The 144,179-nt window shown below is 37.7% G+C and overlaps 2 protein-coding genes across 3 annotated transcripts; one reads left to right on the top strand and one right to left on the bottom strand.

Annotated features, from left to right (window-relative positions):
* Positions 1 to 71,121: 71,121 nt before the first annotated feature.
* On the top strand, positions 71,122 to 99,742 carry NEIL3 (nei like DNA glycosylase 3). Of its 2 annotated transcripts, none has more exons than XM_087736975.1 (10): positions 71,122 to 71,173; positions 79,949 to 80,064; positions 84,991 to 85,125; positions 86,189 to 86,402; positions 87,575 to 87,649; positions 90,228 to 90,394; positions 93,038 to 93,207; positions 96,108 to 96,510; positions 98,346 to 98,520; positions 99,353 to 99,742. In XM_087736975.1, exons 1-10 carry the CDS (start codon positions 71,138 to 71,140, stop codon positions 99,527 to 99,529), a joined length of 1,668 nt encoding a protein of 555 aa, XP_087593101.1. In that variant the 5' UTR covers positions 71,122 to 71,137; the 3' UTR covers positions 99,530 to 99,742. The 2 variants fall into 2 exon arrangements, with proteins under 2 accessions (XP_087593101.1, XP_087593100.1); XM_087736974.1 differs by lacking the exon at positions 71,122 to 71,173 and adding an exon at positions 76,290 to 76,619.
* A 17,064-nt stretch (positions 99,743 to 116,806) lies between these two features.
* On the bottom strand, positions 116,807 to 136,815 carry AGA (aspartylglucosaminidase). The gene is made up of 9 exons (XM_009474920.2): positions 136,655 to 136,815; positions 134,501 to 134,654; positions 133,737 to 133,849; positions 127,094 to 127,206; positions 125,998 to 126,112; positions 123,903 to 123,978; positions 122,970 to 123,077; positions 120,696 to 120,829; positions 116,807 to 119,866 (listed from the first exon to the last, which is right to left on the bottom strand). The coding sequence occupies exons 1-9, from the start codon at positions 136,803 to 136,805 to the stop codon at positions 119,766 to 119,768; spliced, it is 1,065 nt and encodes a 354-aa protein (XP_009473195.2). The 5' UTR covers positions 136,806 to 136,815; the 3' UTR covers positions 116,807 to 119,765.
* Positions 136,816 to 144,179: the final 7,364 nt, after the last annotated feature.

The following is a 144,179-nucleotide window of genomic DNA, read 5'->3' as shown; positions in this document are numbered from 1 at the left end:
GCCTATATAAAAACCTTGTCCAGTTATGTGGACGTCATTTGTGATTATCTATATTGATCCCTTCTAAAACAGGTTTATTAGACACTAGAAAAGGTGACAACATCACTGAGTTAAGGACTAGAAATCCAATGTAGACGTTTCTCTGTACCTCAGTAATAATTTTCCTCCTAATTTGTATATATTGCCTTCCCAGCCATTTTTATTCCTTGGGTTGAACCTGTGTTCTTTGCATCTGCAAACTAAATCTGGTATGTACCAAAAAGGCCCTATTCAGTTATTTTTCAAAGATGGACTGAAAAAAGAGTAGTATGTTTCAGTCAGAAGACAACCTTCTAGGTCAGGCTCCATTTTAATGCTTTCCTTCCAATGGTAATCTTTTAGGGGGGTAGTATACAATCTACACTAAGAAGCAAAATGAATAGAAGCAGAAAAGTGAGAGTATCTTCATTTTTAAAATGCCAGCTCTTTGGGGAAATGAAGGTTTTATTCTTATCTTTCATAGCAGCTGAATTTCCTTTGCGTGCTGCTGACAGTATGTTAGCCACCAGTTGGAAGACATGGGTTCCATTCTGACCCAGTGCAATGGAAAAGTTATTTTAGTTTAATAGCCCACCAACAACTCGTACAATGAGTATTTAAACAAACAGAAAAAATCCTCTTCTAGAACTGCTTTACCAAATGAGTTCATGCTACTAGGCAGCAACTTTTCAGGTAAAGGAAGGAGGGAAATATTTCCAAGTTCCCTTTACATCAGTGTTAAATTTTTTGCTTTGTTAAACACTTGAATCCTGATGTATGATATAATCACATCATAAAGTTTGATGTTGTTAAACAGTGACCTCTGGGAAACTAATGGACTTCTGGAAAATATCCATCAATAACTACATAAAAGACATGTTCCTTTCCCATTGACTTAATTCACATGGCCTTCACTGAATTTCCATATGATCACATCACATTCCAGTTTGGACTGGAAAAAAAAAAAGGTTCTTCACATGACATTATTGGTTTAAAAAAATCTTTAATGTGTGTTGAAACGACCCAAGCAGTGAGCTGGAACACATTTCAGAAAACGACTGTACTCTTTTCTGCATGATGTCAAAACTGTCTTTGCCACCTATCTTCTTCATGTTCCTTGAAAACTCATTAAAGCATTTACAAATAAACTTTCTACATCAAAAAAACTAGGGTATCCATCCAGTGTTTTGTTCTATTGTGAAAGCCACAGCAATTACAGATTAGTCTGGTAGATCTTTGGCTCCTATCTCTCTAGTTTTCTAAAGGCAATGTTTTCTATTGTAACTCATTATTATTTGTTTCCCTGACAGTCTTTCTCATCTAGCCTTCAAGGTACAAATGGACTTGGCAGCCCTGAAACATTTCTCATCAAAAAAGTCCGTCGAACATTTTGTTAATTCTCTCTGTATTGGTGTCAACACAGCAAGTGGGGAAAAAAAAGGAGGCAGGAAGAACTTAAAACTCTTCTCCTGCTGCTTGAAGAAAGGAAGTGTATATGTATCTGTATATACACCTGCAAATATTCCTATATATGTACATACTACAAAATATTCTGTGCTGTTATTTGGGCAGCATAGTGCTGGAACATTGCTACCCAAATCTGTGCTCCTTCTTTCACCCTAGCATGGCAGTGAGATTTTTCACTCTGCTGAAATTGCTTCCTACATTTAAATGGTGTTACTTCTAGTAAAGCAGAGTAATGTTTAGTCCTCTAAATTACACTCAGCTTGACTAAAAAACAACTGAATAAAGTCATTCTGACTACATCAACAAGCTTTTGAAGTGTCTTTTATGCCAAGTGAAACTTGTGACTGTATGTACAGCTTTATATCTTACATTTTTGTTCATGCACAAGCACACTCACATACATTTATCCAGCCTTCTGCATGGACTGTTCTACACTCCTACCACAATTTTATTTTAGGTCCCAAAATGAAACCACTATGATCAAGAACCCTTGGAAAAAAAAGTGGTATATAAGTATAAGAAGTTCAAAATTTACTGAAAGGCCAAAGAACTTTCATACATAGATTGTTTTTCTTCTAATATTATCATTGTTAGTCATCACTTTCATGTCTAATAAATAGAAAAACTTCCTGTTTTTCATGAGCAGCCTGTTGCCAGTGCCAAAGTCTTGGCTTGTAGTTGATATTAAGGGACAAAATGCACTGGGTGCTGTGGCTATTGTTGAGAAAAAAGCTAACTCCCATTAATAGTAAACCTTGGTAACATTTTCAGGGGCAACAGGAAGCCTAATTCAGTGAACTCCACTCCTTAGCCCTCTGCCTTTGCTCCATCTTTTTTTCTTCCTCATGAGAGAAGTAGCAGTCCCTCATTGACTGAGCCTGCTCACCTTCAGGAGACACTCCTGAGAAGCTCTAAGTCACCTCTGCTAGAAACTACAGCCAATGCACACTTTGATTCTACGCACTGTGAAAGCACATACAAAAAGACAGGTTTGTTTCTAGAATTTACAATGAGAGAATAGAAAAAGAGAGCATAAGAGAAAAGATACATTATCTGTGTCTTCCAAGGGAAGAACTGAAGTGCAATATGATTAACTTGCTACAGGAGAAAACAAATGATCAGAGCCTAGATTTCCTGAATCACTTTTGCCACAAGACCATCCTCTCTGAATTCTGTTTACTACCATGTGTTAAAAAGACTTACAGACATACAGATACTGTAACTCAGTATCACTCTGACACTGCTGCAGCATTTTGGGTGAGGGTCAAAGTTCCCTGGGTCTGTTCTACAGAGTAAGAATGGGACCTGAAGAAAGCGGGGGAAAAGAAAGGGGAAGGGAGCAGAAATGGTAGAGAGATTACACACTTCTCTTAATTAGAGATGTGTTTGAAACATGCACTAGCCTAGGCCTCATGTTTTGAGAAGGCAAAAAATACCAGGCTTTTGATTTCCACCTGAAAAGCATACACAAGCAACACACTACCCCTTCACTTGGTGCTGTGAAGATAAACTCACTGCATTGCTGGGCACTCAGAATAGAGAAATGGGGAGCAGAGATGTACAAGGTAACTTTTATAAATTACAGAATCCAGCACTTTTTTTACTTCGCTCTTCTACTTTTCCTAAAAAGGTATTAGGGAAACTTATAATAAAAAATATTTTCTTAATTGAATATTTTCAATAATATGCTTTTCACAACACTTATAATGGGACCTTTGTTGAAAAGTTAGCCATGTGTTACTGTCCTGGTTTTGGCTGGGATAGAGTTAATTTTCTTCCCAGCAGCTGGTATAGTGCTGTATTTTGGATTTAGTATGAGAAAAATGTTGATAACACACTGATGTTTTAAGTAGAGTTTACACTAGTCAAGGACTTTTCAGCTTCTCATGCTCTGCCAGGTGCACAAAAAGCTGGGAGGGGGCACAGCCAGGACAGCTGACCCAGACTGGCCAAAGGGAAAATCCATGCCATATGATGTCATGCTCAGTATATAAACTGGGGGGAGTTGGCTGGGGGGCAGTGACTGGCTGGGCGTTGGTTGGTGGGTGGTCAGCAATTGCATTGTGCATTGTGCATTACTTGCTTTGTATATGCTATTATTATTATTATTATTATTATTATTATTATTATTATTATTATAGTTTATTTTATTTCAGTTATTAAACTGTCTTTATCTCAACCCATGAGTTTTCTCACTTTTACTTTTCCAATTCTCTCCCCCACCCCACCGGGGAGAGGGGGGAGTGAGCGAGCGGCTGCGTGGTGCTTAGTTGCTGGCTGAAGTTAAGCCACAACAGTCCTTTTTGGAGCCCAACATAGGGTATGAAGGGTTTGAGATAATAACAGATTAACCAGAGTGTATTAAGGAAAGTATATCTGTTATATATATTATACCTCTTCCTCTGAGATTTTTTTTTATGGAGGAAATACAGAATGGCACCTTCGCTACCTTCTCCTATGATGTTTCCTCCTTTATTACAACAACTTTTCAGTATCTTGAACATCCTTGGGTAGTTCAGATACTTCTACTGGTATTTCTTGGGAATAGCGTTTCCGTTTTGTGTAAGGTTAATAAGCAGTTTAAGAATATCATCTAGAGATCTGCCCCAAGGCTGGATAGTTATGAGTGGCAGGGTATGTGGGATAGTATGTGCAAGTACCTAGGACAGTGGGCACTTCCAGCACTTCCACCCCTGAACAAGTGCAGAATCCTGAAAAACAAGTAAAGTGTTTGGAAAAAGTATGTTGTCACCGTGGCAACTCCAGAGAGACACAAATCACTGCAATGTGCTGGGGCCTGGCCCATTCCTACAAGCCCCATTCAACACTATTCAGAACCCTCAAGGGGAAGAGAAGGTTTCTGAATCTGATGACAAAATGACAGGCACTGTGGCTACTCCAACCCCTGCAACAGGCACTATGGCTGAACCAGAGAACCAACCCATGCTGGTATCAGTCGCCGTTATACACAAGAAGAAACACACAAGAAAATCAGATTGTTTAGTAAGGGATGAAGATGAACGAGGGCCATCATGAGAACAGGAGGAGGAAGACGCAGAACCCATAAATGAGATGGTAACCACCCGATCCCTGTCTCTGAGTGAGCTGTGAGATATGCGAAAAGATTGCAGCTGTTGTCCAGGTGAGCACATTGTCAGCTGGCTGCTTCAATGCTGGGATAACAAGGCCAGTAGCCTGGAATTAGAGGGTAGGGAAGCCAAGCAGCTGGGGTCCCTTTCTAGGGAAGGGGGCATTGACAAAGTGACTGGAAAAGAGGCACAAGTCCTCAGCCTCTGGAGGCAACTCCTGTCAGGCGTGAAGGAAAGGTATCCCTTCAAGGAAGGCGTTATATGTCACCCAGGCAAGTGGACCACCATGGAGAGAGGTATCCAGTACCTGAGGGAATTAGCTGTGCTGGAGGTGATTTATGATGTCCTGAACAATGAGCAGTTATCCAAAGATCCAGATGAAGTCAGGTGCACATGACTGAGGTGGCGAAGTTTGTACGGAGTGCACCAACATTGCAGGCAAACTCATTGGCTTTTGGTATAGCTGCCTTGGAGATGGAGGAAATTAAACAGCTGTCTACCTTGCCCAGTTTCTTGAAGGACCCTTCTATTGTGGGGTTGCTGAGGGTCGAAGAACAACAGGTGCCAATTGCTACCACAATGGTGCACTGGCAGCAATATCACACCAACTGAGACTCCCTGATTCCTACCCATAAGCTGATTCATTGACTGGAAAGCCAAGGAGTGATCAGCAAGACTTGCTTACCCTTTAACAGTCCCATACGGCCAGTGTGAAAGTCTAATGGCGAGTGGAGACTAACAGTAGACTATTGTGGCCTGAACGAAGTCATGCCGCTGCTGAGTGCTGCCGTGCTGGACGTGTAGGACTTCAATACAAACTGGCAGCCAACTCAAAGGCAGCCAAGTGGTATGCCACAATTGATATCACTAATGTGTTTTTCTCAATCCCTTTGGCGGCAGAGTGCAGGCCACAGTTTGCTTTCACTTGGAGGGGAGTCCAGTACATCTGGAATCAATTGCCCGAGGGGTGGAAACACAGCCCTACCATTTGCCATGGACTGATCCAGACTGCACTGGAACAGGGTGAAGCTCCGGAACACCTCCAATACATTGATGACTTCATCGTAGGGGGCAACACAGCAGAAGAGGTTTTTGAGAAAGGGAAGAAAATAGTCCAAATCCTCCTGAAAGATGGTTTTGCCATAAAACAAAGTAAGGTCAAGGGACCTGCACAGGATATCCAGTTTTTAGGAATGAAATGGCAAGATGGACATCATCAGATCCCAATGGATGTGATCAACAAAATAACAGCCATGTCTCTACTAACTAGAAAAAAGCAAACACAAGCTTTCTTAGGCGTTGTGGGTTTTTGGAGAATGCATATTCCAAATTACAGTCTGATTATAAGCCCTCTCTATCCAGTGACCTGGAAGAAGACTGATTTCACATGGGGCCCTGAACAACGACAAGCCTTTGAACAAATTAAACAGGAGATAGTTCACACAGTAGCCCTCGGGCCAGTCCGAGCAGGACAAGGTGTAAAAAATGTGCTCTACACTGCAGCCCTACCTAGGAGAATGGCCCTACCTGGAGCCTCTGACAAAAAGCACCAGGGGAGACTCGAGGTCGACCCCTAGGGTTTTGGAATTGGGGATAAAGAGGATCCAAGGCCTGCTATACTCCAGCTCAGAAAGAGATATTGGCAGCGTATGAAGGGGTTTGAGCTGCTTCGGAAGCAGTTGGTACTGAAGCACAGGTCCTCCTCATTTACAGCATTTATTTTCCTTGTGTTCCCTTTCCAGTTGTGTGTACTACTGAATATTATATTCTGGATGAAGAGGAAACAGATGTGATGTAGCATTCATACATTACTTTCATGAAATACAAACTCTGAAAGCTTACCAAATTGACATTTTAATCACCATGGTCAGATGGTAACTGAAGTGCATTTCACCTATTGCTTTCAAAAATGTTTTACTGAGGGGCTACTGAAGACATATTTTCATTATTGACTTTAAAGGATTGCAATATGGTGCAGTCCAAAATGTAATTCAAAATTCTTTAACAGTGTTTTAGTTGGATGGTCAGACAGTCAACTGGAATTTGGAAAACTTGAAACTTAAGGTTTTGTTTTGAATCAGTTTAGTAGAGCTCATCTGAATTCTTGTACCTGTCTTGCTTTTTGAGCAGAAATCCCATATTCTGATCTTTTCAATAACACACAAACCACTGTTGAAACTAACTAAAAAATTGTTGGTTTTTTACAAGTTGCCATTTTCCAAATTAAGAAACTTCCACACAGTTCTAGTTTCTAGTTCTTTTTTATTTCTCTGCTTTTTTATTGCTTTGTTAGGTGCTTACAGAGAATTACTACTAGGGTTTTTTTGTATAGTGTTTAAAAAACATTTATTTATGTTGCTTAGACCTTGCAGTAGTTTTCTTTTATGTTTATGCTACTTAAAAAATAGAATTAGTTATCTATTAAAATTTCTGCCTACAATTTGTAAAGCAATGTAAGCTCCACAAAATATTATCCATGGAAGTTTACAAAACACATGACTTCCTCTGTGAAAAAATGGAAAACTCTTCTTAAAAACCAACGGCAAATTATAAGTGAACAAGACAATCGTCTATTGTGGTACAGCAGGCATGCATTCATCTTCTCTTAAACCTCTTGTCCAAACTAAAAAAATTCCTATCAGTATTAGGGAGGGATTTGGAGGTTGGATTTGGGGGGTTGGAACTAGATGATCTTCAAGGTCCCTTCCAACCCAAACCATTCTATGATTCTATGATTCTATGATTCTATGATTCTATGATTCTATGATTCTATGATTCTATGATTCCATGATTCTATGATTTGATTTTGGATCAGTTTTAGAGTTCTTACTTGAGACCAATCTCTGTTACACCAAACTTGCATGAAAAAAAAATCTAACTGTTCCTGAAATCATGACCAAATGAACTCTTCACTGTGTATGTGACAAATCAAATTATGTCTTTCTATTTAATCAGTGTAGACAATTATTTTCATGAGTATTCAAGCCTGGATATACCCTTCATCCCAGCTCTCTAGCTAAACCCAAACGTCTATGTAAGGTTTAAATGTCTCATCTTTTACAACAATGTTCAAATCTAGCTATTTTTGTTTATTTCATGACCAAGGCCTTTCTCTAGACCTTACTTGGATAACTAAAAACTTGTCCCAATGCTTTTACGACAGTATGTTGCACCCAGAAATTTATCCTAGAACAGTGTTTCCTAACAACATCATGTATGTGTTCCATGAACTAAAAATGCAGAAAAAAGACAAATGCTGGGCCTTCCTTATGTTCCTTGATTTTTTAAAACATTCTCCATTCCTTATTCCTTGATTTTAATTTAATTTTCAGCATTTTTTTCTGGCACATTTAGCACTGATGTATGTGTGTCTGCATGTGTATAATTGCCTACATATCTAAGGCACAATATATATAAGGTACAATATTATTTTGCTTAACAGAACTAATAAAGAAATTTAGGATTAAGTTACATAAATTACGAGTGAAACATCTGACAGAAGCATTACCCCTCCAAGCTTATGTTATTTATGTAAAGGAGACATCTGGACATAATAAAGTTAATTCCTGAGTCCGTAGCATTCAATGTTTGGGTTTCTTAACATCATCCTGATGACACTAAACAACCGTGCTGTTGAGAGTCGGAGTGAAGTATGCACATGACAGGACCAAATTACTATGAATGGGGACTAGATCTGCAAGATTTGAATACTGGTCCACATTACAGTTTTCAAAGATCTTGGATTTAACGTAGGATGAGTATATAGCAGATAAATTTGGGTTCCTCGCTGAAATCCACATTTCCTCACTTCATGCTTTCTGTAGCATTTGGCTTCATTTTCAGGTAAATTCAAATGCAACAAACTAAATATTGTACTGAATATACCCTTTGCCCAAAACAACTGCAACCAATATTCAGAAGTAAAATTTTAGACATCTTACTCCTTTTTAAATTATAAAAGACCTCTCTATAATAGTACCCTTCTGCCTTTTGCTATACTGCAAAATATTTTCTGTTACAAGTTATTTAATGCTGATGCCTGGCAGGACATACCCATATCTCAAGATATACGGTGAATGCTGGCATACAAATTGCTCTTCAGCTGTTATGAATTTCTTTTTCTTGTAGTATTGATTTCCCAGGGGAAAAAAAAAGACAAATAACTTTTAGACATGCTGGGTATTATACAGCAGGGAGGTAGCATATTCCTTTTATTTTTGTTGTCACTGCCCCAGTTTCATTTAACAAATTGCTCAAAGAGATGCATTCACTTAAGATTTCATATATGAGATCCAGATGTTTTTTATCGCCAAGAGCTGACTCTGAGGACTATGAGGTAATGACAATAATAGCTGACACCTTTTATCTTTATGAGGATTATAAACATATCCTCTACTTGTTTTGGATAGTTTGCTTTTCACAAGAGAAAAGAGAACTCTAGAACACAAAAGCGCTTCTCAACTTCTGGAAGAAGATCTGTGTATGGTTTTTCCCTCTGCACTCCCCTGAGACATACACATATTCTGGATTCCCTTAAAAATTAGAGCATGTGGATTCTAAAGATGCAGGGTGATCCAGTCATGTACCTGATACAGCAATCAGGGACGTAAAGGACTCCTGGATGCAGAACAATGCGGAATGCCTGGATGCATGTGTTCAGATTGTCAACGACCTGCCCAGAGTGTGTCCAAACTTATAAATGATCTGAAGCAAAACCATTTGTTCTATAGCTTTTCCAGGGCTGCAATTCTTTTCAGTCAGATTATTTCTAAGTTTCCGTTTACTGGCAACTATTCTTTCTTCATTCACCTATTTAAATCAGAACACTAAAATGAAAATTTATGCATTTCCAATACCTTTTCTGCTGAGGGCCATATGGTCTCTGAAAATAAAAAACAATTTATTGTTAATTTCCATTACATAGCCACATAAATCCACTGAAGGCAGCTAGAAGAAAAGGGAATATGTGTAGTTTTAGAGTCATTAGGGGAGACCTTATTGCTCTGTACAACTACCTGAAAGGAGGTTGTAGCGAGGTGGGGGTCAGTCTCTTCTCCCTAGTAATGACTGATAGGACAAAACAGCCTCAAGCTGTGCCAGGGGAGGTGTAGGTTAGACATTAGGAAAAACTTCTTCACCAAATGGGTGGTCAAGCATTGGAACAGGCTGCCCAGGGAAGTGGTTGAGTCTCCATCCCTGGAGGTATTGAAAAAAACGGATAGATGTGGTGCTCAAGGACATGGTATACATGGACTTGGCAGTGTTAGGTTAACGGTTGGACTTGATGATGTTAAGGGTCTTTTCCAACCTTGACGATTCTATGATTCTATGATTCTATGATTTAGATTATGATATAAATAGTTGAAATTTTTAACTCAAAGAATTAATTGCAAGCATTTATTTATCAAACATTATTTGTAAGTGATCACTGTAAAGATATGGATAGGGTATTTGGATAATCTGGATTTTAATTAGAACTGCTTTGTCTGCACTACCTGGGTACTTTATATGGCTCCATGGATTTGCCTTACTGCAAAGAGCACTTAAAGTTGTAGAAGCAAAGTTTGCAAAAAAGAGAACAGGAAATTTCTTTCTTGTACCCTTTTCCTTTTTCTCAAGAAATGTAGGTTCTTTCTGTCTCACATAATCTTTGCATAGCTTCTAAGATGATGCAGACAATTATTTCTGGTAAGGGCTGTAAGTTATATCTAAAGCACTACTGAACCATCCCTTAGTATCTGAGTTTAAATGAGGGTTTCACCCCGCTTGTATGCTCATTTAATCTTCAAGTGAACAGATTATTTTGTTTGTCCTCAATTAGTTTTCACACTGTAGAGTTCAGATCTTAAAAGTTTCCATCTCTCTCTTCTGGTTGTGAATACTGATGATGCAGCATATATTTGGCTCTTCTATTTTCAAGAAAATATTTCTAATGCTAAGTTTTACATCCATAATCTAGAGCTTATTGCATATTATGCCCAACCAGATGGCCAGTGATTTTCTAACAATAACAATTTCATACCTAGTTGAGATGCCTTGTGTTTTATTAGGCCCAGCCAACTGTATCATTTCTGCCAAGAAATTCCAAAAAGGTCTCCGAAGTTTTTCAGCTCCAGTGGTTCTTAAAACCAATCTGAAAAATTACTTTTGAGGACTTATGGCTACCTTTCAATAAGATCAATCCTTCCCTTCTATTTGTTGTTATATGCATGAGATTATATTTATAGTGCATTATGAGACATCACTGCTAGAAATTGGAGGGCAATTGAAATCTATACATTTGGTATGCTTTTCAGGAAATGTATGAGAGCTAACATAATTCTGGATTTCCCTGGAATAATTCTCTTTTTGGTAATCTTGCCTGAGAAAAACATGGCAGCATGGCCATTTACCCAGGATGTCCAACAATTCAGGTGGTACAGTATTTGCAGCATATCAAGAAATGCCAGAGAAGTTTTCTATGCATCTGCAGACAAGCCGACTGGCCATATCATGGGCCTTTTGCCTCTTGGATTTCTTCAACCTGACATATGCCGTGGCAACAGCCTGTGTACATGGAATAAGTCGTGTGGGCTTGGTATGAGGTACTGAAAATGCCCAGATTGCTTGGAAAGGACATGGACTGGACATCCAAACCATAAATGTTTTGTAGAATCTCTGCTGAGTCAACGGTTTGCACATAACTTCTGATTCACTCACATAAATCAGGTTCACTACACAGGATTTGTCTCCCTGAAGCGCAGGCATGTACAGCACAGACAACATCTGTACATCTGTACTAGTCAATCACAACTTGGTCTGTGTTCCATGGAGAGAAACAGATACTTTTGGGGTGTGATTTCCCTAACCAAATATAGCTGTCAACTTAATGTGAAATGAGGGGAACTCCAGATTCTATTGACTATGTTGACTAACAGTCATTGAGTATGAAAAGAGCTTCACATGACAGGCTAAGTATTGGACATATAAATGTTAGGGGAGATTAACTTCATCTGCTTTATTTGTGTGACACAGAACATGGTCTAATGCAATAAAGATAATAAAAAGTAAAACTCAAAAATTAGAATTATCTGATATTTAGTATATAACATATATGTTGCAAATGTGCAATACACTGGTGTTTATTGTGTGAAGATTAAGTAAACTTGAAAATCTAGAATAATTTTAGAATTATCAGTATTTGTTAATTTATACTTATGTATCTAGAGATAGTTGCATGCTATTTCACATAACGTAGCTCATTTACTTGATTTCATGTGATGAAAAACATTCACACGCTCAACTTAAAAGATTTCATGCACTAGAAATACTCTATACATGCAGCTTTTTCCAGTTCGATCTCCACCTCTACATTCGGTTCTGATTTTTTTACTCTGAAAGCACTCTAAATCGTTTCTTTGTGGGAAACTGTGCACTCAGAATTCACAGATGATCTACATGCATGTAGGTATTCTGTTTAGTGAATTCTACCTTTTTTAGACTTACCTATTTCTTCTGTATACAAATGAGGTTTTTACAACTCAAAAGGCAGCATTTTTAATCCCAGTGTATCAACTAAATTGATCAAAATAAATAAATAAAAAAAAAGTAAACCTGATCAAAGTTACAGTGATTTAGAAGTTCATCTGGAATGCTAATTAATTATCTCCTTTCATTGTGCTTCCTTGAGCTGATAATTTTTGCAATGGAATAGTTGTAGTTATCAGGTTATTTTATATATATATTTATTTTTATACATGAAATCACATAGTTTCACACACAAAAGCTTTAAATATTCAGCTTTTGTCTATAAGAAGAGTTTAACAGAAAAATAGTGACTGGTTATGGAAGTGGAGCATGTGAGATACGTACAAAAACTTCATTTTTTTCTTAATCAGCCTCCATTGTTGGTCTGATTATCCAGGATAGATTTTAATAAATATTTCTAGTATTAAACTCTGCACTTCCCCTATGTTACTCTGCTGAGAATTCAACAGTGAAAAATCCCACACTGAATTAAATAAAATAATCAAAAGAATAATGCCCATAGTAGATTAGTATAGATATGTCAATTTGTCAAGATTGTATAATTTTAAAAGCATCCCAAATTATTTACTAAAAGGTGTATTAAGACTAGATTGTGCTTGTGTTCTACGGCCAGTCCACTAGAGCTCTGACCTTCCTCTTAGTTCTCTTTATCAATAGTCTATAATTTCTAACAGATTTTTTGCACTAACACCATTTGATGTTAATGTTCTTTCAGATAATGCTTGTATCATCAGTCAGAGACAGTAAACAGCTCAGAAATTATACTACAGGAGTTAAAGCCATATGAAATGGGCCTTCTGGACCAATTTTCATTTCCGTTAAGCAGAAATCACATCATTTTCCAAGTTGCTGAAAGGAAAGGATGTACAGAATTTGATCTGGTATCAGTTACATCTGTTTTGGATTTGGAATATTTACATAACATCAGAAGAAAATAATACTTTGAAAACATCTTTTTTGTTATCAATTCATTTTTTCCATTAATAATATTCTACTTCAGCCACTTCTATTGGGCTCTACCTGGCTTTGAATATTCAGACTTCTGACTCCTTTTGTTGATTATAAATAATTTTTTCTTCCTCTCAACAAATAGCTATTTTATTAGTGATTTATTAAAAGTCTGCTGGAATAATAGGTCCCAAAACTTGGCATTTACTGAAAATGATGAGAAATATAAGGGCAAGAGAAGAGAGGTAGTTTTGATAATGTCATCACATAAAATCATGTTCATCCTACAGAAAATACAGTATGCTGAAAAGCAAACCAAGGTCAGAAATGCACACATTAACTTGTGCTATCATTTCTAAGACACTGTATTAAACTCTTTACTTGTTTATTCAGTATTAATTTTGTTGCACAATACCATATTTTGTTGCACAGCACAGCTTCTAAAAGTATGAAAAAGCACAAAGATGTGATTAACTGTTGGAAACCATGAATAAATAACAAAGTAGTTAATAGTGCATAAACAATCCTGTGCTAATATTCAGGCACTTTTGCATATCTGATATGTTTTAGTCATTCAGACTCATTACCTCAGTACAAAATATCAGCTGTGACATTGTAAAGGGGTTTGTAGCATGTTAGATTTCTTTAATCACATTCTGGAAATATTTGACTTGTCTGGTTTTGCCTGCTTACACTTCCACTTCTGCAGATTTTGGACAGATGAACATAGAAAAGCTGTGCCAGGATTCATGGCAAAAGATAGCTCTGAGAGCTACCTTCAGTGGATGCTTGTTAGAGCAAACCCTAAGCTGTTCTAACCTGGAATAAGAAATCTGAGCCTCAACTAGATCCTGGCTAACCTCTCACACTGCTCCAACCTGCAAAAAAAAATCTGGTCCATTCACCCACACAGAGCACAATGGTTTGTATTCTAAAGAGCAACTAGATATTGTTGTGCCTGATGCATGATAAACTGTAAAGAAAAGAGACAGAAAACTGTTATTGGAGTGCCTTTGCAAGGAACTAAATAATCATATGTTGCATTGCCAATAGAGCCAAGAAACAGAACTGCCTAAAATACAAGGAATAGATACATAGAATAATAAATGTGAACAAAAAAAAAACCCAAAACAGTTTAGGGAGAGCTAATTCATAGGGATTTTCCTGACTGAATTAAGCTGCTTGAAATAAAATGCCAGCAATCTTGCAGTGCAGGATAAGTGCATTTTTTTTTCCATTTGGTTTTGATACGTCAGCCAGCCAACCCAACTGGCTGTCATTTCAAAACAAATGAAAGTGGGCAGCCAAACCTATCACCCACACTTGCTCTAACTCTGAAAGAAATGACAGATTTAATTAGGCTATTTTTCTGCAAAGAAAATTGTAATAAAAATGTTGGAATATTTTTACTGAATAGATACAAATAACTGGAGAGTTTGCAAAAATTGAAACATGGCCTATGTCACAAAAATTCAAAGTATTAAGGCACGGTGTTCATGTAACAGGAAGCGATTTGCTTGTCATTTCTGTACAGCGGAACACTTGCTATTCTGCAACACTCACTACTCCTGTCTGCCTACTGCCAGGCAGTAGGGTATTATATATATAGGGTATTATATATATATAGGGTATTATCGTACATTGCGCTGAATAACTGGCCTGTGGATCCTTCTAATCTCCAGATAAATATATTTGGTAATCAGTATTGGCGATCTAAGATTCTCAGAGAAATCATGCCCATACATCTAGACACACACTCTCCTGATTTTTCAAATCTGAATCTGAAATATGGATCTACTTCTAATTTAAAAAAATATTTTCTACTTTATTTACATTTTCCTGAATAAATAAGCTTACTTTTCACATAAATCTTACCCTTTTTGGTGGCAAGCAGGTTTCTAGACTTCTATACCTGCCTTAATACCATATCATCACTAATTCCTACAAACCATATGCTCTGGCTTGCACATTGTGGATGTTTTAAATGCTAACACTGAAACTCATCTGGTGGTTCATCCTGAATGGATGCAACATTGCATTCTGGAGAGTAAAGTTCTAATCAAATCACAAAGAAAGATCTGGTTTTTTTATATATGTAACAGCCATTATATACATTTTATAGAGTGCTTGACTGGAAATAAATCTTAGATTATCATAAAAAGGGAAAAGCACTGTCAACCTTTCCATTTTTACTTAGACATCCTCCTGAAGTATTCTACTGATGAAGCACAACAGGAGGACACAATTGCAGCAGTGTCATCATAGGCAGAAGCTGGCATTTTGGTCACAGTGAGCCTTCAATGCCTCAGTAAGCACAAGGAAAGTAAGTTCTCAACAAGAAACATGATTTTATACCATTTTATAAACCCTATCTGTAGCATTCAGCTGAGCTTTAGTTCTAGAGCTCTGATTTTCTTAAACAGACCAAAATGCAAAGGTCCAAAAATCAAAAGTGAAATGATTCGTAGCATATAAGCCACAAAATACCATGGTTATTTAGGTCCCTATGCTCTACGTAGCAGCTATGACAAGGAAGAAGGGAGTCTGCACCCACAGTTGCTTGTGAGGCCAAAAACAAAGGCAGGGAGCTCAATGGCATGCTGCAGAAGCTCTAATACGCCAGTAAAAAAATAAGTTGGAATTAGTCACTCTTCATCCAGCTTTCCCTCACAGGCAAACCTATAGCAAAGAAAAGTGTAATTTACTGTCACCAGACAGCAGTGATTTGTGCAACTTCCACTCTGCACTGTGAAATCTTACTGGGGCTCCATGACCTATGCTGCGCCAGGGTCTCCAGGGATCCCTGGGAGGCTGCTGATCATGGAACACATTTCCTTTGCTTCCAGCACGCTGCCCTCCAGCCTGTACTCTTGCTTTAGCAGTGAACTTTTACCCCCATCTTAGACAAAAACAAGCAGAAAGGTTGTGAGATTTCTACTGTCCTGCAAACGTGACTGATAGGCAGGGGAGATGTTGCTGTTAGCTTGAATGCAGGAGAGTGTGAGGTAGAGTATAAAATAACAAATTGTAGGTTATACACAATTTGAATAGTTACCTAGCTTTTACACACCACTTCCCATCTGTAGACAATGTGACATTTTACAAAAAGGATTATGTTTATCCTCACTTTATAGATGGAGAAAAAAATTACAAGGAACTCCCCAGGATCACAACATGGTTTAAACAAGAACCAGAAGAGAATTTAGACCTTGGCTGCCAAACCTATGTCCTGGAGACAAAATAGCTACTCCTGCAATTTCTAGACAAGCCAATTTTGATGAGATGTTGAGTTAAAGAGTTATTTTATTTGTTCTTCAGGTTAACTAAACAGGTTTTTTTAAATAATGACATTTTAATATTACCCTACACTGACTTTAAAAATAAAAATCAATCATCTTTGCCAAAACAAATGATAATAGCATAATAAAATACTCTGCAGCTCAATTTCTTCAAATTTTCAGTTGCCTGGATACTGCAGTAAGTAACACACACTCAGAAAGGTCTCAGCAGTTACAAAGTATACTGTTAATTTTATATGGTCAAGTTGAATAATGTTGAAAACAAGAATGGCTGAATTTTCATAAGTTTGATATGCATCCGTTGTCAAAGGCTGGACACAAAGTTGAATCAAATTACAGGGAATGTTCTTTTACCTTACAGAAAAACGATGAGGGAGATAATATTTTAACATTAGGATAAGAAATACAGATTTCTGTTCAACAGCTGGCAAGCTGTGTATATTCAATAAGAGCTGTCATAAAGAGGTTACCAAAAATCAATAAGCTTCAAGAAATAAAAGCATGGTTGCAAATATTTTGTGCAGTTTGGTGATCAAGTAGCATGGCAATGGGTGAAATAGAGAATATGGTGCAGTGGGAATTCAACTGAATACTAACCAGTACTTTTGACAGCAGGAATAGACTAATCAGAGTAACAAATTTGTTTATAAAGAAAGTAACATGACTTTATAAAGGAAGTAACATTCCTATGTGAATGCAAAAAGGGGAGATATTCAAGCATAATACTGAGATGACAGCTTCAGAAGAGGAGAGTATAACAGTTATTTTTCCTAATGAAGGGAGGAGGGTGGATGAGATCTCAAGAGAAAACTAAGTGGTTCACATTCTGTCATAGTACATTCATGGCAAAGGTACAGCATGCCTAAGGAGCTGGACAAAAGAGATGTATACAGGTTTGAGTCCAAAATAGAGGAGGTTTGGCCCATATTTCAGAACTAGTGACAGCAACTGTATCTGAAACAAAAATATGAAGTAGAAGTGTCAAGTAAAGCTCAAGAATTAGCCAAGAAATGTAGAAATAAATTATGCTACAGTTGAATGTAATTGAGATTTAACAACTAATTGGAATGTAACTTTTTGACTGGGGAAAAATTTCAGACTGGAAATGCTTTTGGAAACACCAAGTTACACTTGTGAATAAAGGTACTGTGAAAAGTTTTAATTCTGTATTTCTTTTCTGACATTTTTATTTAATATCTGATCAATTCTAATATTAAAAAGAAAGCTGTAGGAAATGATTGTACACTAAAGCAACTCTTGAAAGACCTTATGTGGTTTATTACATGGAAATAGTACAGAAAGTGTGAGATGGATGCTGAAGTGCTCTTGAACAGTATGATTCATTTCATGACTGAGATTTCAAACAAACATGTAGATCAAAACTGGCACTAAAAAAATGTCAAATAGGGTATTGATCTTCCTTACATTACAAGCTGTACCTGATTTATAAACCACATTCCAGAAGGTGACATGTGACATATGCCCAATCCCCCTTTTATGTTTGACATATCATCTTTTAATTTGTGTTCCATAAGTCAAGTTCTTCCCTTAGATATGCAGTGTAACTCATGTTGTACTAGATACAGAATTGAGATACTTTAAATTAGAAAGTAAAAGAAAGTCAAACATAACAAAGTGCTAAACAGTTTGAAAGCTATTGACTTGGGATAATGAAAGGAAAGAAAAATATCCCTAAATTCATGTGGCAATCTTTCACACTTGGACTGATTTAATTCCAGTTCTCATTTAATTCCAGACACATTCAAAACTAGATGCATGACTGTGCTTTTTACCATCCAAGTAAATATTCCTTGCTAGAAGGACCTTACAGAATTTTACAAGAGAATTAATTCTGACGGATGCATGACATTGTGAGCAGATTTAATTTTATATATCATGTCTGGTGTGTCTTTTGCACACTTGATCCTTAAAATCCTTTCTTCCAATATGCTAATGAAAGTAAGATCTGTACTTTGCTTAATGTAGGCATGAGTTTAACAGCATTTTTGAATAGCACCTTTAGCTGTGCCCCTCACATAAGTGATTAAATGCTAATTTTACTGATACTGTGGGTCCAAGTACATTCTTATTAAGTACTTTAAGGCTTTTATTAAGGAAAAATTGTTACACAACATTATTTCTATTATAAAATAATTCATGAGCAACTCAAGTTGAAGAAAGTGCCTTTGAACTACTGAAAATTTTAATACCGAATGCAGGAACCTAAAACTGTAGTTCCTGTTACAAGCTTCTATTATACTGAATTGGCTGATGTTCTCCCATTAGTATCTTGAGGAAACAATGCCTTTAGGAATTCTAGCTAGCTTTGCTAGCTTTGCTTTGATAGACAGTTACAATTTCTATTAAGTGCAGATCTTCTGTTTTTTTTCAAATTACCTGTTAATTCATTGAGTTTGCAAAAAGGGTTTTATAAAGCAAAAAACAATAGGTCAGTTAGAACAAAAAACAAATATATTTTGATTGCTATTATCCAACCAGTTCTTCATTTGAAATATTGTAAATAAAGGAAGTAGTAACATTAAGCAGACACTAAAAAGAAGCTGTACGTACTTCACCAAAACTAGCATTTGAAACATTTATAAATATATTGACACTTTGAAGTGCTTTTAAGGAAAAAAGAACAAAACAATGAAATATCAATAAATATGATGTTTTGATACTATAGAAATGTTGTATTTACAAACACATAAGATTTAATTAATTTTCAAGTAATTCTACTGCCTTTTTATTTCCTCCTTTTCTATGGTACAGTCTCAAGAACTAATCTTTATCTTCTCTGATGGCTTTCATTCTTTAGAAGTATTTGTCACAAGACTGTTAAGGAACAGTTGTTCACATGGAAGGCAGCTTAAGAACTGTTTGCTTTGATGAAAAAAGATAAATTCTTAGAAGACATTAACAGAAGTTTACATCATGATTTACAGATGAATCATCTATTAGAACTAAAAGGGAAAAAAAAGAAGTGGAGACAGATTCAGAGACAGTCTATGAGAATATGTTTATACTCCTTATCCGATGAGTTTCTCTGCTCCTGACAATTTTACTCATCAAGTATTGGTAAATGTCATTAAGTTCCATAAAGGGCAGTAAACCAAATTTAATTCTTTAGCCAGGAAAATATTTGCAAATTAATTTTTATTGCCAAGCATAGGAATTCTGAAGTTTATGAAAGTGTCTTAATTTAACATTGTTGTTTTTATAAAAGCATCCAAAAACAGTAGACTATAGAACATAACATTGTGATCCAATTTCATTAATTCAAGTACAGAACATTTTTTTCCATCTCTGCAAAGTCTTTTTTTTTTTTTTTTTTAAATCTGGGATACATTAACATACGTATCTCTGCCACATAAGCAATGGTGTGAATTTTTCAGTCAAAATGCTGAGACAAACACATACTCTGTACTTTATTGTCAGGTAATAGGAAGACTAATGAATTTAGTACATCTTACATGCCAAATTACATTAAGACCATATCAAAATAACAAGAAACTTAAATACTCAGGTGTTAAGAAATTTGAGTACTGAATTTTTCCCCTTTGTGGATTATGCATGATAGTCTTTAATTTACCTATTTTTCCTAACGGGACTTCTATCAATGGCTAATTCTTAAACAATGGTTCCTAATTATGCTCTTTTATTGCCAATCCTCAATGCATCTGCCCAAGGCTTGTTTATTGCCTACTGTTCAAATCTGTTTTAAATGCAGGATTAAGCACCTCTTTTTTTTTTCTTTTTTTTTTTTTTTGTAGAATACATTATTATATAATGCTTATTTCAAACACTTTATGGGCTAGAGGAAAATAAGGGCACATTTTGTATCACTTATCACTTCCCCAGCAGTTGCCTATATTCCCTGTTGTTTAGACTTTCATCCCTGCCTTAAGCTGTCACAGTCTGAGGAACTTGGTTTATACCTTGTTCCAGGACAGGGTAGGATCCAAGAACCACTATGCTGCATCACCTCTATACCTAGCACTGTATGTGTGTTCTGAATTTCCTTAACAAAAGCAAACATGACTGGATCTCTCAGAAAATGCAATTCCAGACACCTTTTTTTAAAAACAGTGATACCTTTCAATTCTACTCCTATCATCAGGATACAAGGAGTACAAGGACTACAAGGATGTTGTGAGGTTATGCAGGGAGAAGATAAGAAGGGCCAAAGTCCAACTAGAACTTAATCTGGCTACTGCCATAAAAGACAACAAAAAATGTTTCTACAAATACATTAACAACAAAAGGAGGGCTAAGGAGAATCTCCATCCTTTATTGGATGATGGGGGAAACATAGTGACAAAGGATGAGGCAAGGGCTGAGGTACTTAATGCCTTCTTGCCTCAGTCTTTAATAGTCAGACCAGGTGTTCTCAGGGTACTCAGCCCCCTGAGCTGGAAGACAGGGACGGGGAGCAGAATGAAGCCCCCATAATACAAGAGGAAATGGTTAGCAACCTGCTATACCACGTAGACACACACAAGTCTATGGGGCCGGATGGGATCCACCCAAGGGGACTGAGGGAGCTGGTGGAAGTGCTCACCAAACCACTTCCCATCATCTATCAGCAGTCCTGGCTAATGGGGGGGTCCCAGGTGACTGGAGCTTAGCAAATGTGACACCCATCTACAAGAAGGGCCGGAAGGAGGATCTGGGGAACTACAGGCCTGTCAGCCTGACCTCGGTGCCAGGGAAGGTTATGGAGCAGATCATCCTGAGAGCCATCATACAGCACATAGAGGACAACCGGGGGATCAGGCCCAGTCAGCATGGGGTTATGAAAGGGAGGTCCTGCTTCACTAACCTGGATGAGGGAAGGCTGTGGATGTTGTCTACCTAGACTTTTGTAAAGCCTTTGACACCATTTCCCACAGCATTCTCCTGGAGAAGCTGGCTGCTCAGGGCTTGGAGGGGTGTATGCTTTGCTGGGTAAAAAACTGGCTGGATGACCGAGCCCAGAGAGTGGTGGTGAATGGAGCCAAATCCAGTTGGCGGCCAGTCACGAGTGGTGTTCCCCAGGGCTCAGTGCTGGGGCCGGTCCTGTTCAATATCTTCATTGATGATCTGGATGAGGGGATCGAGTGCATCCTCAGTAAGTTTGCAGACGACACCAAATCGGGTGGAAGTGTCGATCTGCTGGAGGGTAGGAAGGCCCTACAGAGGGATGTGGACAGGCTGGATCGTTGGGCCGGGGCCAACTCTATGAGGTTCAACAAGGCTAAGTGCTGGGTCCTGCACTTGGGTCACAACAACCCCATGCAACGCTACAGGCTGGGGGAGGAATGGCTGGAGAGCTGCCTGCTGAAAAGGACCTGGGGGTGTTGGTTGACAGCTGGCTGAACATGAGTCAGCAGTGTGCCCAGGTGGCCAAGAGGGCCAATGGCATCCTGGCTTGTATCAGGAATAGTGTGGCCAGCAGAACCAGGGAGCTGATGGTGCCCCTGGCACTGGTGAGGCCTCACCTCATGTACTGTGTTCATTTTTGGGCGCCTCACTAGAAGAAGGACATCGAGGTGCTGGAGCATGTCCAAAGAAGGGCAACGAAGCTGGTGAAGGGTGTAGAGAACAAGTCTTATGAGGAGCAGCTGAGGGAGCTGGGGTTGTTTAGTCTGGAGAAGAGGAGGCTGAGGGGAGACCTTATTGCTCTCTACAACTCCCTGAAAGGAGGTTGTAGTGAGGTGGGGTCTTTTCTCCCTAGTAACAAGCAATAGGATGACAGGAAATGGCCTCTAAGCTGCACCAGGGGAGGTTTAGGTTGGATATTAGGAAGAACTTCTTCATCAAAAGGGTAGTCAGGCATTGGACCAGGCTGCCCAGTGAAGTGGCTGAGTCCCCATCCCTGGAGGTATTTAGATGTGGTGCTTACGGACATGGTTTAGTGGTGGACTTGGCAATGCTAGGTTAACAGTCGGACTTGATGATCTTAAGGGTCTTTTCCAACCTAAACGACTCTATGATTCTATGATAAGTATACTGCACAGATTGCACAGTTCAATCATCACCAGCTTACAGAGATACATACGTATATTTGAAAATCTGACCTCCCAGAAAAGAATGCTCTACTCATCAGGCTAATGTTGCAGTATTCCCTTCTGCACAGCAGGATTAATGGTGCCAGAAATTAAGTTTTGCAAGAGAGAGCGTGACTCTGTCTTAACAGTTAGCAAATGATCCTGTTCTTGCATGGAAAGAAGATGCAACTGTGCCCTTTAATTATGGGGCTGGAGTTAGAGAAGAATCAGGACTTATGAGTCTACCAGGTGAAGCCTACTGAAAAGTCCATTAGTCTACTTTGATGTCCACCTAGACCGGCATGATAATGGAACAGCAAGTAACCTTTGTGGCTTATGTAGTGATGGCTATGTTAGGCCAGGCACAGTTAAGGCATTCGGAACATCATCTATGCCATTTGGGAATCCTTGCAAAGAAAAAGCCCATATGACCTTGCCAGTTTCATCCACTCAAACTATTTAAAGGAGGACGATCTAGAAGGTGGTCTTGGAAACCTTGATCACCTCTTTTCCAGAAAATGGATTTGCCTATCTCACATTGGTTAGTCACCAATCAGTAGGAAGCATGGGTTGTAAAGCTCTGTAGGAAGATGCTACTCTCTTGGACACAGATTCTTGGATCAGGACCCAGGATATAAGTAAGAAATTTGAAACTAGACTACAGAATCCTACTCAATTTCATTCTGTTTTGGTTTGGTGAATTTTTAATTCTTTACAACAGCACAGCTTTCACAGGAGAGTTACACACAATTATATAGATCCATGTAATAAGGGCACTCTTGAGAAAGGTAGAAATCTAAGGAATCTAAACCATCCTCTACAGATTACTCCACTCATGGAGGGGGAATAATTGAATCTAGGTCAATTAGGTGAGATCTCTAATCACCAGGGAAAAAAGGAGAAAATACCACCTATGCAAAAATGAGCTTGCCTGTACCTCCATTGCATGTTTATATTAAAATTACTTATTTGGGGAGAAAGGAAAGGCATGATCACTTTTTAACAGGGGGAAAATTGCATCCTGTGCAATCATCTTAGAGCTTAACCCATATCTTTCAGATAGGATATCTGCTCAAGTAGAGCAACCTGGCCTGGGCATATTGATGCTAAATGTTCAGTAACTTGGCTATCCGAGATTAACTGATTCCTCTTTGAGACATCTAATTTTGCCCATGCATCAAATAAGAAGTCTCAGCGTCTAACTCGTTTTGGACTGGGTTGCAGAGCAGGTGCCTAGAACAGAAGTGGTACAACCCACAGCACTGCAGCACAGAAATCCTGTTTTGGATACATTCCAGAGTCTTACTCTTATTCTGACGAGTCAAACAAATTCAAGCATTACTCATGTACAACAGTATTTGCTGGACAGAGCAATAGTATTTGCTGGACAGAGGTCTGAATAGGTGTAGTATAATAATAATAATAATAATAATAATAATAATAATAATAATAATAATAATAATAATAATAATAATAATAATAATTCTCCAGCTTAATTTCAATAATGCAAAGAAATAAATTTCAAATTGTAAAGTTTGGTATTCTATTGAGTGGAGGAATACTGGGTTTTAATCTGACTACAGGCAACTAAATTTTGGGATGATCTTTACACAGTATTTACACAATAATTATTTCTCTTTTTTACTTGCACTCATATTAAGCAGTGCTGACAAAATTATCTGCATTTATTCTGAAAGATTTCAAGTTATAGTTTCAGTAAGACTAATCTCTATCAATGACTAATTTATAACATTCATTCAAAAACTGGAAGGTGAGAGTACAGAGGTGAAGGTTAGTTGACCTTACTTAACCAAAACAGAAAAGTAACCTGAGTACCTCATTTGATCTTTTAAATCAATAGATAAGGAGCATATTGCTTTATCAGCAGAGACTCCTCATGAATAGTAAATAATTTCTGTTTGCTTTCCCTTATCTCTTCACACCACAAAATTTTAATCACAAAACTTGATTGTTTTGGGAAAAGAAAATTTAGAGTAATTTTTTAAAGTGGTAAAGAACCTATAAGCATCAAAGCAATTAACTACTATGGCTGCTAACCTTTACAATTGTATAAATAAAGCAAAATTAAGTTGTTTGCAAATAGGCTTATTTTCAGGCATTTATAGACTGGAAATAACAACATTTTCTTTTCCTGTCTCTCAAACCTCTAATTATATGTCTGCCTATGCAAAGACAAGTATGCAAGAATTGCTCAATTGACATTCTTAGTGAGATGAACGAGATCTTCACCTGGGCAAAAACTGAGTAAATGGTCAGTATCTGTTTCAAGCCGTTTAACAGCATCTTTCATATAAACATCACCTTTTATTTGTATGGGTTTATGACAAAGTAAAGCTAAATATGTATTTTAAACTGTGTTTAGTTGAAGCAACTTAGAAAATCCATGGGTTCCTGTGCTTCAGAAAGACAAAGAATTCCTAGGGTCCCTTGACGCTCAAGAAGAATGCACTTTTAGAAAAGTTACTATGTTATTCACCCTGAAAAGCCAAACAGCAAATGCAAGTGGGACAACAGTATGACCTTGCTTCTCTTACTCCTTTCATCCCTTGAAAGATGAGCTAACTAGTACCAAAGGGAGTTCACAAAACTGGGGCTATAATTTTGATAAATTACAAATTAGGGGAAACCTGTCTGCAGACCCTATAATCTTTCATTTCTTCTAAAATGCCTGACATTAATCCTACTAAAGATCTGCTCACACAGCAAACATTTCTAGTTCTCTCAGCAATAATTTAGCGTGTTTGTTGTTAGAATTTGCCTTGCTTCTGTATTGTATCTAGATCCTTCTAGAAAAAATTATAAGAAAGTAGTTTGCATTTTAGGTACAGCCATTTGTATTAGGCTGCTTCCTTGCTTTGTCCATGCAGTTTATGATCATAAACTGCTACTGTCTCAGTCTGAGATGTCGCAGGAACATAAGAATGCCCTGGAGGTCCAATTAGCTCGTTATCTTTTCACAGGTAGTAACCAAAACCAGATACCCGGAGGAGAATGTAAGAACAGAGCACACGTTGTTCTCTCAATTGCACTTCTAGCCTCCAACAACTTCTAACCTCTATCACCCTGCAGTTGTCTGCTTTCCAGGTGGAAAAGCCTTATCTTCTTCAGTTTTTCCGTAAGTTTGTGGATGTGTTATATTCTTTCAATCTTCCTCACCACTTTTCTCCTATCTTTTTTAATACTACTACCTTCTTAGCAGGAACCATGGTGGGAGAGCAAGGGGACGACGGAACCAGAACAACACACAATACTCAATAACATAATGAATACTCAGTAACATAACGGCATAGTCATAGGCTTGGGTTTGTCATTTCTAAGTAAAAATTTAGAGAAAGTGACTACCAGACTTCTTCACCACACTTTTGCATCTTTTGCAGGCATTAGCACTCATTTTACTGAAGGCAGTTTCAAACTTCTCAAATCTGAAGCAGAACTCACCTAAAATGCATGTGTAATATCTGAAGTTCAAAAGGGTACACAATAGCTCAAAAAGAAAAAAAGGTGCGTCTCTGCTCTTCAGTAACCTCTGATTCAGACCTGGACTTACCTATGTCTTTTTTTAAGAGCCAGTACAAGAATTCTGCTCTCTCTGCAAAAACTAGGTGGGCCGTCTTCTCTCTGGGTTGGTCCTGACTTTCACACATGACATCCATAGCAAAACAGGATTAACAGAGATGACAGCAGGTTGTTAAACCTTTGATGTTCAGTGATATATTTACATGTACATTGCAATTTCCCACATGAAAAAAGGTCAGTCTTAACTGAAACTAATTGGTAAGGTTTGGAACTAATTGGAATTCTTTTGGTTTGCTAAAGAGAAACTAAAACAGAAGAGGCATTGAGATTAACACCACTTTCATACTTAGAGGCAATCCCTTTAGTTTAAGGGATTCAAGAAAAGTTTATGCCTGTTAACATGTACCATGCCTCTCCAACTGATTAATTAACAATTAATTTCATGTTTATATATTTCAGTTATATTTCTGATATTCCTCACAGTTACCAACCAAGTCCTTTGCTATATTTAAAAGAAAAATCAAACTCCTATGCCAATGTCTTTCAGTACAACAGTAAGGAAATACTCCTAAAATAGTAAAGTGAGAGAACATGGATAAAACACCTGATTTCTTTCAGATTTGATGTCCGTTTTGGTTTCACCAACACTAAAAGCAGTATCTAGAGCAGTCATTTAATAATCTGTGATTTACAGTCACTGGTTAATAGTGGTTGAACCAGTCTGGATTTCTTCCATAGAATTCCATGAGCTCTAAGCTAAGGGCTTTCACAGATCGCTTTAATGAGACACTTGAAATCTGATTTTCTAAGGAATGCTCCACAATTGAATGTACACTATGAACGTTTGCCTGGTTATTCACTTTCCTATGTCCTTAACAGGGGACCTAGTTGTTCCCTTCATAAATTAAAGTTCTCAGCAGCAGAGGTCATAATTTCAAAAGGAAAAGCATTCCCAGAAGTTAATAATCTTCAATTAGAAATAGTCATGTGGATAATTTGTTCCTAATTTTAGACTCCTAATTTGCTATGGGAGTTCTGCCACCTAAATGTGTAATAGGTGCTTCCCCTCTGAGCAAAACACTGAAGATATTTTCTTCAACACTGACATTTCTTCAGCCAACAAACATTGCATATAAACTTACATTTTTTAACATTATTTTCTTGTAGGCAGAGAGATTTCTAAAAATCTTTTTTTTCAGGCGCTTAATTTTTTTTATAACTTTATCAGAAATATGTTTTGTAAATGGATTTTATTCTCACTAGCTAATTTTCTATGTCATACTTCTCACTGGTGTCCTTTTGGATTGTACTATTCAGCCAACAGGTCACAAGTAATGGCAGTTTAAATTGCCTAAGACACTACTACAAGAATATTTGTAGATTCAGGTGAGGAAGGTGGAGACAACCAGAACAACAGAGCATACTGGATCAACTTTTTTTCTGTCCCTGGCATTATGAACTGGTTAGTTTGCTCAGTAGGGCAAACAGTATGCTCCTACTCTGTTCTTAAGACAATTCTCTCTTAGAGACTGTAGGGTTTTGTAGTGTAGGTAATTGCAATGACACTATAGTAGAAAAGGAATTAGGAAGACTGAAGGCTTGTGTAGACTGTTCAGATACTTGACTACGACGCATCTGTTCAAAACAAGGATCAAGCAGATTTCCAATGGGAAAAACAGAGCAGAAGATGGGAAGGAAAATAACTGTGTTTAAAATTTTATCTGGATACTTGAACACTATATGAATACAGGGGAAATTATTACTGAAGATTAGCTGCTATTCAGTTGCCTTCTTTCATCTGCCCACTATCTATATTCTGCCCTGCTATCACAAACTATACTATTCTAATGCTAAGCCTCCCCATATCTCCTCCATATTACTGCAAAGTGCTATACAATGCTCAATTGGATATCATGACCTACATCTTTCCTCTTTGTACATTATTAAACTGAAAAAAGAAACATTAGTAAATTGACTAAGCTCTGTAGATTATTCTCTGTATCTTCTGGTACAGTTTTCAGCAGAGTAGGTGTGAAAATAAATGAACTTGCAGCATCTGAGGTGCAGGCTGAGAAGCGATTTTGTCTTTCTTATGCAAAGACATAACCTAATAGGGAAGACTGACTATATTTGGCACATTCAACTGTGCCATAAATTGGTAGGTATATCTTCATGCTCTGTTTCTAGAATTAGACAGATATGCAGTTCTTATCTTGGTGTTCAAAAGGAGAATTACAACTTCTGAACACAGTAGCTCTGTCCCTGTATTGAGTGCAGAAGCATAATTTTATAAGAAAGTTTACATATCTCAGAGCTCACTACACATGCTGCATGCATTATGCCCTCTGTTTCTCATAGTATGCTTTCATTAACCTTCTATTATTTGAATAAGTATTTCATGCTCATTATGCAGCTTATTCTCTTATTTAAATTTTCAACCAGTGCAGCCTTATTCAAACTATATTTGTATAGAAAATAACCAATCTTCGAATGTGATAAAGGATGCTCCTTCTTCTTTCACTAAAGAGTCTAAATTTCATCTTATCTACACATAAAATCTTATTATGTAAAGCCAAGGGTCAACAAACATACACAGAAATAGTCATTTTTAGTGGGTGGAAGAAGAATCAGATGTTCACAGAAGATGATGCCAGCAGACAAAAAATAAATTTAATGTCTCATCTAAATGTCTGCTTAGCCTTTCTGAAAAAACAGGTATTATTTTAAAAAATATATGGATTTAAAATTCTTGTCTCCAGCATAACTCAATCGTGATCTTGATCAACTTGAGTGCCGTTACATGGCACGTGTGGGACAACCGGGGGATCAGGCTCAGCCAGCATGGGGTTATGAAAGGGAGGTCCTGCTTCACCAACCTGGTCTCCTCCTATGACAAGGTGACCCGCTTAGTGGATGAGGGGAAGGCTGTGGATGTTGCCTACTTGGACTTTAGTAAGGCCTTTGACACTGTCTCCCACAGCATTCTCCTGGAGAAGCTGGCTGCTCAGGGCTTGGATAAGCGCACTCTGCGCTGGCTTAAAAACTGGCTGGATGACCGAGCCCAGAGAGTGGTGGTGAATCCAGTTGGCGGCCAGTCACGAGTGGTGCTCCCCAGGGCTCAGTGCTGGGGCCGGTCCTGTTCAATATCTTCATTGATGATCTGGATGAGGGGATCGAGTGCACCCTCGGTAAGTTTGCAGACGACACCAAATCGGGTGGAAGTGTCGATCTGCTGGAGGGTAGGAAGGCCCTACAGAGGGATGTGGACAGGCTGGATCGTTGGGCCGGGGCCAACTGTATGAGGTTCAACAAGGCTAAGTGCTGGGTCCTGCACTTGGGTCACAACAACCCCATGCAACGCTACAGGCTGGGGGAGGAATGGCTGGAGAGCTGCCTGCTGAAAAGGACCTGGGGGTGTTGGTTGACAGCTGGCTGAACATGAGCCAGCAGTGTGCCCAGGTGGCCAAGAGGGCCAATGGCATCCTGGCTTGTATCAGGAATAGTGTGGCCAGCAGGACCAGGGAGCTGATGGTGCCCCTGGCACTGGTGAGGCCTCACCTCATGTACTGTGTTCATTTTTGGGCCCCTTCCTACAAGAAGGACATCAAGGTGCTGGAGCATGTCCAAAGAAGGGCAACGAAGCTGGTGAAGGGTGTAGAGAACAAGTCTTATGAGGAGCAGCTGGAGGGAGCTGGGGTTGTTTAGTCTGGAGAAGAGGAGGCTGAGGGGAGACCTTATTGCTCTCTACAACTCCCTGAAAGGAGGTTGTAGTGAGGTGGGGGTCGGTCTCTTCTTCCTAGTAACAAGCGATAGGATGAGCAGAAACGGCCTCCAGCTGCACCAGGGGAGGTTTAGGTTGAATATTAGGAAGAACTTCTTCATCAAAAGGGTAGTCAGGCATTGGACCAGGCTGCCCAGTGAAGTGGTTGAGCCTCCATCCCTGGAGGTATTCAAAAGATGGGTAGACGTGGTGCTTGAGGACATGGTTTAGTGGTGGACTTGGCAGTGCTAGGTTAACGGTTGGACTCGATCTTAAGGGTCTTTTCCAACCTTAATGATTCTATGATTCTATGATTCAATGGCATTAAAAATATTGAAAAGAGCATAGCCTCTGGAAAATGCTGACACCCACATCCTGAAATATCAGTTCTCCTGAAGTATGATATCCCAAAATAGAGACAGTAAAAGTATCAGTCACTGTAGGTGCTTCTACACTGCTTTGGTCAGACATGGATGAGGACTGTACCAATGAAGGTGCCCAAGACTGGAATGCTTCATTTGTGTTCAAGCTAGCAGAGCCTCTGGACACCTCTAGATTGCTCACAGCACACATCTACACTGATATACTTGTGATTTGCCTAATCCCACCAGAAAATATCTGAAACATTATTTACATTTTGCCACAGCTGTCTGTCACCAGACAAATGTTTTCTGTCTGCAGAAACAATTCAGAAAGGATGAAGAGTAAAGGAAGAGTATGGTCATGAACAAGACTGATAACATCTGTGTTGGACTTTGTTGGGTTATGTGATAAAAGCTCATCTGCACACCCACAAAGGAGACCAAGGAGACAATGGCCCATCACAGGAGCCATGAGCCCATTAACGGCTCATCTCCACAAGCCCAGGGAAGCACAGGGGCACAATGGCAGTTGGGAACCCAAATTAAGGACTCCCAAGGAACAAACAACTTCTCTGGACCCTTCCCAGGGCTGTCCCAGCAGAGCCACATCCCCATTGTCCAGGCGTGAAACCCACCAAGATAAGTTATCAGGAGCAGCTCTCCAGATCACCTTTTGGTCTAAGGGGATTTGCTACCTAGGGATGTGGGACACAGTATGGGTTGCAGGGGAAGAACATTTTGGGATTGCACAGGGTTTTTGCAGGATGTTTAGGAAAGGAATAGAAGATGGGGAAAAGGGAGGGGTTTAGGTGATTTGGGGAGGAACAAGTGTGGGAAAAGGAAGGGGTAAGAGGATATAAAGGGCTGGTCGCGTGTGAACAGATCAGTGCAGTCTCTCCTGTCTTATTAAATTCCTTTCTAAATCTTTTCTGGGTGGGGAGGTCTCTGTTCTATCTGCATTGGGAGCTGGGAAATCTCGGCCAGCTGTGTGTGTGCAACAGTCAGTACCCACAACTGGAGTGGGGCTGCAACCTCAGGGACTTGTATGTCCAGATGCCCACAGCTGGGGAGACTGGGATCCAGGGGCAGCTACTGGGCAGGGTGGGTGTCTGAGCCCAGCTGTTGAAGGGATCGACATTGTACATATGTGTATGTATAAATATATGTGTGTGTGCGCGCGCACGTGTATTGTCAATAATGGACCTCCATGCTCCTCAGCCAGAGAGGGGAGCAAGGTGAGGCTGTTGGTGCCGTCTGTGTTCGTGTGCCTGCTCTGAGTGTCTGTCATGTGCGCAGATGGCCATGCATGTATATGGTGTATATAGGTGCTCTGTATGCATATGCCTGCTGGGAACACACCTCCACTGATTGGACCTGGGGACATGGAGCTGCAGCAGCCTTGCCTCTCTCGGGCTGATGGATCTGGCATGATACACTTTCCTCTAACAGAGTTAAAGGCACTTTAACATAATCTAATAACCTTATTGATTTGCGAAGTGATGTAATGACGAAAACAATATTTAGAAGTCATTAATGACTCCTGCAACAACTCAGGAGAAAGAAAAAGGACAATTTTTATGGGTAAGTAGTCTTCCTTGTCACATACTTAGTAGTATAGAAATATCTTTTTTTTTCCATTTCAAGACCAAGACAATCTTTGTAGTGTTTTAGCCTTTACTCCATCCTTCTTTCACTTGTAGAAAGCCAGTTATCATAATAATAATCTCTTTTTTACAGAGGAAGAACAATGAAGTAGTTAGAAAATAATATAATATACTAAAGAAATGAGAAATAAGATAAATGCTATCTGCCATTTCAGATAAGAAAATAGAAAGGAGGTCACTAGCTTACTTACGAAAACTTTTGTGTAGAAATAGTCATACAAGACTAGAGGAAAGGTGAAGGATGAATCTGGCATGATCTATCACTCTTAGTACTCTCTTGTGCCTGGTACTTTGGAAGGGCAAAATAGCTTCAGACAAAGTACGTTTGATTAAAACTAAGTTTAAGAATTTAGGCTTACGGAAACAGAGAGAACACGAAAATATACTCCTAAATACACTGTTTATTCAGGTCTCTGATGTTTCTAATTTGGCAACAAATCATAGCATCAGAATAGTTTGGGTTGGAAGGTACCTTTAAAGGTCATCTACTCCAACCCTCCTGCAATGAGCAGGGACATCTTCAACTAGATCAGGTTGCTTAGAGCCCCTTCTAGCCTGACCTTGAATGTTTCCAGGGATGGGGCATCCACAACTTCTCTGGACAACCTGTTCCAGTGTTTCACCACCTCATTGTAAAAAATTTCTTCCTTATATCTAGTCTAAATCTACCCTCTTTTGGTTTAAAACCATTAGCCTTTGTTCTGTCACAACAGGTCCTACTAAAACGTTTGTCCCCATCTTTCTTATAAGCCCCCTTTAAGTACTGAAAGGATGCAACAAGGTCTCCCCAGAGCCTTCTCTTCTCCAGGCTGAACAACCCCAAGTCTCTCAGCCTTTCCTCATAGTAGAGGCATTCCATCCCTCTGATCATTTTTGTGTCCCTCCTCTGGACCAGGTCCATGTCCTTCCTGTGCTGAGGGCCCCAGAGCTGGAGGCAGTACTCCCGGTGGGGTCTCACCAGAGTGTAATAAAGGGGCAGAATCACCTCCCTCGACCTGCTGGCCACGCTGCTTTTGATGCAGCCCAGGATACGGTTGGCCTTCTGGGCTGTAAGCACACATTGCCAGATTCATGTCCAGCTTTTCATCCACCAGTACTCCCAAGCTCTTCTCCACAGGGCTGCTCTCAGTCCCTTCATCCCCCAGCCTGTATTGGTACTGGGAGTTGCCCCGACCCAGGTGCAGGACTTTGGACTTGGCCTTGTTGAACCTCATGAGGTTTACATGGGCCCACTTCCTGAGCTTGTCCAGGGTGTGTCAACCGCACCTCTCAGCTTGGTGTCATCTGCAAACTTGCTGAAGGTGCACTCAATCCCATTGTCTATGTTACTAATGAAGATATTAAATGTTAGTGGGTACTTTCTATTTTGATTCTGTAACCTGATTCTGCAACTTGATTCCCACAAAATGGGAATAGCAATATCATCTCATGTCACGTAGCCTACATTTAAAATAAATGCCTAAGTGCTTGTGAAACACTCAACTATTATAAGGAAATAAGTCGTCTGGAAGTCCATAGAGAAACATATGATGCTTTCTTCAAATGGGGTTTGAACAAATTTAGCAAATAAAGCTCTGGACCACTTTTAGCAATGGAGTTTAAACAAATACTGAGTATTTGTGTACTGAATGATATTTGCAATTTTTTTAAGGAAACCTAGCACATGTCTCTGTAGTTGCACAAGAACCCTAAATGTTAATCTTCAAATTCTTGGCTTTGCAACATTAATATTTCTAGTGCAATGTTTTTAAAACCAGCAGATTAACTCCTGCCCTCCTCCCTCCTCAGCAATTGTTTTATGATATTGTTCCCCACATGGACTCCACATCAGGACTCTTTACCATACGTGCTTTTTTTTCCCTCTAGGGAGCAAGTACACAGAGAACGTAATGATTATGTCAGTTGGAAAAGATGTCATGAAATAGTTCATCTGCCATTGTACAAGCACTGTTCATATACTCAAAGTAGGGTCTCGGAGCAGAATTTTTTCTTAAAAGAATACTTCAAAGATGACCAAATACAAACCTAAATTAAGAATAAGATATTATATCTGTTATTTCATCTAATCAATTCACCCTACTTGCACTCTTTCTCCCTCAAGAATTCAGGTTTTAACCTAGTATCAGAGAGCAAATCCTTCCATGTCAACTAATTCTTATGTGCCTATGAGATACACTGCAATAGTGGGTATTTGTTTTTTGCAACCATAGTGATGAAATGTGTTTATTGGCTAAGGTCATAAGAATTCAAAGCAAGTATCTGCCTTAATTTAATTTCAGAAAATCTGAACAGTCCTGTAACACCAAATAATAGGGATTTGGGGAATAGAACTACAAAACAAGTTTTGCAACATTTTTCAGATACCAGTCTACCAATCTGACTTTTTGATTAATTGAAAAAAAAAAAGTTATAAAATACAGAAAGACAATGCAAATCTGATTATCTTACAGGTTCTTTATTTAGTGCTGCATTATGGGTGAGTTTTCTTTGAAATGCCTCAAATTCTTGTTTTTGAAGACATATTTTATTTCTGCTAGCAGCTTAAGTTCCTACATCTATAATTTTTAGATCAGTCTTATCAAAAGTTAACAGAAATTACCAGATAAAGTTTTCTTGTTGTTAATGTTGTGATCCAGCAAATTTTACCATATAAATGCTTAAGTGAATTTAGGAATTGGAGTGTTTGTTCCAATTTGACAATCCAAAGCTCATGATCCATCAAAGTCAGTAAGACTGTATTAGCACAGTTGGTCAGGCTCATAATGAATGGCAGATGCTGTGTATACAGAGATCAACATTGAAAAGATGATATCACTCAGGAAAGACTGTCAAAGATTCTCAGCATCTTTGGATAGAATTATATAGAAGAAAATTTAATTGTTGTGAATTGTAAGGATGTTAAAAAATGCAACAAATCTGTACTGAAAAATAATAAAACCAGAACAATCCATGCTTGGTGCCAAAGTTACTAAAGCACAGACTTAATTCGCAGCCAAAAAACTTTTCACTTTAGTGCAAATGAAAAACAAACAAACCCTTCCTATTCTAGCACCATTTAAAATGTTTGGGGGTACAGAAACTGCAATCATAGTATCAACTAGAATATTCATGGCAATTGCAGATTCCTTTAATTTCATAATTTACGTTTTGGTGATCTGTGTGATTTCCGTTCCTCAAAAATGTTAAGAGTTACCTCTTCTTGCAAAGTTATGGAAAACTTTTTCCGTAGTACACAGCATAATCTAGCTTTCAAGACAATATGCAACAAAGCAGAACTCTAAAGGGATACATTTATATTCTAGCTTATTCCTTCCATACTTGTTTTACAAAATGTCTGACAGACATGAAACCACACAAAATAACACTGTATGGTTCAGAAGGAATTAAAAATACACTTAATGTTGTCTTCTCAGTAGATTAAATCCAGTTGACTAAAACAATGGAGTAGCTCTTGATTCACAAAAATGTGACTGAAAATAGAACATACTTCTTGCATTATTTAAAGAATAATCCCCTCCAAAATAGCAAATGAAAAAACAATCCCTTCTTTTCCCCAACTGCTACACAGAATCCAGTAAAATTCTTGTGACAACAGTTTTCAGCTGAGCTGTTAGATAAAAATGTTTAAATGTGTTGGTTATCCTTATTTTTACATGGTTTTAGTGGCAGAGTTAGAGATAAATATCCAGTGGAGGAGCTCCAGGTGACAGAAACTTTAGGGGTAGACTTGAAGTGTAAGGGACTGCACTATTCTATTAATTCCAGAAATTGTAGTTCCTGAGGGGTCAAAACCAAAACATGAATGATGGGAATTATACTCTGCAGCTGATATTTGTCAGACTTGGAAGCAATGCAAAATCTTAAATGAGGAAAGAGCTGGCAATATGATCAACTGATATTTCAATTTAACATATGACAGGTGATAAACTATGTAGCATACAAACTATACGGCATAAAAACATTTCTAGGACACCTATAATATATTGAAGTGTAAAAGAAACATTAACTACTGTCACTGGAGAAGAATTGCTTTTTAAAGCCACCAGATCCTATTCGCAATTACTTTGAGCATTCTGCCTCACATTCACACTCTTTTGTGGGCAAGAGTCCTCCGTCTGTTGAGAAACAAAAGGCGTATTGCCACGTGGCTGTGTAAATAGTCTCCTCTTCCAGGCCTACTTTCTGCTTCAATAAGAAGGACAAGCATATTCATAGCTAGACTATTGCTAATGGCTTGTCCCTGTCACTATGAGCTCCCAGTAGAATTTCTAGATAAAATAATGCTCTCTTGTCTGTCTGTCTGTCTGTCTGAAATAATGACACTTTCATATGTTTTAAGCAGGTAAGTCTTTTCTGGCTAGATAAGCTAAACTGGCATTGCAGAAGGCCAATGATGTCAGATGACAACAAATATTTTTTTTGAATGTTATAATAATTTCCTTTTGTCTAACTTCTGTTTTGAGTACAGAAACAGTGTCACAAATCACCCATCACCAAAATCAGAGACAACCAAATTTTCAGAGAAAATGAGGCAACTGACCTTGACAGCTAAGTGATAGCTTCAAATGAAATTGTCCTTATCAGTTTCTCTTTTCAATAGTATCCCTTCAGGACATCACTAAAAATATATATCTGCAATCTGATCTAATAAGTCATCCTTCACGTTTCTAAACACAATTGTCTGCTATGTAACTCTGGTACAGTCACAGAAGTGCACTGTGACTTAGCAATTGAATTTGGCTTGTCTACCAGTTTTCTGTTCAACATTCAATTTACCTTTTACTCTCAAATGCGTGACCTGTTAAATTTGGCACTGAACTGCAAGAGGTAAACACAAGCTTCTTTTTTCATTATATTTAAACACAGTATGTTACAGATTTACAAAAGGACTCCTGAAAAAGCAGTACACACAAAAAGTTTTATCTATTTTGAAGCAATTTCTTTCTTATTTTCCTGGAATAATTCAGTTTTCTATTATTGAAATGAAGCCTTAACAATTTTGTACTCTATCCCTGGTCCTTTTGGCTAAGAATAAAATGGGAAGCACTGAATTCTATAACTTGTTCATATGCTTAATGTATCCCCTGAAAACAACAAGTTTCATTCTTAATCTTTTTCCTCATGCTGATTTTTGTTCAGTTTAATTTTAATTGTAAGTATTTTGAGATAGGACATTTGTCTTTTTCTTTGTCACTACAGAGCTTTAAAGAAATTTAATCGTTTTATTACAAATCTCTCTATAACCAGTAATAAGCAAAATGAGGAAATCCCTCTTTTAAAAACTAAATGGTGTTTTTAACCCTCATAGTTATTACTACATTGCTAAACCATGACTTTCAAAAGTTAAAAATCATCATCAATAAATAGCATATCAAAAGATGTTTTTAAGATGAATTCATAATTTTGGAAGTCTCAACTTTGTTTTAACATTCTTAAAGATGGCAATTATAAGTCAAGAGTGCAATGTTAACTCACTAATTACAAATCCAAAAGTTGAATGTTTGGCTTTTGACTATTTATTCTTACAAAAATCCCATTTCAATTTAAGGTAACTCTTAGCTAGAAAATACTTAAATGTTAAAGACCTGAAAATTTTGTCGATGAAAATTGGAATGCTATGAAGAAACATCTCCCTTACTATAGTCTTCATTTATCTTATCTTCTAAAAACTTACTCTGTACCTTGCCATATAATCATGGAAGCACTGTATCAAAAAGCATAAATTTTAGTGAAGGTTCTGATTTGAATAAGTTCACAACTACTATCCTCCTTTTATGTGTTTGAAACACCTTTTTGTTATACCTAGATTAATTAACGCAATTCCCTGCATGTGATACACAGCCTGATTTTTTTACCAGTTTTCAAAAAAACTAAAGGGCCCAAATAACAGCTTAGGCAACTCCAAGCTCATTAGTAGTTGCATTTAAAACAGCTGTTCCAAAATAGCCCAATAAAACTATGAAGTGTTTTAGTAAGACTAATCTACCCAACATGTTGGAGATATACAAGAGCCTGTATTTAGCTTGTCTTTAGCTTTACGGATCTCAAACTTCAAAGTGATTTTCTTCTGGCTAATAAGAGTCCAGAATATGCATGTAATCCCTCCAAGAGTTTACCTAATTGGGTCAGTCTTTGTGACTTTAAGTTGACCCTATGTAGAGCTATACTGTAACGCAAGTTAAGCATCAACTTTTCCTGACATTAGCTGAGTTTATAAGGCAACCATGTAGGGTGAATTACATAAAAATCAACAGTCTATCTTTGCATAAGGTTCCCAGCACTAGTTAAATGATATTTTAAATGATAAATAGCTTATATTTCAGGAAGAAAGAAAGCTTGTAATAGACAATTACTATGAAGCACCTTTCCAGTCATTAAGTTATAATAAAGCAACATATTAGGTCCAGTTAATTAAGCATAAAGTAAACTCAAGTCACCTGAACATCCAGTGAGTGCTCAGAGGCCTCTGGGCAAAAAATCTGCAATGCTATTAGAATTTCCCAGAGGTGATAGGGCAGATTAGTGAGATACACACTGTGTGAGTGTGTAATAATAATAATTGAATAATTAGAAATACCTCTTGTAGGGAAATATCAACAAAAATATTACACTACTGAGAAAGGGACTGCAAAAAAACCAACATCAACTTTATATTATGATCTTGCCAGCAACTACTTTGTATATAAATAAGAACATAATTACCTGTATTTGTCTATGTATATATTTTGAATACAAAAAGATTACCTTATAAAATGACAACTCAATGATCTAGAAAATACTTTATAGTATGTATCTTTATAGTCTATTTCTTAATTTGATTAAAGCTTTTCTAATGGTCAGGGCTTTGACAGTTGCAAAACGCTGTAAAGACATTCATTGCTGACTACTCATAGTTAAAAGATGTACATACTATTAGCCCCACTTTGCTACTACAGAGATATAGACAAGACGTGCTGTCAATATTTTGGTGAGAGTCTTGGACTATTTGTTTTCTGACCTATGGCAAGCACTACATACCAAGGTGAGACAGAGTAGGAGTGGGAATCTATTCATTTACTTTTCCAATTTGTTGAAAAAGACTTTCTTATACTATAATGATAGACGAATAAACTTATATGCAATGGCTCACCTATAACTAGATTAATAGAACACATCTTGGTAATCAAAATGTCACACACATACAGGCAAAAGCACACATTATGGATGGGAAAAGCACATCTTCCTATTTACTCCCCTCCAGCCTTCTTGTTTTGTTTTCTTTGCTTCCTTTTCTTTGTATTTCTGAGTGACACCTGATACATGGTACACAAATAAACTATTTACTTTCCAGTTATCATTTTTGAGCTTAAAGGATGTTATATCAAGAACTGGTAAACTAGCATTACCCAGAGAACACAGAAATTGCTTTTTTAGAAATGAAGCCAGAAGTATTACGACAATCTTCTCTGAGAGAGCGCTAAGAAATTATCCAAAGCTGGAGACAGAGCTAGCAGTAAGAGTTAAATTTCTCTTTAAAGCGCATAGTTGCCAAACCACATTGTTTCATTAGTCAATGCTGCCTACCAACACGGTTTTATATAAAAATTTAACATGGGTAACATATCAGCAAAATATGTTTTTGTTACCCTTAAAAAAAATAAATAACTACAGTAAAAAGTATTAAAGATGTCAAACAAGCACATTATGTTTTTAAAAGGCTGTGTATGAACCACACTCTATACGCACAAATCACTAATGCCAATGGAATTAGAAAAAGCAGAGAAAGTAGTATATTACTCCCAAACAGTTGAATATGGCTGAGAAGAATATCTGATTTGAGCATACCTTTGGGCAAACATCCTGATTTTATACAGATGGCTTGCACAAACAAATTGTACGTATCTTTCAATATCCCATTACAGGTCACAAAATGTCTGGATCTTAATTGATTGCTTTACCAGATAAAGATTCGGTTCTTACAAACAGTGCAAGTTCCATGTGTCGTTAAAACATTAGTAGGTTAGACAGTTGGATGTAAAGTGATCTCTTAAATAACTAAAAATAGTTACAATTACAATAATAATACAATGCATTTATTATACTTTTCTTTACCAAACAAGCTTATAAAAATAAAAATAAAAATAAAAATAAAAATAAAAATAAAAATAAAAATAAAAATAAAAATAAAAATAAAAATAAAAATAAAAATAAAAACCAGATGGTGGCATTTTATACTAAATCATAAACCTACATGAAAACTTGTATCTTCCACTTCTAAATATACTCTGCAAAAGAAAATAAAAAGTTTTCATCCATGATAAAATCTCAAACTGAATGTCACATATTTATCTAGCGTCAGTCTATATCTCTTATCAAATAGTGCCTGGACCAGAAATAAGTTTGTATACAGAAATAGGAACACAGGCAGATTTAAACAGGAGAGCTTGTAAAGTACCTTGCAATAATATGCTCTCTTTACTTTGCATTTTTGTAAGTGTTAGAGTTTATAAATAGGGTACTGTACTGTATTTGAAAGAATATTTCTAACTGCTAGTATGTTAGTGAAAACATAACTCAGTAGTAAGCAACCTGATTTAAATTTGGAGGGGATCTTAAAATATTCTTTAGAGCTCTCAAAATCATACCAATCACAAATTAAACCCTTAGAGTGTTTGTATCTAAAGAATTCCTTCAGAACTAATGTTTCATCTGGTCTATATAGTAATTTCTCACAAGACTTAAATATTACGATGTTAATACACTGGTTAAGTTCACGTGCTCATGTCTCCCTCTAGTGCCTATATCTGTTCTGTGTATTTTTAACTGAATTTTAGAGGTTCCAGTCAGTGTAGAAACGGAAGTTTGGTAAGGAGGGTCAAAGAATTGAAGCAAGGCGAAATAGGTTTAAAGTGAGCTATTTGCTATGTGCCTATGAAGTTACCTGTTTTGGGTTGTTTTTTCTGGAAGGGGGGTAAGGTAAGAGACAAATAAAGCAAATACAACCCTAATTCTCAAAGGGGGAGTTTAGTCTTTGTCGTGGTTTAACCCCAGCCAGCAACTATGCACCACACAGCCGCTCGCTTACTCCCCCCCAGTTGGATGGGGGAGAGAATCAGAAGAGTAAAAGTGAGAAAACTCATGGGTTGAGATAAAGACAGTTTAATGGGTAAATCAAAAGCCGCGCGCACAAGCAAAGCAAAGCAAGGAATTCATTCGCTACTTCCCATGGGCAGGCAGGTGTTCAGCCATCCCCAGGAAAGCAGGGCTCCATCACGCGTAACGGTTACTTGGGAAGACCAACGCCATCATGCCCAATGTCCCCCCCTTCCTTCTTCTTCCCCCAGCTTATATACTGAGCATGTCGTCATATGGTATGGCATAGCCCTTTGGCCAGTCTGGGTCAGCTGTCCTGGCTGTGCCCCCTCCCAGCTTCTTATGCACCTGGCAGAGCACAAGAAGCTGAAAAGTCCTTGACTGGTGTAAACTCTGCTCAGCAAGAACCAAAACATCAGTGTGTTATCAACATTATTCTCATCCTAAATCCAAAACACAGCGCTCTACCAGCTACTAAGAAGAAAACTAACTCTATCCCAGCTGAAACCAGGACAGTCTTGATGATTCTTTTGATCTCTCCTGTCTTTATTTTAGATTTACTAACTTCTTTCTTCAATGGGAAAATATGCTATTAAGCTCTTTTATCTAAATCTTTTCAGGGTGCAAAAATATTATGTCACCATAAAATGTAGAGATGACTTGAAAAGTTCATGTTTGATTTAACTAAATCACAAAAACTTGGTTTTGGTAGACTTTCCAAACAAGTGGCCTCCTGCAAAGGCACACATGCAAGGATGTGAAGAGGTTTAGAAGGAAACAGCTTTCTTCTTATTCCCTTTTATTACTATTTAAGATAGGAAAATAGGTAACCATGTTTGCAGTACATCATATCAATCATATCTAACGTCTACTGTTATCAGATATTACAGGTTCTAGTTACTGCTGTTTAATGTTGTATTATAAGACCATGGGAATTGGACAAATAAATTCCTTTGAATTAGACTGAAAAATACTTTCAATATTCACCTTCCTCCAGTAAAATGCATTTTGAAATGTAATTGGATGCGGTTTCACAACTTCTTTATGTTCACAGACTGAAACATAAAAGGTTCATGACTCCTAGAGCCAGCATGGAATCACTGTTATACTCTGACATCTTTTGTATTCAAAATGTTAGTATGCAGCTTATAATACTAAATCATTTTATCTCTGTGTCAAAGTAAATAAAAGTATATATGACTTCTGAATGTATGAATGTTCATTTTCTTAAGTTGTTTATCTCACCTAATAAAAGACACTTCTTTTGTACCAGTTTTGAATTCTGCAAGACACTCTCTCCTAGATTTCATGCACAGAAAAACATCCTGTTTAGCAGTATCATTCATCTTATTTTATGTAATAGAAAAATTAAGTTAAAAACTGGTAAGTTCTTACCAGTCAAATACAAGGTAATACTTTTTTAACCATATTTTCCTAGGTATACCTGAAGCTGAAAAAGGCAGGATGTCCTGCTAGTTAACACTTTTCCCATTATTCCTTTATTAGTCTGAATAATTTTACACTCTATATCCCACATAATAAAATTACCAGGCAGTATATTAGAAACCTAGGTATGAATCTGCCATGTAAACAAAGGGAATATCCAGAAATTCAAAGTCCTATCAAATTTCCCACCCAGTGACATGGGTGAAGCTATTTTATTTGGAAAATATTTCTACTGTGACCTTCTGACTAGTTTGGTTTTTTTTTTCTTTTCCTGACACTTTCCCATCAGTGTCTTGTGTTTTGGATGAATTTTGGTCAGTTACAATGATTTACTTTTTTCTGTTCACATTCAGAGACAATTTGCATAAATGATCTCTTAGGTAGAAAGCAATTTCATGGAGCAATCACCACTATTTCTATCAGAAGATATTAAATGAATAGCCACAGTATCAATGGTGAGAATATGCAAGCATTTATCAAGTAAGGAAACCAAGCTAGTTCCAATAGTGTGTAAATAATATTCAATATTTGTAGGGCTTCATGATTTTGAACTGAATGGAATATGTCAATAGGAAAATACCATAAGTTGCTTTTAAATACACCATGATAAATACATGTTTACATTTCCATACATTTCATTACTGTTAGATCTACATATAAAGTTATTATCTTGGTTTCGAAAACCAGCTTCCCTGTTTTTTAAAGAAAGGTACATTTCAAATTGAAATACAAATATATGTGAATAAAAGCACCAGAAGTAACCTTATTTGGGACATTACTCAAAGCCTCTGTTTGCTAGGAAATGGGCAAGAGAACCTGAAGATTTATTACTCTATTGTCTAATTGAAGATGCCTGTGCACTATTAACAATCTCTGTGCCATTCAGTCGGCAGTTTGAGGACATATGTTTTCATGCCTAGATTGCCAAAAGTATGAGAACTTAGTAGAAAATTTGCTATGTTAAATAAGTGAATGTACAATGCTATTTCTGGCTAAAACTAGTCTATCATGATAATAAAGTAACAATCCTACAAAAAATATTTTTCTTCTGTTGTTTCAGAATATCATATTTCATTGCTGAGAAAATGTATGCAATAGCAAAATATTTTTTTGTTTTATCATACTTTTTAAAATGGAAAGATAAATATTTTTATATTACTGCCATCTCCTTCTTTCCAGTCATTCTTTCACCGTTCTCTCCCCTTTCAGTTTAATGTATGTTTTTCTTTCTATCACCAATTTGAATCACACTTAGAAATAATCCAGAGGTATCCTCTGATTGAAAATTCTGCCTCAGACTACATATCCAGTCAGTATATGTGTATACAAATGAGTCTCAGACATGAAAGCTAAGGAGAGGGCTGTTACATTATTCATTTCATTTCTCAGTCACAAAAATGATGCTTTGAAGAGAACTCCGTGGATACTGAGAGTGTGCAAACTACTACGCACAGTAACATGCCCTCATGAGTCCAATAAAACATTATTAGGCAAGTTAAAGTGGACTGTTAGTTTAAGTGCTTTTTATATTGTAAAATCTATTTTTCACAATATAAAAATGCTTCTTAGGAGAAAGCTTCCAGGAGCAGGGAAGTTTCTATATCAAAATGTTTCCATCAGGAACATGCATACCGTCAAAGAGAAACAGTGAGATGCAAGCCTCCATACAGGGAGCCTTGTGTTTCCTATGGGCTCTCTGGAACAGAATCTGTTGTCTCTTCTGAGAGCTTCTCCCACTCAGAAGAATGCGAAGAAAAACCAAAACTAGTATCCCCTCTGTGGGAGTAGCTGCTTAGATGTCCAGTTATGCTCTCACCACCTACAACAATCAAGCTAACGGGAACACTGGCAATCACATACTTCTCTGTATTTAATATTGGCCCCCCTTTGCTCAGTTAATTCAGTTCTCTTCTTCCATGTGAGCTTCAAACAAAGGCTTGGGAAACAAGAGCAAAAGCCAAAAACAGAGTCCAAAGAGATAATGATCTCTCTTTCTTCACGTTAACTCTGATGGATGTGACAAAGTTCCTTTCTCAGCCCTCGCAACGTCAATAAAAGATTCCACTGACTAGAACTAATCAAGCTTTACTAAAAATCGGCAGTTAATTAGACCCCGAGTTTTTCTTCTAGTTCAGACTGGTTTTGCATTTTATTACAACAAAGTCAGAAGATACAAGGCCAATTGTGCTTAATCACTGAAAGAAGCAAGAAGCTGATGTATCACTTTGTATCAATATGTTTCTTTGTTATTGGGTGATTAAAAACCCTGAACTGTGGTATTATGACACTTACTGCTCAGTTTATCAGCTCTTACACATGCAATGGGTAATCAGCTCTGAATTAGTACTTCCTTGGCATTCTCAAAAATTTATCTGGAAGTGGATATGCAGACTGCATATTTGAATGCATGCACACTGCATAAAAAGTGATCTCGACCTCAGTAATTCTGATGTTGATTTGGGCTAATATTAGTCATATAAAGCAGAGTTTGCTTACATATTTGTTCTGTAAAAGGAAAAAAATGGCATTTTCCTCCCATGGAAATCAATCAGCTTGCTTTCTGTTGCAAAGTAGTATATATAGGTCAGGATCTGAAGAAAGATAAACAAACCTGTGTAAATCTATGCCTAGATTTCTACAGCATGCACATTATTTCCTATAAGAATAATTATATTAATCTAGAAAAGCAAATCTTACTATTGACCTTCTATTTTATATTGCATTGTGTTTAGAAAGGACCAACCGTGCCTACAAAATCATGTAACTCACACAGACCTTAGCTGTAGTTGCAGCACATTTATTAGTAGAATGGAAAGTTTTCTACCTGTTCCCATGTGTATTTTGCTAAATCTTTAGAGGTCACCTTTAGGGTAAGCTTTCAATAAAGTCCAGCAGCTGAAAATCAGCTGTTCTCTTTTAAGTTGTTTATTTTTCTGGATCAAGCATAATTTTCATGTCCAGTACAATGTGATGTGCACCAAGGCAGGTATGCTTCTGAAGGTATTCACGTTGACTTAATGCTTTCCAACAAGTAACAAAGCAAACAAAAGGACTATCTAATTTCACTTCATTTTGAAATATGGCCTTTGAATACAGAGAGTAATCTGGGATTTTTTTAAACGTGTTGCCCACCTTGGGTTGGCAGCAAGTAACTGTCAAAAAAATGAAGGTTGTCTTCTATAGAATGTACTCATTTGCTACTTTAGTTCTGGAATGTTTTTTCCTTGTACTATTGGAGAAACACATACATTGCTATGACTTTTTATTGACTGTGCTTATGGAGATAAGGAGAATCTTAAGATAAGGAGATATGCTTATGGAGATAAGGAGAATGCTTACAGAGATGTATGAGAGTGTAAGTTCTCATATTTAATTTAATTACAAAAAAAGCAATGTATTGTTCAGAACCAAAATTGAAATGACATGTTAGATAGTAAGATACTATATCCAATACATTTAGCTCCTAGGCATGAAGAAATAATCTCAAGAGAAATGTTTTTCATGTTTGAGCTAGAATATTGGATCACCAAAATGACAGTATGGAATATCAGATCAAAGGCAGGTTCTGTTACTATTAGTAAGGAACCATAATTTACAGATAATCTTATTGCCTCCACAAGCAGAATATTACTTTGCATGAATAAACTTATTAGCAATATGATCTTTCATTGAGTTGAATATTCATTATTCTTCCTCCTCTCTCTCCCCATATACATGCTCTAGGGTGAGGTTTTGATACTTGCTAGCCAAAGTACTTGACCATTTAAACAATAGCAAGTAATCTGCTCCGTACAAACCAGTGGAGTAGTCCCACAGTCCCACACAACAGGAAGGGAAAAGCACAAGCGAAATTGTGATTCTGAGTCATAATTCATTTCCTGGTGTGCTCATGGACTGCACAGCTTCTCATTACCACCTTGCACAGGGTGGATCAGAGAAATACAATTTAGACAACAAATACGAGGTCTTAAAAAGTGGTCAAATGAGTACAGTGGGAGTCAGCTCTAACTGAAACAAATGCAGCCTTCTGCATACAAGTTTAAAGTCCACTCTTTGAACTCGACAGAAGAAAACCCTACAAACATTTGCTTTAGATTTTTCTAAATCATCAAATTAAAAACACCTGGTGGAAGCACTTGACAAACTTCTGACAGAAACATGCTTGTTCAGTAACCTCTGGTTCCTAATCAAAGTTATACAAATTGCTCTCCATTAGCCCTCAGCACAAAAATCCCTAGGTTTCCTAAATCCATGGATTCAGAGAAGCCCATCTATGGACTACACGGGAGGACAAAAGTGAAGTCTTCCAGGGTCCTGAAGAATTTGCAGGAGCACACAATTTGAATGAAAGGTGAGAGCATTTGGGCTTTTGGGTCCTGTATTTCTTAAGTATGACTCTACAAACTCTAAAATGACTGATTTTTTTGTCCGAGAGGAGGGGTCTCCTTTTTTTACTAATAAGTTAGATAGTTTCACTTAGGACTAGAAGGATATCAAATTTTGAAATCTCAAGCAAATGGAATTACCTTTCTCTAAACAAAAGAAAATTCCTATTTTAGAAAGACTTTTTCTATTAGTTGGCAGTGAGTAGTTATGAAATTGCACATTCTGCTGATATGTTTCTAATAAGGGATTATGTCCTTCAGTTCAAAGTAGATAATTGCTAGATTGAAAGTGGTTTACATGGATGAGACATACTAGCTGGTACTAAAATTGTTCCAAATTATTATTTAATTTTTTAAAAAGGAAAAGCTTTAGTAAGTAATCTTAAAGGTTTCCTAAGAAAGAAAACATGTTGAAAGCATCTTTTTAGCTGGGTCAGACTTGACTGTGGTTGAACAACCAAAGAATAAAGACAAAATTACTGCAAAATATCCACTTACAATAAAACTGAATATTATCATAATAAAATATGGTATCAAGTGTCTTTCATTTTACCTAGTATTCTGTCACAGATGACTGTATCTGGAAAGTATTATGATCCATTAAGTTGTGAATGAGACTTCACTACAAAGTTTAGAGCACGGAGGAAATACAGGTGTTAATTAAAGAGAACCAGCATGTGCTTTTTTTGCAGTTATTAAGTGAAGGTCAAGTTAAAATAGGTTGGTTGGTAAGAGAGCAGTACATAAGATATCACAATCAAAGCAGAATTCTATTCAAAATTCAGCATTAATAGGATATAATAAAAATTAATTTATCTGGGGTTTTTATGTCATCATTGTATCCTAGTGTAGAAAGGATCCCAGAAGACAGTTGTACACTATCATAGTAAAATAGTACATATGAAAAGACAAGATCACGCCAGACAAGAAAACTCATCAGGCATGCAAAGGTGTAAAGTCATGTTGGACATGGTGCATTTTTAACTCTACAAGTTCCAGGAAACTGTGATGGGATTCCAGACTGTAGAGGCCAGACTGCCAATGTGTCCCAAAGGACACAGGATATCTTATTTCTGTACTGAGTGAGATTAAAAAAAACCTGGCAGTGTTAAATGCAAGCAATCATATTTTAATGCAGGATCAGGCAAAAAAAGAGAAGACTTATGCATCATATTCTTACACAGGACCATCGTCAGGTATGCAAAGGAGCAAGGACACTTCAGCTCCATCTTTGCAGTTCTCACCTGTTTGTTGCACCAGTTCTGCATGTCAGTTGATGCTGTAATTCCTTGCCAAGTACTGTCATGTGAAGTAGATGACAAACTAAGCTTGGATTGAAAATTCTACTCATCATACAAAGGTGACATGCTTGCAAACTTGTGACAGATTTTCCTATATTCATCTCATGTCTGTAGATGTTTAGGTTTGAGGATGCTTTAAAGGCCAGGTTACACTAGCAGTTCCATTTCAGTACCGGATATCTGTACAATACACATAGTATTTATACTCTTAAAGAGAAGTCTCAAAACAAAGGAATGCTGACAGATAGAAGATTAATGAAATATTTTTTTCCTGGCAACAGAATTCTTTGTTTTGCTAAAAATATTTTAAATGATTGATGTATTTTTTGTCATATTCATATAATTTTCTATAGAGAAGAGTAAACAGAAATGTCAAGGAACAGGAATTAGTCACACTGAATGAATAGATCATTAAAAAAGAAGTCAGAAATCAAATTGATATATATATACATGTGATTCAGATCAGCCCACAAAAAGTGTTTTCAAAGATATCAGTCCTAAACCTCAGGTAATAAGTCAGTTGAAACGTACTTTTGAAATAAGAATTTAACAAAAAAAAAACCCAGTATTTTTATTTTTTAAAGAGATTTACAGAATTTGTAGGAAGCATTTGAAAGAGAAACAAAAAAACTAATTTCAAACAAAATCGTTTAAGTCTAAAGAAAAAATTATTCTGATATGACAAAATAATAGGTTCTGCTTTCAGAATCACTAGAGCAATATTGAATTTGCTGAGCTATGAATGATATGGCATTCAGGAACAACGTTCTTATGTTCAGTAAGAAGCCAGTTTTTGCTTTACATATGGTTTTTGGAGAAAAGATTTACATGTTCTCATTATCTCTGAACACTCATGAGAAAGCAGAAAGCAAGCAGACTGTCCCCACAGTTTACATGAGGAAAAGGTTTCTGTTTATCATAATGATCTCTTGAATCTTTTTAATCCTCTGTTAAAAAGAGCACGACAGCTGCATTTGGAACCCTTCTTCCAGCTGTGTATTGCTCAGTTGTTGCTTTTTCATGGAATTTGGGGATTGGTGTAATTAGACTGAAGGGAGTTGGGTCATGCTTAACAATTAACTCCGCTAATATAGCTGACAAGTCCAAATGTTCCTTTTGGGTATCTGTGTAAACATTTTCTCTTGATAATTCTCTACTCTCCACTTCTTACAATAATGAATTGGCAGCTCCTTTCACTATCTACAGCCCATGCTTATCAACTTTTAAGTTAAGTATATGAGAATGCCATTTATTAATAAACAGAGCAAATAATGATATTACAAGAGATGGATAAGGTGAACTCAGAAAGCAGATCATGAACTTATATTAGTGCAGAATGGGCATCAACATTTATAATAGTTCATCAAGAATGATTAGGAATTCTACACTGCTGAATACTTCTACAATTGCAAGTTGATTGACTTGTCAGCGAAATGCAATTCAAACATTGTATTACAGTCTCTAATTTGGATCATTTATGTTGCAGTTAAGCAAGGTTTGATCCTGGAAGGAGTTAAGGCTTGAGTTAGTAGAGTTAATAGAACTCGGTACTTCACAGAATCAGGCCAGAGACAGCAAACTTTGTAGCTGCCAAAGAGGTAAGCACAAGAAGGGCCAGAATTTGTTAGAAGAAATAAATATATTTGAAAACAAGTAAGTTACCTTGCAAAAAAAAGTAACAAACAATATACACAGAAGTTATACAATTAAATGATGCATCATGATACCATCACCATCACATAGCACCAGCAAAGGGAATAAACAATTCTATTAGGAAGCATAGCAGCATGGAGTCAAGTGTCACTAGACTAATGACACAACGTTCTTTTCCTTGTTCTACTACTGAAACAAGATAAGGTATTTCACCTCTTCTCTTTTTCTTCTGCCTTTCTGATATTATATTCTTCAGAGCTCTGTCCCTCATTATAGTTTGTACAGTGCTTAACATGACAGCTCCTAAATCATGATTATAATCACCAAGAACGGTTCTAATACAAAACCACCTAATATATGTGTTAGCTATGAATTCTGTTCTTCTTGAGAAAGAGAAATAAGCACACAGAAATAACCAAAATGTCTAAATGAAAAATCATAATAAAAATCTGTTGCTGCTAAACACCAGAAGTGCCTGACTCACTGAGTACCGCCCTGCTTGAGCTATGCATGTAGCATTTCCATGGTAGGCTCTTCAAACCCAGAACTGATATGCTTGGCAGAAATTAGCTCCTAGCTTAATTTCCATGTAAGCCTGGTATCATTCAGAAAACAAGCACTATGCAAATCCAGACTCCAGATCTAGCAGGCGTTTTCAAATCACACCTAGAACACACTGACAGGAGTAACCTACTTCCAAGCTTCAGCTGTGACTGCTTTATGTCTGTGGAGAGAAACAAGGAATACAGTCACAGCCCTTATATCAGAAGTGAGAAAATCAGAGCCTGCAACTTCAATTGTCCAACTCATCATTCTCTGAGATCTCTGCCTCCTCGCTGACCCCCACTTTGGAATTTCACCTGGCTCTGTAACACCAGCAAGCTATTCTTCACAGGGCATATTTGCATTCAGGTTTTAGTTTAGACCTGTAGCACACTGTTCATGTGAACTCCCCATCAGCCCTACCTACTGTGCCTTGGATCAGATCACAGAATTTCTTTCCTTTCAGAGAATGCCCAACTCGAAGATTCAGTCCAATTGTCATCAAATGTGCGGTAGGTTCTTAAGGGAAGCAGCTACCACTGGCAAGAGAATCATCCCTCCCTGTTCCTTACCTCTTCTTTTGTAAATTTTAGTTCTAGAGAAAATCAAAATACACAACAAAGGGCACAAAAAAGTTGATAATAGTTATTTAAATATTCAGTAAACATTATTCATTACCATATCGACCAATCAGAGTGCAACATTTGTATCTATTTAGCATACTCCAATCATTGCTAATAGCATCGGAAACAACTAGTAGGGAGTTTGAGCAAATCCTCACAAAAAGTATACAGTACTAAAGAAACAGCATGGTGTAAAATTGTCATTGTCATCATCTTCATCCTTCATCATCACCACCTGCTGCACTCTTTTTCTCCTGAATTAGCTTCCCCCATCAAAGGTGATGTATGCCTTCAGCTATAGACCCCACTAAGGAACCTTTGTGCCTGTCTCTGCAAGCCTGACTTAACATCCTCTTTGCAACAGTGTCCTCTCTTCCTGACAGCCCTACTTTTCACATTGCTTTCTGCTGCTTTCTTTCCACCTACTAAGATACACGAGTGCTCTGGTTTAAAAAAAAAAAAAATTAACAAGAGGAAAAAAAGAAAAGACAAGGCACCAGTGAAATCTTCTTGCTCTGCTAAAGCAAAATCTTACAATTCATCTCTATCAATGAATGCAGTTGTACATATTGATTAAGGACAAAAAATCCTTTCCTGCTATTAGCTCATGATGAAGGAGGCTCTGCCCATCCACAGTGTTCTCACAGTGCATGGGATTTTCTTCAACTCTTGAATCTTTCTAGACATGCTGTGAATAGCTCTTTGTCTTCATGAACTAGAGGACAGAACTCTGACATGGAAGAGGAAGATAAGGCTCCTCTGGAATAGCTCAGATTCTGCCTGTCTGGCCCATAAAAGTCTAGGAACATTTGTACTTCCTTTCCCATGGTCATAAACTCTGGAGAGAATGTGGAACTTGTGTCAAAGGGGAAGACTACTTATTTAATGAGTTATGTTGCTTATCCTTACCCTTATTTAAGAATTTGTCTGAATCAGACGATTGCTATCAGAAACATCCTCCTCTGCTAAGAACCGTGGGGGTATTTTTGTCTTGTAGGCCTTGTTTGAGATGGGGAAAATCCTAATTTAAGACTTCCTGGACTCCTTTACTTCTTTGTCTCCCATATACAATCTTGGCTCTTGGACAGTTGTGGTAAGGGCTCATATTTTAGCGCTCAAAAGGACGAAATTCAAACTGATCTGTGTAATGATATTCCAAATAAGTTGATAAAGAGTTGCAAGCTACAGCAAAATCAAATGAACAATGAGAAACTCATTGCTGGACAGAAAGGACAATATAAAAGCAAACTAGAAAATAAGGTAGCGTAACAGATGAGTAGAGAGTTAACACTTGCTCTGACTGATTCTTCTGCCTCTGCCTCTGAAACCTCAATTAGCAAGACAGTCCTCTCCCCGCGTCCATTGATTGCCACTAAGTCACAATAAAATACGAAGAAAAAGCAATTCAACTCACCAAAGTTGGTTGTACAAACATTCTCTTCCCCTCTGTTCCTGGGAAAGTAGCTATTATGGATGGCAATGTACGGGTCACTGCTCCCTTAGGGACACTGAATACTAGCAAGAGAGACTGGTTTTATACTGGCAGTATACTGGCAGTATTTAGCATTTGTCTGCATTTGGATAGATTCCAGTCATTGTTCAGTTTTGAATAAGTAAGTGTTAGGGCATTGGGTATATAACAGATTATTTTTATAATAACTTTTATGAATATGAGCCTACTTTTTTTGGATTTACATATATTTTAATTTTTTACTGACTGTACAAGTTGCATCAATTTACAAAATGTAAATCAATGAAAATTAAATTCAGCATGTAAAACAAAATTATACAAAGTATTACAATTACGTTCACTAAATCCAAACATAGTGACAATATTTTAATGTGACTGTTAACTTATTATTAGTTATAGAAAAGTAGCTCAAATTATCACTTTTTCATCTGCAACGAGTTTGCATGACATAATTCATTGGCTATTCTGAACGAATGTCATAAGAAATGCCTGCTTCATGCCAAGAACTCTCATGAAAGTGTGATTTGACATCAGCTATTTCTGATCTTTTCAAGACCCAGAGTTGCAGTGCAACTTGATCAACAGTGATTAAAGTTATGCTTCAAAAGTGGCATTTCTCTAGCATGATCCTTTCTATCCCTTTTCTAGACCCAGGAACATTCTTATTTCACTCACCACTCCCACCATGAATTTCTGTTGCAAATCTTTTAGGCTGTGCTGCTCTGAGGAGTACATATGCAACAAATAAGACAGCATTTACCAAAACATTCTCTATACACAACTGGAATTTTAAACAAAAGGAAAGCAATACCTTGGGATAATCAGAAATATCTTAATCCAGCATTTTGTGGTTTATTTTTTATGCAAACTAGTAAATTCAAGAGAGAACATTCAAAAGCTGGAACAAAAACTAAGTCAAGCCAGAGTGAAGATTCATTGTACACACAAATAACTCAATGACTACTGTAATTATCTCCAAAACAGGCACTGTAAATATAAGCATTTAAAAGGTTACACTGTTAATGCAGAAACATTGTAACACATACATATATATTTATACGTATATATTCAGGACACAATTATCAGTAAGGGTATGTAGAAAAATATGAGTTTTTTCTCATCTGGGATCAAACACTGTGGATTACATGATTACATGAACCAGCCTCCAAAGAATTGCTTTCCACAGGCCACAATATACCGCAGTCCTCCAAGAAAAACCAAACAAGGAACTGAATGAGGTGACCCAGTCTCCCTGTCCTGGGATACTCTGAAATTAGGTGGCCCAGGAGTATTGGGCTCTTGTTCCCAAAAGATGAAGAGACTTTCTCAGACAAGCAACATCAAAAGGAGCCTCTTCAGTGATGGGCAATCAGTGAACAGCATTTGACCTGCAACAACATTGATTCCTCCCACGGATGCTGCTTTACTGATGCTGCTGGATCAGTTAAAACTTCAGATTGTGTCTATTACAGTAAACACCTACTTGCAGACCCATAAAATATTTTAAAGAGATATTCAAGTGCATACATCTTTACTGTAAACTTATGTAAACATGTAAAGTAGTGAATCTACTTCCTAGGACTTTTAAAACCATTAACGTGACAAAAAAATCTGCTCTCTAAAGTATTTCAAAAGATTTTGCAACAAAATTCCACCTCTATAAACAACAGCTTCATTGACCTTACTGAAATTATCTTAATTTATTCTAGATGTGTGTTAAATCCTTCATGCTCTACAGATTTATTGGAATAACTCAGATAGGGAGAATGGTGATGTGAGAGAACACTACACACCTGCACCTCAAAACAGAGCTAGCAGAACTTACTAGAGCATCCTGTCTGAGCAGCCAGCTTATTTAGCCCTTCATGACTTACAGTCAGCCAGTTCATATGACTATTCTGGTGTACCGAACAAAAAAAACAGCACACTGAATTGTAAAGAATGTCAAAGCTTGTAGATATTATACAATATTATTTCATAAGCTATGCTGTATTTGGCAGGTGTAATTTTCTTAAAAAACTGCTGTGCAACTAGCTACTTTTAAAAATACTTCTTTGTCTAGCTTGTAGACTGTAAACAACTATAAGATGAATACAATGCTGTGTAGAAAATTGGGACATAAGAGAGGTCAGTCACTTTTAGAAAATCACACCCATAAGAGTATTTGTTTTGTTAGTACATGCAGCCTAAGATTCTGGTTCAAGTTTCTGTTTTCCTTGCACAGAAATCTGCCTGCCACCCTAAGGGCCTATGAAGCATGTTCTCCTCTCTGATTCCCTACAAAAGAAAATGCTGTCACATATCTGTGATAAAAATGAATTTTAAAGTTCCCATATAAGTAATGGGGAAGGAAACCTCATTCTTTCTAGTGTTTGTTTAGCAGCTAGACTTCAAACATTCTCTGAAAAGCAAACAACTCCAGGAAAAGGAAAATTGAAACACAACAAGCACACTGAACAGATCAAAGGTTTTGAACTGCATTTGCAGATTAAATAACAGGTTAACAATGATGGGAACCAAATACATAGTTAATCCAAGATAAAGGGAGGAACAAAACTACACAATGTTCATGACAAGTATTAATTCTTCTACACATAATTTTGTAGGGTTACTGTTCTTATTTTATACCCTAGAATGAGAACTTTCTTCTTTGAGCAATGGGGGATCATGAAGCTTCAACGTCACACAGAGTTTATTCTTTTAGCTTCTGTATATGAAACAAAGAGCAGCTGAAAACATCTGCCTTTTAAGGAAAATTAATTATTCTGTATCAGATAAATGAGAAAGTCAGCAAACGCCACAATATTGTTGGGTGCTATTGCTTTAGCCTATAACAAATAATCTTCATCCTGGCTCAAAATGTGTCATTGCCCAGAAATATGTATTGCATTACTGCATTGGAAAAACGAAGCAAGAGCTCCCTCTATGTAACTCCGGATGCATTACTTTGTTGTACTGTGTTATAGATATATTTGTTTTATATTTCACAAGCCCTACTGTGAATGTGAAAGATGCATATAACAAATCGACAAAATTATTCAAAAAAATCAGAGTTCTCAGCACTAGACTGAAATATTTTTTCAGTAAAATTATTAATTATTATTTATTATAATTACAGCCTAAAAAATGTAAGATTGTTACACTAAATGAGTTGGTAGTAAAGGCCCATTGAAGGTACAGGGCTAGAATTTCAGATGAAGCATGCCTAGTTTCTGGCACACAAACACTTATGCTTGAAAGTAAGTTAAAGCAGACTAATAAGAAATATCTGAGGAGGTTCATTATTATTGCTACAGTCAGATGACAGTAGAATGTACCATTCTCGGCTGTCTTCCCTGCCTCTCTGTTGAAAGCTTCTGCTCCCACAGCGGGAACAACTCCTGAACCATCACAGATGGTTCACCATCTCACCCAGATCACCATACCAAATTATACTGATACTGCTTAGGGTTACTTTAATATCCTGGGTAGTAAACGGCAGTTGTTCAGGACTTGTTTCATGTGTGGTTGCTACCACTGCAGAAGCAATAATCTCCAAGAGAATGCAGGCAGACAAACAGTAATTGCTTCAGCCAAATGAACTGCAATCATTTGTGTTTGTAAATTAAAATTCTGAACACAAAGGTGATTCCTTAGTGATGCATGGTAGAAATGGGAACTGTTACAACATTTCCAGTCTATCTTTGCAAGGATACTCCTGCCTTATGTAAACAATTCCTAGAGCTATTTGTAATTTTTTACAGAATGTTGGCAGACAACTCTGCACCTAAGGGGAAAAAAGTGCCTTTCTTCATGAAAAAGAATCAATAATGCATGATGGTAGTGAGCACTGTTAACATGTAGTCACTCTAGATATTACTTACTGCCTTGAAGCTGTATAAAATGATTCTGAATTTCATTGCACTTTCTAAATAAGACAAAGCCATCCCTTTTGTTTCCTTTCAGAAACAAAACTTTTGCCAGCACATTTCAAATTTAAGGTGGAAAATTACCTTCTATCTTGAAGTTTGTGTCAGTTCTATTTTAAATTTAACAAGCCCTGGGACCGTTGTGATTAATGTTACAGCTAACTAACATGTTAACAGTATGAAAGTCTTACTGTTTATTTTGAGGTTTCCTCCCCTTCTCCTCAGTGGCTAGGCTGACAGGCATTTTGCACAGAGAAAGGAGAACAATGAATGCTGGTAGCACACTGACTTCACAAATTCCTTCCTCATACCCTGAGGAAAGAACAAATTTTCCTTAACTTCAGAATCACTGGCTATTTAGCAGAAATAGTTATTGCCTCTACACCAAAACTTCCATCAACATGTGTCACTTTGACCAGGGCACTGTTTTCTTGTCAACCTGTGCTGTTGAGACAATTGCAACCTAATTGCTGAAGAGATCTTCCAAGACTACTCTACGGACTTCAGACACAGGGCATCCTAAGAAGGCTGCTTCAGGAGTCTTAGCATTTAATCATGACAGTAACCAGCCTGGATCATTTGAATATAGACTTTTGCCATGCTTGCATTTTGTACAGCATATTCCTCTCCCAAAGAACAGATTGTGAGAGGCTTGGTGCTTTTAGAATTAACAAACGTCTTATCCAGATCTTCACAGCAGCAATTTATTTCTGGGGTTATTAACGTGTCTCTGGTTTATACTCTAGCTCTGTGGAAATCTTTGTGTTGACACATCCCCGTACTGAATGTTGGTTCAATAACTGCTCATCTGAATAACCCACTGTAAAACACTCATGTAGTGGGTTTTCTGACAACTAGAAATGTGTCATAAGAACTCAGACATTATGGCATGAAAGATACTTCTCTAGACAGCACTGATGACTCTGGAATTGTAACACTAATAAATTAGATTCCAAATATAGAGTTGTAAGGCATGATACAGGTATGATTACAAGACAGGTAGGCATACTTCTGATAACTATAATCTGCCCAGTATTAGTAATTTGCTGGTAAGCACAATATCAGACCTCTAGCAATTCTGTGCACGTTTTCTGGCTGCTTGAGCCTGTGCAGCAGTATCTTCACTGCCTTTGTTAGACTAACTAATTACACTAAAATTACCTGTGATGTGATCACACAGTTATTTGGGCTGACAGGCCTAACAAAATGATATCAATCTTCCCAACCAATGGCAGAAGCAGCGTGGGGAGGGAGAGCCAACGTAGTTGAATCTTCCTTGGCTGCCAGAATGGTGGGAGGTAGACCACTGGCACCTGCTGCCTGTTAGAGGAAGTAGCCTTTAATTTGGAGTAAAATATTAAGTAGTTACTCCAGGATCTAAAAGTGTATACTGAGAAATTCTATTCAGTAATGAAACTTTTAGAAGTAGTATATTGTGTTGATTTGTCTCTACTGAAAAAGGACATCTTAATACTGAATTGTATCTTTTGTTAATATTTAAATATGGGTCAGGCAACACCAGTGTGAATCTGCATTCATAATTCCTTTCTGAAAAGATAATTTGACATGCTCTCCTTTTTTACTTTGCTGTGTATTCAGCTTTAGTTGCAAAGATCATTTACTGTGCTAATGCCTTTCCCCTTCAAAAATGTCTGTGCATGCCATGTCTCATGATGAATACCCATTTGTAAACAAAGTAGTGATTCATTATTATAGCTGAAGGGCATCGTTTTACCTGGATGTAAATTCATCATTTCTTAATGCCTCACAGCTTGATGCTTGAAATCTCATCAAGCACTCTGAAAGCTTCGTTGACACAGATTGATGATCCAAACAATTAACTTAATAATGGCATCAGCAACTGGAGGCTAGTATCAAGCAGAGAGAGAGTGAGCCAAGTTCATCCCTAGTGTATACCCAATAAAGTCAAAGGAGGTACGCTTGGGATCTATTTATTGCAAACAATATATTTGACCCCTTTTTTCCTTTTCTGAGGTCATTTTATGAGTCTAGCTATACTGCATTAAGTACTCTGTGGAAAACAAAATGAAGCTTTTTTTTTTTAACAGGTTAGGTACTGTTAAACACTATAAACAACACTCCTTTCTCACAATGGTTTCAGAAAAGCTAATAATCTGTGAATATTCTGTTAGAGCTCAGCTGGAGATAGACACTTGTCAGCTGTTAATTACTACACATCGCCTGAGATATGGAGATGTGGTAACTGCCCATGTACGTACTTCTGGTCTGCTCTAATGCATAGTAAAATAGCATTCAGTAAAACCTTCACTCTTTGTTGTTTTTCTAGCTTGTCCAGGTAGAAAAGCTTTCCTGTTTTTTCTAGCGTTGTCTATCTCATGCATCTCTACGTGACCTGGGAATCCACCGGTGAACGCACAGCATCATTTGAATTCAGGCTGAACAAATCATAATTGTCTTAAGGAAGATCTTCAGCTATGGACTTTGATGGATTCTAGAAGATTGCAACCATTACAACCACCTCATTATTATATCCTTTGCTATCAATCTTTCTGTAATATTAACCTCAGCATTTAAAGAAATCCAAAGTACTAACTCTTAAAACTAGGGAACTTAGTTCTTCCGTAGAACTCTATGATGGTTTAACAGTGAGCCTTATGTCTCGTGCTAACTGACGTAATTGTACCGGCAAACAGTGCCTGGGAACTGCCAGTGACAAGCTGGAGACTGACAGATGAATAGCTTTTCTTTCTGAAGACAGCCAGGTGCTTGGAGTTAGATGTAAAGGGCTTAGGTATTGCCTTGAACCTAAGCTGTTTCATCCTCTCTTTGATAGCAATAAATGGGAGAAATTCATGAGTCAGATGACTATAAATGTACTCTGGATCCAAAGATGACACCTGCCACTGTCCGTCTGCCTCTTTTCTTTTTTTTTTTGAAGTCTTTGTCATTTTTTATAATATTGATAATTTCTACAGCCTTATCACTCCCTTCCTCTACCAAAGTTATTTTAACTCAGATTTGGAACAAATTCTTCAGATATTTCACAGCAGTTGAAATGTCTTTAATGGTACAGTTAGGGTTCCCATGTTAACAGTAATCCTTTTCCACTTGTACATCTGGCACCACAGAAAAAGCATGAGTGCTAAGTAATTTTCCTACTTATAATTCAGGCACAACTACACACAGACAGCTACTTGTATTTGCCAGGTCTGTTGCATGCATCAGTGACCTTGCAGTTGCAATTTAGTTGCAGGAGAAACAAAGCCTTAGAAGTTAGATATGAAGATACTATTTACTGCTTTTGGAATACTGATTTTAGTACAGTTATTAACAAAGTAAGACAAGCACTGTGTAACTGTACTGAATTTTCTTGTATTAAGGTGCTGGGTATATTCAATATGGAGCTGTTTTTGAGAGAAGCAAAAGTCTGATCAAAGTTATTCTAAAGAAACAGAATGTTAGAGACAACACAGCATACAAATAAAGATGATGATACTCCATAGGTAGTCAAAAGTATGTATGCGTTTGCTAAAGTGTAATGCATAAAAAATAATTACTGAGGAATGGAGGATGGTGACCGGTAGAGAGCAGAGACAAAAAGAAGAGGAAGTATCACGGATTTACATACAGCAAGGTCAACTGGAGGTCTAGTCATGCTCCTAAAGCATGATAAACTGTAGGGATGACAAGAATGCATGCACATGCATATATTTTAAATTCATTTCTCCAAAATCTTTTGTTTCTAGATGAAATTCTTTGCTACTGCTCATAATTTCTGGAAAGCAATGGATCTAAGTTGAAGAGGTAAATGTGAACATGTATTTACCTTCTTTCATAATACAAGAACAAGGAGCCATTTAAGAAAACTGAAAGACAACAGGCTTGAAGTTAAAAGAGAATATTATTATAAAGCACATAATTAATGTGCTAAACTGTCCACCACAAGATAACAATTATGTGATAGCAGCAGACAAAAAAAGCATACATTTAATGAAAATATTGTTATACTAGACAGAATATTAAAATACATTTTCATAGATGTAAAGCAATTAGAGAATTGGTAGACATATCAGATGTTATGACAAACCAATAAAAGCAAGGAAATGAAAGCAAAATAATACTATATACCCCTTTATTCAAACTTCACTGTTATCGCAACTGTTACACAAAACAGATCATGCACCACAACTCAAATTCTGATGACTTTAACTTTTATCACGCATCTCTTAGTCAAGATCTCCCCCTCCCTTCATCCTTATTCCTTTTCTATGAAAAATGTGTACATTTGGTTTGTTTTTTTTTCATTCAGTTCTGCTGTGTATATTAGTCTGGTGAAGATTTGTAAATAGAGACTGCATAAGAGAAAGTGGTGTCTTTGACAGGCAAAATTAAAGTTGTGGTGTGTGGTCTGTAATGCACAACTGTTCTAAACACCAAAAAAGTATTTTCTTCAAATATTGCTTAAATTGGATGAAATAGAAGCATTGTGACTAAATATTTTGTCCACCAGCATCTGCATATGAATCTTTTCCTTTTGTTTGATGAAAATGCATAGTTCCCTATAAAGAAGACTAAGTGTGTATGTACGTGTGCCCAGCCCTCATTCAGCAGACTGGCACAGCCCAAGCACCACCAGTCAAGAGGGTATGCTTTACAGGCTTTACTATAAAGCATCTCCTTTGTCCATGAGGTTTGTGTAGAAAACTGTAGATTACTTTAAAAGGACCTAAAGGTAAAGTGACCTCAAATTCATCACAAAAAATAATAAATTATCCATGTATCAAAGTACTTAAGCCTGAGTTTTCTAGCACTGATACTTTTAAAGAGATACCAGGCAATGTGAAAAAGTAATTTCAGCCTAACTCAGCCTAACTGAAAAATCTTTCCTTTGATTTTTTTTTTTTTTAACAGATGCCCCCACTGCGCAATCTGTTTCAACTCTGCTGGAGTATTTGATGCTGGCCATTGTCAGTTCCTTTAAAATAATAGATAAATAGACTATTTATTTGGCTTGGCATACTAATTCCTATGACAGGCTAGCCTATTTTACCTCTGTAGCTTTCTCTTCTAAGATTAGTGTAGGTGTGATTATCAGGTTCTTAACAGATGCTCATTAAGCAACCTGTCTTTTCTGTGTACAGAATAAAGAAAAGCAAGTACATGTAATGGTACATCTACTTTTAGACTAACACAGTAAAGGACATAGCTACTTCTTCATTTCCAAAGTAACTAGGTTTTAATTTTAAAACAGAGCTAGATGTGTAGCTCACAGATTAGATATAGATTATTTTCATACTCAGTGATTTATCTTGGCACAGAAATTGAAATTTCCAGTATAGGACTATGCAGTTGAAAAGCACTAAATTATTTTATTTTATATATTGTTTCAACTTCTAACAAGAAGTTGGAATTAAAATACCTGTTATTAGTTTGCACTGAGAATACAGAAAAGACCAGTAGTACAAAACATATTATGCCATGTTATAGACACAGCAATAATGAAAACATTGCTAAAACAACGAGATTTGCCAACTACTGATGAGACTCAGGAGAAATTCTTTAACAGATGTTTCCTACATCAAATAGATACTTAGCCCTCTCTGATTACCATGATCTTGAGAATTCATGACTTGATTCAATGATCAACACCTCTTCGGTAGTCCCATAAAAAACAAATTCTTGCAATAGATTTTCCTTCCACACAGCAGCTGGTAAAATATATTTATGGCCTTGAGTCCCTTATGGTGAAGTTGTACTACAGCATTCTTGTGTTCATGACATAATTAGGGTTCTGTCAGCACATCAGTCATACACTGATGAATGCACATGCTATTTTCTTTGCCATTTTAAAAGCTACTATCCTCACAGTGACCAGTGACTACTGTACTACAAGCTGACCTGACCACTTGCTTACTTACTGAAAATTTGCACTGCTGTGCTCCAAGACTATTTATTATTATTTACTGCAAACTTACTTCAACAATATTCCTTTGACAGCTGTTATTTATTACTTTTAAATGCCCTCTAATATACAATTCACTGAACAGTATTCCCTCTGGATAACTCCTTTCCTTAGCTTCAGGTTTCATCATTAAACAATGCTTAGGCACCTTTCAAGAACAGACATCAAACTCATTCTGGAGTAAGAAGTCACCACCTACAGTGAGAGCTTCAGCAGCTTATACCTAGGACTGTGATTAGCAAGAAAATAATAGTTTGAGATACTTAGATAAGCCTGGAAATATGGATAGTCAAACGAACATTGTTTTAACACAATACCCAGATCTGTTTGTTTCATCTTCTTTAATTTATTTCTGGAAGTCTTCAAATCTAGGTCACACTAGTAATATATTATATCTATAATATACACTTCATCCCAACCATACTTGCTCAGCTCACAAAATATACATTGCATATATAACACCAATGAAGTACACTCAATTTTGCAAAAACAGCCTTGAAACAAACTGCAGCAAACAGGCACTGAAAAGAAACTCTTGCCAAGGAAATGTGAGAAACCCTCTGATTTTTCATATTATTAGATTTTTAGAGTTATATTGTAGTTTTTTGTCAAAGTTTATACCTCTTCAATTTTCACTGATTTTCATAATGAAAATAGCACAGCTCAATTTAATTTTTTTGCTGCTTTTCATTTCCTTTAGTATTTACCCTGTTAGTATGAATAATAACTCAGGTACCTGGAATGACATGATTTATTTTTGCTATCCAGCACATGTTAAAGCTTCTTATGAGTGGGATGAAAATAACAGGCACCTTGGGCCAAGACAAATGACATCTTTTAAAAAATGTATCTTTATTATAAGTATTTTTAATTCAGTTAAACTTTTGTACTTTTAATAGGGTAAGTCAGGAGTAATAATTCAATTGAAACTAATGGACCTTTTTTAGCATATAACTGGCATAAGAAAAACAAAACCTTTGATTCTCAATAAATATTTCTTAATAGCACGTCATCTCATTTGGACTGCAACACAAGAGATAGCAAATCACTGAATAACCAGGTAATTCCAGCAACACAGTTTTTATAATTATATCCTGAACAACAGTGAAATTGAACATCTGAACTTAGCCTAGCAGCTTAAAACATACACTTCAAAAAAATATCACCTTGCCTACTTCTTGCACATAAATCATAGAGTGCCAGCTTGCCTTTGCAGCCCTTACCTTCTCAACTGCTAAAAATTGCTGGCATCATTAACTCACTTCATATTATGCTATTTCTCTTTCTGCCCAACCTGTCACCACCTCATTTTCTCCTGCATCCCCTGGTTTGACAGATGCACTTGCAGTAATACTTTTCTAGTTTTTGACTTATTCAGATTCTGCTATATTGCCAGCTTCCTCCTGAGAGCGCTGCTGTATCAGGAGCCTGCTTTCTACTAAAGTAGACTTCCAAGCACCACAAGAACTGCAATATTGTGTCCTACAGATATGCTGCTTATTTCCAACTTAACCCATGCTGTGCAGATTTATCCACGATTTACAGAAACAACTGATTTTTCCAATGGAAATGCATGCAGCCCACATTACTGTGGCCTAGACAGCTCTGTCCCTGACACGGGCAGGGAACACACTCTATTTGTACACAGTCTATACAGAACATTACACATGAAATACATTCACAACTTCTGAAAAAAACAAGCAGATTTGTATTCTGTGTTGTTTGATTGTATGTGCCTGATTTTTAGAGCTGCTGATCAGAGCTATTCTTTTGTGTACTTTACAAGACCTTGTACAAAATTGGCATATAACAAATAATGAGTTTCATTTTTCTTTTGAAAATAAATTTTAAAAGGGAAACTAGACTATAGTAGTGATGGCAGCACGGATAGATTGATATGGAACCCTATCAGAATCGTGAAACTGCTGATACCACATTAAGTCAGTAAGGAATTAAAGGAGAATTAATTTAAAAAACCCATTATTTCTAGAAAATCTTATATTCAAACAAGTTTGGTGACATTATTAGACCACATGCAATTCTGATTAAAAGCTACTTGTAAAAATATGAAATAAATTCAACCACCTGAAAGATCTGAAAAAGTAAAGTTACAAGTATCAAGTTGGGGTGTCTGTAGAGGGGTCTATCAAATGCTACTCTTAGCCCTGTTCAGTTCAATGTTTTAGGAATGGTCAAAAATTACTGTATTGATAAAATGTATACTGATATTGACAGGTAGACGTGCAGGGTAGACAGGATCATTTACACTTTGTCTAAAGATATGCTGTAGTGCACTCTTTTGATCAAGTAAGAAACCAACACATACTGTTTCTACTACCTTACCCCCTTATCCCTGCTAAAAACAAGAAAACCCTGTATCTTATGTAACTGTTACTTTTCTCAAGCTGCTGAGTGTTTAATTGTAAAATAAACAGTGTTTAAATATGCAGATGATACAAATGTACATGCAATCATGCTTTGTAAAATGACCCAGATGTGGCTGCAGGCAAAGAGAAACTGTTTTCCCAAATTACTCTTTTTTCTTAATACCCGTCTTTGTTTTTAGTCTGCCTTTGCTTCTAGTCTACCTAGGATCTTAGAATTATTTCTGTGTAATATCTGCCAATTTAATTAATGGTCTGCCTACTCCCTCTTTCAGATCATTAATGAAGATGTTAAATAAGACCAGTTCTAACACTAATCTCAGGGTGCCTTGGCGGACACCTCTCCTCACAACATAATTCATCATACCCTTTGTTTGGAGATTGTTTGGATGATACAGCTGATGCAAAAGGAGGCTGCCCACCTGCTCGGCTATGTTAACCACAGGGAACGTATTACACCAATTACTGAAAAACTTCACTGACTTTATTTGCTTCTTGCTGTAAGCCAGAAAATGAAGTGTTGACAAGGTTCTAGAGAAGAGCTCTAAACCTTTTGGTTCCTGACACGTGAGAGACAGTTCAGCAACCAGATCACTGTAAATGCTCTAGATGGCAGACAATTCATAGAAGCAAATCCCTACTTTTTGAAAAGAAGCCCTATTGAATTAACTGAGATAGAGAGATGTAAACTCTCAGTTTAAAAAAAAAAAGAGACTCAAAACCTTCAACTTCTAGAAGAAAGCAACCTGTTTTTCTTAAAGTGTTCCCAAACCAGAGCATATTAGGCTGAAAGTGACTTATCAGAAGTCAGCTTCCTCTGCATCTTTGAGGGCAAAATCTGTTTAGCAGTAGCTGAACTGTATTTAAGTTAGTTTGGACAGAGACTTCTACAGATGGAGGATTCTCAAGATAATTTTTCCCTCAGATAATGATCGAGGTAATGTTGTTCTTACCTACATGGTATCACCAATTCTGTTCTAGTGTTTTGATCCCTTCTTCTGTCATAGCTTGTTGGTGTAGTTTTTCTTTCTGGTAAATCAGCCTACAGATGGCCAAAGCAAGGTCTTTCCCCCTTTGAAAAAACAAATATAAAATAAGACATTTAGTGGTGACTGCGAGTTTCAACAGTTTTTATTCTATTTGTGTAAATATTTTCTATAATCTCTTGTGAGCCATAGTGGAAGCTTTCCACTATTACAAAAAGAGTCCAGGGGCCCTACTTTTCAAGACAGCAGTCTGCTCAAACCCAAGACTACTGTAGTTGGCTATGTCTTTGGGCAGCTTCTTACTGTGTACTTTCATGATTCAGATATTATTCAGGTTCTTTGTAGATAGAAATCCCATAAATCCTCATTCAGTGTGCTTCTGAAGTCCAGTTAGAGGATGTCTTTGGCTTATTTTATGCAGTTCTTTCAGATGTTTTTTTCCTCACCAGCTTCTACTTAGTAGTAACCAACATTAATCTTTCCCTAGTTACTCCAGTGTCTAAAACCTTTTACAGTGCTGACATTTTTATTCACTGTTTTACACAGCTTCTCTTTTCCTTAGATCTGACTTAAGATGGGTAGTAGAACAGCTGCCATTCACAACTACTTTCTCAACAAACCTCCCTAGCCTGTGATGGGCCACACTCTATTAATACAAAATTCTCACCATTTATGAAGTCTGCATGAGGGAACTGAAGGCAAATTTTGAAATACAGTGAAGAGAGTTCAAAATATCTGAAGGCAAAAGGAATAAATCATTCCTAGTACTGCAGTGTTGCCAACCCTTAAATTGAAAAAGTGCATCCAAAAGCAAGGTTTTGTCCTTTTTGAACTTTCCAGTACTCCTGTCAAACGTCTTCCTCATCAGCTTCTATCAGGTTATACCCTGCCAAATAACCTTGCTGCCAAATCAACATTGTCCCCACTTCACAAATCATGAGAAACTTTACTGCACAGAAGCCCACCTCTTACTGCTATAGCAGTTTAATCAGCAAACCTTTATTGACAGACCTCTGCCAACAGCTCTTAGATATAGTTTTTCATTATCAGAAGGGAAAAAATTAAATAAGGGCTGCAGCATGTGCAAAATACAATTTGACATTTGTTTAAGTAACATTGAGAATTTCACACAGAATTCAAAAACACAGCAAGAGAAATCTGGCTGACGAGCAGTGTGGATCTTAGATTTACAGAAACATGCAGACTGGAAGAGACCTCTGCTGTTCACCTAGTCCAACGTCTCACTCAAAGCAAGGCAATATTCAAAGTGAGATCAGGTTGCCCAGGGTTTTCCCCAGGAGTATTCTCCAAGGGTGGAGATTTCACATGCACCCTGGACAACCTACTCCTGTGCTTAACCACTCTTCATGAATTTTTGGTTTTCTTATATAGTAAAAATTTCCTCTCCTGAATGTGTTGCATTGCTTCTTGTCCTTTTGCCGTGCACCTCTGAGAAGAGCCTCTGCATCCTTAACAACTTCTCCTTTCCTTAAGCAGGTGAAGACAGCAATCAGAGAAGTGTAGAAAGCCTGCCCTTCTCTTCTGCTAAGCAAACACTGCTCTCTCAGCTGTCCAGCCCCCTAAACATTTTGGTGGAGCTCGGCTGGACTCTCTCTAGTTTGTCAACGTCTTCCTGTGCTGAGGAATCCAAAACTACACATAGGAGTCTGGATGTGGCTTCACGTGTGCTAACTGAACAGAAGTAATCGCTTCCCTTGACCTGGTGGCTATATACCAAGTAGGACTGACTGCGGTTAGTCTCCACTGCCACAAGGGTGCACTGCTGACTCATTTTCCACTTGACAACCTGACACCTGTAGATCCCTCCTGCAGCGCTGCTTCTCCACCAGTCAGTGCCTAGGCCAGCATTTGTCGCATGGAGTTATTCCACCCCAGTAGCTGGACTTTGAAAAAGAAGCATCTTCTTGCTTCTACAAAAGCCCAGGCTTCTTTATTTCTGAGTTCCCTCACGTCTACAAAACACACTTCACCTATACACTCTGAAACCCAGCAGGTCATTAACCAATTCTGGTCTTTAAGGCCCACATTTGTTTTCTTTTTTGCTTCCTTCTGCTCCCTGTTACTTCTTAACCCTTGAAGAAAAAAAAAAATCTTGGCTTGTCCTTCTTCCCTTTCCAAAGTCCTCCCTGTCTTGAAAGCCATGAATGACATTAAAACCTGAGCTGCAGTACTGATAGGCTGCTTCCTTCCAGCCAGAAGGAAAAATATTTTTCCACTCTCCAAAAGGAAAGGCAGAAATTCATAAAGAGCTAAAGCTTTTTATCCTACTTCAAAACTGTCTCTAGCTTTTAGCAAACTCAGCAAGGTCCATCCTTTCCTTCCAATCTGTTACCCTTGACTGAGGTACAGAGTAGCGATTGTAAACTCTGGGACAGTGCTTGTATGGCTTCATCAGGCAGCCACATGCCATGTTTGGGCCAAATGAGTATTTTAGAAAATGAAAATAGAAATAAAGTTAATAAAAAGGGACATTCACATTACTTTCACTAGCCAATTTGAGTTCTGTTATTGCATTCTTACATGACTTGCTGATAGGAGCACAATAAATATATGTATGGAAGGCATCCAGTTTTGTTTAATTTACCGGCATTGTTTGAGGAGCTATGAATCATGTCAGAGATTTAAAGGGATTACTGATAGAGAAAAGTGTAACCTTTCTTCCAATACAACAGCTGTTCCGAAAAATTTCCATAATAACAGTTGCTTTTAATTATATAAAGAACTGCAAAGCCTTTTTAGCTTCATATCAATAATGCAGCTTTGATTCAAAGTTGCTAAAGAGATAATCCTCAGCCTTTTTCTGTCAAGGCCAGTTTGTGAATAGCAATGATTTAAATCCCAATGTCATAAATTTTTACAAGGGAAGGAAAGAATAGTGTTTATTTCCCTGGAACTAGGACTGAAAAATTATAAACAATGCTTGGAAAACATTATTCTCGTAAGAGTCCTTCAAGAAATGCTACTGATGCCTAAACAAATACGTTTAAAATAGAAATATCAGAAATACTGCACAGACATGAGAAAAAAATTATCCTAAAATACCTAGTCCATCATTACTGATACGAATAAAACAAAAATCTCTCTATCTAGAATTGGTGTGTTTTACTAAAGAAGGATTATTTTTAGCCATTTTCAAGGCCCAGAAAAGTCAGTGAAAATTGCATTTCTTTATCTTCTACTCTTCCTGCTTCTCTCTGTGATTGAATACTGGCCTCTGACTGCTTAATGCTTATTCATTCCTCATTTTCTGGGCAGATCACTAGTTTGTGAAGATAATTAGAGACCCCTGCTATTCCTTCTAAGCCTTGAATCTTTAGGCTAATTAAAATGGAGTGCTGCATATACATATGCAGCTGATAAAGGCTTGCAGCAAGGTACTAGGAATCGTACTATTTGTGTAACAGAGCTAGGACAGTTTTTGTTATGACCCTCATTGTATTTTGCCCAGCAAACCTCATTTTGTTCTGTTATTAAAGCTTCATGGATCTTATAATACTATCTATGCTTTTAAACAAATATTATCCTAATGTTTTTCAGGACAGCATTAAAATACAATATGTAAACCTGAAGGAAAGATGGCAAGTTCTTCATCCCAAGATCACCTTCTCCTAAATCTTATTTTTCCTTGAGGTGTTAATCTTAAATGTAAAACAGCCAGGGTAAGAGAATACACCTCAGAGCACTGTACATAAAAATGCAATATTGGCAAGAAGGCTACAAAGAATGTTTCTGCCTCTCTCCAGGTACCACTTTTCTCCTTTTTCCTTTCGTCTGTTTTAGCGTGTAATAGCCTAGAGGAACTGCTGGACACTTTTTCTTAAATATCTTCAAGGCTTTACCCTTTGAATAAACTACTGCAAGTTTTAAATATTTTCTTTTCTCCTCCAGACAAATGTAACTTTTACTTAATTTGGGAGGAGCCAACATCCATCAACAAAACAAGGAAAACTACTGGCACTGAACTGTGTCTCAAGATGCAGTAAAGTTATGAGCGCTGTTCATAAGTTGCTAGGTAGGTTTTCTGTACTTATCCCATGAATATCCAGCTTCAGTAAGATCTGCTCTTCCCACCCTGAGGCAGTTGCACATTGCTGTCAAACTTATTTCTCCAAATGAAGTCAAACTATGACTGTAAATTAGATTATGCTATTGTGAATGGGTAGAGGCACCTATGCTGATGGATCCGAGTATCTAAAAGCAAGCAGAGGATTTAACTGGGAAGGGAATAAGAGCCTTTAAGGAGCCTATGATTTTCAGTACAAATTTATAAAATAACTTTGTTTTTTTCAATTATTTTCCAAACATTTTATTTCTGAATTTAGGCTGTGTCTTAGTCAATTCTTCTCCAATATTATTCTACAATTTAAGAACTGCAAAAGATGTTTTCTCCTTAGTGCATAGTATTTTGGAAAGAAACATTCAGGAAAGAAGCTTGATATTGCTTAATATGGTTATAGAACTTTGAAATGTCATAATTTGTGTACTACACGGAACATTTCTCAGATCTTTCTTTTTCTCCAGTTTTGCTTTCTAACACACAAAAAAAATATGATACTTAGACTGTAATGGTTTGATCTCAGAGGTCTGATACTGAGACATAAGTAGTCAAAAACTATGGCTTCCCACATTCAAAGTCAGTGCTACCTAGCCTGGAACATATCTATGCTACCAGAAAGCTAGGTTTCTGCTGTAGCCACTTTTCTGCCCTTAGGATGTGCATCAAGACTTGAAGATACCAGTTTCTTTGTACCTCATATGTAGATAGAATTGACTAACTGTCTCTACGTAACTTGCTTTTGGAGTCTGCTCCAAGAAGTGTAGTTTCTTGTAATGTTTACCAGGTCAGCTCTTGAGCAGAAACATGGTGAGGAGAATATTGTAGTGGTCTCTGCAACTCTCTCTCCTGCTGGCTTAAAATAGTCACACAAGGAATAATGCAGCTAGGTTCAAAGCATGCGATCTGATTTGGAGCAGCATATGGACTGTTGGTCTCCTGCCACCAAAGGAACTGCCATTATCACTGGGTTATTAGCTACTCTTGATGGAAAAAGGAAGAGGAATCTCTTTAGCAGTAAAGCATTTCCCTTCAATTAAAAAAAAAAAATAATGGATGTAGATGGATACTGAATACTTAATAACATAACTTAATTACTACATCATTAAGACGCAGATTCACTCTCAACAAGCCAAAATTAAATTCATACTCTCAAAAGCTCTTGTTACCATTAACAGCAAGATCACAGCCTAAGATCAGAATATCCTTCCACAGATAGTTATATTATAAAATAGGAAGTCTGAGGTGACTATGTTCAGCGGCCAGATGCTGAAAATTAACTTTAATAATTCCAGGCTAATCTAAACGACCTTGGTTCCAGCCATTGCTCTAGTTAAAAACAAAGTATGTTATGCAATGTAAAAGCACTCTGATAAGAGAGACGGAGTTAGTCTCAGTTTGGAACACAGTCTATTCTAGTCACCTGCATACTTTCTCAGGAGTTAGAAACTCTAGGATCAATTGTTCTCCATTTCCCAGGGGAAGGATGCACCACTGATTATCCAGGTATCAACAGATTGCTGTAGCAGCTTAAAGAAGACGCCACATTCTCTTTTTTGAAAAAAATTGCTTTGCTTGGACATCTAACCAAAGGAGGCGGTTCACGGCTATGAATCCAGACTGCAGAGAGGCATCTAGGCAACTCCATGGCACTTCCAGATAGTACCCAGCTCAGTGTACAAGTGAGTCATGTTCTCAGACATAACTCTTCCCTTACACTGCATAAGGAAAATAGGTGACTGCTTGAAGTTACGCAGCAGGGTATCCAGTAGCAGGAACTGGCATTGTTCCCTGTGTGGCTAATGGAGAGAAAGACCTAATGAGGCCTCTGCTCTAAATCACTGTCTGGTGAGGTGTCTACCTTTCGCCATTGATTAGATAGGGAGTTCAGAGTTTCCATTACCTTACAAATATAGTATAGTCGATGGACCTCAATTATTACTGAATTTTAGGGAGTGTGAATAGCTTCCCTCTCTCCTTTTAAGTCTAATTCCCTCTTGTGGATTTAACCCTTTGGTCTGAACAAAAGAAAAATTCAGATTTAAGATAGATTAGTTCTGCTTTCTCTTCTTTTTTCCCCCCAGCAAAGGCCAAGAGATTAATACAGTACAAAGGTCTCTTAGGAAACAAGTATGATTTTCAGTGTTTGAAAGCAATCCACATCTAATTCCTGACTGAAAATGGCAAAATTACTCTGCTGAAAACTAACATGTCAAACTAGCCAAGATTTTCAATGACTATTTTTTTTAATCTCTAGGGAAATCAAGAATTGATACAGAGATAAGAAGCTATTTTTTCTAACAGAGTGGTGACTTGCTTACAGCCGAACAGTCATTGACAGGTGAATCTGTCATACTATTAATCACTACTCAGGGAAATCCTGGTACTATTGTGACAATATCAAAATATTAGTAACTTTTTAAAATATAATCACACACATAATTAAGTGGTTTGGGTTTTTTTGCATCCTCTATCTGTCTTACTCATGCCCTGCTTTGGCAACATAAAGTACAATGTATTGAACTTACAAATAAGAAATTGACTTTCTTGTTTAGTATATGAATTGGAACCCTAGGAATATGCTTATCTGGGCCCAGTTTTCAATTGGTATAAACTTGTATAGTACTATTAAGTTTCAACTATCCCTTTTATTTCCAAATCATTAATCAGAAGTATTTTCAACATATACTCCATGTTCAGTGAGAATAGTACATAAGTTGTAGCATTTTATTGTGGCTGCAACAATGAAATAAATGCAAGAAACTCCCATACTAGAACTGTTATTCACAACTTAGTTCATAATTTTATATTGATACTTTACTGCAATTTCCAAAGAACCTCCTTGGTCTATATCTTTACAATAACTGCAGCTGTAAAAAACAAAGTTTAGTATGTAATAGCATGTTTTCTGTAATGGAAAGTAAGAACTTTCCACCAATAAAAGGATCCCAGCACTCAAGGCATTATTTTTTTTTTGAGATAACTGACAAAAAATAATTTAACTATGCATCCATATCAACTATTCATGACCTTCAAAAATCACTGGTAGACCAGGAATTCAGAACCAGAACACATTCCCTGAACAGTGCAACTGTTTGGATTAATTGCGTTAACAGACTTAATTTAGAAGGATTTGGTAATGTTTTTACAAGGTTTAGGAAGGATTTCATTAGGATTTGTCCTGGTTTCAGCTGGGATAGAGTTAATTTTCTTGCTAGTAGCTGGTATAGTGCTGTGTTCTGGATTTAGTATGAGAATAATATTGGTAACACACTGATGTTTTAGTTGTTGCTAAGTAGAGTTTACACTAGTCAAGGACTTTTCAGCTTCCTATGCTCTGCCAGGTGCACAAGAAGCTGGGAGGGGGCCCAGCCAGGACAGCTGACCCAGACTGGCCAAAGGGCTATGCCATACCGTATGATGTCACACTCAGTATATAAACCAGGGGGAACTGGCTGGGGGGTGGTGACTGCTGCTTGGGAACTGGCTGGGCATCGGTTGGCGGGTGATGAGCAATTGCATTGTGCATCACTTATTTTGTATATTCTTTTATCATTATTATTATTTTCCCTTCCTTTTTTGTACTATTAAACTGTCTTTATCTCAACCCATGAATTTTACTTTTTTTTTACTCACTCATCCCAGTGAGGGGCGGAGTGAGAGAACAGCTGTGTGGTGTTTAGCTGCCTACCGGGTTAAACCACAACAGATTACATGATGAGCAATTCTGAGTGTGCTTAACTGTTCACATTAACTCTCTAGGCAACCATGAAACAGATCAGTCATCCACTGCTTATTAATTCTTCCGAGATTTTGTCACCGTAAAGGGAATGTCTTTGTAGTTCACTGTATACTTCAACCAGCCAGAAGGAAAAAACTATGTCTTAAGAGAGAATCTCAATGCTGACATTGTTCTTCGGACTGTTGGATTAGAACAGGGTGTGCTTGTATTCTGCATATTTCTGTTCTCTTGTGTTGCCTTCAGAGAAATGTAACTTTACTGTTTGGTCTAAAATGATATTCCATTTAAATTAGTCTATATTTGCCATATGATAATATTCCTTGCCAACATCTTTTTTCAAAGTTTTGTTAATTACAAATTTAACTTATGATTTTAAACTGCACGTCAACGTTCTAAGACTAACGCATTAATCCAAGGGAGAAAATGCACATAAAACAAAGAGTTTGAGGAACTGGATGCTGGTAGCTCTACTCTTGCAAATTAACCACATCAATTTTATGCCAAATGTCCTGTGACGTGAACTGGTACAACAAGGCAGGGAATCGAGGTTTCTGTATAAATTCAGGAAAACTGAATTAAAAAAAGGATTGTATACTTTTATAATTCAGGGAGACTTGAAATTTTTGAGAGAAATGTACTTTTCTTTGTTTTTTTCTAATGAGATCATAACTGCAATAATGTACCAGCTATGTCAGCAAAAATATGAGCGTCCACTTCCGAGCACACTGTTCTATCGTATGCTATTATCTGAATGTAAATATTGCAAATGCACAACAAATCAAGAAATGGTGCCTGAGAACACCAGTGGGAACAATAGCAGAGGCAGCTGGGCACACAGCTACAACAACAGGGGACAAATTTATGAGCATATGTAGATTTACTCAATTTCTGTTTTAAAAATGGATTTTACCCTTCACTGCAGGTGACTTGCCATTATTTGCTATATCAATTATCATAGTACAGTAGAATGCTATGAATTTGTTGATGTAGCAGCAGACAGGAAGTAAAAAATAGTCAAATGTTAAACTTACACTCAAGTGAGATTTATTTGCTTGTTTGTTCTTGAAATTTGCACATTTAATTACCTGTGGGACAGATTATTTCTTGTGTACATTGGATTTTTCAAAGTCAAAATAAGGTGTGAACAACTATTGATGGAATTACCTGCCAAGGAATGTTATATTCTAATAAAGAACCCTGAAATAAATTTAATGAAAGCTTTTATTTTGTAAGCAATCCATCAGCCTGCTTTTAAAACTTGCATCTTACAAAATATGTTCCCTTGTAGCCTGGGAAGTGCAGCACTGAAACTGAATGGCAGCAACTGAGATTTTCTGACTCAAGAAATTACTGTTACAAAAGCAGCTAAGATTTTTCTACTTGGAACGCTGTAAAACACAAACAGTTACATATTTCTGTCTTGGCTGCACTACTATGTCATTAAAAAACTGTATCAGCAATAATTTTGCCCAACAACTGTTCTTCGTTCAGCTGCTGTCATTTTGTTACTTTTACCTAAAAAACATCCTGATTTAGAGTTCAGCATGGGGCATTTGTTTCAAACTATAAAACTGTCAGACTGGTATCTCTTCCCATTGTTGCAAATGTACTCTTAAACACTTTTCTTAAAGCGAAGAAACTCCCAAATGTTTATCAACCACCAACAACACTTTAATATAAAGTTCACCAATAGTAGTTTGTACGTACCTGGAATTCAACTTCTAGTGGAATAAAAGCGCATGCAAAAGGTAACTGCAGAATCTCTAGTTAAAATTCATTGTTCACATGAGCGGAAAAAGGGGTAGAGAACCTTAATAAATGGTTAGTATTGAAGCTTCTGATGCATCTGCAGAATTAGATGTGGAATTGAAAACCCAATCTGCTGTAACACACTGCACAAAACATCTACTGAAAAATATCCAGTTATACAATCCCTTATCATGAAAAACCTTATGTTTGATAACCAAGTAATAGGAATTGTTATTGTCTGTACTTTTAAGGTGCTTACATATGAATATAGAAACTCAAGTTATGTATCAATTTCTAACTGCCTGCGAAGAACAGTAAGGCAGGACTCAAGGGCAGCAAAAAAATCAGTTTGAGTCTCACATACCATTTTGGAACATTAGTGATTTCTGCTCTCTGACTAGTGAGCTTAATTCTCTGGCTAACGATTGCCTTATTGTTTTAATTTAGAATGATCACAGCAATAACATCACTGCAAAAAAGAAAAAAAAATACATTTGCAACAACGGGTAGCATACCCTAACTTTAGTAGCACACCTGAATTCAGAGTTTTATTTCAGCAAACATAATTCCTTTAACCTGATTTAGTCACTTCCTGTCAGGAAAAAAAAAGTTATTCTTTTAGGAATAAGACGCATTTTGACTGAACCCAGATAAAAGACTGGATACGGACTGTTTATACAATAAATAATATTAATTGAAAGATTTCAAGCAGTGTGAGTATGCGTCACGAGGTGGACATTAGAAAATGGTGTCTCATGTTCCACCTTCAAATGCAAGTTCCCTCAATTTTCTTAAAGCTCATGGAGTTTATTACTCCCGTTCTTACTTCAAATGCAGCAGGGAAAGGAGCATTTTCCTTGTGTAAACTTGGACTGATTGCAAAAACCTATTAAATATTGACTTTTTTAAGGCTGAAATTAACTTCCAATTGTGCATTAAGTAAGTCTTAAAATGAGCGACAGCTCATTAGGTATTTGAGGACATTAGAAGTTCACGCTGAGGAACAAAAAAAAAAAATTGGATATACCGTGTTTTCCCTGAAGGGTCTCACAAAACAAAGCTTTGTGATTAACGTTCCCGTCCACGCAAAAGGTAGTCTAAGCTTAAACATCAGCCGGCTGGGACTGGAAGAGAAACAAGAGGCTGGGTTAGGCCGGGCCCGCCTCCCTGGCCTCCCCCAGGCCGGCGGCGGCCGCCCCTCCCCGCCCCCGTGAGAGGCACCCCCACGCGGACACCACTCGCCCAGCCCCGCGGCTGGACCTGGCCCGCCCGCGGAGCCCTTCGCGGCAGATCAAGAGCGCCCGTGGGGTTTCTTTCCGTCAGTCTCGGCCCGAACTCCCCCAGGGGCCCCGGCCGTACCCCGGCAACCCTGACAGGCCCGCGGTAGCGGCCCGGCGCTCACCAGGGCGGCCGGGCGGAGGCGGGGCGACCCCCGGCGCGGCAGCACCGCCCCCAAGCGAGCGGCGGATTTGAACGGAAGAGGCGGGCGGGCGCGGAGCGCTCGGCGGTGCCCCGCGGCCATGGTTGAGGGCCCGGGCTGCGCGCTCTGCGGAGAGAGGCTGCGGGCGCGGGTGCGGCGGGGCCAGGCGGTGCGGAGCGCCCGGGGCAGCGCCCCGCCAGCCGGAGCCGGCGGCGCGGTGAGGGGCCGGGGCGGAGGGGGCGCGCCTCGGCGGCCGTTGGCGGGGCGGGACAGGACAGGACAGGACAGCCGCCTCTCCTCAGGGGCAGCGCGGGGCTTGAGCTGCCGGGTGTGCTCGGTGGTAAAGGCCGACAGGTTTGGGGGAGAGGAAATGAATCTCGGAGCCGTCAGGAGTCGCTGGGGTGCGGGGCTGGCCGGCCTGGCGGGCCTGAGCACAGGGTGGTTGGTACCGTCGACGTGGCCTCCCGGGCTGCGGCAGAGCTCCCGTGCCCCCGCTGCCGTCGTCTGGGGGGTCGTCTGTGGATACTGTCTTTATTCTTCCTTTAAATTATAAAATATCCTTGTCGTCAACATCATAAATAAGTCTGAGCAGGTCGGACGTGTAAAGAGGTGCTGAAACTGTAGAAACATAGGGGGTTTGGGAAATAATGAGGGAAAGTTTTTAGAATTGCTCTTGTTCACTTAGGGTAAATTTTAAAATATCATTTAGCTTCAAGAAACCTACAATACAAGGAAAATTATAGCAGCCGTTCCTAATTGTAATTTTCTCATAATCGTGTAAGTCTTTACAAGTCTGAATGAAACATGATGAGAGAAAGGTACACATTGGCCTGCAGAACAGAAGCTTTTAATTCTATTACCTTTTTAAAAAAAATTATTTTAATTGCACCAACTATTTAAGTAAAGAATGTGGTATCTGCTGTCAGTGTCCGCAGTATGTAATTTTTCTACTAGTTTTTATCCTTTCTGTTGGCAGCATAAAATAATTCACCAGTACAAAACTCTGCTGGGGCTTGTGAGACCTTCTGGTAGAAGGAAAAGTTAGGATGTCAGTAAGCAGACCTAGCTGATGAGCTGTGAAGATACAGTCCTCTGGTTTTGAGGTGGCTAAGGTATTTTTTTTTCATGCCTGGTTTTGCTCAGCTGTGAGAAATTGTGCATTCCTTGTGTCCCAAGTAAGTATACTGGATGCCTCCAGACAGAAAGTTGGGGAATCTTTCCCCACCTTCAGTGTATAAAAGGCAGTGTAGGAGAGTTTGTGATTAAGGCTCAATAAGATAGTACTTCAATGAAAGAACAGCTTAAGGAAGAATGTGGTTCAAGATATGTCTGTCTAAAAAGTCAACAGCAGTATATGGGTTTGTATCTTTCAGGACTAAGCTTTTTGAAGTAAGGATTTATGCTCCTATGGTTTCAAAAAGAAATTTAATTCCCTTAAATATAGTCATGGTCACAACTTTGTACAGTAAAAGTCACCTCAGGGCAGACTTTCTTCATTGGCAAATGACCATGATAAGAGTCTTGGGCTCTTTAGATCTCACAGTGGCTGCTAACCATGGGCAAAGCCTTGGCCGCTGTTGAAGACTACACTGTTTAAGAGAGTTCATACTATGATGACTGTAAGGGCTGACGTGATACCAAAATGGTATGAATTTAACTTAAAATATTTTGAAAAATCAAGTCAGTTTTCCATCTCAGTCACTTCTTACTCTGGTTTAGTTTAAACAAACCTGAGTGTCTTAACACTAAAATAAACCTTATTGCACACCAACTTACTTTAATACTTTTATTGGAAGGGATGATCTGTTTATGTTTGTGAAAGCAAAATTTTGCTTTCTTCCTATTTTCATAATAGGCAAAGTAAATGATGTTATGCAAAAAATGTTGTTATTTTTCTACTTGACAGAATAATAACCATAAAACCTTCTAAATGTGTATCATTTCAAGGTAATAATACAGTGGGAGATTGTATAGAGAATAGCTCTGAAATTTCACTAACTAGCTGAAGCTTTGCTGATTTACCAGAGTCGCTTTAATACATATTTGCTTTGCAATTGAGTGTTGTGATTGAAGCACTGGTACACGTATCTGTGCCTTGCAGTTAGGGCTCTGATGACAGTGAATATACTGCTTGCAGATTTCAGCAGGTTCCGGGAAACTTGAGGTGCTAGTTAGGGGGACCTTGACAGGCTGAGAAAAATGCGCTGGCAGAAACTTAAGTTCAGCATTTGCAGGACTTGCAGAGTCGTGCACGTGGAACAGAATAATGTCATGCAATGGCATGGGCCTGGCTGCTGGTCAGATGGAAAATGGCTCCGCAGAAAAAAAGGACCTAGGGTCCTATACCAGCTGTGTCCAAGTCACTAGCTGCCCTTCCAAGGAAGAGGGCCAGCCCAATACTGGGCTGTGCTAACGACAATGTAGCCAGCAGGCTGAGGAGAGTGATTCTTAGCTCTGTTCAGCACTTGCAAGGCTGCATCTGGATTACTGTGTTCAGTTTTCGATTCTCCAGCAGGAAAAAGATAAACTAGAGTGAGTCCCCTGGTATGATTAGCAGGCTGAAGCACATGACGCACAAGCAGAAGCTGATAGAACTGGGTTTTTATTGCTCTCTTCAGCTACCTAAAAGGAAGGTATGGAGGAGACAGAGCTAGACTTGTCAGAGGTGCACAGTAGGATGAGAGGCAGCAGATGCAGGGGACAACAGAAGAAATTCTGATAAGGTATTAGGAAAAATTTTCCATCACAACAATAGTGAAGCCCTGGAACAAGGGCCCAGAGAGACAAGAGTCTCCATCCGTGGAGCTACTCTGCACTTAACTAGACAAGACCGTGGGCTGCCTGATGTAAGTCAGCCCTGCTTTGAGCAGGTGTTTGGACTAGATAACCTGTAGAGGTCCCTTCTTATAATTTCAGTGGAGTTTCATGTGCTAAGCAAGAAAAGATTATTTCTTCAATCTCACAATTATATTTTTCTTGACCTCTAGTAGTGTCCCACCTGCTGTTCAACATCTTCTGAGATTAGACTTTCAGCTACTGGGAAGAGAGAAATGTCTCTCTGGGGTCTGTGGAGGCTTTTCTGTAACACACAATGCCCTGTGTGAAACATGGAAAGCATATTATTATCTTGGATAGAAACTCCAGCAAGCGGCATTTGGAGAAGGACGTAGGTCTGCAAATGGCAGAATTGACACACTAACAAGTATTTAATATTCAAACTGTACCCGTTTAGTTTACATTAGCCTGAAACTCTTATTGCGAATTCATGACTTGAAGGAAAAGGTATAAAATACCCTGATAAAAAAGATGTATTGTTTCAATTCAAAAAATAATGACCTGAGTTACGACAGCATTAGCAATAGTGACTGTCTGCTTCCTGGGTTAATAGAATCATTGGTTTTGATACAGCTGCTTAAGGAGAAAAGGTTTAATATTGTTCAAGTTGGAAAATTAGTTCATACAGCTACTTGCTGAATGTGTACTGATGCTAGAATCAAAGTAATAGAAATTCTGTTTTAATCTTTGTGTGTGTGTACTTGTTTTCAGACTGCTGCAAGTGAAGAGAACACCTCTGGTCATGATTTCCTTGTTGGACATGTTTACAGGGGTGTGGAGACATTGGGAAAAGAACTTTTTATGTATTTTGATCAGAAAGCTTTAAGGTAAGAGGAGAGAAAAAGGCTTCCTATGCATTCAGACTGTACGTATTTGGGGGTGGTTGTCTTGTTCTTGCTAATGTCAGTTTCAGAGAACTGAAAGTTAAGTGTTAGGGAGAAACTTCTCAGCAGCCTCTCTGCAGTGCCAGAAATACTGGATATAGTCACTTACATTTTCAGTAATTTATTGCTTTATTCTTAGTCTAAGATTCCATGTAAAGGTATCTGAAAAGGACAGTTATTCCTTGAAATGCTTCATTTCAAACAGGACATTGCATTTTCTAGGGACAGAACTCAGAGAAGTGCATGCAGTTACAGTTACTTAATATCTTCCACTACAAACTGCACTTGCAATTTCTTTTAACTTTCCTTAAGAAATTTAGACCGAAATTCTGTACTTTTAATGATTCAATTGCTCTGATAAGAAACTCATGTGAAAAACTTGCCAAACTTAGAATATTCTGTGTATATACATATATGCTGCCTGCCTGCCTTTCTTTAAATGATATTAACAACTCCTTGGTTTGGAAGTATGGTTTGAAATTTGGCAGTTACTTAACTTGGAGTTAAGTAACTCTTAACTTTCTAGTGAAACCATGTCTCCTAGACAAATGGTAAAACTGCCGAATCGTTGTTTGTTCATGCTTTGCAGAGCTTATTAGGGGTTTGTTGGCAAGTTGAAGATTTGTCATATGCTTTAACCCCTTGGACATCTTCTGGTACTAGCCACCAAGGCTGTATTTGGAGTCTAGTTTACTTTTTCTAGTTCAATATGCTTCTGTACCGCAAAGTCAACTGAAAATAAGTCTAACCAAATGCACAGTGTAATGGATTATTAAAAAATCCCCTCTCATTCTTTATGGTAATTAGTATAGAATACATAAGTAAGGCCCTTATATTTAATAGGTAAGGCTTGCATTTAATGCTTTTCTTTTACCCCTCTACTTGCAACATAATTCTAATCTTTCTAAATCTTTAAAAGGGAAAACAACAACACTTCTATGTTCAGTGTAGTCTTTGTCACCTAGTGACTGATCTAGAACAAAGGTGTAAGGTCATGATTTTTGTTCATTTAAAACTGGTAATATCAACAAATACCTTACAATTCTGTGACATAATATTTTGCCAGTGGCACTGCTGTTACAGGAGGGAGATGGAAAATGCTTGGCTGTGAGTTTACAGGGGTTGCATGCTGGATAAATAAAGGCAGTGATATATTAGTCATTGCCTGGGGTGATGTGTAGACTGATCTTTGGTAGCAGGGGCCTGCTGGTTATCAGATATAGTGCTAATGCTTATTTCTTCTAGCGTTAGAGAATTGCAGCTAGTCTTACAAGCACATACGAGTCTTTACATGACAATCATACCAGTAACTAGTAGGACAGGACTGCATACGTGTTTAAAGCTACCCATGTTTGTGAAGGATAGGATTATGGTCCTAATCAGTTTCTCTTGCTTTGTATTTGTTTATTAAATAGAAACAGAGAAGAAAAAGCAGTTTTAAAAAAGAAAAAGATAAGTCAAGTTATAAAGGAAGATAAAAAAGGCAGGGGAGGTAACTGATAGGGATGTTAGCCTTTTTTAAATGACTATTGCATGTATTACAAATTGATTGGATAAGTAAAGGAGTAACTTATATAATAAGAAAGCATTGTTTCAACAGACTGAGTTACATTATCAGAAGAAAAAAGCTAAGGAATGTAAGTATTTTGCAAAAGTTCTCTTCAAAGACAAAGAAAATGTGGCCAAGTTCTAGTATGGAAAATATAATCCTTGAACTCTGAAAGATCTTAAATAATTCTTAAGCTTTCTAGCCAATGCAATAACTTATTGTACTTAATGAAAACAACTTTCAGTTATCATTTGATAATAAGCTTAAAAGTTTTGTCAATTTATCAGTTACTGTAGATCTAGAAACTGTATTTAAGAAGTCCCTTTAGTCATCTCACTTATTTGACTGGAAACATTGTAGAAGCTATGTACAGTAAAGGTCTCCTCTGCGCAGGATGCAGAAGTTACTTATTATCAGATAATGAAGATCTTCATTCTCTTGTTTTAAAGATATACGTTATGCATCTTAAAGATGTTGAGGGGAGGTAGAGGAAGGCTTCAGAAAATGCATCTTAACAGCAGTCTAAGATTGGCTGCCAGGATTGTTATTGGGAGAGGAAATAAGGAATATGCCTTCAGAGGATATATTATTTCTCTATTAAAGTTAACTCTCAAATATAGGACTTTCTTGTCATGAGGAGTGTTACTGATATACAGATTCTGTATTTGTACATAGTTTCTCAACATAACAAAACCAGCTTTTCTCATCTGCTGAGATTACCTATAAAAAGGTGGTAGTCATGCTGGAATAATGTTAGTCAGACATGTCTTGTGAAAGACTGGGCCATGAAGGGTAATTAACTCATTTTATGCTCCTGGATTTTCTCAAGTGGTGAATGACTGCCTGGTGGGAGAAGATAACCTGGCCATGAAATTGTTTTATACAGTTTGGCTACTGCTTGCCTGACTTGCAAATGAGGAGGATACTTCTGAAGTGTTGCCATGTTGTGTATAGCAATTAGCAAACGAAGTTCAATATATTTGCAATCCATGGTGGGCAGTAGAAGCTTTTTTTTTTTAGGAGTACAAATAAGCAATGACACCTTCTGAAGAAATTAGTACTTCTACTTTTTGATGTCCATTTAAACAAGGAAATTAAAGTCATTGAAGAAAGTTAAGGTTTTTTGGAAGATCTGAGGATTGGGTTTGGTTTTTGGGTTTTTTTGTTTTGTTTCTTTTTTTCGATTTTGCCTTGAAAGTCACTTAAATAATCAATGAAAGTTGAAAAAAATTCTCTGATACTCGTGAGTTGTGCAGGAAAGACTTCCAGGGACTGCATGTTTTGCCATGGAAATGATATAGTTATGTGAGAGAGATTGTCTTGGGTTTAGTTTCTGTAGTGTGCTATTACTGTAAATTTGGAGTGATAAATTGTTTAGAAAAGCTTCTGAAAATTGGTAGTGCACATATGTTTTTGCATAACTGAAAATGGACAAAAATATTCTTAAGAAAGAGATAATTGTTGACTCCAAGTCCCTTAAAGGAAAGACGTCTGTTGTCTTTACTGGAAATGTATCTTGGCCCTTAGAACTTGATAATGTGAATTGTCACTGTTTTTTACATCTCCATATTATAGTTTGACTGTGCTGTTACTAATCTTTTATTTTTATGGGGAAAAATGTTTCAAATAAAAGCAGATCTTTACAATATTATGTAGCACTAAATAATTCTAAAACATCACCTTTTTACTTTAAAACAACAAAAAATCATCAACTCCTTACTACTAGCTATCACTGAATAACAGATTCTAGGTTTAATTAGCGTAGCTTTTCTATTTGTAATTAAAATGAGAAGACTTCTGTTTTGCCCTATTTCAGGACATCAAAGGTAACAAAACACATTGGGGTGGAATTTTGTAAATTTTTTAAGGCTTTTGAATATAAATGTGTAGCGATGACTCAATTATTTTTTTCTAGTCATGAACTGACAAGTCACTAAGGTAGCTAATAGTTGTGATTCTTAATGCTCCTTTTAAGCAGTATACTGGAGCTTGGTAAATGAAACCATCAGCTATTAATGTGAATGCTGTTTCTTTAAAAAGAACTTTCTGGAAGTATTTACTGCATTACCATTTGGTAGCAAGATGCAGAGCTTGGTTTAAAAGGAAATTTGACTAGTTAAGCCTGTGCAGTACTATTCATGGCACTTGAGAACTGGAAATGGCTATTGAAAATAAAAGTGGCTGAAATGACTATATCACCTGAACTGACTTATAAGAGTGTTTTGGAAAGACACAGGTTTTTAAAAATTGAAAAAAAATTAATGAATAAATGCTATGAGGAAGTTACATAAAGAGTTGACTTTAAGACTATGCCTAATGAAATGTTGTCTTAATCTATCTGTAAATATTTAAAATGCCTATCCTTCCTGAAATGTAGTGAAGAGGAGTTAAAAGGAAATATACACCTGATGTGTTTCTTTGGTCATTTGTGTAGTTTAATCTGTTAAATCTTTTTGTAGCTACGAAATAATCCAATATATACAATGTATAGAAGTAGGACACTCCCTCTATCTTATGTTTTTTTAGGACTTGAATGTACCAGGTGAATTTGTAATAAATAATATGTATGAGACCATAGTCAAATGTCCTTTGCTCAAGTATACTAGCTCTCAGTAAAAATATATTATAAAATGTAAGACCTCTTAAAGTGTTAGTGAACTGTAAAAGCAATGCTTGAAAGAGTCTGTTCCACTCCTTTTCCATCTGTGCATTTTTCAGTTTATTTCTTTTATAAATTTTTAATTGACCTGCAGGTTTTGCCTTGGTTGAGGCAAAGAAAAGCAGAAAACAACATATGGCAGGTGTTAATTGCTTTGTTTATGGCGTTATTGGATAGAGCTTTGATATGATAACAGTGTTGGCAATATGGAGACTGAAATCTTTCCTTTCATACCAGGCGACTTCTGCCTGATTTAACAGAAAATTGTCTGGTAAAGTAGCCTCATTTCTTTCAGCTTCCCTGAGGACTTAAGAACCTATGTTGGAAGACCAGCATGTCAAGTGAAAGTATCTAAGTGCAATACACCAGAAAAGTGTGTTACTTAATAATCAGGTTTGACTTCTGTATAATGAATTATGAAGACGACTGGAAAACTGCTATGTTTTGCAGTGGTTTTGACTTGGGGAGGGTTATTCTCTGGGAATTGAGCGCTATGTAAGCAAATAGTTTGTTGCTGTGTTTCTCTTAATGACTAGAATTAATGTACATGCATACTGACTTGGTTAGGTAAGAATAGTTCAAAACTTCAAAAATAGACTAGTGTAATGTTTGGAAATACTGTTAAGATAAAATACCCCTAAGAACTCTCTTTCTTTCTGAGGATTCACTTTGGTATGAACGGTTCCATGCGCATTAATCCTGATGGAAGCAAAGACAGAAATGGAGCACTACCAGTTTTGGAGATACAGCTCACAGAGGATACTATTTGTTTTTTTGAAGTGACAGTAGAGTATAGGTAAGCAGAAACTAACTAAATAAAACACACAGCTTGGTTTGTTTATTTTCATAACATTCTTAAAAGAACATAGTGAAAAATCACACACAAATTAAGTGCTTGAATGCCATCATAGACACAAAGAAACAAAACAAAACTTTCTAAACATATTGGTGTGGTAATTTAATTTTGTTAGTTTTGTATCTGTTTACATACAATTAAAGTAGTTCTATGCCATATTCTTAGATAGTGTCAAGACTGGGAATGAAATTTGGATTTAATTCCGTCCTTAGATCTGAATACTGAACCCCCATTGCTTCTTTAATTTCCACACAAGTCTCACTTCCTTGACAAGGATAAGGACCTGCGATGATTACTGCTTTCAAATTTTTATGCTCCCAAGGTTGTGGTTTTGTTTTCTTTTCAGAAGCAAATTGGTATAATTGTTCTAATCGGCATTAAGTGGATGTTTTTGCCCATCAGCATTGTACTTCTCACTGCTAATAAAAATAACATAGCAAGCCTGATTTTAAAGCATTTGAGGCTCGCAGGTGAAAAGCAGCATGTAAATTCAAGTAACGTATACATGTATATTTAAGATTACAAAACATAAAAGCTTATGCAAGCCTGAGACTTCTTGTGCTGTATTATTTTCAGACTATTATGCTTAACCTAATAAAATCAAAGGTTAAGAAAATATATCTTTTATTGTCATATTGTAACTACTGGACCATGTAACCATACAGTTAGTTATGTTTGATGGTCCAAACACATGGTCTTTCCATGTTGGAAGTAGTTTTAAATCAAGGACCTGGCAATTATTTTTCAAATTAATATGAACAAAATGAGGATGATTTCTTGTATATTGGACCAGATGCGTGTTCCACGCATGTATCATTGACCTGTTTTGGGGAGGGGCGGTTAATGTCATTTCTGTGCCTCTTCCCGTCGCTGGTATTTTCATGGTTTCTGTTATCTGCATATAATTTTCTATTATACTCTCATGTGTTGTTTTTAAAACCATACTGTTATATTAGCATATAATTAAAATAAAAATAAATCTTACTGTATTTTTCTCTTGCAGAAATGCAGCTGAGAGTGAGCGGAAGGTGAGAATGATGGAAAGCTTGGATGTCTGTTCTCCAAAGTTTAGCTTCTTAAGAGCAGAAAGTGAGATTAAGCAGCAGAAAAACCGCATGTTGTGTGATGTGTTACTGGATCAAGCAGTATTACCTGGAGTGGGAAATATTATAAAAAATGAAGCGCTGTTTGACAGTGGTCTTCATCCAGCTGTTAAGGTGGGTGAAATGTCTCAAGATTGTTTTTAATGACACCAAAGCATTAAGAATGTAAATACATATTTATAAAACATTTTGTCATCTTCTTACCTTTGTTTTATCATCTGTCATTTCTTAAGTTATTCTAAGACAGTAAATTAATGTTTTATCATTATAACTGGAGATACTTGTCACGGCATTCCTTGGAACCTGTTGCCGCTACTCCTGCCTCACAGAGTGGACATATTTTGTGGGGCTAAGCCTTCTCTCTTACAACCTGAAACCTCTCCTTAGTAGGGAATTCATTTAACTTTCAAATCCTGACTTTGGCAACCTGTTGTACTACCATTAAATTGTCAGCCTATAAATGAAGGAAAGTGAAGAGTACTCAGGTTTTCTTTGTTCAGTTACTACTCAAAATGGTTTATGTGGTAGAGTTGATTATTTTTACAGCTGCTTCTTCCACTTCCTGTCCTACTAGCTGGCATCATTTGTTTTTCTACCATTGTTTACCGTATTTTTTTGGTTAAGATCCTCAAGCATGTGTCTCCAAGCTTTGGTTGAAAAGAAGTCTGATGTTTGTAAAACAGATTGAGATTACATAGAATGTAAAGGAAAGCACATGAAGATAGCAACAAAGGTTTTTTAAACATATTTCTGAAAGTTCTTCATAGGATCAGTCTGGATTTTAATTGTCTCTGCAATGCGAGCTGGCAGAGGAAAGAAAAATGTGACTTAAAATTTTGAGTTCTTAACAAAAATGTGTTTGGTTGATACATCTCTCTAATTGTGATGCCTTTGGCTCAAGTATCTTCCTGAAGATCTCTCGCAGGAAAGAGCCTCTGATGATAGGTAGGTTGTATCATAATCCATGAGGAAATTAACTCCACATAATTCCTGTGATCAGGAACTCTTAGGTCAATATAGAGGAAACAACTGAAATGTTTACCTAATGTTTTACGCAGATGAGGCAAAGTACATTGTTTGGTATTCACACAATGAGTTTATAGAATGTGAAATGAACTGTTTTACTGAGATGATATATATAATGTGAAGTCAGAGAATTATTGTAACAGGAAGCAATGCAATTCCACATCAGCTGAAGGTGTTCAAAGTGCCTCTGTGTTATAGGTCTTTCTGCTGTTGTCCCTTAGCATCATAATATTCTAAAAATATTCTTGTCTTATTTACAGGTTTGCCAACTGACAGATGAGCATATAAGTCACTTGGTGAAAATGACACGTGATTTTACCCTGCTTTTTTATAAGGTATTGCCACATGTTTCTGAGAAACCTCCAAAACCTGACTCCGGCACGTTAGCTATATGTGATCATCTGGTGAAAACAGTAAAAACATGCAACAGGACAAGTGTTCCCATGGATAGGAATGTTGGTTTCTGTGCTCTTTATTAATTGTGAATTGTCAAATGATGGAAAGGTGGGGGAGTCTAGACTGTAAGAACGTGCGCAGCCGTGGCCCAGTTGCAGCAGAAGAATTTGACAGATGCTGCCTGAGGGCCAGTACAGTTTAGCTGTCCATGAGCTGTAACGTCACTCTGAACGTGTCAGAATTGATGTAGGTTAAGCACACACTTACATGTAAGATAACATAAAGGTCATTCTTCAAACTGGGAACTAGAAATTGCCCCAGGGAAGTATGAGGGTAATTCATGTGGCTTCCTTTATGAAACTTGAAATAGCAAGTATATTTATTTGACTAAATAGATTGTAACTTCTAACAACTTTTTTTTTTCTAACTGAAACAACTTTTTTGGTTGCTAAAGTGAAATAAATTCAAGCTTCTCCCTACTGCCACAACCTCACTAGGATTTCAGTTCTTCCTCTGTAAACGCTATAATTCCTGGTTGTTCTTTAACTTTCCAAAATAGAAAAAGAGAGAATTTGACCTAATTCTTATATGTTTTTCTTCTTTAAGCTGCATGCAGAGAGATGACCAGCAGCAGTGAAATTCTTGTCTGTATCTCTTGGTATTCATGAAAGGCAAGGAGCTAGTGCGGCTAAAAATTCTTTTTTTGGTAGGCTAGGAGGAGGGCACTTAACTTTCCTAATACCATCTTTCAGTCATAAAGGCTAAAAATGTAATTTGTTTAATAGTCTGCTTAAATGTCTGCTTTCCCCCAACCCACTGAAGAGCAGTTTAGTCTGTTGGCTAGGGAAATCTTTTCATTCTCGAAACTTCATAGTGAAGTCTACCAGTAAAAGGGTAGCATCCAGTTCTGCAACAACGATAATACTAGGAGATTTAAACGTGTCACGGGCTTTTAGACTGACAATAAACAAACAAGTTAAACTTTCTATAGCTCAATTTAGCCATTTTCAAAACTTTTTAAATCTATACTTAGCAAGTATTCACCAGTCAAGTGCTTTTAAAGGAGAGCTAGCCCCCCCAAGTCTCTTTAAGATAAAAACATAACAAAAATAGGTTAATGAGAGGGGTACTTCTTGATCATTTTTATAGACTGTTAGAGTGTTTGTAGTAATCATACTATATCATTTGTAGTAACACCTTACAGATGCAAAGTTGAGGAATCTTGTTTGTGTAAAAAGCTGTTGCTTTTGTTTGTTTTTTTAAAAAACTGGATGGGAGGAAACTAATAAGAAACTATCTGTAAAACTTGAGGAGAAATCTTGAGGAGAAAGCAAACTGCTTGTGAATATTAATGCAAATATGTATTAGTAATTACTTCTGATTGAATTATGGGATTGAACCGCAAAAGCATTCTCATTCAGCGAGGCTGATGAATAAGAGCACAGCAGAAGCAAAGGTGCTGTGCTCAAAGACACCTGTATTTTGGGAAAGCTCCAAGGGTCTTCATGCATTACGGAGCTAGAGCTATTGAACCCTGCCAGAGCTGGGATGGTATTGCTGGGCCAGCTGTGGTATCGTTTGAACTGTGCCCAAGGAACGGCGATTGTAATGCAGAAACTCGTGTGGCTCCGCAGACTTGGCTGCCTCTCTGCTGGGCTTTTCTTGTTTGTTTTTTGTTTTTCTGCCAGTTTTAGCTGGGGTATGTCTGTGCTGACTCCATGTGAATTGTCTCATGAAATGTGCCTGCTTGTCAGCCCTCTGGAGGCTATTTAGGTCACTGTGCCCTTTGGGCTTGTATTATACTTAATTTACTATGACTTTCTGCCAGGATCTGGGGAGCTTGCCATAGTGACAAGTGGCTTTTCATGAGCCAACTTGTCTGGCATGGCCAGTGCTAAGATGAAGCTGAGCAACTTTACTGGGCACTACCCGACTCCTGCAGAATCTCTGGAATATTTCTTCATTGCTCAGTTCTTTAGGTTTTGGGAAGGTTGATTAACCCAGATTGTAGCATCAGGTCTGAGCTGGCTCTGTGGTGCGTTTTAGGCTCTTTTTGGGGTGAGGGAAGGTGGTGTTGGTATTCTGTTTTATGTTTGCTTTATTTTTGTTTTCTATGCTGCATTGATCGGAGCTCATCAGCTCTTTAAGAACAGTCCTGCAAGTGCCAGGTCAAAGATGACTGGCGCTGAATCAGAGCTAGCTGGTCTAGCTGAACTCAGGGGGTCCCTAGCATGTATTTGCTTGCACCATGCTAGTATGGTTTTTTGCCTTGTCTTTTATTTCATTATGTGGAGAATTCCAGACACTGTTATACCTGATTTGAAGTCAATTCTTTTCATAAAAGAATATTAAATACAGATGATAGCCCTTACGAGTATGCCTTAAATATCTTTATTTAGTCATTGAGCTATCAGTTTACGTAGAGTTTTTTATTTTAGCTTCAGTTGAATTGTAGAAGGACTGACATAAAATTTATATTGTGTCTCTAACTTGAGTTTTAAACATGTTCTTTTTTAGTGCCGCAAAACTGGGTCTCCACTCTACAAACACTACAAAGTATACAAGCGCCCAGCCTGTGGTCAGTGCAATGGGAAGATCACTGTGTGTCGTTTAGGAGAGAATAACAGGATGACTTACTTCTGCTCTCAATGTCAAAAGGCAGATCCCCAGCTTATCAATGTTAGGTATGATGGTAACTTTATAACACTTAAGCATTGCTCTTCTCAAAGTGCTGTTATAGTAAGAGGACATCACTGCTGAAGTAGAATGGATCCTTGTGCGTTTTATATCTAAATTCACTTGACTTTGCAAAAGAAAAATATTTTGGCCATTGGTATCTAAAAATGGCTAAAAGCTTTAATTCTTTGATACTGTTTCTTTCAAAGGCCCCATCTGTTATGAAATAGCTATTACTTTAATCAAATGTAGGAATTATAAAACAATTCAGAGTACTCGGAATTATTCCATGCTTCTGGAAAAATTGCCCCTTGTTCTTGGTGTTACCAATATAATAGGCTTGGATGTTTACACACAGCTGAGTTGAATGGCATAAGGAAGGTAGGATTTGTGTCTCTATTTCTTTTCATAGAATAGACCCTTCAGTCCTGGAATATCTAAATAGCTGTGCATCTATGCAATTTTATTCTGGCTGTAGAGTCACACTGAGGAAAACTAAAACTTCAGTAAATTCTGAGTGCAGCAAATATTGTAGGGCTTAGGACTTTTTTTTTTTCTTCCTCCGTATCAGATTTGGAAAGCTTTTACTACAGGTGTGCCACCAGAGACACTTTCAGTTCTACATAAATTGTGCTAGCAGCAGCTTTCCTCCTTTTATTTCAGAAAAGCACAAAACGCATTTGATATCACAAAGGGTCAAAAGGTAAAAGTTCCAAAAGCACCTTATTCAGACTCTTACATACCTAAGTTATTCTTGAAAACTTTCATCTGAGATTTCAGAATCTTGCCTTTTTATACTGAGCTCTGTCAATCTGATAAAAGATACCGCTCTGCTTTGCAAACTTTGCCTTCATTAGTGTGTGTGTGTATATATATATATATTTTTTTTTTTTTTAGGTAAGATTTACAGAACACACAAGTCCCTTTCCCGCCTCCAACCTTCTTTCAAGATTTAGATGGCTGAAGGGATTTTGGTTAAAGCTTAAAAATCACCTTTGAGTACAGATCAAATACAGAAAATTCCAGCATGGAAGATAAATATTTCACATGCTGATAACCCCAATCTACTGTATTTTCAGAAAATAATAATGAGAAATGTTTTGCAGAAGGGTAGGAAGACAGCAGTGTTCTGTTGAGTCAGATAACTAGAAAACGATGCAAAGAAAAAAAATCTTTCTCTCTCTGTTCTAGAACAAGTAGTGGTTTGTTTTTTGTTGTTGTGGGGTTTTTTTTGTTTTTTTAAACAAATAATTAAAGAGTGGTATATTTCAGTGAAAAACATGGTAATGGTAGCTATAAAATAAAAAGGTTGTTTCTTGTGTTGTCCTCATCCTAATGGTCGGGTCTTTGTGTTCTATTGCTCTGTTTTCTATTATGCAGTAACTATTACCAAATAAAAGTGTGTTTAGCTCAAGTGGTTTATCTGCCATTCCAAGCTTTTCACGTTTGAAGACTGAAAGGAGCCTCTGTGATCAGACTGACTTGCTATGGGTCATAAACTGTAGAATTTAACTCAGTGGTTCTCGGGTCAAGTCAAGTAGCTTATGATTTTGCTCAACTGAAAAAATGAAGAAAATACCCATTATAAGCTACCTCATCAAATTCAAATGTACTTTGAATCTTTAAAATACACTTTCCTCCCATTAAAGTGCTTAAATTCTTAGGATTAAAAAAAAAAAGTCTCCAAAAAGTGCATAATTCCACAACAACTATGGAGAAAAATGCTTGATAACTTATCAACCATAGTACTTAAAAATTTACATACATATCTTACTGAACAGGTAAGTTCAAGTTGCATTTAACATGCTAACAGTGTTTGGATACTATGACAAAATTAGTCCTTGGTACATGTAGTGACTGTAAAATAGTAACTATGATTCTAAATCAGTGTATCAGCACAGGAAGTATTATAATTTACAGGAAAATAAATAAAATTAAAACTATAGAGGTGTCTGGAGTACAGCTTTGGCTCACCAGTCACAGCTAGGACATTCCTGAGCTCTTTCTGATGAAAAAAAAAAAGCACAAAAAGAAAAAGAAAATCCTGAACACGCTCCTAAATGTTAAAAGGCTTTCCAGCAAATGATGACACACAAGAAAGACTTCCTAACTTTTAAGGTTTTCAGTTCTGTCGGCTGTTACGATAACAAAGTGGTCTAATGGGGACTATTTAAATGAGAGTAAAAATAATTGTTTGCTAGATTGTGTGACTTTCTGTAGTTCAGCTTCTGAACAGTTCTTCATCCAGTAATGCATTTGTTAGTAAGCGTTCTGTACAATGGATGGGGGAAAGTACTGAAACAGTCTCCCTTTCTCGCCAGGTTTCTTGCTGCACTACTTGAAAATGGTAGGGAATTTCAGAGAGGCTGGGGCATTGTTCTGGAGAGTATATCGGTTAATTATTAACTTTCTGTCCATTTTCAGTTAAATATTTTTATTTGTATTACTTCTGCAGCACTGGGAAAGATTTGCCCTTGAGGTAAAGAAAAAAAAAAAATCAAACTCATCCATGACATGCTGTCCAAGCTATGATAGGCAGGCATAACACTGTGTACTTCTTCTCTAGCCCTGTGCCTCCCTGCACATAGTGGTGTAAGGCAATTTGTAGAAGAAACGTCACAAAAGACTAACATCATTCTTTTGTTTCACAGCAAACTGCCAGCTAGAAATAGCCTAATTGGCTGGGCATATGGCAGGGGGTCATGTTCTAATGAACACATAGCTCAGAAATCTGAAGAGGAGTGGACGTGTATGCGCTGTACCCTAATAAACAAGCCTTCTGCTGAAATTTGTGATGCCTGTTTGACTTCGAGGCCTGAAGGTATTGAAAGGTTGTCTGGAACCTGTACTGGGAAAGGAGGGAGGATTGTTGTTTTGATGCAGTTTTTAGAACTATAGAACTGTCTCATTGTGAATTGTATTTATATAACTTCAGCTAACTTAAAATCAGATTTTGGGGAAATCTTACACAGACAATCATGGAAACTGTCTTGTCTTAAACCCTAAAAGTGTCTTGTCTTCCAGCTTTGTGTGCTGGTGGGGTTCTATGGACAAGCCTCTGCAGTGACCCTTTGTTTTTTACTGGGGCAAGGAGTGAGACAAAATGCCGTTCTTTCAACTCTCCTTAAAATCATTAGAAGCTTGCAGCATATGTCTGATATAGAAATCACCAGGGGGGCAGAAAAGTAATTATCATTCTTCCATGTGAACAAAAGCAGTATATTTTGGTACCCTGTCCAAAAGGATGTCGGGTTTCTCAGGGGCTAGGTTTTTTCCTCCAAGTTCAGAGTAAAGATGATTCTGGACTTCTTATCTAAATTTGTTGTTTGGCTCTTACTGGAGCTTTTAATGCTACAATCTACATCTGGTGTGCAGAAGCAGCTGTGAATGAGACCTAGAAAGGGACAGGAAGATGGAATGAATACCATGCTAGCTTCTCTCCAGATTTCTGTATAGAAATTTAGATATTAAGAAGGGATGAGTGAGGTAATGGACACACTTGCCACTGAGGCCCGTTTTCTGCGTGAAGAGGAGCTTTGTATTCTTTTTCACTTTCTGTAGAAAAAGTGAGTAATACTACAACTTATTTATTTTTCTAGCCTCAGTGCTGCAAAACTGAAAGAAAAGATATTTGTAAAAAATATATAGGCTTTTTGTATCTGAGAAGAATGAATGTTTTTATGTAGGCTCCAGGACCTCTTGTTAAAAGTTGACTGAATTTAACTATATGACTCAAAGTATACAAGCTGAAATTGGAATTAAAGATCACATTCCCATAGCTTTTGATGATACTTTGAGCCATACTTTCCAAAGTGCCACCAAATTCCCAGGCTGCGAAGAAGTGACTATGGTGCTGATCTCAGTTCTTATAAGTTCCAATGCTTTTTTTAAAGTACTGCTTAATTTTAGTTATTCCTTTGAATGAATGGAGTGATGTGTGTGAAACTCTTCTCTTACAGTAGCTAAAGTCCATTTCTTCAGGCCAGGAATCAATAAAAGTATGTCTTTCTGCCTTACGTGACACTTGTTGCCAGCAGAGGCTAATCTTGCATAATTCATCTGCAAAATCAGCACCAGAAACCTGGAAGTTTTAATCTGTCCCCAGACTTGGATTTACCAACTAACATTTATCCTGGAATTAATACTGGACCTTAAAATATACAACGGCATGTGCACAAATGCTTTATTTTAAGCTTTGTAACAGAATCTTTTTCCTTCTCCTGTACTTCTAAGTTTCATTTGTTTAGCTATATACCATTACTGAAAACAGGCCTGGAATTTGAAGGTGTGTTAGACTTGGTGGAATAATGTTAACAAAAATTCTCTTTAAAAAATAAGACTTATTTTTGCATCATAGGACTGGTATTTGAGATTTTTCTTAACGTGGTTTTGCTTACCTCCCTCTTCTCAGACTTTAAGATTCCTTGCCTTCTCACTTTGTTAATTTTTTGTCTTTTATGTTGCTTCTAAAATTAACTACTGTCAGCAGAAACGTTTGAATTTTTGAGGACAGAATAGTTGGTATGTCAAGTTAGCTGCTGGCCATACAGCCGAAATAATTCAGTCTGTAGAGAGAGGTAACTATTTACCATTACATCTCAATTTCCTTGCTCCTTTGCTAAGTACAAGGCCAAGCTCCTGTTCGTTCTTAAACGAATCTGAATGCACTGCAACCAGTATGTTTCACTGTGCAGCAGTGGCAAAATGGAAGGAGCCTGGAAACAAGCATTGTTGAGAGTAAACTGTAGGGATTCTTATTTTTGTTTCTGAATGAGAATTCCTTTGGAGACAGTGTGCCCTTGTGTATGCCTTATTTATCCATTTTTCTTCTGCTTAATTCCCTCTTCCTTGTAAGGAGGAAAGAGGTAGGAGGGAGACACTTGCTGGAGATGGTAGAAAAGAAAGGACTTTGTTCTTGAACACTATGGCTTCACAGCTACTTAACAAAGATTGCACATAGGGACCCCATAAAGTTTTTCTTTTCGCCCTTTTCTCAGGAAAGATTACCTACAGGCTCCTTATTTACTAAACTGGCATCAATAAATTATGCCCACTCTTTTGGAATGATTATTGCCCACTAGGTGGGCCTCTGATTCTGTGAAGAAACATGCTGCTGTTCACATCAGGAAACAAATGCAAAGTAAATGTCTCAACTGCTTGCTTCTGAAGCCTCTGACAGTAAGGGATCGATAAGTTTGGACATGCACAATGTTTGGAAAGGATGGGAACCCTGAAAGCACCAGAAAACCAAACAAATGAAGAATATTCCTTTTTGTGTCAATAGTAAAACAGTACTTTAAAAATGGATAATGTATTGCTGCTGGAGGTACCATACCCTGCAGTCTCCCAGTGCTGGGATTATAAAATGTTGTTTTGAAAAATTTAAATATTTTAATCCCTGTATTTGGGCCAAATTCAATTTTATATGGTTAATTCTCCAATAGCTTTCATTTACAGAGTACTATTCACATCTCGTCCTATTCAAGCAATAGTAAATGTTATCTTGAAACACATGTTGTACATGACTCCAAAAGTGCGTGAGCTTTTTTATTTTAAGAAATTTGGTACTATATCTAATCTGTGCCAGGTTTTGAGATCTTTTGAGATGGAATGGTAAATTTACTTTTTCACTCCCTGTATGATGACTTATGAATACAGATCAGAAATATGATATATCACTCTACACAGATGGATTATAACCAATAACTTATTTTTCCTTAGCTCCAAAGACAGAGAATGTTGAAGATTCTGCAGCCTTTAACATAAACTTAATGAAGTACCCTTGTAATGATTTCAGAAAACCAAGCACAGAAATAAAGATCAATAGGAAAGCTGCATTTGGAACTACAACTCTTGTCTTAACAGATCTTGGTAACAAAGCTGTTTTAAGAAATGACACACAAATATCCAATGGACACTCTCAGTGTGTTGCTCCGAAAAGCAACTGTAATCAAATCCAAAACAGTGTCTACCAGTCAGGGGGAAGCACAGACAAGGATTGCTCAACACACGTAACTGCTATGACTTTGTCCTCCTGTCAGCAACCTCTTGCTTTTGAACACATACAGAAGAAACAGAAAACTGATCATCTGCCCTCTGTTCACCAATATAATATAGCAATCAGGTATGTATTCTAAAATGTAAACAAGTCTTTTTATAATCCCATAAACCAACCTTATCCCTGAGGATTAATGGAATACTGTGCTGCTGGGTTGAGACACTGTTGTCTTTGGATTTCTGCCAGAGGTAACTTATCCTTGAGTAATTAAAATTACACTCAGATTTAAAAAGCACTGAATGACCTAGGCTGTCTCTGGAAAAGTCCTGATTTTGGCATCTGGCCAGTACTGCTGTTAACTAAGCAGCTGTTCATAGTCCAGCTATTTCCGTGGAATAGGACAGTATAGCTCTAATACGTCAATGAGCACAGTTCTACCTAAGGAGTTGTCTGATCTTAGCACCGTAGTTGCTATCTGCTTAGAGATATCTTAAAGTCATTGTGAAAGATGACAAAAGGAAAGGAGCTGAATGAATGTATTCTGATTAAAGTTATTTGTCAACGAGCAGTTTTCAACTTTCTTCCATGATACGAAGTTCCATACTGGTACCTTGGTGAACCTCCCATCACTCTTTTCTCTTAACTTTCCTCCCCATCCTATATGTAACTACTTCAGTGCTCTACCCATCCTGAATTTTTATTTACACAGCCCTATTCAGACACATCCGTTGCCTAGTTAAGAGAAATGTGAGAACCTATTAGGGTTGTCAAGGAGAAGCTGGGCAGACATACATGACAGTAATGGGAGTGCAAGGTAGATGTCACAGTGGTAAGTTACGCAGGGTGAATGCGCTACAAAATTCTTGGTCGTGTGTCTGTTCTGAAATATAGAAGTTATTTCTTGCATTGTTGAAGCACCAGTTTTGAAAGAGGATCTGACTGGCTAGCCAGGTTAGGCTGTATGAATATGCGTTCTCCTTGCTGTCTCAGCAGAGAACTACAGAGAACTGAGGACGTAGGCAGGGTAATTGAGAATACAGTGGAGTGCAAAGAAGAAATGAGACAGTATCAATCACAACAATAGGTAGTTACAGCAAGTCATCAACTTAAACATTTAAAAAAATTCAAAAAACCAACAAAAACCAAACCCAAACACTTTGTAACAAAAACGAGCAAAAAACTTGTTGGTTTCTTTTCCTTTTGTTTTAATGAGGTGTTGGAAGAAACTGCTGATGTCTGCAGGACTGCAATCTTCCAGACATAAAAGAGAACATAAAATTCCTAAGCTGATAACAAGAATGAATTAATCTTTTCTTTTGTCACTACGGTTTCATCACTGCTTTTCTGCTCTATAAATACTTTAGAAAGATACATTTCAGAGCATTAACCTTTTTCATGTTACCATTTTTAAATAAAGCCTTGTGTATTGTATTCAGGTAATCTCTGACTGTCTCAGTCATGAGGAAGAAAGAAACGTTATCCCATTCAGGGAACACTGTTCTGCCCCCTCAGCTGGATTACTTCTTGTCTGAATGTGATTTGGAGCATTACTGTAACTTCTTAGTAAAGAGGGTGGGAGTCCTTTCTGTGAAGCTTACAAATACCTTCAATCTGGAGTAATTACTTGGCATTGGTCTTTTTCTGATCTTTTTCCCACTGAGAGCAGAATATTCTTTTAGAATATGCTGGAATTTGGGGTGGACGGTATAACAGCAGTGGTAATATTTATTTTGTTTTGCAGATTAATTTGAGTACTTTGAAGTAATTTAGAACATGGGTTAATGCAGGGCTAAACTGGTATAATACCTGCAAGGAAAGCATACAGTCTTCTCTATTCACTACTAGCAATCATTCAGCTTTAAAGGTGCAATAGGGTGCATTAGAGAAGTAAGTTCTTTGGCTGTGGTGTTGGTAATCCCTTTAACGTTACACAGGAGTCATTTTGTAACCTGTCATTACAGCAAACCTCAAGCTAATATGAGAGATGATATTCGTATGTTGAGCGCGGGCCATCCTCGCTGCAGTAAACACAGCCGTCTCTGCAGCCTCAGAGTTGTGAGAAAGGATGGAGAAAACAAGGGCAGACAGTTTTTTACCTGTCCTCTACCCAGAGAAACTCGGTGTGACTACTTTCAAGTATGTATAAGACTTCAGGGCCTGTTTTCTAATAAGCGCTTGTTCCTGCAGCCTCCTTGCCCCAGTAATCTGTAATTGTGCACAGATATAATCCATTTAAAGTTTGATGTAATCTTAAATACTTCTGCACACTGAATTGAAACTAAGAGCATAATAGTAGTTATAAACTTACAGTTTTAGTTACTTCTCTTACTGCTGCGAAGGCACCTGCTTGTGCAAATGCTCTTAATCTGCTTCCGTGTGATGTAAAACAGATGCATAGCAGAAATGCTGGTTTGAAGGGACTTGTACAAGTCATTTAGTTCAGCCTCTTGCTTGAAGAAGGACTATGGCAAACTCTAGATCTAGACATCAGCCATGTTTCTGTTTAGCCAAAATCTTGAAAACCTCCAAGGATGAAGATTCTGTAATCTGCCTTGGCAACTGCTCCCACTGCTGCACTAATACCTAACCTGACCTTCCTAGCTGCAACTGGTGTCCGTTGCTCCTTGCTATGAGCGTACGCGACCGAGAAGAGTTTCACTCTGTCACCTACCACCAGGTAGTTAACAAATGAACTCAAGACAGTAATGACTGTAATGCCTTAATTGGAAGAAAACTGTGTGTTAACGTCAGTTAAAGTTAAACTAGTTAAAATGCGTGCAGTTGCAATTAATGTTAAAGGAAAATATAAAATCAGTGATCACAAAAGAGATCAAACTATCTTAACTACTAGGAAGAGCTTCTTCTAGGGCCTGCCCTGTAGATCTGTTTCTATTGCCAATTTTAAAACAAGGAATTCACAGCCATCACACATGCTAAAACTGTGCCTAAAACCTGTTTCTTTTGGCAGTGGGCTGACTTGAATTTTCCATTTTGTAACCATGGCAAGCGATGTGTTATGAAGACTGTGTTGAAGATTGGTCCCAATAATGGAAAGAATTTTTTCGTGTGCCCTCTTGGGAAGGAAAAACAGTGTGGCTTTTTCCAATGGGCAGAAAATGAGCCAGGTATGCAGGTTATTCCTTGATGTTGATGTTCCGAGTTATCTGCTCCTCAGGATCTTAAGTGCATACAACTTTCCTAGTCATTTCTGGTTTGTTTTTGTTTTGTCTTTTTCCCTGTTCAGTGGTTAATTAGTAAAACAGCTCCAACAATGTAAAGAACTGCAGATCTGGAAAGAGTAATTTTACATAGTCCTATAAAAATTAAACACTGCTTGTATGCTGCATACTATTTTGAAATAAACATCTAGCTTGCAATATGTTGTGACATACTGTTATATTTCTAATAAAAGAATTGAACTATTTTCTTTTTTTCACGTAAATGTCACTGAAGTTTGACAGCACTGCATTACTTTCAAGCATATGTGATTTATAGAATGGATAACTTAATCTAAGTTAGTATTTTAAATTGTAGACTTTTTCATAAATGTAAACATGTATTTAATAAAAGTGAATAAAAAGTCAATGTATTTTTTAATACCACTTCATGCTTTATTTCCTCAGAGCTTAAAATAAAACAGCAATGGACTGTACACTTTGAATGCTACCATAGTTGAATGTGTGACCTTGCTTAGATTTGGAAAACAAAGACAAAAACTGCCCTAAAATTAATAACGGGACTCTGCAGTTTTCTTAATTACATATTTTAAAACCAGGTCTTAACATTTTATTCTAGTTGCTACTGAACTTTTTTTCCCCAATCCATGTATAATGCATAATAAAACCATACCTCTGAGGTGGTTAAAGCACAGTTTACCTTTGCTTGTCTTATCGCTATTTGATGAAGCAAGGGGAAAAGTAAATAGAATATGCTAAGCTATCAGATGTGAAGTAAAGCAGAAACAGAATTCTTCAAATCTTTGGAGCACGTACTATAGATAACAAGGAAGATGAAACTAATGAAGATACAGCCATAGCTTCACAAATCACTGAATGACAATGAGTTTTTAAAGAAAGTAATGGGAAGTAGTGTTGCTTACCACCAAAAGTGTGTGAGATGAAACAGGTTTAAAAGCTTCTGTAAATGGTCCTTCAGTCTATATAAATACTTCAGAATTGTGTCATTTCTGAGAGCTGACTGCTTTGTTGTTGTTGAGGGGGAAGGACTCCTTAATTTTCCTGAGAAAGTTGTGGAACTTCAGTCCAATTTAAATCTTCCATGCCATGGTGCAAGTGAAACAGATTAATTCTTGTCCTAACCAACCGAAATTCAGTGGCTTTTTTCTTTCCTCTTTTCAGTAGCTTTTTTATACTGAAATGATACTTTTTTGATACCTTTCAAATCTTTTAAAACTTCCCTTATGTGAAAGAAATATTTTCTAATCAGATTGTAGAAACTATAATCCTTATGTTGCTCAATGGACTCTTTCCAAATAATATATATCTTTCATGAAGCCTATTATTTAATGTGGGGTGCAGAACTCCACCTGAGAACAAAATAAGCTACTTCATGTGGTGAAGACTGACTTTCCATTGCCATCTTTTTATATGATGGTGGTTATGTCACTGCTAGCTTGTGCTTATACATCTGAATCTTTAAAATTGCTGTCTAACCAGTTCCTCACTTGTATTTGTACATTTGATTACTGTGATAAAGTGTCCGATTATTTTTAAATTGCACATGCTTTTGGATCTCTTGCACAGGGATAAATCTTCAGTAGTTCACCTAAACATGAAAAATCAAAAAGAAATCCAACCATTTTTGATCACTTGCCTTCAACAAATGTTAGGATCTCACTGAAACTGAAAGTTAAATGACTTTTTCAAACTTTGACACTTTAAAGATAACAGTTGGGCTGTTATGTCGTCTTTTTTTTTTCATCTTAGCAGCCAGACAAATGAGTATGTGTTTACATATAACACATACAAGTTTTAAAGGATTAACTGCTTTTATTAGCTACTGCAATCACCTTCCTTTTTCTGTTCTTATATTTCTAGAACTTGTTGTATCTTTTTAAAAAAAAAGTGCAAAGCAATATGGAAAGTTAATCTGGATAGTGGAGCAGTGATGTATAAAGTGCATTTACCCTCTGCAGATGCAAAATTGGAATTCTTTATTGAAATGAGTCTTATGTCCTGCTTAAACTAAGGACTAAACTAAGGAACAGTGTTTAAAATAAAGTATTTTGTCCTGATCATTGGTTCATCTATTTAACAAGTCATTTCTCCTAAAGCTTGAAAAATTTAAAAGCATGACAAATAACCTACATTAAAAATCTTACTATTACAATAGTAAGCTTCATCTTGAATAAAAGTTGTCTCTTATTTTTAAAAAGTTACTTTCTGTATTACCTCATTTCTGCTACTTTCAGCCTAACTACAAATGTTAGCATGCAATAACTTGTATTTATCATCTCAAACATAATATAATAGGCTAGCCAGTTGAAGTAACCAAAGCTGGCTGCAGGTAAGTAGCTTGAACAGCTGTATTTCATTATTTACCATTAAGACTGCAAATTAGAGATTATTTTATAAAGTCTCTGATTGTGCATGAAGTTGCAATAAAACAGATTAAGAATTCTAAGCATCTAAGTCTAAAGATGTTCCAGAATGGTTGTATCACTGATTGATGATCTCACCGATTTGGACAAACACTTGTTTCAGGAAATTAATATTTAGCTCAAATAAATTCAGACAAGACTTGTCACCTAGCAGATAAAATGTAAAATGTTTGAGAGGAATTCTGAAATGTGTAAAAATAGATTTAAGAAGTTTAAACAGGAAATGAGGCAGGAGCCACAGGGCAAGATATGGCTATTAAAGGAGTGCAACATGTTTATGGAGAAATGTTTATTTCATAAACAAAACAATGTTTAGAAATTAGATTACTGCCTAACACTCAAATAAAACACTTTTGGGACTAGTACCTCTTCCCTAAACCTCATGAAAGTAGGCTACGCTAATATCAGGGGGAACTTAACTGCCCTTTTACATTGCTATTATGCTATACATTAAATAACAAGATTATAAATTATTTAATTCTAATTTCATGTCTCCTCTATAAACACCACCCATTTAAGCTCTAAACTTCAAAAGTTTGTAGAGTGTGTTCCCTTGGGCATCTGTTTTGAAGGGGCGATATATCTATATCACCCTAAGTTTGCTTATGATATATCCTGGTTGTATAATATCGCAGGTGAGAAAAGGCAGAAATGGAAATATCAAAGGGCAAGGATACCCTGAGCTCATCACAGAGAACTGAAAGTGTTTGCACTCCAACGAAGTAAGAGACAGTGGGTTCTCATTCACCAGCTGCTTCTGCATAACTTACTGCTTTTGCAAACACTGCTTTTTAATTTTTTTTTATTTATTTTTTTTTTCTCTTCCTCCCGGAGAGGACAGCACTATGTAACTTGTTCAACAAGCTGTGGCTGATAGCTGGTTATAAAAGGTTTTGATGAAAAAAGCTGGCAAGAAAACTTATCTTGGAATAGATTTCCCCTCTCAACCTTTCAAAAAGAAAAAACAAAAAAACCAAAAAAACAGGGGACAGTTCTTGAAAGTCTCTCTTGTGTTTGCCCAAGATAAAAGTCCTGATTTCCATCTTTTGTCCTAATAGTTTACAAATGTGTGTATTTTTTCACATTGATTCATCTATTACAGTGCAAGTGCTGGAACACACTTATTTCAGATTCCTATCTGGCTTACACATTTTAATGGCTTGTGTTGCATGCAAAGGCTAAGGAGGATAACAAAGCCCAACTTAAAAGAGGAAACTGCCTGTCCCAAACATTTTCTGTCATTTATATTGCTCATGAAAGCCTACGTAAATAGCTTTTAAAAAAATACAGTCCTTTCTAAAGGCCTGAAGGTTCTGACGTAGAGTTGTTACTTTAACCTGTACCCATACACAGCTAAGAAAAACGGGATGTATTGCCAGCGTCTACAGGAAGCTGTTAGGCCTGACTGACAGGCTCGCATAAGCTCCTTTGACCGGATGCATTCTGAACGAGGTGGCGATGGCAGTTCTGTCATAAAAAGGAGTCTTCCAGTAAAGCTGACTTCTAAGTACTCTTACAATTTCTAGAGAGCCTTTTTAGGCATTAACATTACGAAGTGATAGCATTACTTGTAACAGAAACCTGTCTTTAACCTTACGCACAAAACACTTTTTCTGGTTTTATATACCACAAAGCTAACCTCATAAAGCTCTCTGAACTGAGATGCTACGTACTACCGTTTTCAGAGGATCAAATCAAAGTCAATAAGTTGTGAATTAAAAATTTTAAACCTCGAAAATGCTAATGCTATACCCAGTTTCTGTTTTATGGTAGCACTTTAGTTACTATTGGAATTTAAGTAAGTTTAGGTAGAGCGTATCTTTCACTTTGAAAGTAATGTTTATTTTCCAATTTGTGACATTCCAGTTAGAATCAATGGATTTTATACCCGGTTTCATGCCTTTATACCCTTATTTAAAGTACCTCTATAACCAGCTATTTGTTGCAGACAGACATGCATTTTTCTTAATCTATCCATGCACAGCTACCATTTGATGGCAATACAAATTCAGCAAATAGACTGAGGCCCGAAGCAGTCGTCTTATATTAGTAATTCACTGAGGGAGAAATAAATTTACACTGAAAATACGCACTCAAATTTTGAGATGTGATGATGTCACAGCTGTGACTACAGACCTTTACAATTATACATATCCAACTATTTCTGCATCCACCTGCCTGTGTAAAAGGGTGCTAGTTCTCACTTGTTTTTTTGGAATGGAAAACATAAAGAGGAGTGTTTTAGCTTGATGGGGGAAGGGGACTTTCAAAGAAGTGGAAGATGCCATCCTTTCCTTAATATCTGTATGAATGGTCATCATTAGCGGCTAAGCATCTTTCTCGTGGAATCAAAAGGTATTGCAAAGTCTTTCATGGACTTCACAGCAACTGGAGGCCCTCTTTCTCTCTGAACAAAATCTCTAGAAGATGTAAACCTCTTTTCAACATCTCTCCTGTACCTTTCTGCACTGTGCAATTTAACTTGCTGTCAGCTACACTTGTATTAACGTTTGCTGATGACAGCCAGAGTTCAGCATCTAGTGTAACTTAATATGCTGCATAGCTGTCTTTTTATTCCTCTGATGCCTGAAAGGTTGTTTATTATGTCCAATTTTTACTTGAATATTCAAAACACACATTCAAAATCCATTTAGAAAAGTGTGGAAATGCGCTATACTTTATTTTAGCGGAACAACAAAATAAAATCCAATCTAAGGAAATAACCCAATGATAAAACTATTTTCCAGATAAAAGCTTATTAAAAATGCAGCAAGCACACTTATGGGTGAGTAGAATTCAGAGTGTACACAGTATTGTCTAAACATCGTCAGCGCTTTAGTTATTTAACTTATTGAATTGCCATTCCTATACAAACGGCAGGTCCCTGCAGAGTTTGTATGCTTTATGGGTTTTATTACAAAATCAACTTTAAACAGCATGAATGTCTTATGCTATTACTCATGTGGTGTGATCATACTGCAAAAAGATGCTAACACTGGGCTTCCTTTAATACTAAAGTTTCAGGTGAGTCCTCAACAGAGAGGTGGCAGAGTAAAGACAGATGTCTCAGAAGGCACTAATGAGCAGCAGAGCCCAGCTTAAAGATGGGATGAAACCACATAGTTAGGAACACTGAAGGGAAAAGCAAAGCAAGAGCTCTTCTGTTTTGGCAGGAGAAGGCCCATTCAGCTGGTTTGGCTACAGATGGAGCTGAAGCCTAAGTCCTTCCTTCAGATATCATATGTCTATGCGGTCTCACACCAACCTGTGTGAATCCGCATTTCAGATCAACAAATTAACTGCAATCCAAATGCTCTGTGCTTAGATTAAACAGGCTTTAATCTCAGATTGTAAATAAATCCAACTCCACATTTCACTAGATTAAAAACTGGCTTACGCACACATTTTGCTGACAGGTCTGTGCCCCAGGCTGATTCCAGTCAGCTCCAAAAATACAGTACTCGAAGTGGGCCTTACCACAGCAGCTTGAGCATCACATCTTTGGCTAAGAACTGCCCTATATTCTACTAGTTTGTAGTTTATGCAGAGCAAATGCAGATTTTGAAGAAATCTGCATGTACATCCTGCAGTAGACGGCAACTTGAATAGGAGTCGCCCTCACATTTTGATCATAGGATCTAGGAAGACAGATGGTGTAGTAGTTTCATATAAATGAAAAATTTATTTCTATATATTGCACTTTTGACAGAATCATATTCCTTAGAGGGATCTATTCACATATCTTTAAATCTACAAAGGATTACAGTAATCATCTAGCCTACCCTTCTGCAGAAACCAGGTAGATTTATTATGCTCCTTTAATCAGTTTAAGTGTATTAATGTCCACTCATTTGCCTCCAGATGCACTTAATCTAGAAATTCTTTGTGGCTATTTCCTTCAAACATAACTTCTCTCTCTCTCATTCTGGCCCAGGAAATACTTGATCATAATGATTTGGCATGCAAAAAAACCCCTCAATTTGTTAGAGGTCAGGACACTGTAGTATGGAAAAAAAAAAACAAAAACAAAACACTTGAAGTAGGGAAAACTGGGAAATGTATTTTAAGCTTTATCCAGAGAACACAATGCAGCACTACACAGGGATAACCAGCTTTGGTACCCCCAACCCAGTTCGGTAGCATTTGCAAGGTGCTTTTTCTCCAGCTAGTTGACTCTGTTGAAGAGCAAAATTGTCCTGGTTTCACCTGGGATAGAGTTAATTTTCTTCCCAGCAGCTGGTATAGTGCTGTGGTTTGGATTTAATATGAGAATAATGTTGATAACACACCGATGTTTTAGTTGTTGCTAAGTAGAGTTTACACCAGTCAAGGACTTTTCAGCTTCCCATGCTCTGCCCGGTGCACAAGAAGCTGGGAGGGGGCACAGCCAGGACAAAGGGCTGTTCCATACCGTATGACATCATGCTCAGCATATAAAGCTGGGAGAAGGAAGGTGGGGACATTTGGAGCGATGGCGTTTGTCTTCCCAAGTAACCGTTACACGTGATGGAGCCCTGCTTTCCTGGAGATGGCTGAACACCTGCCTGCCCATGGGAAGTAGTGAATTAATTCCTTGCTTTGCTTTGCTTGTGTGTGCAGTTTTTGCTTTACCTGTTAAACTGCCTTTATCTCAACCCATGAGTTTTCTCACTTTTACCCTTCTGATTCTCTCCCCCATCCAACTGGGGGGCAGTGAGCGAGCAGCTGTGTGGTGCTTAGCTGCCGGCTCAGGTTAAACCACAACACGAATACTGGCCTAAGCTAATATTATTTCAGACCTAAGGCAATGTCCATTAAGAACAACTAGAGAAAAAACAATGTATAGTCTCTCATAAAAGTAGTGCAGACTACACATCTCAGGGTATAAATAATTCTATACTAGCAAAAAACAGGTTTTAATAAAAAAACCAGATTAAAAATCAAGCACTTATTTAATAAATTAATATGTTCTAGAACTTCAGGATGATCTTAAATGTACAAATGAAAGTTTTGAAATGCCTTTAGAAAAACAAGTTACAAAATATAAATGGAAGCCTAAATTTAAATTTCAGTTTTAAATCTAGACTGCATTTGAAGAGCAAGTGTACAATATAAAATTTAAACTCATTACTACAGCAGTACTGCAGCGTCTATGGAAGTGAAAAAAACCCACAAACATTTAGCGAAGTTCCACTCTGAAGGCAAAGACAGTGGGTTGTACTTCCTAAGGATGGTATTTCCACACGAAGTGGTCTTGAAGGTAACAGTGTAACTTGCTTCAATTGTAACTGAGAAATAACATTGAACCAAATACTGGGCTTTGTAGATTAACAGTATAAAAGTGAAAAATGCACTCAGTACCAGAATGCACAAGCAAGCTTAAAATCCATTTGTACAAAGAAGAAATTAGAAAAATAGCGCACTTACCATTATTGTTTTTCCTTACTGTATACATAGAATATAGTTTATTCTTTGCTTTCTTTGATTGGCTCATGTTATTTGCACTGTATTTGCTACTTCTCAGCTCCTTTCCAAAGTTGAGTCTTTACCTAAGTATTGTAATACCATACATCTTCACCTAGAAACATGTGCAATGTCTCATGTTACACTTCAGTTCATCTTCACTAGAAAAATAGGATGTGCTTATTTTTAATCAGTCTAAAATAGCCTAATAGGACAAGGCTTTACAAATACAAAACAACTGCCTTTGTATAAAAGCAGCCTTTCACCAAATGCTTTTCTTAAAAACATGAACTGACTCCAAGTAGACCAGAAAAGGAATATTTACTACTATAGTAGCACAACAACTTCTCACATTTGTGTTTTAATAAAATTGAATTCTCCAATTAAAAAAAAGTAACTGATTTTTTTCCCCCCATAAATTACTCAGGATGACTATACGTAGGTTAATCCAGTATCAGATGCTAAGAGTAGCAGCAACAAAATACAGGAAGTTCACAACAAGGACAGGTTTCAGAAAGTTACCTTAGAAACTCTTGTATCTGTGTCAGAGACATGCAACCACTGAAAAGGAAGTCAAAGAAGTACATAATCACAGGTTTTTCTTTTTCAGTGGAAAGGTGTTAAACACGTCCTGATGCTGGCTACTAAAAGTTCTTGGATTCCCACAGAGCCCAATACTGACAAAGATCAGGTGATCAAAGCAAGGTGTAACTGTTCAAAGTGTCACTCTATAGCCTGACTTTGGCTGGTTGTACATTGCAATGCAGAATGAACCATAAGCATAAAAGAAATTCTACATTCTTGCCATAAGTCTATTCAGGTACGCAGATACTCCAGTAACTACAGAAGTTTCAGCTATTTATATTTTGCTAATTATAACTTGCTTTGATAAACTAGAACAGGAATTACGTAGTTATGGGTTAAAACAGAAGGAGGAAAGCAGTTATGGGACAAAACAGAAGGCAGAATTCAGGCAGGGGGAAATAAAACCCTGAAACTGTAGTGTGCACAAAAGGAGACCAAAAAAAAAAAAGGTGGTTTAATTACTAACCTGAAACTTTCTTTAGCAAATCCCAGCTCACTATGTGATGCTAGCTTAAATGTAATAAATTAGGTACTGCAGTACTGAACACGGCCCCTGATAACAATAATCAACTGCAATTCAAACAACTTTTTTTCCCTCCTCACTTCTCTACACAATCTAGGTTTGGATGTTACCTAGTACACATTAATTTCAAATTCAGTTTAAAGCCTCTGATTCATTGCACAAGATGGATTGATTTTATTTTTAATTTATTGTTGTATCAATACATGAAGCACATGAAAAAATTCAAGCACTTAAACTTTGCTACTTCAATCTCCAGAAGCCGAATAAAGCCTATCTTTACAACAGATACAGCTAAATGGATGTATGTAAGTCTCTTCAAAATAACACAGTATGCAGGACTGACAGCTTTAATGGTAATAAATACCGGAAAAGGCCATTCCTGAGATAGCACTGCTAATCAAGCCATACTCAGCTATTTTGTCAAAAATATTAGTCATTGTGTTAATCGCAAGGTTTCAGGTGACAATCAGCTAGCAGGCTCTGCTGATTGAGATGAATCTTTTAATGATAGCTTAGGTGATTATATTCAATCTGTATTTATAGATTGCTTGGGTTGTTTGATTGAAGAAATTACTGATGAAAAACTTAGGATTGTTTCCTAGAACAAGAACGACACTGGGCAGAACGCAAAAATCTGCAGCGCTCAGTTTCTACTGCTTCCGTGGCAGTACTGCAGGCGCAGCCACCAACTGGCAGCACGCTGCAAGTCCGCTCCTGCCAAGTGAGCCAAGAACCATTCATACTAGCTGTTAAAGTGCTAAAAAAGCACAACTGCATCAATTTCGAAAATGAAAGGTGCACCCAACTAACTCCCACTGTATCTAAAATCAAGCTATTTAGCATTTTTATCTTGCTTTATTGAAAGCTGCTAAGTTAGGGAATACCGTTCATATCCACTGAAAATAGTTTCCTAGATGTTGCAAATAATAGAAAGCTTATGCATTGGAAGTAGACAGTAAGGTCGACAGGAACGATCTGCAAATGCCCTTTATGTCTATTCACACCTAATTTTTGCCATAATGATAAGTGTATTGTGATAATGATAATTTATTCTATAATTTCTTCATGGGCCTGCCAACTGCCCTTAATTCTCTACTGGCACATGAACAATTAAAGTTGTTTGTTTTTTTTTTAATATTGGTTTCTTTTTGAACTGATAAAACTACACTTTTTCTAGAACTTCTGGAAGACTCCCCAAATAAGGGTGAGTTCGAGGCAGGGAAGATTCAGGAAAATATTTATTCAGATTGCAGAAAACACAATTCCCACTTATTTCCTGCAATAAGAATTAATGAATGTAGCTCTTACAGTTATAAAATATCATGAAACACAAACATCTCATGTGCTTGGCCATATGATTAACATACATGGCAATTACAATCTCTCACCTAAACCAGTGCGCAGTACATCCACTTCTCTCTTCAGGCTGTAACACTGCTTTGCCAGGTAGCTTATTCTGAAGCATCACATCTGAACACAGGTACTGGTAACCCCTTTAGGTAAGGCTGAAGTAAACATTCTTGGATACAAGAAAGATTTACTGTTCTCTAATTAATTACTCGGATTATAATGATATCTGTTAAAATTGTTCTCCCACGGATAGGCTGCTAACATTGCCAGAACTTCATTAAAAACACTGAAATTTGTCAACAGTGTAAAAGGAAGAGGCTTGTATTGTTCTGCACACGCAGGGGATGGCAGGCCTGAAGCTGTGATTGCATAAAGGGAAAGGTTGCACCTAGTGTAGCAATCTCGTGTATTTGCTTTGAGAATAAAATCTACTCAATTGCATTTCATAGGTACAGGAGAAGAACACCTACTTTGTAAGTCTATGGTGCTTCAGCATGAGACAGGTATGTTGTTAGTCATTTACTATGAAGTCATGGGCCTTTGTAACAGCCTTGAGAACAGACGCTTACTACTATGGAAATTTAATAGATGGGAACTTAAGGAACCTCACTGATAGAAGAGTCTTTATGTCAGAAATCTACATTTGTTCTTTACTCACCAGAAATTTGCCCTTAATTTCTTGTTGTCAGTGAACTGCTCAGGAACTTAGCTCATTTTCTGAGCTCTACTTGTATTCAAGAAATGCTTACCAGATGCTTGGTGCCATGTCCTACCTAACCAATACTGGCAGAGGAACAGATGTATGTCAGGATGTGTATCCTCATGGAATCTTACTTCTGCCTTTCTAGAGAAAGAGATCTTCATGTGGTATCTTCCTTGCAATCTCATGTTTCTTACTGAAACTGTTTCGCCTTGTAAAAATTAATTGCTACTTAGTATAGGAGAATAAGGAGGAAAAGATTCTTTGGCCTCAGTGTTCTAGGATAATCAGGCAGGTTACTATTTGTACACAGATTTTCATGTTTCACATTAATAGCACAGTCATTAGAACAAGCAAGTGCAAGAAGCCACAGACACACAAACTCACTCTAGCCATCTGCTGAGCAGCATTCATTACATCAGCATCCTTGTCAAATCAGGCCCTGGAGTTAGAAGAATAAGAGAATGACCAGAGCTGGAGGACCTGTCAGCTTCCTAGCATTAGGAGTTACTGGTTTTATGCATCCCCACTAAGAGAAACACGTACAGGAGATGTGGGATAACTACAAAGTTAGAAAGCAGCACCTGAGACAAAGTACTGAGGTCCCCATAAAGCTTAAAAACATTGGGCTCTGGTACCTAAGTCCCTTTTGGATCTTCCCAAGAAAGGGCAACTTTTCCCTTTCTAAGGATGGAGCACTCTAATCTTTGCATGCTGAGACTAAAGGCTTCAGTAGTTCTGTATTGTTCAGTGATTTTGGTATTCACTGTGAGAGATACTTTAGAGGCACTTATATGAGATGCTCTATTATATGACTGAATTGCCTCAACTTCTAGTATGCATTTGAAGTTCTTCCCAAATGCTAAGTGTGGCAAAATCACAGCTACAAAGTCAAACATAATGGTTAAGAAAGACACTGATTGGCATACCATGAATAGCTAAGACTGACCAAAGGTACATAAATGACAATTATAAACGACAGCTGGAATATTTATCTGGCATTAGCAGTTACATCTGTCATAGTGAGACACTACGTTATTGTTACACAAGTACAACTTCATGCAAGATCAAACTTCTATTCTCAACTCTGAAAGAGACTTGATTTTTCAAATTAAGTTACAGGGTTATAGCTCTACTCTTCAATGTGATTGGAGATGTTATCTTAGCTCCGCTGAGCATATTGGCACTTGTCTCTTGCCTAAACCTCTTTGTGATTCAGTAACCAGACGCCCCTGTGACAGAAACCCCTCAGAGCCCAATATAGTAGCCTGTCCAAAACAGTGGTGTTAACACAAAGCGCATCTCACGGCAACTTTCAATTAAATAGCCACTCAAGCAGTCTGCACTCGTGCTGCTCACACTTTCATAAAGCATTGTAGTAATAGCAGTTGCTCTGAAGTGTAAGATCTAAGTTGTAAAGCCTCCTCAGAAGAAATTCAAACTCACCTTTTAATGAAGAGAAGGCTATGAGAAAAAGGTTGCATGGAGACCCTGTGCTTTCCTATCCTGAAGATGGGAAACCCATCGTAAATGAATATTTACATGATAGAAGAGAGAATACGGGCAACATGACAATAGCCTATCGATGAGAAAGCTCTCTGAAGTACTGAGTCTCCTGGATTCAAATCCTGATTTCTCATGTCTCTTGCTGAATTTTACTGGAGAGAAATAATAGGATGGGCATCTAGCCTGAGGGCTGAATCATGAGACCTGCAGAGAGACAGGCACCTTACTTCAGTCTGCTGGAAAATTTTGAAGACTCTGCTTTTGCCAATTTAAGTATGTGCTGTCACCAGCTGGATAATTTCCTGTGCTCCTCAGTGTCCTACTGTGTATTCCTGCAGTCTACCTTGTGTTGATATTACCAGCTGGGTGGCTGTATGGCAAAACAGAACAGCTTGCTTACTCATGCTCTGAAAAAAGAAAAAAAGATTAGTTTTCAGCCAGACCAGCAAGCTGATTCATTTTGTGGAGCTGCATAATCACCAGAACCAATTGCATAACTGAGGAGAGAACACATACTGGAGGATGCTGGTAGTACCAGCCCTTTCGGGGAAGCAAAATCTTTATCCAGCTGAAACCATACTCCAGAGATGGACAAAGCTTAAAACATAATTGTCTTCACCACTTCACTATTAGCTAATTGTTCTTTGTTCAGTATAGTTGCTTTTTGTGGATTTTATTACCACTGCTGTAACTATGAGCCTAGGAGCTCAATTCACAGGAATGAGGATGGCATTATATACATACCTGAGGGCTTTGATGCACGCTCCCCCAGCAAACAGCTGCAGTCAAATTGCCCTGGAGCTGTTTGTTACTGCTCTTTGATCAGAAGTTATGAATCCCACAGCAGAGCCAGTGGGATGGGGTGCAGGCATCTGCTATTCTCAGTGCAAAGTGCAGATGGAGGTCAGAGAGGTTAACCTGCTGGATCTGGCATGAAGCTATTTGGGTGAATGCATACACTCAGTCTGCCAGTCCTGGTACGGGCACAGGAACCTCCAGCAAAGAGAGGGAGTGGGCAGGGAGGAGAAGTAGCACCGCAGAAATCAGTTAAAGCCTGTTAACATCCTTAAGCCCATGCGGCAGAGTGATGTTACCCCCTAAAGACCCATTTTGTGGGGTTAGCACTTTCACTAAGCAGTAACAAAAATTGTCATAATTCTTGCTGAGAAGTGAGATCGCAGGACTTTACATGTTGACGGATTCCTAAGAATGGGTAAAGACTGAATTTAAATAGTTAGAGTTCATTAACACTACAGCTACTCCAACGTAGTTTATTTTCTACTCTGTAACATACAACTTAGTCTTCAGTTAACAACCAAATTAGCAAAACACACTTGACTGCATATGAATTAGACCTGTTTATAATACTTTTACATTCACCCTTTTAATCTATAATGTTTTGCTTCATCTATTACTATAAATCCGTCAGAAAAAAAATCTTACATAGATAAACAATTAATTACACAAAAAAAAGTGGGGAACTGTCAGCTCTATGCTGCTCCTCAATGCTCAGGAAAAGTGCTGCAGATAAAAATATTAATTTATGGGAAGTTTCAGTTCCTTTATACTTCTCTATGTATCAGCCTGCCAACCCAGCCTTCATCCATACAGATGATCTATGATAATTTGCCTTAGAATTTTTCTCGTAACAATGAATATCCAGTAGTATTAAGCTAGCAGCACAACCATTTTTATTTTCAAATAGCCTGTCACAGTGTATTCAATAAATAACCACATACACCATCAAGCATCTACTTATGAACAATAAGCATTCATGACCTAGCTAAGTACAATCCTAAATCTGTAGTACTGCAATACTGGAATTTACTGCAATACTGCTTCTCAGTTTAAGTACCTCCTCCTTCAACCCTCAAAAATGAAACTTCTGTAGCCAGCATTTAAATCACTAACTCACTATTAGTTAATTCAGGACAATACATTATAATCTATTATTTTCTGTATTTACAAACACACACAAAAAAACCTTAAGTCCTCACTCTCCTCCTCCCCCCCAAAAAAGTACACAGTAGTCTTCTCAAACATCCAGAAAAATGACTAACTGCTTGAGGAATTATGCCACCTTTAGGAAGTCTTAACATCCAGAACTTGGATCCTCACCACCAAATACTACTTGGCAAAATAATAATACAAGACAGTCTACATCATACATGAAGTAAACTTCAGAAAGAAAATTAACCAACAGTTCAACCTGGATGGGTATAATCAGAATGTGTCAAGAAAGCTGTTATGACAACACAGGTCTGCTGATAGCAACAGGAAAGCAAATAAATATGGAGAAAACATAAAACAACAAACTACACATTTGAAGAAAGTACAAAGTACCAATAATGGCAGGAGAACAGGAAAAAAAAACCACTAGTATTCTTCTGATTTCAGAGGCGGGAGGTAGGAAAAGGAGCATGCCTATACGTGGAAGAAGGCTTTAGACAGACCAGAGAGTATTTTAAAAATTGCTGTAGTTTGTAGCAACTATAAGCAATGTACCTACTTGGTTTGGAGGTGATTCTGTGAAATTCTTGTGAAATGGCTTCAGCAGTATGTGATACTAGCCCTTAGCAACAGTCATCCTAAAATCTACTTTAAGCCTCAGACTAAATTACTTTTGCATGGGGCAGAAGTGAGGGGTGGGAAGGGGTGCAGGAGAATTTAGGTGACAAGTGAAAACAACTTGCCTAAAAACCTTGTTTATCCCACAGAACTGAAGAGAATCTAATTTGTCAAGGTCCTGTGAAACAACAGGGAACCCATGCAGCAATTTAAGTGAAGGCTATGAGTAAAATGAATGTGGTAACATAGCTGTAGAAATTAACATGAAGGCAAACATTCTTCGGACTTTCAAACAATAAAACATCCAGATCCTAAAATTCTATGTCAGAGAAATGACTTAGTTTATATTTCCCATTTCAGTTTTGCAATTACAAGCTCATTTAGTATTACGGTTGCTTAATACAATATTATAAAGCACTACTATGTAAATGTCTATATGTAAATATGTAATTTCATTTCTTTTACAAAAAATTAATCGGTAGGAAAAAATTAAAAAAAATCTGTCAGCGTTTGACAAAAAGCTCATCTGTAACTGAGACTACACACACTTGTGAATTCAAGTTACTAAACCTTCAACAGAGAAGTATCTTAAACATTTTGATCTTGTAACAACAAAAACAAAAAATTCAAGTGTCAGAGAGTATCACAATGCATTTTTCCTGTTCAGTTACCCTGACTTTCTACAAAGACTAAATACAGTCTGCAAATACAGTGGGAAGATCAGCCTTACGTGTACACTCTTTCACAAAAAGCCTTTCTCCTGTTGGGAGGGTTAGGTTCTATAACAATCTCTGTATGCTCGTCTTGGAAAAGTAACAACTTCAGGTTCTTCCCATCTGTACATAAGAATATTCAAATAAACCAAGGCCACTGGATTTCTTGCTAAACTGAATTTCTTATTCCTTAGGATCTTTGCATGACAAATGCTAAGAAAGTAGAAATATAAAATGCAACCCAACTTCACAACTACATTCAAGCGGCAGAGCTCGCCGCTTTTTATGTTTTATACAATACCAGTAATCAAAATAATAATTTAGCAACAAGTAGAATTAGAGCTGAAACGTATTTCGGAGTCGGCCTGGAAAGTATGCAAAGGGTGAAAACAAAGAAGCTTCCCATTCATCTAACACGTGAAAGTTTTTTCCACGCAGTGCTCCGAAATCACCATTTCTAACCAATAAAACCCCCTGACTTTTACAACACAATTGTTTCTGTAAAACTCTATCTGGGAAAAGTATAATAAAAAACTTTTCTTTCAAAGATTTTTCCCTATCCTACTAGAAAAAAAAAGAAATCACCAGTAAGAGGAATTCCCTGAACAACTGGCACACTTTGAAGTTGCTATTGCTTTTATTTCACAGACCACCACCTGTCATTGTAAACATATCAGCTAATTGCACCAAGAGAGCATTGTACCAGCAGGTGTATTTACCTACGTTGATTCCAACTGTCAGGGGAAAAAAAAGAAGAGAATGAAAACACAGCAAATAATGTTAAATGCACAAACATCTAAAAATGTTTGCTGCCTGACAGCAGCTCAAACAATCAATAACAAAGCTAGTCATAAAATCCTGAGATTCTGCCACACCTGCTCCACAGACATTTCAGTAATGTTCTTTTACTGTAAATTTAATGGAACTTATGTGGAGGAATGAACAGACCCCCCAGTGAGAACATTTGTGGTTCAGTGCTTAACATATACGACTTGTGTATTAGAGCTAAAGTAAATTTAACTGTATCACTGATGTTTCCTCACACACACAGACTACTGATAACAGAACTGAAATCCTACACATATTCTCTTTCAAAGCAAAGATGCAGAGTTGTTAATGACTTACAACAGTCATGCAATAAGTAAACCCAAACAACAAACGCTAGAAGAAGAATTTCTAAGTGAAAAAGCCATCAGCACCACTGTTGTTTTCACCCTGTGAAGAGATAACAGATTGACTCCAGTTTATATAGAATTACTTGTAGATTCCATCTGAAAGACCAACCTTGAATTCTCTGAAAATCTGAATTATTCCTGATTGAGGCAGTTACAGAAGAAAAGACATATTTCAGTGGTAATGTACAAACAGCGAAATGACAGGGAAGTTTTCTTCAATAAGTGCATACAAAACATTGCCAGAGTTCATACAGATTGTTTTATTAAAGAACAATTCAGTGGCATGCAAAAACATGGCATAGTTGGCTTCATTAGTCAGACCACTGAGCTAAGATTCTTCTTCTGCCTACACTGGATGAAGTGATAATTTGGTAAGAAGTTTTAGAAATAGAAAAAAGCACGCTAGCTAGAAGCTAATGAACTTAAAACACAGCTGGACTTAAAAAAAAATGCACAACTTTACAGACAGGATGCATTCAACTGTACCACTAACTTGCAAATACCCATATTCTGTGTAGGGTTTTTTTCTGCGTTTTGTAGTGAAGTTTGAGAGTAAAAACTTAAAAATACAAAATTCCTTGAAATCAGAAACAGTAAGATATTTTTTTTTTGCAACCACAGCAGGAACTGTCAGAGTTTTTGCTTACTTTGGGCAAGGGTCTGTACTTGTAAAAAGCTTTCTTAAAAAAACTCACGCGTCTGCTAAACATAAGAGAACAGCGCTATTACTCATAACCTTTAAAGAAATATTTTTTAACACAATATATTAAGCAAATTATTTTTTAAATTCAGAATTCTGTCCATAGCATCAGAATGGCACATGTATAAATATTACAATTTAATACACTATCAAATTAACAATATATTAGAATAGTTTACACAAACTAACCCTTTCATTTATGATAACTAATTCAGTTTGACAAAGCAACCTACATTATTAACCCACATATATTAGTACATATGTCTCATGGAGACAAGTTCATGTATAGATGAGCTGACTATACACTAAGTTACAGTAACTTAGTGACTTCAGGTACACTGTTATAGAGCACTCATAGCCTCTAGAGGCATACACTAGCTAGCACAGCGTGGCATAAGCACACTAGAAAGCAAGCCATGGATGCTCCCAACCTCTCTCAAAACTGAATCCTGGTAGATTCAGCAGCAGCAGTTTGAGACATTACCACTCAGCTGCCAGTACTGAACTGTCTATGTTCACAATCCACAATGCCATCTTCAAAGTAACAACCATTGGGATTTTATGAATCTATTTGCACTTGACTGCCTGAGTTATCTGAAGATAGAGCAGCCATGGCAGAAGGGTTGTAGGTAGGACAGGTAGAAAACTTATCTTAAACCACTGCAGATGTATTCAGTAAGAGCTTCTTTGACTAAAGCTTGTTGTGGCCTACAATGAACTCTATGCTATGAGATGCTCTAAAAATCCAGTGACAGAAGCAAATCACAAAATTACTTTGTTGATGAAGTTCAACAGCAGGCCATTAAAGATGGCTATTCTAGTTTGAATGTTTTTTTTTTCCCCAACTTTCACAGATACCAACTCAGAACATAAGGCAGCAATCACTCTAAAGCACAGTACATAAGCACCTAAACAACCTTACTTATAAACGACACATTAAGGTGTGCTTTTATTACCCAATGATTTTATTCAAGTAGACAAAGAATAATTAAAGTGTTTATGACAAGACATGCTCATTTTACTTGCTCCCCCCTTTTAACTTTTCCTAGCTCAAGTTTAGCAAACATTCAATCAAATAATCAGCAAGCCACCAAGTTAAGAAAACAATCAATCAAGCAGATCATCAAATACCTATGGAACAATCTGCAAGATGCTGAAGTTCTATTGCAAATGATTCCCGGTATCTCTAGACACAGAAAGTGACAAACCCAGCTTCGTCAGCTATAGGTATGCAACTGCTCCTTTGCAGGAGTAGATGTGCTACGGGAAAGAGCAAGCACACAGCATACTAGTGACAAGGAAATCACTGTGATTAAGATTCATAACTTCCACTACAAAAAAAGGTAACAGGAAGATTTGCACCTGTCTTCACATCCCGTTAGAGCCAATGCAATACTCCTTGAAGGCTTGTAGTACCAGGGCCTTCTGGATGTCCTCTCTATTCAAATGTATTCTCAGCTGTTGTGAAACAAGTTAGAAAGGTCCACAAGGAGATGCTCCTTATCTCTTAAAGCTTTGAAACCTGCTCCACTACTCTTCAACCCCCTTCCCTTGCTTGTCAGCATTTGCAGCATTTGCATGCAGTTTTCTTTTCAAGAGAAAAGAAAACATGTATGAAATCTTAGAAAGACAATTAAATATTCTCAAAATAAGTCTCATGTGTAGAGGCAGAGCCCCTCCCGCTCCCTGCCCTTTATTCCAGACTTCTGCCAAATACGTTTCTAAACAGCAAAGCGAAGGTCCAGTTCAAAGTTTACTATTCATCACTTTTGGCTACTTAGTTCTCATGAAAACAGACAAACTATAAGAGCCATTAGACACTTGATCTCTTTGCATGTGTATAACCACCTGTCCACTTTTTGAGCTCTCTTGAAAGTTTTTTTTTCCAGTGATGAAAGCTCTACTTTCCCCAAAAGCAGATGAAACTTGGCATTACTTGGAAGTAAATATGCAACAGATAACTTTTTGTGGTATTTGGAACCATAGTTTCATTGTCAGGTTTGCAAAAGTTTAAAACTTCAGTTAGGATGTAAGGTGATGCCTACTAAATTCATGACTTAAGAGAGCTCTGTAGTGAAGCACATCAATTTCAGCCATTTCATTTAAACGTAGATTTTTAAACAGAGATAAATTGCCTATGCTAACTGTGAAAGTGTCAGCACTAACTGTAATTTTGCAACTATGTTCACTTCCCTCAAACTACAGAGAGTCAGTTTTTTAATCCTTGCTCTAGATTATAGTACTAATCTACAATAATTTAGGAATAAGTTACCAAGATAATTACATTAGGAAACTACAGATTAAGCTTAGTTGCACTACACAAAGCCATAATAAAGCAGAAGATATTAAAAACAGTGAAGTAGTAGCTGCACCATCAACATACCTTTGTACTTGTTCACATGATTAACAGTGAAAATAAACAACCATTTTAAAAAGTAACACCTGGGGAACCTCAGCACTTTCCTCCTCTAAGTTTAGATGTTAACATGACAAAAGAAATCAAATGCAATCTACTACTTGCTCAGTTGGCTGACTTAGCAAAGGGCTAGAAACCATGAAGTGAAACTGAGTGAATCCTGGAATTCTATTACATGCAGCACCTAGGAAAGAAAGAAGAAAAAAAGTATAATATGCTACATTTAGAATTAGTGTCTTTGTCATTGTACTTTATCATCTAAAGACCCAGGTACTAATTCTACTACAATGGTGTAATTATTCTTTTACAATCTGTTTAACCCAAGACATCTTGAAAGTATTTAATTTTTAAGTAAAAATACAGTGCTACTGACTGCTATACTGCAATTAATGCCCTTATAATACAATTCAAAACAGAAACATAAGTTAGGAAAATCTCTCTCTCTCTTTCAATCCTGATTAACTTAATGAGTTCCTCCAACACTAATCTCTTAAACACAGAACTATGGGAAATAAGGATCAAAAGAACAGCAATAAGCAGTCTAACTAAGTAAGCCATGTTGATTAGCAAATTGCATTTCCTACTGATCTAAGAGTTCACTAATGAGATGCCTGGCACAATGACTGATCTTGGATTGCTTTGAAGCTATGCTTAACATTCACATTCTCCCTGCCTTATGCCATATCTAGGGGAGGCATAAGCATTCTTTTTTAAAACCTTCGAATTAATCATACACAGTCCAGGAAAACACATGAAGGTTGTAAATATTTTTGATTTTTCCTCAGACTTGCATAAATTTTATGAAAGCCTAAGACATCAAAATGCAGAGGAAAAATTAAAATATCTCAAGTCCACAATAGGACACAGTTGCCCTGCTAACCAGCATTTGGCATTATGAATGGCCAGTATTGTTGCAGTGTTCAAAGACTTCTGCTTTAAGATCCACCCATGGTTTTGTACTTCTGTGACCTAATTAGGGTCAACAAGCTTTGTCTGTTAAGCAAAATACATACCATAACTTCCAGTTGTATTGGCACATATAATAGCGCCAAAGAACTTTGGAGCATACTTGTGGATTCTGGAAATAACTTTCTGACAGGCTACAGTTGGATCTGTTCCCATCCTCATATACTCCACAGCTTGATAACTAAAAAAAAAAAAACCAAGCCCACACCCAGACAGTTAGCCATACTCAGGTTATACATTCTAAAATACCATTGACAGACCTTGATTTCTTGGAATAATGGAAACACATAATAAATAATCTTTAGCCAAACTTCATATTGGCAATTATTACTCAAGTTCTACACGAAAAATAATTAGAAACAGGACTAAAATGGACTGCAAGATGTCATCTATGCCATCTATCATTCTAAGGCAGAACCAAGCCTGGGATAACTGATCATTTGCAGTAGAAGAGGCTAAGCAACAGATCAGTTAAAGAACTGCAAAGAAGCAGCTAAAGAGCTAGTGGCTTTTATTTTTCATTGCATGATTAAGTTCAACATTAAAAGTTATTACTAGCTTTCAAAAAGGCCAATGTCAAGATAATTTTTTGATGAAAATTGACCTTATTACACTACTGATAAGTTATTGAATTCAGTAAGCATTAAAAAAAAACTTTCAGAAAAAACCTTAAGTTTCTGAAAACCTCAAAATTGACACATTTTCTTTATTTCATGAATATGAAGGTACATTGTTTTGATCAAGACTTTGAGCCACTTTCAAATTTTTTGCAAGCCAATTAAAAAAAAATTCTCACGGTAAATGAAAGAATAATGAAAATCAAGTTCCTTTGTATCTACAGTATCATTAGACAAATGACTATATGGGCATTGCTTCAGATGAATCAGTTGCATCTCCAAAATGTCCTCAAAGGCAAAAAACCTACTTTCGTCGTTGTTTTCTTTCAGAACCTGAAGATTAAAAGATAACGCATAATATAACTTACAAGCAAACACCACTAGATTTTATTTTGAAAGATGCATGTACCAAGACCAACTCGTTACACTAAGACTCATCTACAGATAGCATTAACTATAGGTGTTATCAAAGTACCACAGAAGAGAACTTTCCTTGCATTTTGAGAGTCTCTATTATCTTTGATTTATTCTAACAATCAAATAGGTTCAAGTTATCTAAAGAGAACTATCTGAACATAAAGCTATATTTCACAGGGGTCTCTTCACTAATCAAAAACTCAGTAAGATGTTATTATCTTAAAGGCGACAGACAAAAAATATTAGCAATTTTGCCTGTTACTTGACACTTCCTTCACTTTTGGCAGGTCAATTCTATTCTTTGTTTTCATGTGGGAATATCTAGATAATATGGAATTAGGAAAGATCTGTATCTACAAGGAACCTGTGATTAACCAGTCTGAATTGTTTTCGAAAACCCATTGGTGCCAACACAAAATGTTTTAAGCATTACAGCCAAATCCTTCAGGCTGCTAAACTGTAATGTAAGCTTTTATTGATTAACCTCATAGTGGAGCTCAATTCTACTACTTTTGGTATCTGATACCTCAGGGTAATTCATGAAGCTGTCAATTGCCTTTTATTTCAAGACTGGCTTGGAACAGCTTGAAACTCATTGAGGACATTTGTAAATATGCAACAGCTAGTAGGCATTCATAACTGCCAGAGTTTCAGAAAAAGCATCTGAGTAATATGAAGGCTACTGCTATATATTCCTTCAAGCATCAGTGCCCATTATGTTCAGCACGGACTTCCATAACTCATTCCTGCTGAGACTGACCCACAAGCATGACTGTCAAGACTCAGTGATGAAAACAGCCATATTTTACGCAGGTTATGCAACCACGACAACAGCACTAAAACATCTCCTCCAGTTTCAAATTAGATGCAATTACATAGGATTACTACACTGACACCTCCCCACCCTCCCGAGTAATCTGAGACTCACCCCTCATCCTTTCTACAATTTATATCACTTATTTCCCACACAACAAAACATTTTGGAGGAGAAAGCTAATCAGTTCTGTTGAAAAACATGCAGGTTGGGAATATACTCATTACCTGCTGCCTGTTTGCTCACAGCTTGGCAGTATTAAGGGATCTGTCATCAAGATATTTAAAAAGTCACTTCTTTTAAGACAGATCATAAGGATGACTTGATTCTGCTACTGTTCTTTCCCCTGCCATTCCTTCCTTTACTCCCACTTCAGCAGCCAGTAAGTCAGACTGTCTTTTTAATCAATTACTTCATTTGCTGAGTTCACATTTTGCTAGCGGAAGCTAGCAAAGTCTGCCCTAAGGACAAACCTGGGTAAGAAGCGCATCATGACGTCACCATCCCCAGTAGCTGCAGCTCCTCCGGCTGTACTGTCCGCATAGGATCCTGCTCCAGCTATCGGAGAATCTCCTACACGGCTGTAGTGAACAATGGAAAAAAACCCAAAAACTGGAAACTATAGAAAACTATAATTTACTAATTCCAATGGGATTGCATTAACGTAATAATACCTGCCTGATATTGGCAAGTTCTTATGACTTAGGCACACTTTTAACTTTGTCAACCTTACTGCCTCCAGCTGGGTTAGTGTTAAACCCACAGGAGAACAGAACAGGTAAAGAGATCACTCCACTGCAGTCAGAAGTCTTGTCTTAAAACTACTGATAAAAGTGATCTGTGATAACCTGGCTGACCTAAGGCTTAATCCAGCTCCAATTCACAACTGTTTGTTTTTATACTGACTATAGTTAGGGCAGTAAGGTTTAGCCAGTGGGCAACAGTAAGCAGCTGGGGATATTAGTATGTTCAATAACTTGTTGCTAAATCCAGTTGTTGTCTGACTTGGTTGACAGACAAGATTCCTAACTGGGCAGAAAAAAATCTCAAAGACAAAATACATGCCTGGGCCTCTGATTCTATGCACATTTCTTTGGAGACTGTGCACCTCTCCAAAATCCTTATTTGTCTCTGGTGCCTTGCCTTACAAGTTGCCTCACTACTGTGCCAGTTGTTTGTCTCTCTGTATGGTGCATTAAGCAAGCTGAAAAACAAGCATTCCCTCGAACAAACACAAATCATCTTGCAACTGAATCAGTTTCTCAGTATTAGGATTTATGGCAGTGCCCAGAAATAAACAAGGCCATTTTGTGATCATCACAGTCTAAAACATATAACCTTTAGATAAACTTAACATAGGAAATGAGGTGGGAAAAAAGCTTTTTTGTAAAACCAGAGATACTAACCCTGGAATTTTGTGGACTGCACCATTAGTAGATGTCCCAGAAGCAACAGTTCCACTCCCACCGATTACAACCATACCTGAAATTTTTAAACAGGGATGAAACATATTCAGAAACACTCCTAACAAACTTATTAAAATGGCACTATGGTTATAAAACAGAACCACAATACCCAGACTATCCAAATTACTGATATCCTGAAACACAGGAAAGTCGTACTCTTAAAGAAAACAAGTTCTTTTTAAAATACATTTGGAAACTTTTTGGAGGTATTACAAGAGCTTAAAAAGGAATCTAGAACAGTGAGTGCCACACTGTTCAGAGTTGTACATTACTGCTGCACAAGCAGCCACTGTCTCCTGATATACACCTATGTTAACCAGTAGAGAACAAGTACCGGGTGTCACCACATCCTGCACCAGTACCATCAGAACAACAAAGTTTGGAAATTATAAATGGTGCTTGAGGGAAATTAAAAAAAAAAGAGTCAGAAGGATGAGTTTAAATTTGGCAGAAGGTGAAATACTGCCTACCAAAGTAACAAGAATTACATTACAGGCAATCAAATGTGTGGATGAGCCTACCCCTTGCTATATTTTGAGCTGACAAGGAAGCCACTGCCTCATATTAGAAAAGCTTAGATTGCCACTTGGAACAGGATTTGCGATCAGCTGCTTCTCCACAGAGCAAGACTTCACCTCTTTAAGAGACAGAAGAAATTGCTGCTGGCATCGAACTCCAGTACAAAGTGAGAGCCAAGAAGCAGAATCCAAAGAGCTGAATGCTCTTGAGGTACTGCTGTACCTCCTTCTCATAGAAAAGTTTCCTGACCAGTAGAAGCTAAAAGCATAGAGGCACCGACTCTATGGCCACCGTTAGCCTCTGCAAAAAGACTGGAAAGGCATCAGTTCCTACCAACTTCCTAAATGCTTTCTGAATGAAGACTCTTCTCAAAATGTTAGTCAATGAGACATTTCATATATAAAACAAGCGGGTGGGAGAACTTGAAAGTACAAGCATAAGCACCATCATTTACTACAAAACAGCTTAGGACTACTTAATGATACACCAATTCCTGAATTGTATTTAGCAGATTCCCCTCTCATCCTGACAATCCACAATTTCTGCGTTTTCTAGCACATACTGAAGACTGTATATCCAGTAAGAAAGCTACCTACCAACTTAAGAATTTGGTAGGCTGCCTGACTTCTGTAGTACATTAATTGGTTATCAGTAGGATGGACTGGAAGCAAAGAAGAAAGATCCACACTTGAAACAGCTTGTTAATTCTTGGTATTGCAAATACTGTCAGGCAAAAAGTTCTAAATTGCTAAACTGAGAAAAATCCAGACTAAACCAAAAAGTGCAAGTTTCAAGACTACAAAGTATAAAGCTTTGAAAGACATGAATCTGTAACTGCTCCAGTTCTTTGTCCGATCTGCTCGTTAATCAGCTTATAGGCTTAGCAATTAACAGTCCTCAATCAGTAAACTGTTAGAAGTTTTTGGGACTACTACTGCTAATCTGCTTTAAGCATAGTAGTTTCTGTAAAATTTTATTGATTTAGTCAGAAGCCAGAATAGAAGAAAAAGGAAAGCAAGCTTTATATTATAAGTTTAAGGACTGTTTGACAAACATTGCTTTTGGTTGGCAACAGGACTGTGTACTCATTTCTTCCATAACCGCAAAGCCTTTTAAGTTGGTCTGACGGCTACAGGGGAGACTTGACCTAAGTTAACCATAATCAAGATAAAAATAATTATTTTTAATCTTGATCGGTTTTCTAAGCATCCATAGCTGCCTAAGCAATTATGCAAAGGTATCTGAGGGAAAAGCAGTAGGGCAGTGAACAAATAGCTAAGGGCAAAAAATGAAGCAAGTGGCTGTGCAGCCAGTGCACCGGGGGGCGGGGGGGGGAACAAAACACCAAATCCTACTTTTAGGCACTCCATCCTTACACATAAGTAACAGAATCTTGAAACCACTATAAATAGGAAATAATGGCTATATGAAATACTTTTCTTTAAACTTAGCATGATTTAACCTGTAAGGGAATGAGAAAAAAAAAATCAGCATCAGAGTTACCAAAAGTTGTTACCAATAGTATCATGATTATGAACACTTCTTTGCGAGAAGGTCTGTTCTTCTTTATATGTTACTTTTTCAGGCCGTTTGTATGGTCCACAGGATTTTGAAGAGTCTGGTACCACATTCTGTAATTATTTTGTGATTTGCATGAATAATATATTATGCTTCATTACACGCAAATTTAAAAATACTACAATCAATACCTATAATCTACTACACAGGTATCAGATGCCCAATACTTAAATTATACGCCTGTACTGAAATCCCACAAGTTGTTTCATTTAAAGAATAAAGACTGACCTCTGGTATTATATGGTAAAAAGTTTTTCCTACTAGAAAGTTATATTGTTCAAAGTAAAGATTCTTCTTTGCTTAATTGACTGGTTAAAAAAAAAGCTCATTCTTCAGCAAAATGAAGAATATTTTCAAGCTAAGAAAACAAGCAGATGAACTGAGCTTGTTTTACTAACGTCAAGATATTACTGTTAAGTCAGTATCAGTCAAGATATTTTCACAACTGAAAAACAAAATATGTATTGAATTAAAATGGTTCAGCAATGCAGCATTTCACATCCAAGAAACAATGAAGACTGTGTACAAACATGTAGAAATCTGTAACACCAATCTCAAAACAAAAAAACCAAAACAACAAACCAACCTCACCACAACAGGTAAGTTTAACGGACAGCTGCACTAATCTGATGTGTTCACAGGTCTGCATAAAGCCTCTCCAACTATTTAAGGATCTTAATTGCTACTGTAAGATTTTCTTTCAGAAATTTGATACATGCATCAAAAAATACATGCACTGATTTGTTAAGTTTGAGAAGTCTTGTCCAAATTTAGAGCTAAAAAAAAATTAATTCCCACACCAAAACACTACTGCAGCAAAGTCAAAACCAGCAGGATCTAAGAAATAAGAGCTAGACGCATACTCTTCCCGAGTCTACCAAATGCTTGGTAATTGCAAGTTTGTTCTGTTTAATAAGCAAAACTTTATTTTTCTTCACATGTAAAGCCCAACTTCAATATAAGCTGAAAGGAAGAGGCAATGCTGCATTACTGACTTTCTAAACCCTCCCTTCACCACCACCACTGTACTGTACCTTCCAGTAGTTTGGCTGACAGCTTTGATTAAGCCACTCTGAATACACCGAAAGAGATTTTTGGGTAGTTAAATCTTCATATGGAAACCCCATTCTTACAGCAAACAGGGAGGCTTGAAAAACAACAACAAAACCAAAAACATTAACTTATTCACATTTTTATGTATTTTATGATAATGCAGTCATGTAATGTTATCTAGAAATCAAGAAATTCTACATTCTCTATCGAGATGAGACATGTGTCTTCAGGGAGCAGTATCAACCATTATAGCGATGTAAAAGTGCAGTAACAAACTCTTCCTTTATTGGCAGTATCAAATTTCCTCAATTCACTATAACTATGTTAACACATATAAGTTTTACCATTGGAAGAGAAACAAATTCAACTCTCTTATCAACTGGATGCAAGAGCGGCCTGGGCTATGTGTGTCACAGAAATATTTAAATAAATGATACACATAACAGTATAACAGTATATTTTCCTTAAAAAGCTAGTCTTTTGTGAAACGTAAGTGACATAGCGGCACAGCATTTGCCACTAAAACACTGATACTTGCAGAAATCAATCCACCAGCTTACATCATATTACACTTCTTTCTTGCAGCTTTAAAATTGACTGCTTCCTTGTTTTGAAAATTAATACAGTATGTGTCAAGGGAGCAAAAGAAATACCAATACAAGCAATGAAAAAATGCTGCACTACTAAGAATGGCTTTTATAGTTAGGGAAACGGAAAAGAGAAAAGATCAACTGTTCTTTCATCTTTTGGTTGTGGATACCTTTGATATTACCTAGTAACAGATATTGTTGCTAGATTCAGATGCTTAAACAATTTGTATTACCAATCCTTGATAATAATGTCACTATAATACAGAGCTGAACAAGCTTCTCCAGTCCAAGAATTAAGAAAAACCTTCAATTACTTCTGGACAGCTTTTCTGTGTTTTTCTTAAAAACTGACACAATTAAAGTCTTTTTGCATTCAGAGCAAAAGAAAACTGACAGGTTCAATTAAACAGATATTTATTTTCCCATTTCTAGAATAAACAGGCAGGTTTGGGGTTTTTTTTGTTTGTTTGGTTGTTTTTTTTTTTAGGTAAAATTGTGCTTGTGCATGTTTGCCAGTCATTCTTTCATGACTTTTGAAGCCTTATTTCTATTCCAGGAAGCAGAATTAGTCATTTTTACTCTCTGAACTTTTTACTTGGGTTATTGGTCTAATTATTGCTAGGACAAAAAAGGAAAAGGTCAGGCACACTGTGATTATGAAACTTTCCTATCTATTGGAGACAAACCTGAAAATTTCTTGGCAGATAACCAAAATTATTCTTTTTTTCCTCACTTGTAACCATTCTGCACCAAATGTCCTCACTAGACTCAGTTCTACATTGGTATACATGGCTTTTATTGCCAGTTTTCTATGACCTTTCCTAAAGAAATCAGGCCATGAATGGAGAAAGCAGCTCTTTTAACACTGCAAGAACTGATCAGCGTGGTTATCTGTCTCTGCTCAACAAAAGCTACACCAACTCATTTTTACGTACACCACTGTCGTTATAAACCTTAGCTGTAAAAACACACCAGCTTTGGTTATATTCTGGCTTACATCTACAACAACAAGAGTAAAAGATGGCATCGGGTTTGACTTGCATGAGTTCTTTTGTTCAAGGTAGATTTTATCACCACCACACTGCCATCCTCTTCACTGAGTATGGCACAAGCTTTCATCACAGCTTGCAATTAGCTAAAAACTGTTCACGTGTAAGTCACAGGTTCAGCTTTCTCATGCAATATGATACAATGATTTCTTCACTTCCCCAATGTGAATCATTCTCAAAGCCTCTTTTTGCATGTTTTCTTAGGGGAAAAATAATGTAATTTATTAAATTTTCATTTACTGGGTGAAAATGATGCAACAATATGACTTCAGACTTTAGAGGTTATCAAATTTGAATGATTTTTTTCACTGGATAATTATTTCAGTGTTCACAGCCTCTGACTCGACTTTTCATTTCCAGACCTAGAACCTGCTGACTCACACTATCAGACATTTTTATTTTTTATTTACTAGTTTTGTCTGGATTTTTTTTTTCCCCACACTGAAAACACTGAAAAGGAAATAATTTCAAAAAGAGATAATAAAGGCACAGGTACAGACATTCTTGAAAGTTAAAAGACTAGCAATTCTTTTAATTATATCAATAATCAGAGGCACGGCTATTTTAAACAACATGTGCTGAAGGGACAACACAGCAGGGCATAAACAATCTAGAAGGTTTCTGGAAGCCATTGATGACAAATTCCTGACACAAGTGGCAGAAGTGCCAATGAGGACAGCTGCTCTGCTGGACCTCATACTTACAAACAAGGGCGGGCTTGCTGTGGATGTGAAGGTCGAAGGCAGCCTTCGCTGCACCAACCACGATATGGTGGAATTCAGGATCCTGAGAGAAGGGAGCAGGGCAAAAAGCAAGATCACAAGCCTGGACTTCAGGAGAAAAGAATTTCGCCTCTGCAGGGATCTGCTTGAAAAAGTCCCATTGGACATGGCCGTGGAGGGAAGAAGGGTCTGAGAAAGCCAGCTGATATTCAAGGATCACCTCCTCTAAGATCAACAGCCAGTCTATTCCAACAAGCAGGAAGTCAGGTAAAAATGCCAGGAGGCTTGCACGGATGAACAAGGAGCTCCTGGTAAACTCAAAGATAAAAAGCAAGTATATGAAAGGTGGAAGCAGGAACAGGTAGTCTGGGAGGAATACAGAGACACTGTCTCAGCATGTACATGCGAGGTTAGGAAAGCCAAAGCCCTCCCAAAGTTGAATCTGGCGAGGGATGTCAAAGGCAACAAGAAGGGCTTGTATAAGTACCTAAACAGCAAAAGGAAGACGGGAAAACATAGGCATGCTGTGGACTGGGGAAGGGGCCCTGGTGACACAAGGCATGGAAAAGGCTGAGGTACTGAATGCCCTATTCACCTCATTCTTTACTAGCAAGACCAACCTTCAGAAATCCAAGGCTCTGGAGATCAGGGGGAAAGTCTAGAGCAAAAAAGACTTACCCTTGGTGGAAGAAGATCAGGTCAGGGAATACTTCAGCAACTTGGACATGCACAAATGCATGGGCTGTGATGCGATGTAACAAGTAGTGAGAGACCTAGCTGATGTTGTTGCAAGACAACTCTCATTTATCTTCAAACTATCACAGTGACTGGGAGAAGTGCTCAAAGACCAGATAAAAGCAATTGCCACCACTGTCTTCAAAAAGGGCAAGAAGTAGGAACCAGGGAACTACAGACCAGTCAGCCTCATGTCAATCACCAAAAAGATGATGGAACAAGTAATCCTGGAAACCATTTCCAAGCACATGAACAACAAGAAGGTGATTGGGAGTAGTCAGCATGGCTTCACAAAAGGAAGTCATGCTTTATCAGCCTGCTAACCATCTGTGATGAAACAACTGGCTTGGGAGATGAGGGGAGAGCAGTGGATATTGTCTACCCTGACTTTCATAAGGCTTCTGACATTGTCTTCCATAAGATGCTCATAGAGAAGTTGCTGAATTATTGGCTGGATGAGCACTGATGTGGACTGGAAACTGCCTGAAGGGCCGAGCTCAGAGGGTGGTGATCAGTGGTATCAAGTCCAGTTGGAGCCAGTAACTAGCAGCGTACCACTGGAGTCAATACGCGGTCCAATACTGTCCAATATCTTCATTAACGATCTGGATGAGGTATGTACCATCAGCAAATTTTGCAGATGATACAAAACTGGGAAGAGTGGCTGAAGTACTGGGGGGGTTATGCTGGCATCCAGAGTGATCTCGACAGGCTGGAGAAACGGGCTGACAGGAACCTCATGCAGTTCAACAAACAGAAGTGCAAAGTCCTGCACCTGGGGAGGAACAACCCCATGCAGCAGTACATGCTGGGGCTACCCAGTGGTAAAGCAGCTTGGCAGGAGAAGACCTGGTTCTGAGGGGCAGCAAGCTGAACATCAGCCAGCAATGTGCCCTTGCAGCAAAGGCAGATAACAGTGCAGGCTGGGCTCCAGCATGAGAAGTGTTGCCAGCAAGTCGAGGAAGATGATCCTTCCCCTCTATTTACCACTGGGGAGGTTATACCTGGAGTACTGTGTTCAGTTCTGAGCTTCCCTGTACAAGAGAGACATGGACATAATGGAGAGAGTCCAGTGAAGGGCCACAAAGATGAGTAGGGGACTGGAGCATCTCTCCCATCAGAAAAGGCTGAGAGAGCTGGGACTGTTCAGCTGGAGAAGAAAAGGCTTGGGGGGATCTCATCACTGTATAAAAATATCTGAAGGGAGGTGTAAAGAAGACAGAGTCAGGCCCTTTTTGGTGGTGCCTAGTGGCAGGACAAGAGGCAATGGACACAAACTGAAACACAGGAGGTTTCCCTCTGAACAGTGGGAAACACTTCTACATTCTGAGGGTGACCGAGTTGCCCAGAGGTTGTGGAGCCTCCTTCCTTAGACATATTCAAAAGCCATCTGGTCATGGTCCTGGGCAACCAGCGCCAGGTGGCCCTACAGGGTGGGCGGGTTGAACAGGGGTAAAGGGGGTTGAATCAGAAGACCTCAAGCCCCTGCCAACCTCAACGATTCTGTAATACATCCTCTTCCTTAAGTTCTCTATGTATCAAAGCTTTTAAAATACCTAAACTTCAATTTTTTTAATCAAAGTAAATAGAACTGTGAAGACTATTCAGGTGTCATGGCACTCTAACAGCTTCCATCAGTGGTTTTAACACTGAAGACGAAAATTTCCTGTTACTTTCACTGAAACTTTACTGCCAGGAACAATGTACTGCTCACACATTTGAGAATGATGAACAGCACAAAGTTAATGCATGCCACAGTTTGCCGCCTCCTCCTCTCTAGTGTCAACCACTCATAGAAATGAAATTTTAGGAGACAGGCATACTTTTCCAGATTATATCACCAAATATATAAAAATAAAAGTGCAGTTTAGTTATTGGGAAAAAAGTAAGGAATAACCTCAGCAATTTTGCATCTTGAATAAAAAAGCCTGCAGAGTTTATATACATTTATATAAAAGGTTTTACTATTCTAGCTAGCTTCTCTGGTGAAAATGTAAATATTTTTATTTAGAAAATAAACTGTCATTTCTCTCACATGCTGATTTGAAGGTTCAAATATATTCTTCTGAAGCTATAGCTTTATTTTCTCTTTATCAATCGTCACCTGGTAAAGCTAACTATAATTTCATTTATCCAAGTTCCTATTTCCACAGAAAATACATTGCTTCACAAGAAATATTATTCTTTCTCAATTTCCCCACTGCTTTGATTCATTCACTAACATTTATCACCATCTCCAATTTTTACTCAGATCTATCTTCAGCTTTCCTGTCTTTCTTTTGCCAATACTGCTAGACAGTTTCTTTTGAGGAAGTTCTCACTGACAGCAAGGACTCAGCGTAACAGCCTTGTCCACATGACTCCATTATGCAGAGTTATCTTCTCAGGCTGGAAAATATATTTTAAATCAGCACTTTAATTCTCCTGTTTCTTCATCTTCTTTATCTTTTCTGCTCATTCTACCAGTCAAAAATTAAAATATTTTGATAACTACCAATGATGGGGAAAGGAGTATTATGAGCACTTCTTCCTTCTCTGTTTAACACCTGACCAATTTCTGTTTCAGCATCACCTGTAAAATCTCTCTTACCAAAGCCACTTGTAACCTAATCATGGCCAACTGCTCAAATTAAATAGAATCTGCAAATCTCTCTCTCTTTTCAGACCTTCTGTCACCTCCCTCTATTGCTCTATTTTACTCGACCAAAAAACTGCTGTTGCACTTACTTCTCTATCATTCTGTACACATTAATTTCTTCAATAATCTTTTATCTTTTCTTATCAATTTCAAAGCACTTGACTCACCCTTAATGCTCCAATGTCAATTTCCACACTTATCTCCACATTTCTTTCTGAGCAGGAACATATATTTTAAAAGTCCTTAACTGTGAGCCAAGTAACCTTCCACTCACTACTCATGTATCTTCCCTACTTGAAACCAGTATTATTCTAACAGCAGCAGCTCATATTTTAAAAGCTCAACTATTCCTCCAGTTTGCTATCGCTCTTTTGTTGTGCCTAGGAGTACAGTCTCTACTGCAGTTTTTCACATTCAAGTTCTCACTCATATTTTTAAACTATGAAATACAGTAATCATGCTCAACATATACTAAAATAGTAAAATGTAACCGTAGTGTCTATAATTCTTTCATTCCTTAGAAAAAGTTACTCCATGGTTTTAAATGAAATGTCTACATCTAACAGCTTCTGTAGTGTCTTGTATAAATAATCTTTGATACCTTTGATATCAGTGATATTAGCAAAGCCTTGGGGTTGCAAGTTAATATTTGCAGTTAAATTGGTGGAAAGACCATAAAATTATATTTTTCTTTTCATGCCCAAATAATCGACTAAAACCTAATTCATACACACGTAATAAGAGAGTAAACACTTCTGAATTATTTGGCTAGATTAATTTGATTGTCAGGGAATCCTCCACCTATATTACCAAGATTAGTCTACGGCAATTTTAACAGGAAGTGTTTTAAGAAGAAGGTATGACTTGGAAACAGTTAAAGGAATAATTACCTGACTCTCCCACTAATAATGTATGCTTAGTGTATTCAATGACCTTTCGCGCTACACCAATTGCGTTTTTTACATGTCTGAGATCCGCAACTGCCCCAACTTCCATGGTGTTGCTGGAAACAAGAAATATTTAAAACTTATTAAAAATACAGGAATAATTGTAAATTTTTTATTAGACAAAAATCTGTTCTCATCTAAATGATAAAGCTTGCTCCTTTAACATATTGCTTGAATTGTTCTATGCCATAGACCGATGGCATAACACTAGCAGGTGAAAAATTTCATACATATATTGTTTCCTTTCACAGGCATGGGGATGTTGCTCAAGTAACAATAACTCCATCCGCAGTAATATTTCCAGTAGAGTAACTATTTTGTTACATAAACTCATAACATGAACCACACACCTGCAACTACTTTTTAATCAGGACAGCTTTAAATGGTAAATGAAGTATAGAAGACAATTGCTCCAGAAGTGAAGTATTTATGGAATGAATGTAAAGGGAAAGCTTACAATACTACTAACTATCTGCTTTGCAACGGCTTATCTAGAGCCAGATTACTGCACTACATGTAAAGATTCAATAACAAACATGCCTAGCTACTCTTCCACCAATTAGGTAAGTATTTTTCCTAGTTCCACAAGTTAACATATAACTTGTCCCACAGTCAGCCCTAAACCAACAAGATCTCTGTAGCAACCCTTACATTAAAGTGTGCTAAAAATTACAGGGATCATTCTTTTCTCCATGTAGTTTTCTTACCCATCCATAATCATTGCATCCAGTGTTGTTTCTCCACTTTCATCTGGGCTTCCGCCGTATCCCACACTCCCATCACATTGGTCAATCTCACACTGACCACAGCCTCTCTCAACCGCATCCAGCTCAGAACCTCCCAACTGTAATACTCTCCAAGCTGTAATCAACAGAAATAATTAGATGTCACCAGTGAACACAGTCTCGACTACTGCTTTTAAAGAATGTTTTAAAGATGGACATGATGCACTACATAAGTGGATGAAAAAAAGTGAACTATAACTTATAGGTGAAATAAAGTCAAAATATAAATATATTCAAAAGAATGTAAAGCAGTACTTTTCTAAGCACTGTTTTTCTTGCATATCTGATTAGTGTTTCTGACTGAGAAATGAAGCTTTTTTTCTGACTGGGAAGGTGTTATTTACTAACAATCATCACAACTTCTATATATTAAACAAACTCCTCCGCCCAGAATCAACCATTACTTTATCACTGTTTCTTTAAAGCCTTTTGCGGGCAGGGAAAGGGGGAAGCAAAATTTTTATCTCAAAAAAACAAAAAAGTTATAACAAGCAGCCCTCAAAAGCTTCATATGAGAATACTAAGTGTCTAGCTGCAGAATAAAAAGATCTAAACTACACAGTAATCTAAAAGATCTAAACCTACATCAGTAACTACATAAGACCAAAAAGAAAGTGGAAATGGTACACAAGAAATCACAGTCTCCACATTCTCGTGTTCAACTCTTAGTCATCTGTTCTTTAGGATCTAGCTCATGGTGCAGTTTCGTAAGACATTACAGATGTGCCAAACGAAATGACTTGAGTAAACTGGGCCTGAAGGCTTTGCACATATGACATTTCACAAGGTTGGACCTCAGGCAAGATTTTCCAGGATGCCTGAGCTTGCTGCCATTGACAGTTACAATCCTGCTTCTTCCTCCTTCTGCTGGCTCTGGTACTCTATCATCTGCCAGACCCAGCACAGGGGAGGCAGCAGAAGCTGGGCTACAGCCCAGCTCTTTCTGACAGAAGTAAACTATTACACTGTCTCAACCATCTCAAGAAGCCTCATCTTCACAAATGTTGCATGCAACTGCATGAAACCGCCTGCACCAACAAAAAGTAAGGCTTAATAGCTAGCATCCAAGTTCACATATGCTTGTCTTTATTATAAACTTCAGTGTGAGGAGTACTGCTGCAATTCCTCTTACCTTTATGGCTGTGAGTAGCCTTAACACAAGCTTTCAAGAGCTGCACAGCAAGGGCCTTGCAGTTTTCATGACTATTTCATTTCTGACCTATACAAGGCTTTATAGGTAACCCATTTCACTAGCAAAGCTTCCCTAATAAGGAGTTATTTACAACCCTACGCTAAAATAGCCTATGAATCTTTTAAAATCAGTATTCACAACTAATTTATGTTGCCATAGGAAAACCTGCTTTGACCATCAATAGGACGTCAGAAAACAACACAGAGCTCTAAAAACATAATATTCAGAACTATCTAAATTTTGGGGGCAAGAATGAATCTCAGAAGGGCACTATTAAAAACAAGTCACCACTGTGAACAGCCACAAGAGTGTAAACCACATTATTGGCAAAAGAATGTTTTTAATCTAGCTTTTCCACAGCTCATAACTGCCCTCTTTTTTTTTTTTTTTTTTTTTAACGCTTTTTGCCCAACCTTGAAAATTAAACCGTTTGCTTGCAGGCTCTGAGGCAACAGCAGGGCTCAGCGACAGCGCACCACCCATGCAAACGCAAGCTCAGGGGCCTGGCCCCTGCCCACATGAAGGCAACCTGGCTCCCCGACGCCCGGCCCGGGGCCGAGCTCCCCGAGAGCCAAGACAGGCCGGCTCCAAGCACGCAGAGGCGCTTCACGCAGCCTCCCTGCCGCTGCCAGGCTCGCTCTGACCCGTGAGGGGAGCCGAGCGGGCAGCAGGGAGCCCGGGCCCGCTGCAGCCAGAGCCCTTTAACGGAAGCTGGGTCACAGGCCGCTCCTTCTTGCCACACATAAGCGCGGTCACGCCTAAGAGACTTATTTTGCTTTTAGGCCAGCACCAACAGCCAGAGGCCCCCGCAGCAGGAGGAGCAGCGAGCGAGGGAGCGATCGGCACCGCCCGCGCCCACCCGGCCCGGCCCCCCACCGGGGCACCTGTCTCTGCGGCTTTCCTAAACGCCCAGGTGTTGATGACTAGAGGCAAGGAGGCGCCTGAGGCGACGCCCGCCAGCTGCAGCACGACGAGCAAGACAAGCGCGACCAGCCGCCAACGCCAGCCCCCGCCACCTCCCGCGGCCGCCGCCATCGCCACCCGGCCCGGCCCCCTCACTCCCGCCGCCAACCAGGCGGCGGCGGCGGCGCATGCGCACGCGGCCCAGCCGCGGCGGAGGGATACCGCGCGGTTGCAGAGGCGAGCGGAGGGCGCTGCTCGGCACTGAAGAGTGAGGCGGTCTGTGTGGATGGACAGCTGCCCAGTCTCTAGACCGCAGGGCGGCCTACTGAGGAACGTTTTTGTGGCAAGGACAAGCCTAAATGCCTCCCAGCAAAGGCCAAGGCCCAACGCAGATTAAAATACAGTTTATATTTATTGTACGTCTGGATGTGTGTTAAAGCCAGCCTCCTTGTGTGGAAGTCACAATCCATCGATGGCATTACCGGTGCTGGAGTGCCAGAGATGAGCTGTGGTGGCGGGGATGGGCTGTGCGTGGGTGCCAGCAGAGACCCTGAGCTGGGCTGGCCCTGCGGTGGCGGGGCTGTGGAGCAGGGGCACACCAAGTAAAACGTGTTCAAAAGCGATCTCCATGTACGCTCATGAGATTCACATGCAGCATCTTTACGTGCCGCCTTGTTAACGTGTAAGTCTTTGTCAAAAGTGTCTTAGTAGCACAGAGACATTTCTACGACGGGTGCATTTTTGGATCTACTTCAGCGAATAGCTTACGGAAGAATTTGTAAAAAGCCTTGCTTTATAGAAATCACAAAACATACAACAAGTAATTTCTTAATTCTGCCCCTGCCATTCAAGCTTTTCATTATAAACCATTAGCAATAGTTTAAAGCCATTTGACACGTTGCCATAGTAGTCTGACTGTTTTCGGGTCCATAGGCTCACCTGCTCTCAGTGTAATGCACCGATTTGTGTTCAGGGCTGATTACACTCAAGCCATTGCTGATCATCAACCAGCTATTATTTCTAAACAATGGGAAAAAAGGTGGCTTCTGCTTCTACCAGAGGAAGTGGATATAAAATATATTCTTTTTTTTTTTCTTTTTTTTTTTTTTTTTCTTTTTCAGCTCATTCTCATTACTCCTTTTCAATGTATGATGGGCCAAACTCAATTACACTTTACCAGCAATGTCGCTGGTCTGGTATTTGTAATAAGAGGAGATAGTTGGACCTCATGTGTGACAAACTCAAGCTTGGAGGCACGCATAAATTTTAAGTGTACCCAAGCTGATTTAAAAAGCCTGAAGCAATATTGTTTTTATTACAAAAAAGACTTTGGAATTAAATGGTTGTCACAAAAGAAACATATTATCCTTTATTACAGAAATCACAAAATAATAAAATACAATATTGGGTTCAACTTTAGTAAAAGCATGGCCTTGCTTTCAGCTGTTTCCCGAAATCAAAACTACAAGTAGGCTAGAGAAACCTTTACTCAGGTAAATACTGTTAGCTGATTTATTTCTGATATTCTTATTTCTGTCACGTATTTCTGTGGAAAGCTGTTAGGGAAGGGAAAAGGGCCAAAATACAGATCTGAATTAGTGTTAGCTGAAGGAAAACAGAGAAAAATATTTTCAGGGAAGTAATTTAGTAATAAGTGAAAAGGAAAATATAATCAAACATGTTCGTAGAATTGATACATTAATGATATTTTTGAAATATTGTTTTCTTTTAGCCAGATAAAATGGACCATTATGAAAGAAAAGCACTTTGATATGGATGGGTGTTATTCAAATAAAAGTATTGACTATGATGGTTGCATCTGCAGGCTGAGCCTGCACAGCTGTGGAATATTTTGTACGACTTGAAACAGCATAACATTATGCTTTGAGGCCCACATAGAAACTCAGTTGGGTTGATTTCTGTGGTATGCTTTCTAACTGGCATTCAGATGTGAATGACTTCCTGCTAGAAATAAATGCAATAATGAATCCATGCTTTACTGTATACAATGTTATTTAATACCATATATTTTTATGCTAAGTGTGAAAAAGCTCACAAAGCAAACACGGCTGTCAGATACAGTGTGTAAAATCAACAGCAAGGTCTGTAAAACTCTGGTTTTACGTGCTGAAAGCCGAGAAGAATTTGAGCAGTATCTGTCCAAGACAACTCTGCAAGTCAGTTCTGCTACATCCATCCGGGCTCTTGATTTGCCTTCTGTCTCTGACATAAAGTATTTTAAAACTGGTCTTTGAATTTAAAACTTGTTTGTATTTTCATAAAAATTAGCTGTTGTTTTATATCAGTTCTTCCTACATCAGCAGTGAAAATGCACCTTATTCTGTTTGTCCCTCAATACTCAGTGTTATCTTAGAGACCGCAGCTAAGATAAATGGTGATACTGGTAGACTTTTGTCTCTGCAGCTAAAAAGCAAATCAATGTTTCCACAAACAGAATTTTTCTTCCTATGCGTAATATTGAAAGAATATTCTAGAGGAAGGCTTGTATGGTCAAGGGATTACTGAGAGGATCTACAACAGCCAACACTGTGACTGAATGGCACTGAGTAATTAATGAAAAACACAGGAGAAAATTCACCTCTTTCCCTGAGAGTGTCTATTCCTACAGTGACCAAATTCTGACCTCAATTATATCTGCGTGACCTTATCTAGCACCATCTGTTCAAAAATGCATGCCCGGCTCCTTTTTGCTGTCTCAAATTTTCCATAAGTGTGCTTTGAAATCTAATTAAGTATTGTAGTTATATCTGTAATTTGTTTACATTTTTATCATGATTTTACTTACACTTTCCAATATTAACATACACAAACACAGGAAAAGCAAATCTGAGAATAATTTTCTTAATAAAAATAATCAACTGATTAGCATTTGCTATGGAAACTTCTTAAGTATGATTTTTTTTGACACCTAGGATTTTGAATCCATCATGCTTCTAATTAAAATGCATTTTTAAATGACCCTGTGTTGTGGTTTTCTATTTGGAGTAGATTTGTGGAAGCATTGTACTCTTGGTTTTTAAAATTCTTTTTTCTTCTCTTTCGATCCCTTTTGTGGCTTCTTACGATACGTATGTTCTCTCATTCACTGAACGACACTGGTAAGGATGAAAAGATTTATTCATGGTGAATGTCTCCATCATCTGCCTCTTAAATCTTCTAGGAAAGACCCTTATGCTCGCTCTCATGCTTGAGAAGAGCTATCTATAAACATTTTCAAAGCTACTTAGTTATCCTCACCTGAATCCTCCATAAAACTCAGCATCAGTGTGAGGTCTGTCAAAATGTGTAACGTTTAAATCACCTGATTATCCAGACCTCTGCTTCCCACGCTGTTCTCGAGTTTCCACATCTTCCCCAACTTATCTTTTTCCATGTGTTATGTGTTCTCTTTTACTTGTACTGCAACAGATCTTTCGCGTATGGGTTGTCATTTCATTTTAAGTTTGTACAGCATATAGCACCAGTGTGTCATAGCTTCACACTCCTTGATCCTTGACAATATGTTTACGAGCATTAATGCGTATAATGAGAAAAAATACAGATGCTAATTATATGACCAAGCAGCCATCAATAATAACTAAACAATAACAGTCATGTTTCCATTGCTAAATTTGCTTTTGTTACCACTTTTTTTAAATCAGATTGCTAAGTTACAGTAGCTTACTTTCTTACTTTGTAATCTCAAAATAATTATTACGTGTCACAGAATTATTTTGGCCTGTTGTAACATTCTGTCTCAAAACAAGTTATGTGTAATATATTTCCTATTCGTAATTGCTATACTGGTTCACTGCAGTAATAAAGTTGTCATATGGAACATGTAATGGACCACTTTACATTGTTGGAACTGCCTTTTTTATTACAACTGCTTGTTACTTTATGATGTCTTCATAAATGTGATCCATGGCAATAATAAAGTTGGACAAATACAGCAAGTTACTGTTTGCTTCCTCCAAGTCTGAAAGTTATCTTGACTTTGTTAAATGAGCATACCTGAAGTTTTCAATGTTGAAAAGAAGGCAACCAAAGACTTGAATTATACAAATACTATTTTAAAAATATGGCAGCTTACAGTGTCTACATCTATTTCATGTGGTTTGGGTATGCCTACCAAGACTTTTAAACAGGATCCTCACTGAGTTACGATTATCTAAGACTAGAGGGCTTATCAACACATGCAGCACTGTGATGTTCTCATGGTTAGAACACCCCAAAGCAATAAATAATTGCTTTGGTAGGTAATTTACAGTGTGTAAGCTCCGACTTTGAAAAGAAAATTGTGTGATGTCTGTGCATAGTGCTCTGCCCAAGTTGTTTTCTCTGTAGTCTTTGTTAGGCACATGAATGCTGTTCAGTGTTTCTCCATGTATAGATAGTCTGTGCAAACCAAGCCCCTTGTTTTAGACTGGCTTCTGTGACTCATACTCAAGTTCATCCACATAAAGGTTGCTGAGGTATCACAGCACCATAGTGTTCAGTTGAAAAACTTTGAAGACAGAGTTTAAGAACAGGGATGAGAAGTGGTAAAGAGCTAGTGATGTGACTAGTGACTAGTGACTCCATGATGTCCGACCTGGATGTATCCACAGCTCTGCAGCATTTCTAAACCACGGAAGAAGTGGAATCAGGTCAAAGGCGTTTTGAGAATCTGTTTCAGCAATGTACCAACCATTCAGTTACTGTCCTTCGCAAGTTCCACTGGACTGATACTAACCACAGGGGTTATTAAGTGGGAAATACATCTTTTTTTGGCTTCAGACTGACAAACTAGAATCTCAAACAAAAACCCTCTTGATAGCATTTTACCAACTATATTTTAAGATGAAATGGCTGAGATACAAAGCACAGAAATACAAAGTTATGAGCTACCACTACCTTTTTAAGTTCATTTCTGTGCCAGAAATTGACTTTCCGTACTGATTAAATCATGAGATATGATGCCTAGAGACAAGGGGGCAAGCCAACGGTTAAGCAGTGAGTGTGAGTCTGAATTTACTTACTTTGCGAGGATTTAGTCTGATTATTTGAGTATAATAATCTCAACCTTTCCTGGTCACACCAGTGCGACACCACAGAATGCAAAGGAGACTGGGTCGATTGAAACAACAGCAGAATTTTGCTTCAGATTTTGTGTGTTTTCATTCTATATCAATGTTTCTCAAATTCTAGAAGCTTTTACTTGAGAGAAAGGAGTTGTTTCATGCATTTGCTGTCATCTTTGATATTCACTTTTGGAATAATGTTATGAGTTAGGCTCATCTCATACTCTAGATAAATCTCAATAAAATACATCTCTTCCTGTGTTTTCTTCTCTCCAGGGTTGTGATTTTACAATTACTTTTTAGACTTAGACTTTAGAGTCACGTTGAAAGGGGAGGCTACATTGCTTTTGTAGCAGAAATACGAATTCAGATTGTGAATAAATAATAGTGAAACTGACCTTTCAGACCCTTACTGCTGTGGATGGTCCCATTGGTTTAATTGGAGAAGTATCTGGTAAATGAGTACTCCCTCATCAGCAGAACTAGTTCACCTACGAGGCAATTGCCTGGAGCTCTGTGCCATGCAGGGGCACAGCTAGCTAACTTAGGTGGTCGTTTGAGAAAAAAGGGACACATATCTAACCTTCTGACCTGGGGCTCCCTTAGTCTGTAACAACACATGTAATGGTGTGAAATTACTGAGTTCACTTACGATAGTCTGTCGTCATCTTTACATTGTCTTGACTTTCATAAAAACATTCGTATACACCTTGTCAGAAAAACATTTTCTAAAATACTAGACGAGAACATCACTGAGCTAAAATTGCTAAAATTGGTCAAGTCCAGTGTCTTTATTGTCTGTTCGTTTTCCCAATAGCCTTCTAGATACTCTTTATTTAGAAGCAAATCTAGTTTTGCTCCAAAATTTGAAATTTGACAACCTTGTCAACCACTATAGCAATAACATTAGTTAGACTTTACTTAAAGGAGCTGTAAGGCTTGATGAAAAGCTGGATAATGTCATACTGAAACTATGGTGTTATTGTACAGACCTCTCTCCAAACAGGTCTTAATTTTGAGCTGCTCCAGTACTAGATGCCTTTATTGTGACTTGATAAAAATGATCAAGCTTCTAAATAGAAATAATGCTTTTTGGATTTGGGTGTAAAGAGAATCCGCAAGAATTTTCACTTAAAATACATATGTGTGTAAACATTGCACATTTCTTATTGAGGGGAACTATATTAACAGCTTTCCCCCTATTTATCCGAACATATTTGTTGTATTATGTATTCTAGCATGTCTTCTCTGCGTTCATATACATTAAGGACAGCTGTGTAGCTTGGGGGATATCTGTTGAGCTATATTATGGATAACCATATGGTACCTGGCTCTAGATGACTATATTTCAGCTGGAGATTCAAATTCATAATCACAAGCAATACAAATATAGGGGTGTCTCTTATTCTACTGGAATTACTCTATTAGCTTGTTTTAGTGAAATCTTCATCACACGTTGTCTCTGCCACTTCTTCCTCCTCAGGGGAGGACTCCTCACACTCTTCCCCTGCTCCAGCATGCGGTCCCTCCCACGGCAGACAGTTCTCCATGAACTGCTCCAGTGTGGGTCTCACCATGGTCTTCACCACGCTGCAAGGGAATCTCTGGTACAGTGCCTGGAGCACCTCCTCTCTCTTCTTCTTCATTGACCTTGGTGTCTGCAGAGTTGCTTCTCTCACATATTCTCACTCCTTTCTTCAGCTGCAGTTGCGCAGGTTTTTTTCCCCCTTCTTTAATATATTATCCCAGAGGCGCTACCATCATCGCTGATGGGCTTGGCCTTGGCCAGCAGCGGGTCCATCTTGGAGCTGGCTGGCATCGGCTCCATTGGACACAGGGGAAGCTTCTAGCAGCTTCTCACAGAAGCCACCCCTGTAGCCCCACCGTTGCCAAAACCTTGCCACGCAAACCCAATACATACTGACAATTCACTCACCAGAAAACACCTAGGATCTGCATGCTTATGTTGCTTCACATAATAGGACTAATTTATAATGTCTGACTCCCTTGTAAGCAGAATTACCAGAGATGTAGTGCAAAAACCACATAGTTCATATTTACAAATTTATATTTAGAGGGAGTACCATATGACATTTCAAATACATGATAGTTTGCAGTAGACTCATGGACCTCGTGTAGATCCACAAAACTATTTTGAACTCATGACTCATGTTTAGGTTCCCAAACTACCAACTGTGTGAAACTACAGACACAATAGGAGGTAGGAATCCAAAACCCTTTGCAAGTGTGGCCTGGCCTATGGCTAGTTTCTGAACAACTGGCTTAAATCTGACTTAAATCTCAAGATGTTTCCTTGAAATATAATCCCCTGAACAGACCGCAGTAAACTAATTGATGTGGTGCTTAGGGACATGGTTTAGTGGTGGACTTGGTAGTGTTAGGTTAACGGTTGTACTCGATGATCTTAAGGGTCTTTTCCAAC

This window comes from Nipponia nippon, unplaced genomic scaffold (genome assembly GCF_047370975.1).
Source record: "Nipponia nippon isolate SJK-2023a ecotype South Korea unplaced genomic scaffold, ASM4737097v1 scaffold_6, whole genome shotgun sequence".
Classification (NCBI taxonomy): Eukaryota; Metazoa; Chordata; class Aves; order Pelecaniformes; family Threskiornithidae; genus Nipponia; species Nipponia nippon.
Note: the sequence above shows the minus strand (reverse complement) of the source record. Positions and strands in the feature narration are given on the sequence as shown.

Coding starts and splice junctions, on each gene's coding strand:
- NEIL3 (XM_087736974.1), top strand. CDS start 76,503: ATGGTTGAGGGCCCGGGCTGCGCGCTCTGCGGAGAGAGGCTGCGGGCG. Junction 76,620..79,948: donor CAGCCGGAGCCGGCGGCGCG/GTGAGGGGCCGG, acceptor ACTTGTTTTCAG/ACTGCTGCAAGTGAAGAGAA. Junction 90,395..93,037: donor CCCCAGCTTATCAATGTTAG/GTATGATGGTAA, acceptor TTTGTTTCACAG/CAAACTGCCAGCTAGAAATA.
- AGA (XM_009474920.2), bottom strand. CDS start 136,805: ATGGCGGCGGCCGCGGGAGGTGGCGGGGGCTGGCGTTGGCGGCTGGTC. Junction 134,655..136,654: donor TAGGAAAGCCGCAGAGACAG/GTGCCCCGGTGG, acceptor TGTTGATTACAG/CTTGGAGAGTATTACAGTTG. Junction 123,078..123,902: donor GCAGTCCACAAAATTCCAGG/GTTAGTATCTCT, acceptor TGTTCACTACAG/CCGTGTAGGAGATTCTCCGA.